This window comes from Notolabrus celidotus, chromosome 1 (genome assembly GCF_009762535.1).
Source record: "Notolabrus celidotus isolate fNotCel1 chromosome 1, fNotCel1.pri, whole genome shotgun sequence".
Taxonomy (NCBI): Eukaryota; Metazoa; Chordata; class Actinopteri; order Labriformes; family Labridae; genus Notolabrus; species Notolabrus celidotus.
Window position 1 is genome coordinate 18,043,271 of NC_048272.1, and position 144,179 is coordinate 18,187,449.

The 144,179-nt window shown below is 40.6% G+C and overlaps 4 protein-coding genes and 2 long non-coding RNA genes across 9 annotated transcripts in view; 4 read left to right on the forward strand and 2 right to left on the reverse strand.

Annotated features, from left to right (window-relative positions):
- The first annotated feature begins 2,736 nt into the window (after nucleotides 1-2,736).
- anks1ab (ankyrin repeat and sterile alpha motif domain containing 1Ab) lies at nucleotides 2,737-62,271 on the forward strand. Its single transcript, XM_034685044.1, has 14 exons — nucleotides 2,737-3,230; nucleotides 23,181-23,253; nucleotides 31,629-31,744; nucleotides 36,508-36,606; nucleotides 39,045-39,191; nucleotides 42,612-42,716; nucleotides 46,451-46,621; nucleotides 51,015-51,152; nucleotides 52,144-52,215; nucleotides 52,452-52,535; nucleotides 52,659-52,796; nucleotides 54,434-54,610; nucleotides 59,323-59,421; nucleotides 60,293-62,271. The coding sequence occupies exons 1-14, from the start codon at nucleotides 2,940-2,942 to the stop codon at nucleotides 60,410-60,412; spliced, it is 1,830 nt and encodes a 609-aa protein (XP_034540935.1). The 5' UTR covers nucleotides 2,737-2,939; the 3' UTR covers nucleotides 60,413-62,271.
- A 3,084-nt stretch (nucleotides 62,272-65,355) lies between these two features.
- LOC117813969 (T-complex protein 11-like protein 1) lies at nucleotides 65,356-82,075 on the reverse strand. The gene is made up of 10 exons (XM_034685053.1): nucleotides 81,947-82,075; nucleotides 80,285-80,375; nucleotides 80,031-80,160; nucleotides 79,795-79,915; nucleotides 76,526-76,746; nucleotides 73,490-73,626; nucleotides 72,507-72,682; nucleotides 70,295-70,476; nucleotides 69,668-69,840; nucleotides 65,356-68,091 (listed from the first exon to the last, which is right to left on the reverse strand). The coding sequence occupies exons 2-10, from the start codon at nucleotides 80,361-80,363 to the stop codon at nucleotides 67,859-67,861; spliced, it is 1,452 nt and encodes a 483-aa protein (XP_034540944.1). The 5' UTR covers nucleotides 80,364-80,375; nucleotides 81,947-82,075; the 3' UTR covers nucleotides 65,356-67,858.
- Nucleotides 82,076-83,775: 1,700 nt separating this feature from the next.
- phc2b (polyhomeotic homolog 2b (Drosophila)) overlaps nucleotides 83,776-144,179 on the reverse strand; it is a 67,214-nt gene continuing 6,810 nt past the window's right edge. Inside the window, exons 2-15 of the mRNA XM_034683885.1 lie at nucleotides 119,451-119,799; nucleotides 116,303-116,464; nucleotides 116,111-116,188; nucleotides 115,641-115,802; nucleotides 112,690-112,824; nucleotides 112,104-112,383; nucleotides 99,187-99,494; nucleotides 96,360-96,579; nucleotides 91,313-91,524; nucleotides 90,301-90,430; nucleotides 88,490-88,595; nucleotides 88,270-88,384; nucleotides 86,690-87,014; nucleotides 83,776-86,047 (exon numbers count right to left, since the gene is read on the reverse strand). Of these exons, the coding sequence (XP_034539776.1) occupies nucleotides 85,893-86,047; nucleotides 86,690-87,014; nucleotides 88,270-88,384; nucleotides 88,490-88,595; nucleotides 90,301-90,430; nucleotides 91,313-91,524; nucleotides 96,360-96,579; nucleotides 99,187-99,494; nucleotides 112,104-112,383; nucleotides 112,690-112,824; nucleotides 115,641-115,802; nucleotides 116,111-116,188; nucleotides 116,303-116,464; nucleotides 119,451-119,741 (2,679 nt within the window). The 5' untranslated portion in view covers nucleotides 119,742-119,799 and the 3' untranslated portion in view covers nucleotides 83,776-85,892. The remainder of the gene's footprint in view (nucleotides 86,048-86,689; nucleotides 87,015-88,269; nucleotides 88,385-88,489; nucleotides 88,596-90,300; nucleotides 90,431-91,312; nucleotides 91,525-96,359; nucleotides 96,580-99,186; nucleotides 99,495-112,103; nucleotides 112,384-112,689; nucleotides 112,825-115,640; nucleotides 115,803-116,110; nucleotides 116,189-116,302; nucleotides 116,465-119,450; nucleotides 119,800-144,179) is intronic.
- On the forward strand, nucleotides 88,406-99,652 carry LOC117812918. 2 transcript variants are annotated; one of them, XR_004631290.1, is made up of 5 exons: nucleotides 88,406-88,624; nucleotides 89,359-89,397; nucleotides 89,483-89,614; nucleotides 90,328-90,473; nucleotides 99,205-99,652. It is a non-coding gene; the product is annotated as an uncharacterized LOC117812918 (long non-coding RNA). The 2 variants fall into 2 exon arrangements; XR_004631291.1 differs by lacking the exons at nucleotides 89,359-89,397; nucleotides 89,483-89,614 and having other exon boundaries at nucleotides 88,416-88,624.
- LOC117812928 lies at nucleotides 123,358-123,947 on the forward strand. The gene is made up of 2 exons (XR_004631293.1): nucleotides 123,358-123,505; nucleotides 123,729-123,947. It is a non-coding gene; the product is annotated as an uncharacterized LOC117812928 (long non-coding RNA).
- Nucleotides 126,920-133,954, forward strand: LOC117812902. Of its 3 annotated transcripts, none has more exons than XM_034683910.1 (9): nucleotides 126,920-127,027; nucleotides 129,013-129,128; nucleotides 129,760-129,860; nucleotides 130,480-130,575; nucleotides 131,155-131,283; nucleotides 131,443-131,565; nucleotides 132,070-132,177; nucleotides 132,814-132,927; nucleotides 133,336-133,954. In XM_034683910.1, exons 2-9 carry the CDS (start codon nucleotides 129,017-129,019, stop codon nucleotides 133,384-133,386), a joined length of 834 nt encoding a protein of 277 aa, XP_034539801.1. In that variant the 5' UTR covers nucleotides 126,920-127,027; nucleotides 129,013-129,016; the 3' UTR covers nucleotides 133,387-133,954. The 3 variants fall into 3 exon arrangements, with proteins under 3 accessions (XP_034539801.1, XP_034539788.1, XP_034539793.1); XM_034683897.1 differs by lacking the exon at nucleotides 126,920-127,027 and adding an exon at nucleotides 127,392-127,626; XM_034683902.1 differs by lacking the exon at nucleotides 126,920-127,027 and adding an exon at nucleotides 128,341-128,480.

A 144,179-nucleotide genomic window follows, 5' to 3' on the forward strand; every position in this document is an offset into this window, starting at 1 on the left:
GAAAGGAAAATCAATGTTGGCCAATGATTCTGGCAACAAATCTGTGTTTGGTCGAAGTGAAGTGCCACCACGTCGGCCTGGAGGAGAATTGTGTTCAAGGTTTGATGAATATTTCTTATGGGCAGAAATTTAAAGAATCAAAGATAGATAGATAGATAGATAGATAGATAGATAGATAGATAGATAGATAGATAGATAGATAGATAGATAGATGGCTGGACGGACAGACGGACGGACGGAAAGACAGACAGACAGACGGATGGAAGGAAGGAAGGGCAGGCGGGTTGACGGACAGATGGACAGATAGATGGAAAAGTTGAACAAAAAATAATTTTAATTAGGCATGAAATAATCTGTAAGTTGTTTGTAGAGTTTTTTTTTTTTTTGCATTTTTCAATTAAATATTCCTAAAGGATTTACCTGAATGTCCTTTTGACTTTTGTTACTTTGTTTAAATATATAAACTATGCGCTGTAACAAACATACATTTATTCCCATCCATCCCATTCCTCTTGATACCATCACAACCCCTCATAGACTCACACACTGCATGCCTGAGGTCAATGAAGTCTGTGTGGGCTCAGAGCTCAGGCTTTAGAGTGGAGAGAGGGTTGGGCAGGGGAGATGTCAGACAGACTATGGTGTCTCTCTAGGTCAAAACACATCACAGACAAACCAGGGATTTTTGGTCCCACACTGGGTCCCACCACTCCACTACCACAATGTTGGAATGTTTTTTTAGGGCCCCTGTCAGTCACGGGCATAATCAACCACCTATATTCATCCTCATTTTTCCTACAAGGGGACCCTGATACTACAAACACACTCAAATCTCCAATAACACAATAAAGTTTCTCAAAACACTCTGCTGAACAGACAAATCTCACTGTTTACAACATTTCAGAAAACACTTTTCGGTAATTGCAAAAAAGTTCCCCAAGAAAATATAATACAAAATCATACAATGATAAAAAAGTAGGACAAAAAACAACAGTTATTTTCATATTAAACAAAGACTTCCCCAAAATAACAACTCCACCAAAAACAAAACTATATATCAGAATTAAATATTTCATAGAACTGAACTGTAAAAGTGAAGTTTAACCTAATTTACACTGTGTCTGACCAACAATAACAAAACTAAACTCAGTGACCCATGTCTCCTGCACACACACACACACACACACACACACACACACACGCCCTAAAGCACATGCACAGAAAGGAGGAACCCCGGCTCCCCCTCCTGTAAAATGGAGCAGCCACCCAGCGCGTTAGTAACCTGATTAGCCCAGCTGTCAGTCTGAATTAGACCGGGCTCTGAGATCCTCCCGTTCACCGGTCCTCAGATCGAGACAGAGCCGGTCCTCCTGAAGAGTCTGAAACAAGACCAGGACAGGAGAGAAACGAAAACACGCAGCACAGGGGATACAAGTCTGCAGGTAAGAAGATACAAGAGTTTATACTTTTTTAAGTCAACTGATATTAATGAGTTTAAACTTTTTTAATCAACATGTGTCTGGCTTTATATTCAAGTCATAAACATCTGGAGTATCTGTGCATGTGTCAGTGAACACTCAGCAGTCTGTGTAAAGATGCAAAGGTAAAGGGGGTGGATGCAGTTGTATTCTTCCTGTAATATGTTGAACCAACCTTTGGTAATAAAATGTCAAAGATATTCAGACCTCATAAATGTTTGTTTAACCTGCACTCACCACTAAAGAAAGGAACACAAAAGATACCAATCAAAGCATGCAAACCACATGTTTGTTTCATTTTAGTAAAAGAGAGCTAAAAGTTTTTTAGTTCCCCTGTGTCTGACTCTTTTGGGAGTATTGTTATGAGGAATTGTTTGACCATTAGCTGCATGCCTTGAAAATTGAAGCATTTAACATGTGCCTTAAAGCAGCAGACCTATGATGCTGGTGGACTCTAGGCCAAAACCAGCTCTGTAATGATGTTAGTCATGTGCTGAAACCATCAAGTACAAATATTTAGCTTTAGATGAACATGCTGTTTAAGCTGAGGTGTTTTCATGGGGTCAATCTGAATCAGAAACATAAAATGTAATGCATGCATGAGATAATTTAAAGCTCCTGTGAGAAGTTTCAGGTTGTGTTGCTTTTGGCGACCCCTGTGGAGAAAGTGTGTAACACTCAGATGTGTGCAAAGTGAAATTAGAGTTTTCTGATGACAAATGTCTTCCTGTTTTATTTTAAATGGCTTGCAACCGGAAATTAATCTAGTTTTGACAAGATTCAAAAACAGCTTTTCCTGCAGAGTGCAGTTCATGGCCTCATCGGACATCTACCCAATGGCAGATGTGACAAATGACTAATTACATAATCAGTCTGGTTCTCTGAGGTTTGTATTTTTGTGTAGGTCATATAATCAGTGTTAACTTCAGACTGTTGAATTGTCAGCTAAAATCTCCTCACATGAGCTTTAAACTGCATCCTACATACATTTAATGATTATGAAGATGCATTGTTTTACAGATCAGTTATCAAAAACATTTCTGGCTCTTTAAACTTAACTGTTTTTAAATTTGACTCCTCTTAAAAGTTAGTGAACAGACCTGGCAGAGGGTGGGATAATCTGTGAGAAGTCACAAATGCAGAGGGACTCTTTGAGGCAGCCAGTCACTGAGGGGAGGGCAACAGGATACAACATGTGGGTGGACCTTTGTGATTGTTTCTGTGCTCAAAAAGTCTCTCACTTTCACACTGGCTTTCCTCCAAACAGGAGGACTTTCTATGTTTTGGAGTCAACCGTTGCGGTGTTGAATTCTTCAAGTCTACTCCACTTGTATTTCATTAAGGTGTTTCTGTTGATGTGGCTTTTCCTAGAAGTTGAACAGTTCCAGGATCACATTCTTGACTGACGAGCAAATCTGGATATTTGCAGGAAACTGAGCTGCCTTTGTTAGATCCAGAACAATGGCAGCTACCACCCCAGATGCCAAGGTGATCCAGAATCCAGAGAAGGCTGACAGTAAGGACACTTATGAAGTTTCAGCTGAGTCTGCAACTGTGGCAGCAGTCAAAGTCAGACCCTCAGACCTGGGGCTGATTAGAAGCTTGTCCAAGTCGGACTCTGACTTGTTGGCGTCACCGCCCGGGGAGGAGGATGGAGGAGGTCTGGCCGGCCGCTGTGGGTCCGTGTCTAACTGCAGCTCTGGGCAGCCGTCCATGGAGCGCATGCCTTCTTTTGCCTCGGAGTGGGATGAGGTAATACTTGAGCTCTCTGGGGATGAGAAACAAGTGGGAGGGTGTGGAGGACAGAGGAAGTGGCACTGTCGGGGTTAAGGAGTGGGTACACTTTCAAGCAGAGTTAATATCTTTAAGAGGGAGTGTGTTAGCAATCGTGAAAGTGAGAAAAAACAAGATGCAGCTAAAAAGAGGAGAAAAATTAAGCAGCACATTTCAGGGAAGAGAAAGGAAGGAAGGAAGAAAGGGAGGAAGGAAGGGGAGGGAGAAGGAGGAGGGGCAGAGGCAGCATTTGGAGAGCGATTAGGAGTCCAGCAGCAGCAGTGATAGACTGTAGTAACTTTACCCAGGCTGTTGGCGTAGAGCGCCCGCGGCTGAGTGCTTGAATGCATGAATGGCTTGATCACTTGCACCGACCTCCCTGTAGCAGCCCTGGCATCCAAGACTAATTGGGCTTGTGCTGTCATCCCACATCCACTCAGTACATGTCTCAGGGGCCGGCCCACGCTTCCTCTGTCTCCTCCTGCACTCCTCTGGATCCTTTGCTACGTCTTGCGCCATCTACTTTCAGCTCTCTGTGAGCAAACACCCCTCCCCTCCTCTCCTCCTCCTCCTCCTGCCCCTCCAAAAGTCTATACTTGTGATTTTTTAGCACTCAGGAGCATCAAAGCAGCAGACCCTAAAGCAATGCAAATGTATTAATTATTATGTTTTACGAAAAGTTCTGAGCACAAATAAATAGTCGAAACCTGTAGGGACGATGGTTGATGCTATTGATATCACAGTGCACAGCTTGGAGGGAAAATTATGCAATTTTTCAAAAGATGTCTGCAGCAGACTGGAACATTTCTCACACTTTTAGCAGAGTACTCAACACCTACATCACACATACAAAAAACTAAGTGAGTGCAGTTTAGGATAATTTGAAACTGATATCTTTGTTAGCAACTCATGGAACATTTTGAATACTTTCAGCCTCAGTTCGATACAGAACCATAATGGCTTTTTCAATTTTCACTACAAATACGGATAGAAACACATAAAGGTGAACTGTTGTTGTTTTCAGAAGAAAATCAGAAAGTGGAAGAATCTAACAGTAGTGTTAATCGAAGAGGCTATCCACACAGATACACATTTAGTAGAAAACGATGAACTTCTGTTGTGTTTTGGATGTTATTTACACTGAAACTGCGTTTTCATCGACTGACAACACATACTTTTGAAACAGGGTTCCAGAGTTAAATGCTTTGAAAGCACCACCCCTTTTTGTTGCCCCAAAAACTCGCAATTCACGAATCCTCTGAAAACAGTGACTTCACAGCCCCTTTCTCACATGTGTATCACATTCTGTGCGCAAGTAGGAGAATAATAACAACAATGGAGGACTTCTTGGTTGTGTTTTGTGCTGCTGACTCTACTGATTTTATTTGCGCTTAGTTAACTGTTAGCCCCATTGTAGTCTTGTTTGATTGTAGCCGACTCACTGCGCTGTTATTGAATACCTTTGTGCACAGGTCTTCAACGCATGTGGATCGTTTTAACCACATCGTCATACGAATGAATATATTTGAATCATCAAAACAAGGCCTAAAAAAGCACAAATGACACATGGATTGAAGCAAAACACAGATCGAAACACATACAAACGTAACAAGAAACACAGATGTGTCCACATCTTTATGAAAAAAAAAAGCCAAAATCAACATGACTATCATCATAATTATATTGATGATACAGGCTTTTATTTATTATGCTTTGAAGCTGTTGTGGAGCTTTCGCTTTGTGTTGTTCTTGGTGCCCCCTGTGGACAAAGCAGTAAATTGTAACTCTTTGCTGATCTTGTCCTGCACAGCAGAAGGAAACATGTTTACAACCTGATACAGAAAATGGTCAAAGTCTCAATAGCACATTTCTTTATTTGAAACAACTGCAGGTAGATTTTTTGGAACTCATCTGTTTTGATTTTATATTGGCTAAGAGTTAGGCATGCTCAGAAATATTTAAGGGTGATGTAGCTATTATCTAGCATCTTAACATCTTGCTTCAACGTGTCTGTAGAACCTGACGTCTCTAACTTCGTCCATGTATGACTTGGACTGAGTTGCCTCTTAGACTCAACAAAGGTTGTTTCAATAAAAGCCCTGCTCAAAGGTTATCATGGTCATACCAACTGAGCTGGTTTTTAGTGTGTTTGGAACATGTAAATGTTTGTAGATACAACAAGGGCTGCTGGATGTCACTTCAAACATGTTGAACTTTAACTTGGCTGCGTGTACCCCTCTGCTTGTCACCTCTGCCTGTCCACTGCCAGCTCTCTGCTCCACCCCTCCGCCCTCTGACAGACATGTTTATTCAGGCTGTGTTGGGTGGGGTGTCCTGTTCTCAAGGGCATCCTGTTTTGCAGCTGCTACCGAGTGTCTGTTTCTCTTCCAGATTTCAAGGGATTTGTTTGGGTTGGAGATATATGTGTGTATGTGTGTGTGTGTGTGTGTGGGGGGGGGGGGGGGGGGGGGAGCAAGGGGCAAAAAATGACTCTGCCTGGTGAGTTTATCTCATGAAGGGATCAAGCACCACCAAACATTAAAAGTGACACAAGGCTCAGAGGGAGGCTGAGCTCATGGTCAGAGATGTAAACACACACGCACATATGTCAGTACATGCACTCACAGAAAGCAAAAGCACTGAATACAAATGCTGACATTCTGATGTTATTAGAAAAAGAGATTTTTGAGATGAAAAGTAACCTTTAAACCCCAATGACATTTCTACTCTACATTTCATTGTGCTTGGACGCTTGAGTTTCCGCCTGATTTGTATTCAGAGTCCTTGTATTGTACTTATATTTTACTTTAAAAAAGATAATAAATAATTCAATTGGATTCCTTCTAAAGCAGCCTTTTTTTGAGAAATACAGTCAGGTTGCAGAGAGGCAGGAAAGTATGAGACGCTGCCCTCGAAAACATATAATCCATCTTCAAATTGTAATTAAGAAAACTTAAATGTAGGCAAATTGTAATTTCAGGCATTATGATAAAAAACTAAACATTACAGTCAATGTCAGCCTTTTTAAGGTGGCTCAAGCTTCATGTTGAATGTTAATGTCCGCCTGACTTATGGTGATGTCCTCTGTGCTGCCTGAAAGTTTTTGTTGGATAAGTAAATCATGTTGTAACATTTAACTTGAGCTATCGTTCATTCTGACTCTGTCTACTAACTTTAATATAACATCATTTATTTTATGATTGTGCTTTTAAGGATGTCTAGAGCTGTAAGGAAATATGTCAAAATAATTAAATGAATGCTTCTTTTAAAAAAAGTTAATGAAAAAACACAAAGTAATATTTTTCCTCTACACAATTATTCAAATGTAGAAGTCTTTGGTAATAAGCTGATTATAGAATTGAATGAATAGCTTAACCGTCCACATCTGAGTGACTACGTCTACCTTTTGAACGAGTAGTGTTTTTTAAATAAGAATTCCGTCTACAATGAAAAAGTAAGCTGTTATAGCTTATCCTTTTTGAATCAATACCATATGTAACCTAAACTTGGCTTAAACTCTGATATGAAAAGGTTAAGCTACATGTCATCCAGCAGCCATTAGGCTTCATAACTCTCTAGCCAATGGGAGATGAGCTGATAGACACCTGAATTACTTGTTTTATGTGATTTTTATAATTTTATCAGCAAGACACCTGAATTTGCCCTTGGGGGATGAATAGAGTACATTCTATTCTATTCTATTCTATTCTATTCTATTCTATTCTACAACGTGCTTCCCAATTACAACCCATAAAAGTTACAAAGAAACATTTCTAGACAAAAAAATCTGTTTTTATCGGCTCAGAATAATCTGGAATATTGAAAGGAGAAGTCTTTTTAAATGAACAGTATAATACAGGAAATCGTTCATTAATCATGATAATTATTTGCTAAGTCATTTCGATAATGAACCACAAAATCACTTTGCCATGCTCAAAACAAACAACCCAAAATATAAAAGCTGTATTGAAAGATGGGTTGTTGAAGTCAAGGTTGATTGATATCTACCTTTTCAACAGTATCTTTATTCCTGCTGTTTTGCATGTATTCATAAACATATTTCATATTTAGTTTGAAACGATTAACATTAAAGATGTTATAATGTAACAAAATGTATGCAGAAAAAGGTCCACAGATTAACACATCAGAGAGCCTAACAGCTAAGTGGCTAAAATTCATGAGCATCCATAATGTACAGTACCTTTAGCTACTACTTTCTGTCACAATGCGACCCATGAAGCTGTCCTCAACCTTGTTTATAATTTAAAAAAGGCAATAAGGACTGAAGTTTTAAACTCATCTCATTTTTTCATCTGTTAAATGCCATTGTAGCTGCTGTGGAACAATTCGGCCTGCTCCTGTCCATGTCTGGTGAGGCATCTCCCAAAAAGGGAAACATAACCGCTAAACCTCAAAAAGGGATCCATGAGCAAGGTACATGCACACTCCTTTTTGTGTGTTGATGCATTTTTTATAGTCCCTTAAGGTCGCTACCAAAAATAGCTTTATTATGTAAGACTCCTGCATTTGACTGAACATCACACACTTCACTAGTTACAGAAATAGAAGCATGGTGATTGACATCTTCACCACATCTGTTCAATACTCAGAGGGTAAAGGTTAACACAGCCACATGTTATGGATGCTTGAGTGGCTTCATTCTTGTGCATACTCTGAATTTTCCCAGCGGTATTCTACAGTTCATTACACATGCAAGCTTTTAAATGCATACTGTGTGTGTGTGTGGTGTGTGTGTGTGTGTGTGTGTGTGTTCACATGCTGCTGTAATGGCTGTGGTTTTTATGTAACCCATGTATGCAGATTGAGATCCTTAATCAAAGTGCATATATTTCCATAATACTTCCTTTTATCATTATTTTGTTGTATGTATATGAGCTATGTACTGGTGTTGTGCAATTATCTTTAACTTAGAGTGTGAAGCAGATTAACTGTAGGTTTTGTAGAGATTTGTAATCCCAAATTATGTTTCAGGTTCTGTGAAATTGGATAGACCGCAGTGACGGTGAAATAGAAGGAGCGCTTTAATGTAGGTAAATGCAGATCATAAAGCAGAGGATTTTGTGTTATGTGTATAAGGCGGTCTATAATTCATATAGAGAGCTACGGCAGAGTGAACACATCCCGAGATCTGGTTAGACAGATGTGGTACATGAATATGAGAGTAGTGGTGATGATGTTGGGAGGGGGCTGGGCTGGAAGGGAGGCATGGTCCGCTTTCACTTGACAAGTTGCCTGTAAAATTTCACATCAGGTGTAACACATGAGACATCACATGGAGTCTAACCTGCTGTGTCTCTCTGTAAGCTGCACGTGTGAGGGTTACACCTCTTCAAAAGGCATCGTGAGCATTTGAAACTGAACAAATTCAAGTTTGGTATATTGGCAGTTTAAATTTGCAGTCACTGGGGGTTTCTTGTTTCAAAACTTTAAAAATAAGTTATTTTGTTTGTTAAATTTCAAGGAAATTTGGAAACTTGAATAGGAATCCTTGTTAGCATCAGCTTGAAACTGAAATCTGATTATGCAGTTGTCCGACCAACTACTTTATGCTTTTGTATTGACTGCTTATAATTCTGACTCATTTAGCTGACAGGTAGGGCTTTGAAAAATACCGTCAGATGGGATGGTTTTGCGTTTATGTGGAAATCCTTTTTTGCTGAGAATATGAACAAACAGGGAAAACTAGATTTTGTTAAATACAAGCAGCAACCTCCGGCCAAGAGAATTGACGCCAATGCGGCATAAATTTAATCAATGCGGTGTTAAAAACTGCAGTTTCTCGAGTGTCCGCTTGAGGCTGGTTCTGGAGGTACTGGAAACCATATACACACAAATTGAAAAAAGCTGATCTTTACAGCAGAAATAAACATGTTTACAGCCTGGTTCAAAAATCAGCTTCAGTCTGAAGAGCTAATTTCTATCTCGACACACACTGTACAGGGATTCATTTAAAAAAAATTTTAAAACGTGGCAGTTTCAAAGATATTAAGATGAAGAGTTTTCCATTATAAGAGGCACAGCTGACTTGGCGAGGAGGCTCAAAGCCCGCCTCTTTACTTCCACAGAAGTTAAGTTGACTTCAGCATTTCCAATATGGCTCCCGCCGACGAGTGACTTCAAAACAGTGCTTCAGAAACAGATGGGCGACGTCACGGATACTGCGTCCATTATTTATTCAGTCTGTGGTTAAATATAAACCACAAACCAGACAAAAGAATGAATACAAACAGGAGAGGTGGTCAACCAGTTGCATATTGAGCTGATAATCTTGTGTACGGGTGGAAACATTAACACTGTAGTACACAGTTTATGATGAACTGACATTACCCAGCATTTAGTTCTGACTGACAAGCTTGATGGAGTTTCATAGTTAAATCTTCACACATCAACACTGCACTTGAGCAGAGCTGCTACTGCCAGAATCTTCAATTTAATTTAATTTTTATGAAGCAGCTGGTGATCTCTATGAATCAGTGAAAAAATCAATAGGCGGACAGAAAGCATTAGATAGGTGCTATTTTCTTTGACCTCAAAGGCCATGCAAATAAATCCTGTTTGACACTTCTTAGTGTAATAGTTGTAACTGTGAAAATAAGCATCATTAAGGCTCTTAGAAGGCTAAACACAATCCCTATTTATAGTGCACATAGTACACAATGAAAGCCAAGATAGCTTTACTGTTATTATTCTCAGTGACTGCTTGCTTTATTTATGTTGTGTGGTTTCAAAGCTGTCAAATAAATAAAAATCAATCCAGATCACGAGCACTGCTGGGTGGAATTATGGGATCTGGGTCTTGTATTGCATGGAGCTACCAGCCATCTGTCTTTATTGACAGTGATACTGAGACGGTAATCCTGTTTCCAGACCAAAGCCAGTGAAGCAGGAAGCCTTTTAAGTTAGTTTATTTTATCCAGCCCATCATTTCCATTTTGTTCTGTAATGCTGAACTGCCATGATTTATGTGTAAACACTGGCTTACAGGATGATATTGCACTCTCAGTCCTTAAAGCACATTATTTAAGATGATTTGAATGTAGTTGACTTGACAAGAAAGAGAGCAGAAAGAAAGGCATGCAGAAGGCTAGACTGGCATGCTGAAGGAGCAGACCTGTGCAGATACCGAAAGTCAAATCTGCTGTGATATTAAATATGCAAGCAGAGCCACTACATGTTGCTGGATACATTTAAAAAATGATAAGAATGTTTTGGTCCTACTTATTGATCATTTGTGAGTCAAATCCAGATCCCCTCTAAAGTTCAACTGGCTCTTCATTGGGCTGAGCAACACTGCTCTATGAAGTTTCATGAAAATCAAACCAATAACCAGAACTCATCAACAGAGATATATTACACTAGTTAATGACAGAAAGTCCAACATTGATTTAAAAGTATCTCACGTGGCTTCTTTATTTGATCCGAGCAGAAAGTAGGGACCTCTCCCTGCAGCCCCAATCCACCCTCATGTCCTGTTTTCACATTTCCAGGGAGGTTTTTAATGCCGAAAGATCGACAAAGTCATTGTTCTCAAATACCATGACGAAGACCAAACTATATTTATTAGTCATTGGTATACTGATGAAAATAGAAGAAGCAGTTGGTTTCCTGCTGGGGATGCTTGCAAAGTTTCAGGAGCATGATGTACAGGATATTAGTCATGGGAAGTTGAACTCTTTTCAAAAGTGCCGGCTCTTCTCAGAGAGTGGGCTCTTTTGACTCGGCTCCCAAAGAAGAGCCGGCTCTTTCAACTCCCGAACAGCTCTTAATTTAGGATCTTTTGTACATAACGTATATTTTACCTTAACTTTGCAAAAACTAATGGTTTGTCTGTAGAAAACCTTTTTACGTACAGTGTTTTTATGAGAAGCCTTATAATTGCCCAATTTTGTGCATTTATTCTGTGACAAAAACATTCTTACCTTTGTTTAGAATTTTAATCAAACTTTTTAATTTGCTCAATTTAACAAAAAACTGCAAACATATCCACAGAACAGAACCAGGGGTTGTGATTAGGGTTAGGGTTAGGGTTAGGGTTAGGGATAGGGTTGTGATTAGGGTCAGGGTTAGGGTTATGATTAGGGTTAGGGTTGTGATTAGGGTTAGGGTTGTGATTAGGGTTAGGGTTGTGATAAGGGTTAGGGTTATGATTAGGGTTAGGGTTATGATTAGGGTTATGATTAGGGTTAAGGTTGTGATTAGGGTTAGGTTTATGATAAGGGTTAGGGTTGTGATTAGGGTTAGGATTAGGGTTAGGGTTGTGATTAGGGTTAGGGTTATGATTAGGGTTAGGGTTATGACTAGGGTTATGATTAGGGATAGGGTTACGGTTATGATTAGGGTTAGGGTTATGATTAGGGTTATGATTAGGGTTATGATTAGGGTTAAGGTTGTGATTAGGGTTAGGTTTATGATAAGGGTTAGGGTTGTGATGAGGGTTAGGGTTATGATTAGGGTTAGGGTTGTGATTAGGGTTAGGATTAGGGTTAGGGTTGTGATTAGGGTTAGGGTTATGATTAGGGTTAGGGTTATGACTAGGGTTAGCGTTGTGATTAGGGTTAGGTCTAGGTCTAGGGTTAGGGTTGTGATTAGGGTTATGATAAGTGTTAGGGATAGGGTTGTGATTAGGGTCAGGGTTATGATTAGGGTTAGGGTTAGGGGTAGGGTTAGTGTTATGATTAGGGTTGTGATTAGGGTTAGGGTTATGATTAGGGTTATGATGAGTGTTAGGTTTAGGGTTACGATTAGGGTTAGGGTTATATTTAGGATAAGGGTTAGGGTTAGGGTTTTGATTAGGATTTGGATTAGGGTAAGGGTTGTGATTAGGGTTAGGATTAGGGTTAGGATTAGGGTTAGGTTTATGATTAGGGTTAGGGTTATGACTAGGGTTAGGGTTATGATTAGGGTTAGCGTTGTGATTAGGGTTAGGGCTAGGGATTAGGGTTGTGATTAGGGTCAGGTTTATGATTAGGGTTAGGGATAGGTTTGTGATTAGGGTCAGGGTTATGATTAGGGTTAGGGTTATGATTAGGCTTATGATTAGGGTTAGGTTTAGGGTTATGATTAGGGTTAGGGTTAGGGTTAGAACCAGAACTAAACTTAAGCAAACAGAACCATTCCAAATCAGAACCAGAACCGAACTCAAGCAAACAGATCCAGAACCTAACCAGAACCAAACTCAAGCAAACAGAACCAGAACCAACTCAAGCAAACAGAACCAGAATCAAACTCAAGCAAACAGAACAAGAACCAAACTCAAGCAAACTGAACCAGAACCAACCTCAAGGAAACAGATCCAGAACTGACCTAGAACCACTCAAGCAAACCGAACCAGAACCAACTGAAGCAAACAGAGCCAGAACCAAACTCAAGCAAACAGAACCAGAACCAAACTCAAGCAAACTGAACCAGAACCGACCTCAAGGAAACAGATCCAAAACTGAATTAGAACCACTCAAGCAAACAGAGCCAGAACCAACTGAAGCAAACAGAGCCAGAACCAAACTCAAGCAACCAGAACCAGAACCAAACTCAAGCAAACAGAACTAGATCCAAACTCAAGCAAACAGAACCAGATCCAAACTCAAGCAAACCGAACCAGATCCAACTCAAGCAAACAGAACCAGAACAAACTAAAGCCAACAGAACCAGAACCAGAACCAAACCTAAGTAAACAAAACCAGAACCAAACTCAAGCATACATAAACAAGAACCAAACTGGAGCAAACAGAACCAGAACCAAACTCAAGCAAACAGAACCAGAACCGAACCAGACCCGAACCAGTACCAAACTCAAGCAAACAGATCCAAAACCAAACCAAACTCAAACAAACAGAACCACAACCAAACTCAAGCAAACAGAACCAGAACCAACTCAAGCAAACAGAACCAGAACCAAACTCAAGCAAACAGAATCAGAAACAATCTCAAGCAACCAGAACCAGAACCAGAACCAGAACCAAACTCAAGCAAACCGAACCAGAACTGAACCAGAACTTAAGCATGGCCGCCATGCTGACCAATCAAAACAAAGTTCTGCTGTGAGCAGAGCTGGGGCTGAGCACTGTGAGAGCTAAGCAGCGAAAGGAAAAATCTCTCTCGATGTGATCTGGCTCTTCTGATTCACTATAAAGCATCGGCTCTCAGAGCAACAGTTTTTGATCATGACATATCACTACAGGATATGTCTCATACAGGAGGAAAAAAATGATTAAGTGTGGTTATAACGGAAACCAATCTACCAAACAAAAACTGGAAGTGTTCCACAGCATCTAGAAGCTAAATCAACCAAAAACATCACCATTTTACTGATATAGCCCCCTTAAGCCTGATTTATACTTCAGCGTCGAATCGATAGCCTACGCCGTAGGTCTGCGTACCTCCCAAGTGGCAACCTCCAGCCGCTAGAATTGAAGCCAATGTGGAAGTGTTAAAAACTGCAGTTCCTCGAGCATTCGCTTGAGGCAGGCTCCGGAAGTATCGGTAACCGCATACACTCAAATTCAAAGAAGCCAATCTTTACAGCAGAAATAAACACGTTTACAGCCTGGTACAAAAAACAAGTGTAGTCTGGATAGCTAATTTCTCGATCGGCACACATTGTCCGGGGGGTGAATTTTTATAACGCTGCAATTTTGAAGATATTAAATTTACGAGTCTTCCATTATGATATGCACAGCTGACTTGATTGACAGGTGGGAACACTGTAGCTGTTACAGAGGAGGCTCAAAGCCCGCCTCTTTACCTCATACTAGCTCAACAGCAGTTAGGTTGACTTCAGCATTTCCAATACGTACCTACTCAGAGGCCAATGAGCACCTCCTCCACAATCTAACTACGCATTGAATCAACACGGCGGCAAGCCTTGTGATTGGTCTGCTTGGTAGCATTGTATTTCCCGTTTTCATAGCACTTCCGGGATCCTTCACATCGATGGTGTATTTAATCTCCTCTGACGTCTCCTTTCTATTCTTCTCTGTAATCATGTCTGTATGATACACATTAACATGTCTCAGCTGTAAATTAACTTAACACGCTCTGAATCGCTGTGAAAAAGTAAACAGAAAACAGACTATCAGAGAGACCACACTGCCCTCAAGATGCGCAACACTGAAACATCGACGCACAAGTATGTAGTGCTCAAGTCCGCGTCAACCACTGCTGCGTAGGGTCAACGCAGAAGTATAGGCCAGCCTTTAGTTTCAGCCCTATCTTGCTACAGATGCAAAAATATCCAAGAAATGTAATAATGTAAATAATCAGTTTCCTATCTTAACTTAAGCATTCTAACTTTTGGTCTAATTTCCATGTACTTTGATGCACAGCTTATTTTTAGGATGCTCATAATGAGTGTATATTAAAGCCTGTAGAGACACTCTCTGAGGCCGACTGACTTCTTGCCAGTATGGAGATTGCTATACACTAACAAGCACAGTCTGTATCATGTTGAAGCCACATTGATTCACGTCAGCATCTGTTGGACTTTGATTGCCTGGACGAGAGGATGCAGCATATGTTGCTCTTTTAATCTTTGTTGGCTTCTTCTAGGTCTGTCAAAATCCCAAATCCAGCATCAACAGAAACTGAAGTTGGGCCAGACTTTGTTGTCCTTCTGAAGTGCTTTTGGGTTTTTTAGAATTGGGGCTCAAAACGTTACGTAAGTATTCTTTAGTCTATGCAGTAACTTTACTCTAATGTTGTGTAAAGAGTCTGTGACCTCAGAGTATCCGTCAAATTGAATGAAGACCAGTCTTAAAGAAAGCACTTGAAGTCTCTCCAAACTTTTCCTACAGATATTTACATCTCACATCTTATAAAGTGGGTCTAAAACTCTCATTTTCTTCCTATATCCACCTGTTTAAACTTGGAAGGGAACAAGTCATTAATCTTGAAGCAATGTACCCAAGGACAGGAAATAATCCCAAAAAATTCCATCACCCACTTGACTGTTCCCACCAAAGTGTGGGCAAGAGAGGGTGACATGAAATGGAAAATCTTTGCAGTGTGTGCAGGAATTGAAGAGCAGATCAACCTGTATTAATATGTAAATCACTCCAGGATGCAGTGCTATCACACAAGCACCGCTGCTTTAATGACAAGTCCACTCAGAGCCCCATTTGATTCATAACTGCACCGTCGGTTACATTTCTGTGTGAATAGACCCTCTGATTATTTCCTTCCTGCTCCGAGACATTCACTGGAGAGAAGTCTTTGTGGCAAATTAATTTTCAGTTGGGAGCTGGCTAACAGGTCAGTGTTAACAGGCCTTTCCCGTTTGGAATAAGTCCAATATTGAAAACTCAGTGCTCAGAATTTACTGTAATTCCTGGTACATTACTAATTTACTCTAGATAATGTTATATCTTTTTGAACTGTATGTCACAGTACAAGTTTTACAAAGTCTATAGATGCTGAAAAAACTTAACTGGTGTGCTGTAGGTGATTTGATTTGAACAACATTGTCTTGTGTGCCGCTGTACAGAACGATTCACACTAACGAGGCGCAGAATAATGTTGACTCTTACCAGGGGCATTTAGTTTTCATAAACAACTCTCTTTCTCTGTGGATTTCTTTGGTACTACACAATTTTTGTGTAAGAGAAGTACATGTCCAGTAAAATGAGAAAAGATTGTCATCAAGCAATTAAAGAAAATATGCAAAATAGGTCCTCAGTATACTTTAACTGCGATTAATACACAAGAGTGGTCTGCCAGAGTGAAGTCTAGGTGTGGGGAAGCCACTGGTGTTTTAATAACTGGGCTTCAGCCTTGACTAAACAATTAAACGTGCTACTTTTTGAGCTTCAAAGGTGCAGGAAAATTTGTATCTAAATTATTTCCACTGGAAAAAGCCACTAGCTGCGTATTTAAATATGTTTTAGAAAATGGACTGATTTGTCCGTGTTGTGTTCTTTGTATGTTTGTAACTCTCCGAGGCTGCGACCTTGACCAGGTCTCTCTTGGAAAAAAGATTCTAATCTCAATGGGACTACCTGGTTAAATAAAGGTTAAATTAAAAATTAAAAACTAGCTCTTTGTCCATTTGACTGTCGATCTACCGACTGTAACTTTATACATAAATGACAAAACTTGAGCGGCATCTACAGTTATCTCATCCTTCTTTGGACAAAAAGCAAATCTGTCTGTAATACAAAAAGAGTCAAATCAGTCCTTACATATTTCTTTTGACATAAAAGTTCCTCTTCAAGCTGTCCTCACCTGTCTGATCATTGAACCTGCTCTGCAGTGGTAAGTGGTTGTCACCTTATTAATGAAAAATAAATACAAGACAATAAATATTCAGGTAAAACCATCAAATAAGATTCAAACAATTAATTAATTGGATAAAAACTAAAAATAATAATAAATAAAAACCAAAAGGATGAAGTCACATTAAAGCGAGTCTGTAAAATGGGTCTCAAGAAGAGATTAAGCGAGTTAAGTTAATGATCTGCTCCTTATTGCCATCAGTTGTGAACTGGAGCATCAAGGACATGCTCCATGTGTTGCTCAATGTAAGCTTAAATTACCTCAGGTATAGCTTTTGAATTGATTGGTAGAGAAACTAATGGATCAGTTGACCTTGGATGCAGGAAATGTATGGAATTTACAAATTATACATTTCTGTTTTACATTATGAACCAACGTTAATATAATTCCACACTAAATCAGAGGGAAACATCAAGCTCCCAGACTTTAAAATGGAATGAGAACAATAAATGACATCAACACATACATCAGCCCTCATGTTCCTCAGCAGTAGTGATTTGGTGACAGGTTTTGATAAGGTGCACTTAACCTGATGTAATGCAGTCCTGCTTAATGTGTGTGTGATATAGAATGTAACTGGGTTAATTCTAAGAGCAATGTGAGGTCTGGATTGCTGAAGGCCTGTGCCACATGTCCCACGTGCCTGACTTCCAAATGAATCAAGGCTTTTCCACAGTGTTGATGCCACTAGCGAAGTGCATAGGGCTTTTTCAAACACTAAATATTACATCAAATAAGCCTGACTGTGTCTCTGGTGTCACTAGTGAAAGCAGATTCAGCTTTTCAGTCTTGCACAAATCTTCCTCACTGATCGTGAGTAGACTGCTCCAGTGATTCTAAATTTAGTTCCCAGACTGATTTGCAAATAGAGATTTTTTGTAGGCGTCCTCAGCCGGCTAATTGCCTTGTTTTAAAACCACACAATGAACTTTGAGATGAACTCATTTCTACAGTAGCCCAAAAATATCCAATGCCATTAATGTGCATAGTTGATCTTTGTATGAAAGGGTGAATGGTGCATGTGTTCTGTGCAGATTTTCCTGCTGTCTTTAAAGCATGAAGTGTCAGTGTGGTTTGAGGTGTTGTGAAGATCAATTGCCTACAGTTGCTAAGATAAATGTGCAATACATTTGATAAAACCCAGACAGCTTTCTTTAGTTTGAATGTCATAACTCAAAAATAAATTCATGTGCATGTATATATGTCAAATATGTGACATTTGGTTCTTTAATCTAACTGAAGAAGGGCAGATAAGGACACTCATTTCACACCTGATGTAAACGGCCTCATCATTTTCAATTTTCATGCTGCTGTATTTCAAAGAGGAGTTTGACATTTTGGAAACCATGCTGCTTTGTTACTTAGTTGTTGAGGGTTAGATGAGATGATTTCTGCCACTCTCTCAGCAGCAGAGAGAAAAGAGAGAAAGTAGGGATACAGCTATCATGGCTCTAAGTCATCAAATTAAAATTGCCTTACAGCTACTTCATTTAGTGAGTAAATAAAGGAAAAGTGTAAACATGACAGTGACAGACTGTCAAAACAGTGATTTTGACAGGCAACCACTCCTGTAGAAATGTCAGTGCTCACTTTCTTCTGTCTGGATTTCACAGATGAGATGCATCATAAAAGAATCAAGCAGCACCACTAGTTTTATAGGACATTATCCAACCGTTTGACAAAGCCCGTCTGGCTAGTCCATGCTTAGCAAAGAAAATCAGAGGCTGGCTGAGGCTTTCTGTTTATCTTAAACACAAGCCAGTAACTGTTTAAGATCTGATGTGGTGTCATTTAAGACCTGTTAACATTTAGAAAACACGATGGAGATATCAGCCTTACGAGTACAGGCATTGACTGATTCCAATTATTTCAAAATACCATCAATCGACCTGATTAATCAGCTGCCCAATTAATTGGTCTGTCTCTGATTTAAACAAGACTTTGTTAATTACTTGACTCTGATTGCTCAATATCCTATAGCAATGGTTTGCTATCCCTCTGTAGCAGACTATTGCTGTGAAGAACAGGTTAGTGATATTGGGATGTGGCTCTAATCACAGACTCTGGAGGACTAACTCTATCAAAATCATCAGCAGAAAGCAGGCTGGGACATTTGACGTTGATTTATTATCTTCGGGGAAACCAAGAAAAGAGAAGGAAACCGTGCAGAAAAAGCAGGAGAGGTTAAAAGAGGCTAAAACTGTTGGCTATAGAGAAATAGGCCTATACAGAGGGCTAGTGAATTGGAAAGAGTGTGAAATGAGAAACTCTGAAATATACAAGGTAAACATTTGGGTAAAAAAAAAAATAGTCATGCATAATTCCATTATTCCATGCTCATTGTTCAACTGCATTACTATATACATCACAACAGAATCAACATAAAACACTAGCCTGTAACTGTACTTAATACAAGTGTGACGGAGCGGCACCATCACTGACTGCGGGCAGTGCGCCCACACAGACGCACACGCACGCACGCGCACGCACGCACACGCACGCACACGCACGCACAAACCAAACTTTTCCTCTCCGTCAGTTCCTCCTTCCACCGGGACAACAACTCCAGTATTCTGCTGTCCCTCTCTGTTCTGTAGCATTAACAGGGGTGCACACCTGTGAGCTTGTCTTCTGCATACATTCAGTGGCGCCGTATAGGGGGGGAAAGTTAGGATGATTCTAAGGGCCCATGCCTGACAGGGGTGCCGAAAATAATAATAAAAACAAATAAAAATAATCATAATTAATATTTTATTCAGAATAAGGTAATTTAAAAAAACGGTCCCGTTGTCTTCATAAAATGTATATCAGAGATCTCTACTTTATTTGGGCAAATTCATATTAAATTGAGCTGTTTAGTCTGTTTTAATGTCACAGAGATTACTCAAATAGTACCTTAAAATCAGATATTTTGATGCTGACTAAATTTTGGGCGGTCCCACAAGGGGCAATTTGTTTAAGTAGCTTTAACCTCTTAATAATTGTATTTAATAAACTTGATCCAATATACTTGAACACAATAAAAGTATCAAATCTAGCCTTGCTGATACAGAAAAGCATTATAGATCCATTATTCTGCATGATTCAGTGCTGCTCTATTCTGTTGTGCATTCATTTTTAAAGACTGTTGTAACTTTGATTATGATGTTATTATAAATGGTATATTACAAGACATACAGTGGGGCAAAAAAGTATTTAGTCAGCCACTGATTTTGCAATCTCCGCAGGGTGGCTGGGTTCAGCCTTAGAGATAGGGTCAGGAGCTCAGACATCCGGGAGAGGCTCAAAGTAGAGCCGCTGCTCCTCCGGATCGAGAGGAGCCAGATGAGGTGGTTCGGGCATCTGGTTAGGATGCCTCCCGGGCGTCTCCATGGGGAGGTGTTTCGGGCATGTCCGACTGGGAGGAGGCCACGGGGAAGGCCCAGGACACGCTGGCGAGACTATGTCTCTCAGCTGGCCTGGGAGCGCCTCTGTATCCTCCCAGAAGAGCTGGTGGAAGTGGCCGGGGAGAGGAGTGTCTGGGCTTCCCTGCTGAGACTGCTGCCCCCGCGACCCGGACCCGGATAAGCGGAAGAAGATGGATGGATGGATGGATGATTTTGCAAGTTTTCCCACTTAGAAAGATGAGAGAGGTCTGTAATTTTCACCAGAGGTACACTTAAACTACGAGAGACAAAATGAGAAAAAAAATCCAGGAAATCACATTTTAGGATTTTTAAATAATTTATTTGTAAATTATGGTGGAAAATAAGTATTTGGTCACCCACAAACAAGCAAGATTTCTGGCTCTCACAGACCTGTAACTTCTTCTTTAAGTAGCTCTTCTGTCCTCCACTCGTTACCTGTATTAATGGCAGCTGTTTGAACTGGTTATCTGTATAAAAGACACCTGTCCACAGCCTCAAACAGTCAGACTCCAAACTCAACCATGGCCAAGACCAAAGAGCTGTGGAAGGACACCAGGAAGAAAATTGTGGACCTGCACCAGGCTGGGAAGAGTGAATCTACAATAGGCAAGCAGGTTGGTGTGAATAAATCAACTGTGGGAGCAATTGTAAGAAAATGGAAGACATACAAGACCATTGATAATCTCCCTCCATCTGGGGCCCCACGCAAGATCTCATCCCGTGGGGTCAAAATGATCACGAGAACGGTGAGCAAAAATCCCAGAACTACACGGAGAGACCTGATGAATGACCTGCAGAGAGCTGGGACCAAAGTTACAAAGGCTACCATCAGTAACACACTACGCTGAGTGGGACCAGCGCCAGGCGTGTCCCCCTGCTTAAGCCAGTACATGTCCAGGCCCGTCTGAAGTTTGCCCGAGAGCATATGGATGATCCAGAAGAGGATTGGGAGAATATCATGTGGTCAGATGAAACCAAAATAGAACTTTTTGGTAAAAACATCTCATCTTTCTAAGTGGGAGAACTTGCAAAATCAGTGGCAGACTAAATACTTTTTTGCCCCACTGTATGGGACACATTAATAATATCTCTGTATTTCTGTTCCCCAAACTCTGTGTCTCTACCTGTTTTTATGGGTCCAGGAATAAACAGGAGCTCACTGTGAGGACAGAGAGTGAGGAGGATTATGTGGTGAATTATGAAAAACCTTTTTCCGTCACTTGAGTTCAGCTATGGGTTGTAGTAGGAAGTTAGCTCTGCCCCCTTTAACATAACCGGCTTCCCCATTCAATGTCCACGAGCTCAACCTTGTTTGATAACAACAGACAACCCCCATTCCCTCTTTTGATGATTTGCGTCTTGGGCACTCGTGTACACGCAATTTTGATACGTGAGTTCAGCAAGTCATTCGTGCGAATAGAGCGCGTAAACACAAAACATTCTAGCGTTTGTATTTGCGCGAATAGCGCAATCATGTGAACGTGACATTAGTCTTGTCTGGTAACAAAGAAGGTAACTTGCTTAGGGGTGTTTTTCTAAATACTGCTTTTTTTTCCTATCGGGATGACAAGTGATTGTGGACTCGTGCCGTGTTTTGTAAATATTTGCACTGCAATTTTACGAGGCCGGCAACCAATAAAATTCCACTTCCATCAAATTTTTCCGATTACGCCTGTGTTTTATGCAAAGAAGTGAGTGGAGAAAAGAACCTCACGACAACAAAACTTTGTTCAATACTTGACTCTGATTGGTCAATATCCTATAGCAATAGTTTCCTCTGTAGCAGACTGTTGCCATCAAGAACAGGCTAGTGGTACTGGGATGTGGCTATAATCACAGACTCTGGAGGACTAACTCTTTCAAAATCATCAGCAGAAAGAAGGCTAGGACATTTGACGTTGATTTATTTACTTTGGGAAAACCAAGAAAAGAGAAGGAAACCGTGCAGAAAAAGCAGGAGAGGTTAAAAGAGGCTAAAACTGTTGGCTATAGAGAAATATAAAGAGGGCTAGTGAATTGGAAAGAGTGTGAAATGAGAAACGCTCAAACATACTTCTGTTATTTTTCCACACTGATGATATCAGTGAGCAGAGGTTAGGCATTAGACTCAACTCTTTATATAATGGAAACATTTCAGAGGCAGTTGTGTTTGCACAGAGTTGTCTGCTTTGAACATGTATAAAAGAGGAAGGTGCAGTTACCCTTACCTTTGTAGCTCTAATTGCGAAGTAACTTAAATTTTTAGAGCGTTTTCTACAGAATGAAAGGAGCAGGAAGGAAATTATCAACTCAGATCCATCCACACAAGAAGATATTTATAGTGCAGTCATAAAGCATGCTCTGTCAAATATCTCTCATGTTAAACTGACAGAAATGAGAGGGGTGTTGATTTTCTGACAAAACTTGACAAGGGAACCCAAGAAATCAGATTTTTTCGTTAATAAACTGTGGCAACAATTTTCAGTACATGCCCTGCGTTAGTTTTAACATTTAAGAATAACTGAATCTAATATCAATGATGTGTTTGTGCAACTATCAAGCAAAACAAACACAAACAAACCACCTGGAAATGTCTATTTGCTCTCCTGGAATGTCAGAGACGATTTGAATGAACAGCTGTGGCTCTTAGCCCCCAAACAACCCTTTTCTAAATTGCTCTGTAATCTCCTGCATGCAGCATTGTGCTGACCTAACCCTGCAATAAGCTGTTGCCTTATTCTGTGAAGCTTAAATAATACAGGTCTGAGAGGGCAATCAAATCCTCACGAAGATGCAGTCAGAAACAGATCTGAATCTCTTGGGGGGTCAGGTTTGTGCTGTTTGGACTTGAATACAGGGCTGTCTTTAATAGGCTTCAACAGTTTGGAGTTGTTTTAAAAGCTTCTGGGTTGTAATTCACCTTATCACCTCGCTGTGTTTTTGCTGAGTTGTTGTGGGTTGCTCATTGAATTGCTCTCCACGTTTGACTGTTCTTGTAATCCATCACTGCAAAAACAGGACGCCTTCTTCCCAATACTCCCAGCAGCAGCAGCAGCAGCTCTTTGTCCTGACTCTTCATCCAGCATCACTCCTTCAGTGTTACTGCTTTTATAATTGGTTTGGATATGTTGATGTAAGATGCTGTGAATTACCTACAAGTGTTCATAGATACTGAAAGAATATAAACACCAGATTGAATTGTTATGCAGTAGTTGTCATGATTGACTGTTGACGTAATGTTTGTTCTTTTTAACAGATTGAGAAGATAATGAACTTGATTGGAGCCGGCATTGAAACGTCCAAAAAGAAAAGGCCCACACCAAGCTCAGGTAAAGCTTCCTCATACATAATATTTCCATGCTAGTCTGATTTTCAATCTATACTGAATTTAGTGGGGGGGTTTTTCCAGCAATGTAACCATAAGCTTTGCCATTTGTTGGTTGAGTAATGAAAACTGACAAGGGGGGTCTGGGGGATTGAGTGAGTCTTATGCAGTAACTATTTATAAAGCTCATATCTGCTCTTGGTGCTGCATTGATAATAGTCCGTAGGGTTTTAACTGAAAGTCTTCTCAGAGTTTTGTGTTTGACAAACAAAGGCAGGGCGATACAGATGATCCCCATCTATTAACTGAAGCAGCTATACTATGTTGTAGGAAACACAGACGCACAGCATACGCACAGCATATGACTTGAAGGTAAACCATTACAGCTAGGGCTGATTTGCTTGATTCACGTTGTACAGAGACTCCCATCACTGTTTAGCCAATGAGTAAGCTACAGGTAGGGATGTTGGGATTAACCGGTTTCACTCTTAACAGCGCTTAAAGAAGGGGCCGGTACATTATGTTGGGCGCAACGAAAAATGAGTGACAATGGTGTTTCTCTGTCATTTAAAAGTGCGAGGCAGCATCCTCCGCCTATTTCCATACCGCCCAAGGTCCCATTAGAGTCAGAGGGTGTTTTCATAAAGAACTGTATTTTAATTTTTAACATTCATCCAGGAAGTACCAGACATTAATCTTTTAAATGAATAATTTCCAGGTTAGACAGTTTTATGACAAACTGGTACATAAGAATATAGAAAACAAATAACGTGTTTGTTACTGTAAATGTTTTTGGGAAGGACCCTCAAAAACTGTTGGTAATTTGAAGGTATAATAATCGGGATAATCGTGAAACCGTGATTATTTCTCTCACAGTAATCGTACCACCAAAATCTCTAATCGTTGCATCCCTACAGCAGAGTAGGCTGTATGGTAAAATCAGCACCTACAACTTTAAAAGCTGATAGTTGGACGTATTTTGGATTTTGAGGTTAAACTGCAAAAACGACAAACGTGTGCAACCATTTCAGCTGATCCCACGCCAAGGTTTTACAACCTGTGGCTAAAGCTGAACCCGCAAACACAAACAAATTCTGCTTCACATCATGCTTGTCTGGAAACGGAAGCCAAGCTCTGTGCACACAGAAGATAACAGATTCGGTGGCTGTCTTCAACTGTAAGGACCTACAGTACATCTTCACCCTTCATTAAGAACCCACATTGGAACCATGCTAAGCCATATCAACACAAAATGACATGACAGAAGCTGCCGCTCTAAAGCTACGTATACGCAGAGACGGAGGCAGCAGTCTAGTTGTTAAAGTCAGCAGAGAGAGTGGCTCTTACGTGCGCAGGTTGGACTGACTGTTGTTGCATTAGTACCACTGTGTGATGGACTGTGAAATCAATATTGAGTCAAAAACTTCTAAATATTTTACTCGTTACTTACACAAATATGGTCACGATCCTGTATTGTGATCACTTTGTCACCTAGCAAAAGTTGTTTTTCACTTTCTCCACCCTAGATTTCTGTATCAGACTACAAAAGTCTAAGGCTGTACCTGATCATCATCTGTGACGTCCACCTATCAGATCCACACACGATCAGAGAACTGTAAAGTGTGGCCTGTTCTTAGTCGGTTATGAAATCCCAGCACATCACTACTGCTAGGCTGCTGACAGCGCTGTCAGCTGAAGAGGTGATCACAGTGGCCAGCAGTACAGGAAGTTGCACCGCCATCTAGGTCAAAAATAGTTTAACAGACATCTTGGACATCATCACTTAAAGAGAGTGTGTCAAAGCAGCAAACACTCTTGAGTTTAGCTGCTCTGTCTCATGCTGACCGTCGTTATCATCTTTCATCCAATGATTGTGTGACTCGTGGTCATTTCCAGACTCAACTTGTGAAGTCTACAATCTCTTTGTTTTCCTGCTTTGCCTAAAAATGCAGTTGTGATATAGTGAGTCAATCAATAATATAGAATACTGGAAATCCACTGACAAATTCTTGACTATTGACTTCCATATTTGAGTTTTAGAGGTCAGCCTTATTTAAATGTTATATAACATCAGCCGCAACAAAACTTAGTGCACCCTCTAACTGATTGCTTTTGTGTGCAGCTCTTCCAAGCTCTGCTGTTTAGTATTCAAATAAATCCTCAGAGCAGTTTTGTTATAAATCACAGAGATCCAAGCTGACGTTTGTTTGGCACATTACTGTTGTTATTTTCACTCACAATGTTTCCGCTTTATGGAAAATCTAATTTTAAATGCAACTCACTGACTGTCATATTTTTTCCTGGAGTAACTATGTATCTCAATAGGGCTTGAATTGATTGTACGCTTCATCAGGTGTCCTTCAGGCAGTGCAGCGGGAGAAGCCAGCTGGCAGCAGCGCAGTTTGTTTAGATAACACTCCCGAGCTGCTACAGAGTAAACCTACCTCCATTAGATACTCTGCCATAAGATGGTTTCACCACACGGTATTGTGTAACACCTTGTCCACCACTGCTTTTTCAAAAGCCCCATCAGATCTGTGAAGATAATATTTTAATTAGTAATGTGCAATATCTTTTTTGGATTAAAAATCTGCTGACCATAGCAAGGAGTAAAAGCACTTAAGCTGAAGACAGAACAGAGAGGATAAAAATGTGGTCATGATACCGGGATATTTAGTAAGGGCTAATGAAAATAGAAAAAAAATGACATCAGGATTAGGAAAGTTAAAACTTTAATTGCTGCTCCAGCATTTAACTCGTCATCTTCATTTTAATGTATGTTGATGCGGTTAAAACGGAAACAATTATGTAAGGGATGATGTATCATTAGCTGGTAGTTATGGTAAGTAGAATCTCGACAGAATGAGACAAGACCCTGACATGTCGCATCCATAGACTGTGTAAAATATTGACGTAGGATCCGTGACGTCACCCATCTGTTTCTGAAGAGCTGTTTTGAGGCCAATTGTTGACGGCAGCCATATTGCTGCTGCCGAGCGATTGTGACGTAATGAGGCGGGCTTTGAGCCTCCTAGCCAACAGCTACAGTGTTCAATCATTAAAGATGATTTTATTGATCTAAAATTATTTATGTATACAGTTTTTTAAAAATAGTCCCAGTGATTACACAGATTCTGTTGTGGTCTTTTTAACATGAAACTGTCCTCATTCAGCTCTCCTTCTCTGAGCTCTGTGGTGTCAACAAGCATATGCAAAATGTGTCTGAACTCTTTTCCGCGAAATAATTTGACGATGATGATGACATGTGATCAGTTTGCCTCTGGCGTTGGTCATGTTGGTGAAAGTTAATAACCGTTGTCAAGGGGTTTTGACCAATCAGAATCAAGCATCTTACACAGCCGGGTGATCAGTAAGAGTGCCGGGTGATAAACTAGAATAAAGGTAAACAATAGTTGAACAAATGTTCTAAACATTACGGGTTCTTTGTTTAGTCATGTACTTTACTCAAGTCCTAAAGAAGGAGGATGGAGATGATGGATGGAAGGCGGACTGACTTCCTCAAGCCTTGTAATGAATAAACCAAACCATGAAAGTTAATCAATACTCACTAATGTATTGATAGGTTTATAACAAGATGAAAGATAACATTATGATGCAGAACTTTACAGGGACAAAATGAAGGTCGAAGCTTGTAAGATGAGATAACCGAGCAAACGAATGAAACAGCAGATTAAATATTAAAATGCATTTAAATAGAAGGGAGAGTTTTTAAATGTTCACATTATTAGTATAATTTATAAGATAATTTTGGGTGAAAATAAGAACAAAATTAACAAAACAGTCCTGAAGCGAAGCAGGTTTTCATTGCAGTGTTAATTTATGATTTTAATTGTAACTTGTCTTCCTGCACACCCAGCATTCTTACATTAATTGCTATCCTAACAGTAAAGACCTGAGGTGGTTCCATGTTACATAAGTGGAAATATGTTCTGTGTTTGTTTTTTCTTCCTCTACACATACATGTATAGGTGTGCGCTATTAATAGACACCGAAAGTGTCCCAGATTCAGCTGAGTCATACAGATGCTGCTCTGATTTTAATCTGAGATTGTGCACAAGAAGATCCTGAGGTTGCAAGGATGGTTTTCGTCGCTGTTTTCGTACGTGCCGCTAGGTAAAGAGGTCACATTTCCTAAACCACAATCTATTATGAAAAGGAACAAACAGGTACCATTCAGAGTCATCACCATGAGAAGAGGTGAGAGAGGGAGAGAGAGGGAGAGAGAGAGAGAGGGGGGGGGGGGGGAGAGAATAGAGGGCGATTGCATAAAGATGAAACCTAAACTCTCTTCTTTCGTTTTTATCTTTCCATTGTGACAGACCTGGGAAAATCTTCTCCTTTATACCCGTGTTTGTGTATTTTCACACACACACACACACACACACACACACACACACACACACACACACACACACACACACACACACACACACACACACACACACACGCACATCTCTCTCTTGTTTATTGTCCCTCTTGTATCAGGAGCCAAGGACAGCCATTCATCTTCAGATATCTTAACAACAGATTTTTGTCGCCACAAAAAACAGCACTGCAATTCAGTGCCACCTTACGCGCTCAAGGATGAGGTTGTTTGTGTATTGTGCCCGTCACCAGTGCCTCGATTGTGTGCTAAGAGAGCACTGAGTAAATGAGCTTAAACAGACAGAGGGAGCAGAGAGAGAGAGAGCTCAGCTAACAGCACACAGGAGGCATCGGCTCGGTTTGTATACAGGCACACTCTGACGTTCAAAGGAAAAGCGTCCGCCCTCAGTTTCCCTGAATTAATTCAGCTTTGCGGCTCATTTTCCTCAGTGCTTGGGTGTTTTGACAAGGAGCTAGTGCTTTTCCGCTGCTCTGATAAAGAGGCATGGCTTTATCTAGGCACAACCTCTCCCTCTTCGGCTGTGAAAAAGGTCTCTCCAGGCGCTCCTTTGAGCCAAGTCTAGACCAAGCAGTCCTCACACAGCACAGAAGCCCACTCGGATAGCTTTGACAGCTTGGTCTGTTTAAGAAGGGATAAGACAGTGACCCAGTTCCCCCCCAAGGAGAAGCACTGGATACTCCGTCAGTCAGTAATTAGGTCCACTACAGTGGGAGGTGTTACTCTCCCAAATGAATGTAAGTAATTGGATTGGGAGGCCAGTGTTTTTAACGCTGTGTGTCTGGATACTGTGGTGTCAGAGCTGACTTTTGTATGAGGCTCAGGAGGAGAGAGTACAGAGGAGGAGTTGTGGGATCAGGTAGTGAATCATAATTAGTCCAATTCAATCCTTCTTACGTCCTATTACTATCTTATCTCGCCCATATGTTTCCTCACTTCCTCCCTGTCTTTTTCTATCCTATCTGCTCATTCCCTCCCTCATCTCTTTCCGTCTCACTCCCTCCTTCCATCATTTCTCTCCTCGGTCAGAGCAAAACCTGACAGCAGCTTCTCTTCCTGATAACAAGTGATGAGCAGTGCCCCTCATGGACAGGTCAGAGAGACCGGACTTGGCCTTTTACCTGCTCGTTAACGCCCGAGCAACAGGGGTACAGGCGGCCAATTACGGAGGAGGTTCAATCAATAGCCCTTCACTTTGCCTCCCTCTGTTGGCATTGCGTCTCCTTGCCCCTGACTGCGTTACTTTACTGCCCATCTGGGAATATGTGAGGTTATTGCAAGCAGCCCGAAAGCCTGCATAATTACGCTCTGCCTGCAGCTGTACCCAGATAACACCAGAGATGGATGCAGAGAGCAGCCCTGCATAGGTTGGTGGGTGCTGAAGTCTACCACTCCCTGTGTGCGCTGTAGAATTCTATCTGCTGCTTTTGTGAATCTTTTCTATCTGAATTTTGGATCACCTCACTTGTTTATCGAGTAAGTAGCCTCTGTTGTGCTCTAAAAATGCTTGATTTGACATGAGCATCTGGAGGAACATAATGGAATTTCCTCTTTTCTGTCATGCTTTATGACTAGGTAATCAGGAAAAGAGACAAGACTTGAAGCCTGTTAGCGTGTCTCTACCCCTTGACTGTTCTTCAGCTCCTGTTTGAGACTTCTGCTGACTTGAATCAATGCTGCCCCCCCTTGTCCTCACATCAAAGTAAGATGTAAATGAATTAAAGCCATCTCTTTATGGAGGATGTTCTTTATGAGCCTCGGAAACTAGTGTTTTCTCCTGCAGATGAGGATCCTCTTTCAGACATCCTTTTACATCCAACCTTTCCAGAAAGGACTGTGATTTTAGCCTCTCAATGCTTGTTCCTTGCCTCTGATGGTGGTGTCCTTTCTGCACTGGCAAGATCAGAGTGCCTCTGTGCAATTCTAATCAGTGCAGTGGAGGGAGAGACGGGGTGAGGTGGGGTAAGGTTAGAGAGAGACAAAGACAGAGAAGACTGAATGTGTGTGCCTTTGGATGAGAAAGAAAAGGGGGGGCGAGATGGAAAGGGAAAAGAGAAAGACGGTGGGGAGAGAGTAAGCGTGTGTGCATCTGTCTGTGTGTTTGAGAACCAGAGGCAAGGAGCGAGACAGTGAGGGAGAGTACAAGCAGAGAGGGGGAGAGAGAGAGAGAAAGAGAGGGAGAGAGGGAGGGGAATTGATATAGTGGGAGAGTGAGGGGAGAGAGATAGAGAAAGTGGTTACGTGGAGCAGCACCCCACTTCATCAGGCAGCATACGGCAGCCCTGCAGTGCGATCACACACTATGGGAATGGGGTTATGAGATCGAGAGCGAGAGAAAGAAAGCAGAGAGAGACGAGAGTGAGGAGGGGGGGGGGAGTCAAAAAGAAGAGCTTGAGGGATTTGCTCGGATGAGAAGGGGGGATGATCACTGAGTCCGTTGCCTGCCGTGGATGTGGGAAGGACGTGGCAGCAGCAGTGGCTGAGGTTGAGGCAGATCTGTGGTCTCCTGTGTAGAAGTCGCCGGCGTCAGGACGTTATGCCCTGCGAGCAGTGAGGGGTAGCGTGTGAGAGCCAGGAGCAGCTGCTGTGACTGCATCTGCGCTGCCTGCATGTCTCAGACAGGCAGGGGATGCAGCAAACCTCTGCCCTGAGCACACAGGCTGCTAGCTGTACCCAGCAAGGAGAAGAACCAGGTGGGCTGGGGTTGGATTGGGGGGGCGTCTGCCTCAGGAAGGAGCTAGCTTAACCTGCGCTGTGGTCCTGCAGTGATCCTTGCTGTCAGAGTCAAGAGGCTCACCTGCTGTCTGTTGGATCTGAACCTGGATTTACTGCTTTGAGAGATGAGAGGCACGTTCTCTTCAGCAGCCTGAGGAAGAGGGTGAATGCTGGGCAGCACAGGGAGCACTGGCATCACCAAGGACAACAAGCTTTTTCTCACTGCTAGACAGCTTACCTGGAGCTTTATCAAGGAATCTATTCTTGGATTTTATTATGAATTGAGGAGTTTGGAATCACTGTGGAAATCCTAAGCCAACGTTTCTTCCTTTCTTTTGATGTAGGATTTTACAATATGTCTACCTGACCCAAACTCCTTGTGGCTCTGGAGTAAGGAAGAGAAATTATTTAATCAAATGTGTATTCCTTGATCAAAAATAACACAAGTACCTCAACAGTACTTTAGAATGCTGCTACCTTCATTGTATGAGCCGTGTCCTAGCTCTCAAAGAGGTTGACCAATGAAGCCATGGGACTCAGCCAGAGCTTTACAAGTATGTGGTGAACTAAATACTGACAGATTATTTTGGGGGAACTGAATGTTTCTGTGTTAGACTCTCTGGTGGTGTTCTTTCTAATTTTAGAAAAAATGGCGGGGATAATTTTAGCAGAGTAAACTGTGTGATGTGTGAAAATGTCTGTAATCGTGATAGTTATTTAAATTTTTCCTCAGCCTGTCAAATATTTACTCTCTTGACTTGTAGTGTTCAGTATTGCTATGTTAATGGACTAGCTAGACTTGTTTTAAACTCGCTCATCTGCTCACTAAAGGAATGTTTAGTGAACCCTGTTTGTTGGAAGATGCCGTAGTGGCTCAGTCCAACATAACTAACGTTACCAAGCTTCAGATGGGCTTCCTTCCCTGCACTACCTCCACCCTCGCCTGACATTTCCAGTCAGTCACACTAACACCAGTGGGTGTATATTAGCCTAGTCAGTCCCCTGCAGGGCTTGAGCTGGGCCTGCAGCACTTCCTACCCTCCTCCTGTGTTTGAGTTAGCCGGGCCCCCGCCTTTACCTTGGGAGCCCCTCACCCCCGGCCTGGACCCTGTCTCCCCCCCACCCTGCCTGGTGCTGCTGCACTCGGCTCTGCCTCTGCTGGCCGAGGATGATGTGGCAATGCCATGTGTCGTCCTCTGAGTGCCGCTGCTACCGGCTGAACGGCTTCTCCCTGCTGAAGCGCTTCCCTCTCTCGGCAGATGGGGCCTGTGGTAAAGCCCTGGACCAGTCGGTTGGAGAGTGGCTGGAGCACGTGGGGCTGCCGCAGTACGAGAGCAAGTTCCTGCTCAATGGCTTCGACGACCTACGATTCATGGTGAGTCACCTGCAGCACGTCAGCTCAGGGGTCGCTTCCACTTTACATCGGCCTGTCTCTGCCTGTGTCAACCCAGTTGCATTTGTCTTTTTCTGTCACCGCTCTCCTCTCACCCTCTTGCTTGTCTCTTAGTGGCTCCTCTCACCCCCCTCCTGCTCTTCTTTTCTCTTTCCCACTTATCCTTGCACTCTTTACCTCTCCTCTTCATAACTCCTCTTCACCTCTGTGCTGAGCATGACCCTGTTTGAGATTTATGGCCACACACTGAATCCCTGTAAAAACATAGGTTGTCACCAATGGCAAGACAAACGACAACCAAAACCTATTAACGTTTCCCAGCATTCCCAATCATGCCATCTCATTTACTGTACAGTTGAAAATCCAATCCTTTAATTTACTGTCACTTAACTTGACCTCCCTTAACCCGGATAAACCTGAACCAACAGTCCCCAATCTAAGCACGCTGTAGTTTGTTTTAAACACACTTTGCATGGTTGCTTGCCAAATCTCACTAAATCCTTCCCCAATTTAGCTCAAATTATCATGCTTACGAGACTTGTCTTGTAAAAACTGCACAATGTGTAATTACACTGCAGCAGCATGCTCTGATGCTGTATTGTTACCCCTGATTTTAAGATCTTGATGAAACATTAATTTTCCGAGTGTGTCCTTGCAGTAGTAAGTAAATTATGAAAAGCCACATGATCCGTCCGCTGTGATGGATTAAAAGACATGATCAGACAGATTAGTGTTTCTGAAAGCCATTGACACATCTTGCCTGATGCTTTGCATTTTTAAACGCCTCCGTCAGATTACATATTGATACATTCATTTAGCTGCAGCTCAAAGGACGTCCACAATCTGACTAAAAGGGTTATCATGTTTCTTGTAAAAAACATGCGTGTAAGGGAACTTGATGTTTGGCCATGATTGCAGAACACACCATTACATTTTCAATCCCCAGGTCATGTTATGTTGAAAAAACAAGGCAGTACACTGTAAATAACTGTGCCCAAAGGGCAAACGCGGACATTTCTCAGAGCACAGAGCTGCATTGGCACTATATGTTACATCAGTTTTTCACAGTTGAGCTCAGTTAAGTGAAACCAGTGAGCTCAGAGGGAAAGTGGTTGTATTCACAAAGTGTTTGAGTGGAGGACTGCTGCTCTGTGATGTATTTTTCTTTCTAGTGAGGCATATGTTTACACAGAATAGTCCTTCTATGACCATGTGATTGCTGTTGGTACAATGAAAGCTTCAGGGTCAGAATAATATTTGCTCATGAGGTGACAACAAGCTCTGACAGTAGAATATGACCTCCCAGTATACAGCCATGGTAAAAGGAATCAAATATGGGATGTGTAATAGTTTATACAGCTGATACATCTTTGAGAACAATACATCATGGGATTTGAGCTTACTTTTAATATCTCAAACAGTAAAGTTAGAAGACATTCCTGTGCAGAAATGTTAAATATGAAGTGAGTTGAATGTAATTCAGAAATTGGTAGTTTCCCAACCAGAGAACAGCAGGAAACAGGGATGCAACACATCATAAGAACCACATTTGAGAGCACATCATGGTTTTGAATTTCAATTTTCAGACAGGCAACAAAAGAGGGAGATGAATAACTTAGTTATTCACTTTAAAAAACTTAAATTACTTAGAGCTCAACGAGGCTTTGGAAGTTCGTCCTCTCCTCTGCTAGCGATGACCACGACTTCAGCAACACGAGCATCACTGATTGATTTAGATTCAGCGTGTCCTTTTCACACAGCAGCCTTTTTTTTCTATGTAGAACCAACCAATCATTATGCCTCACACTCAAACACTACAGGCTTCCTCTTGAGTCTTTTTTTTACTGAAACTCTGCATTAAGATTAGGTAATGATTAAAGTCTAACGTTGGTGAAATCAGGGCATTTTGCACAATGATTCATAACTACATACATATTTAAGAGAAAAGGACATGAAACAAAGGGTTGCAGGCTCTCACCGAATCAATGATGCTGCATTCATAAAAAATATACTGGAGAATAGACGCCCAAGGATCCTCGGCAAAATGCAATGTATGACTTGAATTCAGGGTGATAGATGTATTGTAATTTTTAATAACCAAGTATTTATTGAGTTCTTCTTGAGTTGTTAGGATTTTATGTAGCTAAGATTGTTTGATAGTGTGTGTGTGTGTGTGTGTGTGTGATAGATATAAGGTGATGACATGCACCTTTATCACGCTGAACTCTACAAGAAATGTTTGAAGTCAGAGTTGAGTACCTTAACGACAAAAGTAGATAAATTCAATGAATGGTGGAATCGTGTAACTCCAATAGCATAAATCAGTGGCTAGCTAGCTTTAAATGTACTGGTGTATATCATTGGAGATTATTACCTGCACTATAATAAGATGTGGTGATAGAACATAGATCAACCTTTTTGTCTCATTGGCTACCAGGGATTGGAATTGAGATTTTACCGATACCAATGCAATTATCAATTATGTTTATTCCGCTCCTTTATCGATTCCCTTATCAGGTCCTGTGCATTTTCCACAGCCTGCAGGCTTTGTGCTAATGTTAATAAAGGATAGAAAATGTACCTTCTCAGCAGAGCAGTGAAGGTACAACACAGTTGCTGTTGTAGCTTTCAACCAACTTATGCATTCAGCTGAAAGTCGGCAGATAACAGGGTCAGTCTTTAAACTGAAACACCAGCAGAGTAGAGCATCAAACACCGTGCTGTGTGCCGGCATCTTGTGCAAAATTAAGCCAAATTTTGGACTGCTTCTGTTTCTTGTACGCCGTGATTACCTCCTTGACGCCTTGTTTGTTGTTCACACTTACTGCCTCTTGCATTGCCTGAAGTTGTTGATTCGCACACTGAACTAAGTGGAAGGCATTGATAAGTGAAGCGTTAAGCATAAAGGCAAGTAATGTTGGTGGCTGAAACTAGTAGGAACTGTGTGATCTGGCACTGGTTCTCAATCCTTATCCCTATCGGGTACCAATATTATATGATGTCCAAGATTTCCGGATATAATGTGATGGAGATGATGGATCATTAGTCATTCTGATGTTCACTTTCATGCTACAAGTAATGTGTCTTCTGGACTAGATGTATCAGGGAAATAAATCATTAGATTCACAAGGCAAATTACCCGTGGATATTTACAAGGATGTGTGAGTTGCAAACAAGGGAAAGGTCAGAGTCAGGCAGACGATGTGAATGTTTTATATTGTGCCCTTTCAAATTGTGCTCGACTTCTTCATGTGATCAATCCAACTGGACTTGAACATCAGAATGCAGTGATGTCCAGACTGCAGCTGCAAGAAGGCAACACGTGTTTCAAGTATCCCATCGTGTATTTATGTTGCATCTTTTCTGCATTAATATTGCATCAGACCCTGCAGCCCCTCCTCCCTGGTAATATAGCTGAACTTACACGTTGTAACACATTAACTGCGTTTTCTTTGCCAGATTATTTTAATGCCCGCTGACTCTTAAGAAACAAACAAATTATTACTTTTGTAACAATTCTTCAGTGGTGCAGAGCAATTCTAAATCATCATTGCATTAACTGGGGGCTTTTAGAGGGATGGACTTCTACCATGGCTGCATCTGGAAGTCGTGTCATATTAAATCAAACCACTATAGCTCATAAGCTATGTAAGAACTGAACCATACATTCCCGTCACATGTTTCAAATGCAGCATGAAATAATACGTTTGCAGAGTCTCCCGAGGCATCATCAAACTTCAAACTGTGTTAATAAAAGTGGAGAGTCTATTTTGGGCCTCCCTTACATCAGACCCTGCCTCATTTTGACCTTTATTCTAGCGATCAGTGAGTAATCTCCAGACTGCACCCTGATACAGGCCTGTGAACACTGCTGCATTGTGCTCTGAAACCAATCCAGTAAGAGCCGATTGAGTAAAGACTACAGAACATTTTAACATTCTTGGCCGGGAAGAATCAATCTGCAGCAGCCCACTGGGAAAAACGCTTAGCTCCACATTTTCAGGGTTCTCCTTGTATCTTTATTCCTGCTTACAAACCGGAATGAGATGACAAAGCACCTGGAGCTGCAAATACATATGGCTACATGAAATAGACAAGAATCTGCTTGTCAGTTACAATTTTTGGAGGTGGAAAAAGGTTGTTGTAAATTGTACTAAATTGGGGATTTTGTACAGTGTTGAGCGATGTTCTGGTTTCTTCTCCGAGTATTTAGTTTGCCTCAGTGAAATGCAGCAGCACAGAGATCCTGTAGAGATGCTGCTGCAGTTATAAAGGCTTTGTTCCCTCTGAGTCGCACCAGATCAGATTGATTACTCTTGGCATGCACAATTCATTTGACTTCATTGTCCTCCCACTCTGCTTGTGTGCATATTCTGTGCGTGCTCATGTGTGTAAGTTGTAAGAGTGAGTTAGAGTGTAGAACATGCCATGATACCTCTATTGACCCATGTCCTTATTAGCGTATTCTATGTCAGTACTGTGTTTCATATGTAGACTCTGTAGGGTTGGATTAGTGCATCTTTGAGTGCAGACATTTAAATCACTTCACACAGCAACGCTGAATTTATTTTATATTGTATGTCCATATTGTGTATTGTCTCTGTGCCTGTTCTTGTGTGTATGTGATTACTTGTTTGCCTGCATGTGTGTATGAATATGTCTGTGTGTGTGTGTGTGTGTGTTTGTGTGTGCCTGTGCGTGAATGCGTTTACTTGTGTGTATCTCTTGCGTTTGTGTTCATGCAGGGAAGTAACGTGATGGAGGACCAGGATCTCAGAGACATGGGGATCACTGACCCAGGACACAGAAAGAAAATCCTTCATGCGGCACGCAGCTTGCCCAAGGTACTTAACATCATAACTTAACCTCGGCATTGAGGAGAGGCAGTGATTGACAGCACCTCAGAAGGAGGTCAAAATATCAGGATGTTTATCAAAATAATGACAAGGAAAACAAACAGGGGAGAGAAGAGACTTTTGTCTGTGTGGATTAAACAAATGCATGATAATGTTCCACTAAGAACAGAGACAATGAGAACCATTTGAACCCTGGAAACTTGAGTAGAAGATGTTTAACTTGTTGGAAGTTTTTAACAGTAACTTAAAAATGAGACACTCTACTGGCAACAAGCCTTCCTTCAATTGGTTCTGTCATAGTGAAACTGCTGAAACATGGACAAATGAAGGCTGTTTAGGTGCATTTTGACCAAGAGTTCCAGGGTCTTTTAGCCCCCAGAACTACTTTCCCCTGAACTAAATGGTTCCTGTGCCCTCAGGAACAGCTTGCTTGATTTAGATCCTGCTATATTACATCACAGATGGATTCACTGAATCAACACTTAAGAGGAGATAAGCGCGAGTAGCAAACCATTTCAACATGGCTTAAAACGCTTTTAACCCAAAAGGCTGTGGCAGAGAACGCCCAGTGTTTTGGTGTAAACCACGACCTTGTTAATTGCAGACTTTCAGCCGGATGCATGTCTTTAGATGATAATTTAATACTTTTGGAATCTTAATAAAAAAACTAAACTAGTTTGCATTCCTAGGAACTCCCTCTGTGTTTCAACTACTGTGTTAACTCCACAAACACTGATGCGTTCAGCTGAAGGTCTCCAGTTTACAGGGTCCCCCGGAAGTCCCTGGACCTTTGAGAAGTACTACCCCCCCAAGCAGGGGCTTTTCAGGGGGGAGATTAACTATCCCTGAACTAAATTTAGACCCTGGTTCCTCCAGTCGGAACGCACATCTTTCAGGGGTAAAGTCCATAGTCCTGGGGTTAAGTTCCTGCAGCCTTAAACCGCCTTTTGTGCTGCTTGGTTTGGGCTCTCTCTTAGCTTTGGTTTTAACTTATCTTGTCTATCTTTATAGCCTAAGCAGACATGCATCCATACATTTTATTATCCTATTTCAAGGTATTAATTTCAGTTGCTTTCTTGAGATCTTGACTTAACGCAAGAAGATCATAACTCGCATCCCCAGAGTTTCTAAAGCTCAAAACAAACATAGAAATAGACTCAATGTACTTCAGCGTGGACAATGGCAGTATTGCATGTCATGGTTGGGCCTATCACAGCGACCAACCTATCATTTTGTTTTCTAGATTGCTAGAAATGTATCCCATTATGACAAGATAATGAGATCTGTTATCCCGAGATAATGAGATACATTCATCTGTTATAATGGGAAAATGTGCTTTGCTATCCTGAGATAATAAGGATGATTAAGATGTTGAGAGTACAAATGAATGTAACTTGGTATCACAGGAAAAGCAGCGTTGTTATTCTGAAATAAGATAAATAGGTTCAGATCTCAAGAAAACAACCTGAATTTACTGGCGACTTGTGGATGCATGTCCACTTAGGGCATCCATAGAAATAGTCGATCCAGTAAAGGACTTCTACATTTTTCAGAGGAGTGCTTCTGAGTTTCTCCAGTGTTCACCAAAGAGAATCTTCACCTTTATTGAACTCAAGACTCTCCTTTTCTCCTCACTGACATTAACTTACGTAAAACGGATTCATCCACATATTGCTTTGTATTTCCAGGTAGCTTTTCTAGATGGTTCCCTGAAATGCATTTTGGTTTAAAAGCAAAATACAGTGAAGTAAAGGTGACTCAGGAATGGCCTTCACAGGGATTGTGACGAAAGAAAAAGCCAGAATAAATCATAAATACCTCCTCTACTCTGTAGAAGGCAAAATAGTTTGTTGCCTGCAAATGTGAATAGTATGAAGACCAAGCTACTCCCATGCTAGTGTACGGTTTATGGGACTGTAGTCATTCACAGCATCGCCTTGAGCTTTAATGCTAACACCAGCAGGTTATCATATCCAACTATCAACATATCTCCATTCAAAATTATGATTGTAATTATGTTTAGTATGTTTAGCAAACTCATCACCTTAGGTTAACCTGTTATTTATGACTAAATCAGAATCATCTTTTTGTGTTTTATCAGATAGTGTTAGACATTCAAGGAACTAGCCTTGGTGCATGACAGTAAACATAGAAATAGAATCAGTCAGATGTCAGAGTCAGATTTGAAGGCTCAATGTTACAATGTTGTACCATATCCCACAATGTCATGGGTTTTCCTGGTATTTGATCATAATTAATAGTATGTAACAGTTAAAAATGTTGTAGTGTCCATGCTAAATGAAAGGGCAGGGAAGGTAGATTCAGAACAAAACTTTAAAGCAATAATCTGATGTGTTAAGTCCCTTCCATGGTACAGAAAGCTACAGCTGCTGCTCCCTCACATTTGTCTGTCCCCTTCACTGTAGGTAAAAGCACTGGGCTGTGATGGCAGCACATCTCTCGCCTCCTGGCTGGACGGCCTCGGCCTGCATGAATATCTGCCCAACTTTCTCTCAAGTGGCTACCGCACACTGGAGTGCGTGAAGAACCTGTGGGAGCTAGAGATTGTCAATGTAAGGAGCTGTCTCTTACATTTTATACAGCTTCAGTTTGGGATTTTGGCCTCTGTCAGACGAGCGGATGAGAGGAAGAAATAGTTTGGTCTCTTGTGCGATAACAAAGATCCACAATGTTAACAGACTCATGTATTGAGACATATAAAACCAGGTGTTACAGAATGGTTTCTTTATCAGATTTATAGATCCTGTTTGAGATTAAGAAGCACTTTAAAAGCAATCTTGAAATAACAGAGGAATGCTCAATGATGAAGGCATTTGCATAAAATTAAAACAGAAACATGAGTGAGTAATTAGAAGATACTAAGCAGATGCAATCTAAAGTGAGGAGCAATATGGTGACTGATGAGCTTTTTTAATCTTTATGAAAGCAGTGAAACATTTTATGATACTTTCTTATTAAAGGCAGTACTTTTGGAGTCGTAGACCTGTGAAAGGGACAGGTGATCGCATGCAAGCTTTGGGTTGAACATTTGTGCAGATTTTGATTTGTCTGTTTGTGAATTATGTGAGCTTTGGCAAGATGATATGGGACAGGAAAAGAAACAAAATCATTTCGTCCTCTACTACAACCAAATATATTTCTGGCTTATGTCAAATGTTTTATTTGTTGTGAAATAATACATTTGTAGATTTAACCTTTAAGCTAACTGAAAATTATTCAGATGAACACATGAGAGAGAAAAATCTCTCTTTGGTTGCAAGTAGATGGGGTTGCAAAGAAGCAGATTATTTCTGATATCTAATATTTCCAACTAATTATAATTTCCAACTTGATTGATTTTGTTGCCATTGTCAACGGATATATGTGAACACTTTTTTTTTACACTTAAGACCATTCAGTCTAGTCCATGGTAGATCAACATTCAGGGCAGCTGTGGCTGAGTGCTTGAGCAGGTTGTCTCTCAATCAGAAGGTTGTGGGTTTGATCCAAGCATCAACTCCAGCTGCAAGAATTGAAGCCAATGCGGAAGTGTTAAAAACTGCAGTTGAAGTGTCCGCTTGAGGCTGGCTCCAGAAGTACCGGAAACCATATACACAGCAATTCAAAAAAGCTGATCTTTACAGCAGAAATAAACACATTTACAGACTGGTACAAAAACAGTGTAGTCTGGATAGCTCATTTCTTATCGGCACACACTGTACGGAGGGATTTTTTCATAATGCGGTAATTTCGAAGATATTGAGATTTCGAGTTTTCCGTTATGAGAGGCACAGCTGACTTGATTGACAGGCGGGAACACTGTAGCTGTTGGCGAGGACGCTCAAAGCCCGCCTCTTTGCCTCACACTAGCTCGACAGCAGTTAGGTTGAGTTCAGCATTTCCAATATGGCACCCGCTGACGATTGGCTTCAAAACAGTGCTTCAGAAACAGATGGGTGACGTCACAGATACTACATCCATTATTTATACAGTCTGTGGAAGTGCTGTGCCAGCAGTGTGTGAGTGGGATTAGTTAAAACTGATGGGTGCTGTATGTAGTTCTGCAAAAATGCTTTGAGTAGTCAGAAGACAGAAAGCGCTTTATACAGTCCATTAAGGCTTTTCAAAATGTACACACACAAAAAACTAACCCTAATTTCCTTTAGGGATCCCGTCACCACCTCTTTCTCAATTTTTAGCAAATGGCATTTGATCATATGCACAGTTAACGGCTTCCATTGTGTAAGCATTATAAAATCATAACATTTGTCAGCTTTTGATGCCAGCAGAAAAATGAGATTGGGCAGCATGCCTGTGTTGTATTTTAAGCCTTTATCTGGCAATAACAAGATAATGCTGTGGTTCATCTGAGGAGTCAAAAGGTCTGTACACCTCAGTTACAGGAGCTTTATAAATGTCTGTTTTAATGTGTTGCAAGGACTCATCTTCTATACTGTTCATCTGCTTTTTAAAGGTTAGACTATTTGTGGAGACTGACTTGGGTAATTCACCCAAACACTGGCAAACACCACACTGTTCATGTGTTACCGTTTGTTTCCTTGTTGCATGTCATTGAAAGGCTAAAGTTCACCATTGGTACAGCATCTATAACTCATCATGTCAACTTTTGTATTGTGTGTTATATCATGACAGGTTACTAGACAATCCAAACAGAGGCTCTGACATGGCCGATAACCAGCGTCTGAGCTGTGATGAGCGTGTTATACAGCCATCATATATCCCTGACTTGTCACCGCATTTCCATGTGTGTTCTGTCGCGATAAGCACCAAGACAGTGGTGGGAAAATAGCAGCACTCTGCAACAGCTGCAGCAACAGCAGCAGAAAAGCAGCAGCCAAACATACAGTTTATGCAGTGCAAGAGGGATGGTGTCCAGCAGACTGCGACTCAGTACAGAAAGATGGGTGTGAGAGCGGGGCACATTACTTTCAGTGTGCAGAATAGCAGAACTGCCTCACAGCATCTTGGCAGAACTTGCGCTGCCCATTTCATTTTCCTTCAGCCTCTCCAGCATCTTACAGCAAAGAGCAGGAACCATCGATTTGATCTATGAGCTGGGTTTACATGCCCATATAATCCCATGGATCTTTATTAGTATTTAAAATCTTCTCTTCTCCTACATTCTTTGTGCACACTGGTCTCAGCGGGATTTTGCGCATGAAAATAGTACAAACAGCACCAGAAATCCAGAGAGCAGACCAGTTGCCTCTTCTTCTTCCTCTGCCTCTCACTGAATAAATAATTGAAGCCCTCAGACAAAGAAGCATATGAGCCTGTTATGGAATATTTTGTACCAGCGACATAATTACAAATGTAACATTAATCACTCGACATCCACCTTCACTGGATGAGCATGAATGTTAATAGCCAATTATGCAAATATACAGTGTTAGGATAATGAGTTTGGACTACATAAAATTAACCTATACCACCCCCTCAGAGGGGTTTAGCTACAGAAGCAGATACAGCATTTGTAAAAGGTTTAAAGGGACAGAGATACTGTTGATAGTGTCACGTGAACTTGCAGTATTAAAATTCCCTTAATTAAAACATATATCCAAATTGTGACAGATGAAGTGGATGTATGCAAAACAGTTTGAAATTTGCATTGTAATTTGCACGTTATGGCTCATAAATCACCAAATTCTGCTCTGTTATTTAATCACTGTGTAAAAAAAAAAAAAAGGGGGGGGGGGGGGTCGTGAATTATAGAGTGTCCCGGGAAGGAGACAGTGCTGTACTTTAAGCTTACGGCAAAACAGATTGAGGCTGAATTATTGACGAGAGTCATTTCTGTTTGCTTGTGGAAGCCTGCCAGAGAGGGGTTCATGCCACCAACTCTGTGTCAGTGTATTTTGGATATATCTCTATTAGCTTAGTCTACAGTAGATGGATGCTTGTGTTTGAGATATTTATGTGCCTTTGCGCCTGAGAAGCCTGTCTCATATGTGCCCTGATGCTGTCCTCTCTAGGTTATTAAAGTTGGTCCCCTGGGCCACAGGAAGAGGATCATTGCTTCTTTAGCAGAGAGACCGTATGAAGAGGCACCATCCAAGTCCCGCCTGTCTCCAATCATGGTAAGAGTGTTGATATAAAGAACTGATATATTCACACTTTGATTGGGTCTCCAGTATTAGCCATTCATCATCATATTCCCAAGATGGCTGTTTTCCTGACATCACCCTGAAGGTAGGAAGCTCAGACTGTGTTATTGAAGGGGTAATGTTGATTTCTGGTTTCTAGGTTTTTATCCTCTAAATGTAGGGAACCCAAACACTTACACTGCTGATTGATGAGCTTATAACAAAAGAAATAGATAGTTCAAACCCAGAGGGACATTTGACCACAAAGTTAACCCTCCTATTATCCTTGGGTTCAATTTGACCCCATTTAGTGTTTAATTCATGATTTACATAATTTTTTTGGCTCACATTTCATGACTTTTGCTAATTTAATGGGGACAACTAGGTAAACATGAAATTAACATGATGATATATTCCAATGTCCTGTAAAAAAATTGTATGCATCGTTGTTCCGCGGTGTCATTTTTAACCCCAGCCTGTTTTAGCTGTATAAAACAAAAAAATTCAACATTTTACACACATTTTTGGGGGTTGTTTTGTATGATATTGAGGTCACTATAACGTACAATTTTATAATCTACAAAAACCTCCCTCTGCTTTAGGGGCCTAATTTAACTTAACCATACCTGTAGTACTGCAAGAACCACTGATTGTTCACTCAACATGGGGGAGGGGATAGCAGGAGGGTTAAAAACATTTCAGTTTCTGAGAGCAATGACACAGCTAACATTAACATTACCTGGGAATTTACATCTCTTCATGGTCTTCTGGAAGACTTCAAAATGTGGAGCAATGCCTGCGAGCTGGTCTCAACAGGCAGCTTGACGTGCGCCATTCTCACAGTCAGCTGACAAATGTATCCTCCCATTACGGTGGCTTATTTAAAATGCAAACTAGATTTCCTGTCTCTCCCTCTGCTTTGTCATTACCACTGCAGCCCTGCACCAGTGCTGTGCTCATACTTTCCCAGCATCCACCTGCAGGCTGCAGCCAGGGGGGCTTTAAGATATTACCTCATCTTTCCCCAGATTTCCTCATGTAAAATTAATCTGCAAGGAGTGATGAGGTTTGGAGCCTGGACCCCAAACACAAACAATACTCTGATGCTGCAATTAACAGTTCAGACCATCACGACATGAGCTGTCTGGCTGAAATTAAGTTGGCTTAAACTTGGGTTAATACAAATGCTAGCCGTTTTTAAAATGAATGAGTTAAAGATGACACATCATGCAAAATCGACTTTTTAATGGTTCTCTACCTGAATTATGTTTCCCTGGCATGTCTACAAACCCCCCGAAAATGAAAAAAATCCATTCTGCCCCTGTTCTGATTTCTACACTTTTCTGTAAATGTGTGCTGAAACGAGCCGTTTCAGACTTCCGTGTTTTTGTTACGTCAGAACAATATCTGGTCTGTCACGGAGTCAGAGCTCGGAGCTTGTTCAGCCCATAGACTGTATAAAATACAACTCAACTCCTCCTCCGTTTTTCATTACCTGCACACATGTGTGCTAACAAGGAGCTTAGGAGGGAGGCATGCTAGTTGTAGGCTGTCTTAATAAACACAAAGGTCGGTTTACTCCCCACGCCTGCAGAATTGAAGATCTAGTGGATGATTTCATGGAAAAGTGCTAGCGCTAGTTAGCATAGCCACATAGCTACATGTTAGTAGCTGTGTACCAAGATACACGTCAACTTACTGACAAATAAAACAACAAGAAACACAAAATCTGTGACCAATCGTTCAGAGAGGTCCTGCTGCCTTTCTGGCAGAGGTCGGTTTTACTCCCCACGTCTGCAGATTTGAAGATCTAGTGGATGATTTTTATTTAACATGGATAACTGCTAGCACTAGTTAGCATAGCCACATAGCTACATGTTAGAAGCTGTGTACCAAGATACACGTCGACATACTGACAAATAAAACAACAAGAAACACTAAATCTGTGACCAATCGTTCAGAAAGGTCCTGCTGCAGGCGCCTCTCCGTTAGGATCAGATTCTGGATCAAATTCAGAGGGTTGAAGTAATGCGGGTCTGTAAGCAGTCGTGTATATTCCTTTTATACAGTCTATGGTATATTCAGCCAACATTTAAACATTAGATCAACCTGCTGGAGAGCCGAGGCCACATCCACTTCCTGAGGGGGCGTGGTCAGAGGGAAAACAGACCGTTCTGAACAGGGCTGAAGAAGAGGGTTTTTCAGGCTGTGAAAAACCCTCTTCAAGTGTTTTTTTTTTTTAGCATAAACTTTAAAGACATGTTTTGGGAACCTCTTAGACCAATATATTTTGATGAAAAAAGCGTAATATGTCACCTTTAAAAGTGTTTTTTTTATCTTAGAGCAGTGGTTCCCAAAGTGTGGGTCAGGACCCCCTGGGGGGTTGCGAGACACTAATTTAGGGTTGCAAAACGTCTTACTGAATTGTTTTTCTTTTTTAAATTATCTAAAGTTGTCTATGTTATCCATTATTCTAAAAAATACTGACAGAAATAGTCAAATTTCAAATAAAATCTTTCAAAATTAAAAATGTTTCATTAGTTTTCTGTCTTTCTTTGTTGCCTGATGACCCCTAAGGTTAGGTTAAGTTAAAAATGAATCAATAGAAGCATCAGTAGCAGCAAGTTAATTCAAAGCACCGCAGGGAATACAGCCAGGTGTGCATGTAGGTGCTTAATTTTCTGCAGACCAGCTAAATGAAGTATGAAACAACGTTTAATCACTTCGAGGGCGGTCACAAGTCTTTTGGTACCTATATTTTGGGGGTCGCGGGCTGAAAAGTTAGGCAACTAATGTCTTAAAATACTGTTCCACATTTTATCTTTCCAATTAATTAATCTAGAAGAGATCATGATGACAATTTGTCAGATTCCCTGTGTTTATGGGACTTGAACCTGAAATACTGCAGTGTGACATGCTAACTAATTATGTTACCGTCCCATCCCGGGGGTGATGTCAGAGCATAATGGCTGCTATAGGAAGATGTTGAATTAGGTGGCACTGATTTGATGTTAGCTTTGCTTTGAAGCCAAAAAAGAGCACAACCATAGAGAAGTTTTTATCCGAAGCACACATTAAGAGTGTACATCAGACATAAGAGTTTTTCATGCTACTGTTAAATCATCCAGCTGCAGAAACATACTGCCCATGCAAACTTGGTTAATAGATTGGATTTGCTCAATATGCCCAATTGAGGATATAGAGCTGCACACATCTTCTGTATAACCCGTATTTAAGGTCAGTGGTCTCCATACAGATTTTTTTAATTTAAAATTTAAGTTGGTTGCCCATATGTTATTCTGGTGCTCAGTATTGAAATAGAGATGAATGATTACAGCCGTTTATTTTGCTTTCTGAACAGCAGGCCAAAAAGAGCTTCAGTGGAAGGTAAACACTGTTTCATGAGAAGCTTTATTTCCATGCCAGCATCATTTTGTCAGAAATAGGATCTTTTTTTTTTTTCTTCCAGAAACCAATGTCTAATTTTGGAATGAGATTCTTCAATATCATAATGTTCACAACAGTGAAATACTCAGGGCTGATTTCCCAGGCAGATTAAAGCGGGCTAAAAAGAACTGAGATTCTCCATGGAGGAGGCTCTTTGTTGAGGATTAAGCTTGGATGTAGATCAGGGAAAACAGCCGTGTAGACAGTACTGTCAGATCATTAATCTGTGCTGTTCCTGTGTTTGTTTATTATGGACTCATCTGTGTTTGTGTGGGTTGCAGTTCCATGACCTCCTGTCGCAGACCACATCCCCCCTCAGTCAGATGGACCCCTACACCAGTCGCTCCATGGATATGCTCCTGCCCTTGACAGAGTCGGACCGGAGGCGGAGGGGAGTCGACCAAGACTGTAGTGTTTCTCTGCGTTCATACTGCGAGAGGCCGCGCTCTGTAGTGAGTCCTTCCTCTTTTTTATCTTCTTCTGGGAAAACACCAAAGAACAGACTTTCAGTGAGCGACTGGCTGAATAATAGAGGAGGCTGCTCACAGTCGGATGTGTCAGGGTGTCTTGTCACATGCTGTTGGAGTTGTAGTCACATTTTTTAGATGCAGTGGGCTGACCCAAAGAACCGCAGCAACATCAGACTGCAACCAATGAAAACAGCCGAGGAGTAATTAGGATTTACAGAGAGACACAAGATTCTAGACAGTGATGTGGTAGGAATTTCTCTACCATGATTTGTGATGCCTTGAAAATGCTTCTTTTTGAAGGTTATATTTTGAAGATTGAGAATAGACTTCAACTCAGATATGCTCATTAAAAAAATGTCTATTTTTATGCACATGTATACAATTGTCCTTGTAAAGCAAACATCTTATTAGAAATTAAACAAAGGAGAGATCTTTTCTTGTAGATGAGGAGTTTGGGATATTGGATTTTGTGGCTTGGAAATGCTTCAGTTTTATTCCCTGTTGGTAATAGTAACTCTGTGTTTGAGATTTACTTTCAATGTTTATACCCCGATAACTAAACTCTTTAATAATGCTGGATGGATGAGACGGAGAACAGCGTCGGAAATCAATCTTTCTTAATAACAGTATTGGAATTCTGCAGGATTTTTATCAGCATGATTTGTCTATTTTGTAGAAAATGTATTTGACGGTCTAAAAGCTAAACAAATTCTATCAGTTGTAGCATTTCTGAAATGATTCCTGTAGTGTTCAGTAATTTGAAAGCTGTTTGAGAGAGGTGTAGATTGACCTAGCTCTCTTGTGAAGTTTGAAAAAACTGAATACTGTTGCCTTGATGACATCAGGATTGCTTTTAGGATTGTTGTATAAGACTGCATCATTGTTATCTCTGTTTACCTCATAATCTAGCAGCTGAGTGCCACTGAGGGTTATATAACACAGAGTTAGGAAAGTTATGTTATGACGCTCAGCACTGCTGCTTCTGGCTACAACTGAAATAACTGGATTATATTACATATAGTTTTGACTTTCTCAAATGTAGCTATTAAGCTTTAATGTGGGCCGGCTGATATAAATGAATCAAGAAGGTTAGTTCCACATTATGGAATATATATCTGAGATTATGTATAAGAAACTAAATAAAGGATGTATCAAAGTTTGTCATTATATCAGAGATAACAACTTAATTAAGCCAAACAATGAATAAGAATGTATTAATAATAACTTTATTTATATAGCACCTTTAAAAAAATGTTAACAAAGTGCTTTGACAAACAAAACATGGTTCTAAAAACAAAGTAAACCTTTTGACAGACAGGGTGGAGGAATTTTAACAATGCAAAACAGAATGCAATGTGAGGTTAAAAACGGAATGAAGTGGTGTGACAAAAGACCAGTGAATCATTGTTTAAGAGGTTTTTCAAGGATAAATAAACAAAATAAATAAATAAAAATGGAAAAGTAAATAAAAGCAACAAAAGGACAGAAAAAATAGGTTTTCAGAATAAGACGACAAAATCACATCGGGGAAATTAGTCAAAGTTAAAAGGATAAATTAGGAACATTAAAATAACGAATAATAAATAATAATAATAATAATAATAATCAAAAAAAATAACCAAATCAAATTAAAAACAATTAATTAGTTGGATAAAAACTAAAAACAATAATAAAATAGAAGTAAAAGCGGTTTGAAGGATGAAGTCACATAAAAGCAAGTCTGTAAAGATGGATTTTAAGAAGAGATTTAAAACATGTACCCGGCTCTGCGTGCCTTATCTCCTCAGGGAGGTCATTCCAAAGTTGAGGAGCTCTGATGGAGAATGTGCGATCTCCTTTGCATTTGAGCCTCGACTTTGGAACAACCAAAAATGCCCCACCTGAGGATCTAAGGCAGCAAGATGGCTCGTAATTTGTTAGCATTTCTAAAATGGAGTTTGGGGCGAGACCCAGGTGAGCTTTAAAAGTGGTCAGTAAAATCTTAAAACCTATTCTAAAACGCAGAGGAAGCCAGTGGAGAGAAGCAAGGATATTTATGTATCGCCTTTTAAAAACAAGTGTTTCCAAAGGGCTTTGATTGACAAGCAGAAGCAAACATGAGAACAACGCATTACAATCCAACAGCAACAGAGCCCAAACAACAATTTAACCCATCATCATAAGAAACCTTAAGAACCTTGAAGAACCCAGGCAGCACAGGAACCCAACAACATGAACTGAGACCAAGAGGACAAAGGAAGTGAGATGATTAAAGCAATAATAAGGAAAGAAACAATAAGAAGAAGCTTAAAGAAATAGAAAGGGAATACATATTTAAAAGAGGGGTGTGAAAATAGTATGAGATAAAAGCTGTATAGAGAGATAGAAACATTAATTAAAGCCGCAAGCGGCGATGAACAGGCCCTCGCAAACCTGCAGCCACCAACTATGTGAGCCACCGCCACATCCAAACCCTTGCCTGATATAAGCCACCACATGATGTAAAAGCAAGATCTGAGAGTATATACCGCTTGTGTCCTTAAGGTGGTGCTAATGTTCCAAGTTTTTGGCAGATTGCCAAGGAAACCATCTCAAAAGTATGCACACTTATTTGGGCGCCATTCTTCACATTCAAAGGTGTATGTGCATTTGATGCTCTGCCTGAAAGCCTGCCACGCCCACAATTTTAGTCTGAATGGTATGCCTCTAAAATTTCGAATCGTCAATGTATCTACTACAGAATGTGCCTTGTTTTGACTGAACTAGAGAAAAACCCTAGGACAAGTTCTCAAAAGTATGCACCCTTATTTGGGCGCCATTTTGAATTTTTCTTCCTGTTGAGTTTCAGATATGGTTGTGGGAGGCTTTTTTGTGTGTCCTGATGCCATGAATATGTATATTCATTTTCATGCATGTAGCTCAAAATAACCTCTATGGGGAGGTTTTTGTGCAAGACCCAAAAATTCTCAAATTTTCAGGCCTGATGAGCTTGTTGGATTTGGTGGGATTTGGGGCATTTTAAAGCCCCCAAAAATCAATTTCCTGTTTATGGCGAGACATGTGCATTTGATGCACCGCCTGAAAGTCTGCCACGCCCACAATTTTGGTCTGAACGGTATGCCTCCAATAATTTTGAATTGTCAATGTGTCTACTACAGAATGTGCATGGTTTGGACTTGATCGGAGAAAAGGCCTAGGGCAAGGTCTCTTAAACACATACCCCCGCAAATCAGGCGGGAAACTGAAAAAAAAAATGGCCGACTTCCTGCTGGGATTTCACTATGACATTAGGAATCATTTTTGTAGGTCTTGGCCTGATAGATACAGGAAAAAAAAAAGTCATGCATGTAGATTGAACCGTGTTAAGGAGGTGTGTTGCTGGAAGGAAGGTGGCACTATTGAGCATTGCTGCATGTGCAACTTTTAGTGAGTTTTGGGGCATGTTGAAGGCTCCAAAAGGGCAATTTACTTGGGTAGGTAGAAATAAAGAAAGAAAGAAGGAAAATCTCAATCTCTCGGGTTTCAATAGGGCCTTCGCCGCCACTGCATGTCAGTGCTTGGGCCCTAATTTACTGAGATAAAGCAAGCACTATGTCAATGACTTGTACGTTTTTATTAAAGTTTGAATAGGATCATTTATTTGGATGAATATAATTAAACTGTAAGTTAAAATAACACAACATGGACAGAGTTCACAAAATAGATTCAGTTGATCTGTAAGTTTGATCTCATCAGCCCTCAATGTGGAAATCTTCAGTTCTTCTCTGCTTTCTTGAAATTCTTGGATTCCTGTGAAGAATACAAACCAAGAATAACTCGGTGATCATATTGTACCATTTGCTAAAGGTCAACCTGCGACACATACACAGACAGTCAAGATGGCAGGCCTGGTTTCTGACTCACTGAGGCTGAAGTGAAAACACAGAGAAGCGCCCACAGATCAGGGAAATGTTGCCCGCCTGCACTCACAGGATCCATTAAATGGAAAATCAATAGTCATCATTTTCCCCAAATGCTTAGTGGATTATTTCCAATAGTGTATTTTACTCTGACAAGTGATTTATGAGAGAGCCAAGCATGGCCCACTTTGACCTAAACCTAGCATGAATATTTATGAGCAAACCAGCAGATCATAAAGGACTTTTATCAAAGTGCTGACTAGGCAGACTTCAGCTGCTTTTACACTAATGTGCAACAGTCACAAGTCTTACCTCACCACCTACACGAGACACAGAAATGTACATGGAGTTAATGTATGTAGCATTTCAGTTCCAGTTATCTATACTTACTAGAACGTTTATGTAAATGTGTGAACAAAGACTGTTTAAAGGTGGGTGTTTGATTTGTTTCATGTCAGAAATGCTGATGATATGTTCCCGCTGTGCTCACTGTTCAGGACAGACACAGCGAGCGACAAAAAGACTCTCGCATAAACCTCCGGCCGCCGAGCCACTCTGCTACCTACGCCACCGTGTCCGCTTGGCATCACCAGCCTGAGAAACTCATTCTGGACTCCTGCGGATACGAGGCAACTGTAAGTCATTTTTTTCCCTCTTTTCAGCAAAGAAGCAGACATGCACTTTTTTTTTGTTCACCAAACTGCCTACTGTTTGTTATCAAAAACAGAACTTAACATAGAGTGTTTCCATCTCATGCTCTGCAGACAATATTTGTTAACCTAGTCAAATAGACTGTGAATAAGACCTGGTTGTAAAATGTCGTTTTACAAGGGAGGATAATGTGAAAGTTCCTTAAACCTGCATTCTAACTAATGGCCAGCAGGGTGAGACTGCACTTTGTGTCCCAACCCAATGGAAAAATGTTCTTCTCAGTTGACTTATTACTTCAGTATGTGTTTTACAAAAATGCTTATGGTCTCAGTTGCTGGTTCAAAGTATTATTCACTGCAGTATGATGTTAGTTTTGTTAGTTATGGTCCCTTAGAGCAAAATTTACAAAGGAGAAGGGCACACTTTGGGGTCAGGCTACCTTTGGTTAGTAACTCACTACCAGATAAGGCCTGCCAACCAGTATAGAGACATAATGATGCACCAATCAATCAATCTTTATTTGTATAGCGCCGAATCACAACAAACAGAACAGGTCTAGACCGTATTCTATGTTATATTATTAACAAAGACCCAACATCAAGACAGGATAAGATCCAGTCCCATCTTACAGACAGGACTCAGTCTGATCTCATCTTAATCCACCATGAGCAGAGCACTTTGCAGCATTTAACAAGTTAGGCAAGGACAAACTTCCTTTAACAGGCAGAAACCTCCAGCAGGACCAGACTCATAGACACACATCTGCTGAGACCGAGTTGGGGTTGGAAAGAAGGATAGAGGAGATTAAGCAAAGATGATATGGATGATATCTTCCCTGTTGTCCAAATATAGTCCAAAAAATCCAAGATGGCGACCACAAAAATGCTGAACTCAACTCTCTGTCCTCAACGTCTTACATGCTCATGGTGAAATAGTGTTGAGCTAATCCTGGTGTGTATTGTTTGGTTCTTGTAGTACCTAGGATCAATGATTATCAGGGATCTACGAGGGATTGAGTCCACACAAGATGCCTGTGCTAAAATTAGGGTAAGTGTTATTGAAAAAGCTTCAACAGTGGTCGATCGCTTTGAAGACCAAATACTTTCTGATGTCTCAAAATTATTAAATTCCAGAAAGTAGTCAGTAAAAAAGAAAGAGGGTTAGAAAGGAAGAATACAACTGACTATCACTTTCATTAATATTTCTGCTTATAGGGCATGAAACTTTGTCTTTGTGTTGTGGTTTGCACTCCTCTCTCACCCTTTTAACTGTGTCCGTTACAGAAATCAAAGGATTCCAGAAAGGGTCCAGTAGTCATACTGTCTATTACCTATAGAGGGGTCAAGTTCATCGATGCAGCCACGAAGGTAATGGGAAAGTATGTTTGCGTGTGTATCGATCTGTTGGACGTAAACACTGCGGCTGACTCTCTTAGCCTCCATTAGTGGTTGAATTCCTGTTAGCACTCACCTCACTCTTCTCTTCTTCAGACTATAGTCGCGGAGCACGAGATCAGGAACATCTCGTGTGCCGCTCAGGACCCTGATGACCTCTGCACTTTTGCTTATATTACCAAGGATCTGAAGAGTGGCCACCACTTCTGTCACGTCTTCAGCACTGTGGAAGTGGTGAGTAACTCATTCCTGTTCAAGGGAGAAAAATATGAACTGTGTCCAGCTCAGAATATCAGTACATAGTGTAACTATATAAGAGCAATGTTCAATCAATCAATCAGTCTTTATTTATATAGCACCAAATCACAACAAATGTTATCTCAAGACTCTCTCCAAACAGAGCAGATCTATACCGTACTCTGTTATATTATTAACAAAGACTCAACATCAAGACAGTATAAGATCCAGGCCCATCTTACAGACAGGACTCAGTCTGATCTCGTCTTAATCCACCATGAGCAGAGCACTTTGCAGCATTTAGCAAGTTACGGCAGCAACTCAGAGGAACCTGACAAGGGAGCTCAGGGACTCGCTAAAGGTCTTCAGTTAGTATCTTTAATGGGACAGGGTGAGTTAAAATAAGAGACAGGCAGACAGAGCAGAGAGGTGGGATCCCAGTGTCTCAGTCTGAGCCTATAGCAGCATAACTAAGAGCTGGTCCAAGTCTGAACCAGCTCTAACTATAAGCTTCAGGAATAGCACTTTGCAGCATTTAGCAAGTTACAGCGGCAAGGACAAACTTCCTTTAACAGGCAGAAACCTCCAGCAGGACCAGACTCATGTTAGACACACATCTGCTGAGACCGAGTTGGGGTTGGAAAGAAGGATAGAGGAGAATGAGAGAGAGAGAGAGAGAGACAGAGAGAGAGAGAGACAACGAACCGCTGGAGTCTGGCACGTCCATAGCAGCAGCGACTCAGAGGAACCTATGAGACAATGGACAATGTTAGATTCATACAATCAGTTGAGGAACCTCTTCAGTCTTCATGTAACTCTTAAGATGTATGACGTAAATCCATCAGTGATTGATTTAGAAGACAGTTTATCAGACTAATATGTCAGAATCCTGCTGTTTAAACTGCATGAAGCATCCTTTGGGCATTATCTTCTTGATTGGCTCATCGAATGGCTTGATTGAAGTTCCACTCCTGCTATGCTTGACATTTCCATATATAGGCACTTAATATGTTGTAATTTCTGTCAGAGCGTCAGTAAAGGTCAGAGACAGTCTTTTATCTCTGCGAGATGATCCACTGCAGAGTGTCGGTTAACTGCAGAACAACATTTTTAAAGTCTAACGAGGCCTAAACACAATTTTCTGCCTTCCTTATTTTTATTAAACTGAACTGCTCCATGTGCACAATGAGATGTCAAATTGCTTTGGCTTTTGTGAGATATTCAAGCATGAGCCGACAGATAATTACACAAAGTAATTATCCCGGTGATGTGAAAAGCAGCATTTTGGGGGCACGTTGCAATGTTATTCTGTGTGATACACAAATAATTGCTCAGAACAAGTATTTTCAAACCCAATTAACAAAGAGTAACTTTGAGCGAGAGCTGAAACAGAGTCAGGAATCATAAAAATAATGAATATACTTTTGATTTTATCTCAGGCTCTCAAATTGACTGAAAGAACCAACACCGAACATCCAGTTAGTTAAATTCTAAATGTGGGGAATGAAACTGCCTATCTGTTACACAAGCAAAAGGCCTGAGCACCAAATGTCTAAAGGTTAACAGAAACTCAGCTTGAATCTTTTCTATGATCAACGGTTGACACGGCAAATTATCATCTTCTGCTCACACAGACACAAACCTATGAGATCATCCTCACACTGGGACAGGCATTTGAAGTGGCCTATCAGATGGCTGTCCAGACCAGGGCGAGACAGTACGTCCCGCCTACATCTCTGACCTCGGAGGTCGTGGAGACCAAAGCCAGCCGTCCTGTATCGCAGTCGTGGAATAGTATGCGGAGATCAGCAGTGAGTACCACCCTCACAACTCTGTGAAAACACCAGTTGAATGTGTATTTCTGTGTCTGTGTGATGTGTGCTCCACTTTTCTAAAGCACAGGAGGTAAAGTAGGAAAACAACCATATTCTATAAAGATACACAGACCTTCTGACCGACTTTTTCCCCCCTTTGAATCCTCAAAGGACCTCCTGCAAAGGAAGATTTGCTGTTTCAAGCTGAAAGTGTTGAGTCATTACTTTGCAAACAATTTCATCACGCCCACCCCTCGACTCTGAGTCACTCAGATCAGAGGAGATTTCTTTTTCTGCATATGCGAAAATTGATGAATGAGGAGTTTTATTTGTTGCCCACAGGCAGGTATATGATTTCCTCGGGGATGTTTCTGTGGGCTCAGCTCTGTTGGTTGGACGATCCGCTGCTTCCTCACTGTTGATTAAGTGTGTTGCCTAAATGTCCACGTACAGCCTGAGCCCCGCAGTGATGCATTGACCTCTCAGGCTGCATATAATGAGCACTCAGTGATCACTGTCACCTGAGAGAGCTGCTCAGCCAGGAGCATGCATACTGCTAGACCACATGCTTCTGCAGAGACACAAATCACTTTGTTTTACTACCTGCCTGTAAGGATAATATATGGAGTAATCACAGAGCTGCATAATGAGTCTGGCTGGTTGTTTAAGTTTGAAATGAGACTGGGGGGGGGGAAACTCCTATCTCCTGCAATTTGCTTTAATGCTTTAATGTCTGTGTGAATCCTGTAAAACGTAGCTGCTTTGAAGAGGAAATGTTGAAGGCATACTATTTGTGTTTTATTTGGATTGGTCCCCCGTAAGTTACAGTATTTCTCAACTGCTAAAACACATTTCTTGACATCCACCACGCTTTTCTCAACACTATAAACACAAAAAACAATTTTCAAACTACATTCACCAAACCTCCGAGTCTTCCTGCAAAACCAAGGGGCTTGAGGCTGGCTGACCGGAAACCATGTAGACACCAATTGAAAAAAGACGATCTTTGCAGCATTAATAAACATGTTTACAGACTGGTTCAAAAAACGGCTTGGCTCTACGTACCTAATTTCTCTATCGGCACACTCTGTACAGGGGGTGAATTTTTTTCTAACACTACAGTTCAGAATATATTAAGATTACGAGTTTTTGCCCAAATAAGGACATGACTGACTTGACTCCCGGTCGGAAATACATAGCTGTTGGCTAAGAGGCTCAAACTCCTCCCCTTTACGTCTCACTATGCCTGACTGGGTTCTGCATTTCCAATATGGCTGCCGCCATCGATTGGCTTCAAAACAGCTCTCAGGAACAGATGGGTGACGTCACGGATACTACGTCCATTATTTATACACTCTATGTGCAAAACCAAACAATGTTGTCAGATCATACCCCAAGTAAATCAAAATTAAAAACAATAGTGAGCAGTCATTACACACTAGGCAAGGCAAGGCAGCTTTATTTGTATAGCGAATTTCATACACGAGGGCAACTCAATGTGCTTTACATTAAAACATTAAAGCATTGGATACATTCAGACAAGCATAAAAGAACACAATTTAAATGACAAATATAATTAAACAGAAAAGAAAAGGAAAATTAGAATAAATAAAAAATGACATTAAAATTTGCATTTAAAGTGAGTTATAATAAGCTAAGATAGGAAGGCAGTGGCAAATAAAAAAGTCTTAGTTTTTGATTTAAAAGAGGTGAGAGTTGGAGCGGACTTGCAGCTTTCAGGGAGTGTGTTCCAGATATGTGGTGCATAATGACTAAATGCTGCTTCACCATGTTTCGTTCTGACTCTCGGGACTGAAAGCAGACCAGTACCTGATGACCTCAGAGGTCGAGGTGGTTCATACAGTAGCAGCAGATCAGCAATGTATTTTGGGCCTTAACCATTCAGGGCTTTATAAACCATCAGCAGGATTTTAAAGTCTATTCTCTGACAGACAGGAAGCCAGTGTAGAGATCTAAGAACTGGAGTGATGTGGTCTACTTGTTAGGACTCGAGCAGCAGCATTCTGTATGAGCTGCAGTCATCTGATGGACTTTTTAGGGAGACCCTGTTACAGTAGTCTAGTCTGCTAAAGATAAATGCATGGACAAGATTTTCTGCATCCTGCTGAGACATAAGTCCTTTAATCCTTGATATATTCTTAAGGTGATAGTAGGTTGACTTTGTGATTGTCTTAATGTGGCTGCTGAAATTAAGGTCTGAGTCTAAGACTACACCAAGGTTTCTGGCTTGGCTTAAACATTTCATCTGTGCAGATTGGAGCTGAGCAGTAACCTTAACCTTTCTTCCTTGGCTCCAAAAACAATCATTTTAGTTTTTTCTTTGTTTAACTGAAGAAAATTCTGGCTTGTCCAGTCTTTTCGATGCATTTACTCAGCGTTTGTATGGGACTATAATCCGCTGGTGATATGGTGATGTAAATGTGTGTGTCATCTGCATAGCTATGGTATTTTATTTTGTTGTTTCTTATTATCTGACCTCAGGGGAGCATGTAGATGTTGAATAGCAGAGGCCCCAGAATGGATCCCTGAGGTACTCCACATACGATTTTCATCCGCTCAGATGTGTATTTACCTATAGACACAAAATAGTCCCGGTCATTTAAATAGGACTTAAGCCAATTTAGTACTGCACCAGAGAGTCCCACCCAGTTTTCAAGTCTGTCCAGTAGTATCTTGTAGTCAACTCTGTCAACTGCAAAATAAATAAATAAATCCTCTTTAAATTTAGCACCTGTAAACAGTAAAAATAAAGTAAACACAAATATAAATGAGATTTACATTACAGTGTAATTCACAAAATCAAACTGAAGTGCTTACAGTATCTACAATCATTCAGCCACAGCATCATGTCTACGTGCTGGGTCAGGCCACAGGACTTCATCCACATCACAAGCCACATTCTCCCTGGCCAGGAAGCGGGAGGGAAAACCCTGGCGTGCCGGATCCAGACTTATATCGGTTTCCTAACATCATTAGCCACAAGTGTGATCAATTTTGAGTTGTTGTGTTTAAGCTGTGACACCTGTGCTTCAAATGAGTTTAACTTTGGCTACCCGTGCTTACCATAATGCAACATAAGTGCATCACAGTGCAACATGTGTTTTAGTGAGTGAGAATTTGTTTGCAAGTTGTGTCTAACAGGTGAAAAGTGCTTATGGTTTTGCCAAAGGAGTGATTGATTCAATACATGGATTCAGGCCGCTAAGGAATTTGGCTCAGACAATAGGGTTTAGTGTTTTAGCAACTGAGAAATACTGTAATGTCCCAATGACTGTGAAGTTTGGTACTCATATTTACAATTTAAATTCTATCATAATTTAAATTCCTCATGCTTAGAATAAAAGTAGTCCTCTCTTTAAAGACAGAGCTACACATTAACAGGCCTCTCTGTCCTAGTAGCGGAAACTATGCCTGCTGCACGCAACCAATTCAGCTTATCTCTCCTCTGCTTCAGTGCTCACTTGTTGTCTTGAGTTGAGCTCCTCACAAGGTTGATTTACTTAACAGCACATCATTGTTTTCCTATGATTGGACTATTAGGACATAGTGAGGGAGAAAAGCATTTTAAAAAAAAGTGGGCCCAGCCAGCTTGGTCCTGCCCAGTATCCCAGCATGCTTTGAGCAGCAAATCAGCCACATGAAAATGCACAATAAGTGAGATGACATTTTTTACAGCGTCGCTTCACTTTCAGTGGGCACACACCCCGAGTCTCGCTCAAATTTTCACTGACAGAGTTTATCAGCTGTGGCTAGATGGCTTGTTAAGCTAATGTTAGCTCAGCTGGCTCCTGCTGATACTCCATCTAAAACAAGAACAAGTCTCGGGCACAATAAAAGCATCTTTGACATTTTGATGATTCTTGTAGAGGACAAAGAAGGGAACACAACTGTGCTGCACTGAAGAGTAAAGCTACATAAGACTGAAGTGTTATTTGCTCAACCTGGTGTTGCTGCTAATTTTCAATCCCAGTTTGAAATGAGACTCTCACTTGTCGGGGTGCAGATAAAAGTCGTCGTCACAGGAGCTGATTGGATTGAAAGACAGACGGCTCATAAATCTTTGAAACAACTTGGAGCTGCTGAAGTTAACTTTCCCTGTCGAGTATCTCTATTGGACTCCAAGCTTCCACACAGTAGCACTGGCAGTGTATGTGAACCAGGTTTTTTATAACCTGCAACCATATAAAGCTGTTACATAATAATGTTCTTCTTTGCCTCTGCAGTAGCACAGTGTGTAGTAACCTAGTTAGCAGAGCATGCAACATTAGCTGCTAAAGATACGCACTGAGAATAAAACCCCGACTATTTATTTTCATGTTTTTGTTTTTTTGTGAGGCTAAAAAAAGCCTCTAAATCTCCCTCCTCACAGCAGCCGCTGCACACCGCTTCAACATGTGTACAAATCCAAACCTTGACAGACCTGCCGTGCCTAGTTACGGTTGCTAAGCTGTGATTGGACAGGCACTCTTTGGGGGAGGGCTGTAGTGAATGTCAATTACAAGAACAGAAGAAGCAGAATTTCTTGACTAATATGATTCCTTTAGCCGTAGACGGGTGACGACAGCTCCTCCTGATTCTGCTGCTGCTGCTCAATGATCTGTGTGCTGCGTTGAAATGCTCTGTCCCTCTTTTCTCTTATTTTTTTAACATGTCTTTTTTCTTGTCTTCTTGGTCCTCCTGCTTCCCAGGGTGCCCCTCAACTCGAATGCCGCTGCTGTCACTGTCACACGTGTACTACCCACCGTCCTTCCTTCCTCCCGTTGCACTCTGTTAGCCCTGGAGTCCAGGTCCTTCTTTTTCCTTTCCTCTATTTAACCTGTAATCAGCACACATCAGCTTTCACACTTTCCCCCCCTCCTCTCTTTGTTTTTGGTTTTCTTGTTGTTGTTGTCGTCGATCGGGTGCCGCAATGCACTTTGTCTCCTTGTCATATTCACGTTAATATTTCAACCATAAACGGTCTCCTCATCCCTTTACTTTCCCATCTCTCATCTTCATCTCACATTCTTAGAGTTGTGGTTAAATACATTCAGGGAGGAGAGGGTTTCTGGATGTGATTTACTCCCTCTATATTTAAGGACTGTTGGCTTAATTGTGCCAGTGAGGGTTTGTAAAGACGATGGTTGAAGTTGTCTGTTGGATGGTTTTAAGCTCCCTCTCTCATTCTTTGTGTTACTATCTCTTTAATAAGACATGTTGAGCTGAGGATGTCATTCCATACGCAGGGAATTTAAAAAATTCAAATGCCTATCTTGAGGGTTTTTCAGGCCATTTAAAATTCATTTCTAGCTTCAAGTAAATTCATCAGTATGTGTGTTTTGACTGCTTATATAATGACAACAGCCCCAATGTCTGTGTGAGCCACTGTGTAGAGCACACTTTGCTTTTGAACAACTAATCAGTGTATTTTTTTTTTAACTCCCAGAGGGTTGTGACTTTGGTTTACGGCTGCGGCTAACACAGAGTATTTCTGTCAGACATCATCCATGTTGTGGATTGAGCCCTGAGTGTCTGTGATTATAACATGATCACTGGACTGTACCTCTAATCCACATGCACGTGTGTGAGCTGAGGACTTGTCAGTGTGGCGCAATGGCCTCCACTGCCGCCCGTCTCACGCCCTCCTCTCGTCCCTCCTCCCTCCCTTCCCCCCGGCAGATCGACCCCCTGGAGATGGACCCAGACATGCAGTCCCTGGGCAGCACCACCTGGCTCTTGGACCACCGGGACTCCAACAGGCGCCCCGTCAGCACCAAGTATGAGACCACCATATTCTGAGGCGGGATCCCCACAGCTGCCCCTCTGCACCCCCTCGTACTCCCCCTCTCTACCCCCTGCATCCGGTTCTTGGTTTATCTCACACACAGACACACAGACACATAAAAACATGCAAGCCCCGTGCCTTCTCACTGTGATGGTATAGCATCCCTCAGGGCTGCCCACTCCTGCACCCTCCTTTGCCCTGCCCAGCGACCCACACAAACCTCTCCACCCGCCATAACAAACACTCCTGCGGCTCCCCCGTGCCTCCCCACCACCCCTGGCAGCCTCCCTCGCCTGTTGCTGCTACAGCCCATGCTGGAGCCCTGGACCGGATGATCCTGGACTGATGTCATTTTACAGTGGCCCTGCTCTCTCAACCAAACTGCCTCTTCCTCCTCATCCTCCTCCTCCTGACAACTTGCATCTGCCTCCAAATCCCAGATAGCTCCCAGAGGTTGCATCTTTATTATTCTTTACTTTTTTTAGGCCTGTTCTTCACTGGCAAAACAAGCATGCTCATTTTTATTTTGCTCTGTATCTAGACGCTAAATTGGCTTTCAGTCACAACAAGTTTAATTTCTGGGAGGGTTAAGTTTGCATTATTGGTAAACTGAGAAGTTGGCGAAGTATCAAAGGTTTTATAGTTTGTTAAACTGTTAAAAGAAAAAGTTCAACATATTTGGAAAGATGCTTTTTCATCATCTTGATGAGAGTGAGAATGTGTTTTACCAGCCTCTCGTCTCTACTGCAAGTTTTATTTGGATCCACGCAGAAAGAAATTAAAACTGTTGGAGGTTTAATCGTGAGCTCATTTCTGTTTATGAAGCTATCACCAGTAGTTTGCTAATTCAGCCGAGCATAAAGATTGAATACAAGGTGAACAGCTGGCCCAGCTATCACAAAGGCATTAAAACGCAGGCACCTACGTCTTTCTAACAACGCAGTAAATCACCTGAGCTAATTGGCTGTAATTTGAGAAATGAGTGTTTGAGAGAGGCTCTATGCTGGTCCTGCTCATGATTTCTACCACCCTGATAGCTTCTACATGATCCTCCTCCTTCCAGATTATTTTTAAAATATTGATCCTCGACAGAAAAAGAAGCATGAAGATTTTTATTTAGGACTCCAAACTGGTTTGACGTAACTCCCTGGCGTTTATGAGTAGCGGTCCAGCACTTCACCTTCAGATTATGCATGTTTATTAGTGAACCATAGAGGAATCCTGGTGGGTTGATTTTTGTAGCTTCATGAATTCAAGGCTTACTGTCTCCCCGTTTTCAGTCTTTGTGCTAAGCGACACTACCAGTCAAAAGTTTGGAAAGACCTTCTCATTCAAGGTTTTGTATTTGTTTTGATTATTTGAAACACTGTAGATTAATACCAAAGACATCAAAACTATGAAAAAACATATGTGGTGTAGAGGCCTAGCCAAAGCTTTAAACCACTGAGGCTCTGCACCTGGATTACCTGATTGACGCGCTGTGAATTACCATGCTTCATGAATGAAAGTTCAAGTCATATTTGCAAGTTGAACTCTTGGTCCGTTTATTTCCATGATATGAGCTCCAAAGAGTCCAATACATGACATTTCACAGACGAACATCCACACATAACTCCCGCAGCACCATGCTGCTTCAACGGTCAAAAAACGTTTCACCTTTCCGTGTGGAACACCTGACCACACAACAAAGGTTCCTACCTTAAATAGGAAATGACCGCCAATAACCCTGTACGACCTTAAATACGGACATAGGTCACATATTCAAATCTGCCTTTACATATGGAATTATCTAATGAACAAAAAAGTGTTAAACAAACCATTATGTTATATTTTAGATTCTGTAAAGTAGCCCCCTTTTTCCTTCATGACAGCTTTGCACACTCTTGGTATTCTCTAAGTCTGCTTCATGAAGTGGTCTCCTGGAATGGTTTCTAATTAACATGAGTCTTGTCAAGAGTTCATTTGTAGAACTACTTGCCTTCTTAATGTGTTTGAGACCATCGGTTGTGTTGTTCAGAGGTAGGGTTAGTACACAATGGATAGCCCTATTTGACTTCTGTTGTAATCCATATTATGGCCATACCATATTATTTCATAGTTTTGATGTCTTCAGTATTAAACTACAATGTCAAAAATAATTAAAACAAATAAAAACCATTGAATAAGAAGGTGTGTCCAAAGTTAGGCTGCTATACAGCTATACGAGTGATATTAAAAAGTGCTTCACCAAAGAATGTAGAATTTTCTTTTAACAGGCTCTTTGGACTTTAAGCAGATCAGAATCCCAGTCTCTTAATAAAAGCATGATTATTCTAGTTCTTCAAACATCATTTCTTACTTTTCATTTCCTTAATTATTTGATTGTTTGGTTGTTTTGCCTCAAGAAAGTTATATATTTTTTTTCTTTCTCCATCTTTAGCCTGTCCTGTCTTACCAGGCATCTACCACTGTGAGGCACTATGAGGAGGCTGCTTTGCTAGCATGGGATGCAAGACGGACAATTAACCGATGAAAGATAAAACAGCAACATGCAGCAAAACAACCTGTTATTTTTCTTTTCTACTTATTTGTACAGTAGTCATATTACAAAACTGTGGATCAATCATGACTCCATCTCTGATGTCTGAACTGGAACGGACCAAGAACTGAACCCTGGTACAAACACACAGGAGGACAACTTAACACTTAACCGAGGACGACAGCCTGACTTCATTTTGGGTTATCTATAATCAACTAAAGCCCCCCACCTTCCTGAAAACCACACCCACCGCAACCCAACAACTGCACGCCACCCCCTGCTTCTAGAAGACTTTAAAAAAAGACGACACAGCTGATGTCCTGGTGTTTTTAATTGACCGTGACTGGCTGCGCTGGGACGTTGATCTTTGTGATGGTACAGTTTGGTCCTGATGAGAGTCTTTGCTCTGGCCTTGTACTGCCCGTTCAGCAGTCTCTCAGCATTCATGGTAGCAATGAGAGACTGCAAAAAAAAAAAAAAAAAGAATCACAGCATCTTCTTGTCAATTTAAGAAAAAAAGAAACACTGTGTTGAAAAATGGCACTATCCCTTTTAATACCCTTTCTTTTCTTACCGTGCAGATAGTGCATTTTGTGATACCTTTTGATAGACCGGGTCTAACTTCAGGAGAGAACGTATAAAAAAGGATCGTAGAGAATCCTGATATTGAAAAATAAAAGCAATGATAAAACAACCTAAAAAAGAAATATTTCACTTAGTGGACCTCCATTGATGGCACATTTCAGGATGAAGCGACGGAAACATCTTTTGCACGATTTTCATTTGACTCGACTTTATTAATGAGCCTTGAGCACAATTTTGCGCATGTTTCCAAACATAGTATCTTATTATCATGATTACATGGGTAGGTATCCACACTGTTTCACCGCAATTTAAGAATTAGATTCAGAACATGCAAAGTGTGTCGTTTGAAAACGCACCGCAGTGAAAAGGTTTCAATTCTACAACATTATTAAAATGAGCCAAATCAAAGTGTTGCTCCGGTGTCATGTTAATACGAATGGATTTGTTATGCAGAGAACGTGACACCTTTTCTCCCTCCTTTTTTTTTTTTGAAAAAGATTTTCCTCACTGCACTGTGACTCAAAAATGCTCGTTGTGGAGTCGACACGAATCCGTGGGTTCTCCCCTGTGTGCACTACCTGCTGTGCGTGCTGTATGCCTTGTTCCTTGTCTGTCCTCATGGGAGTTTGGACTGTTAACATCACTGTCCGCTCGCTGTCCTTGTTTTTCCATGTGTGCTGCAGGAGAGAGGAGGCATTGAGCTCCTGTGTGGCTGCAGACTGACTGTTAAAAAGATGTAGCTGGTCTGTGTGCGGTACTGTGGCTGTGTCTTTGCCACCTTGTTCTGACTGTTAACTGTTAGCTTCCACTGATGATGCATGATGGCAGTGTTTCTTTGTGTTTTGTACCCTTTGATGCACTTGGCCTGAGCAGTCTTTGTTTGTACTGTAGCAGTGTCTCGTCTCTCTTCACTCATCTGCCATTTGCTTTTTATGTTGCCTCACACAAATACAGCTATTTCATCCTCATCCCTACCATGTCTCCATTTGCCTTCATTCCTCCAACACTTTGTCACGTATGTTCTTCCATTTTGTGTGTCACCAAGACAACCTGCTCTAGTATGGATGCATAATGTAAAAGCATTACACTTTAATGAGCAGCAGCTATTTAAAGCAAGTTTTGGTGGCATGATATGGCTGTGCATGAACCGGTCTTTTTTAACATTGGTGTTTTCCTTGTGTAGCTCACCCCAGCGTTCAAGTTTCCGGATACCAAGCTGTGAGTTGAAGGGGAGCAGCCGATGCGAGTGTGTTTTGCGTGCGTTCAGTTAGTGGGCAGAGCAGTGGAAAAGAGATAAAAGAGAGAGAGACAGAGAGAGGAAATGAGAGGTAAGCCTTATGCAACGTGCAGGGCCAAACCAGAGCTATTCTGACATTTTAGATCTCACTCTGTATACCCCCCCTGCTCCTCCACTGCCCCCCTCCGATACGACTCCCAACACACAGATGAACAGTTAACCTGTTGTCCCACGTCACTGGCTGAACAGGACCTGTCTGTCACTCCTGTCTTGAGAGAGGCCGGTAAGAGCAGTCAAGACTATTTCCTGGCCTCTAAGTGACTTTCTGATCTTGTCATGTAGGTACTGTAATGTTTAGAGCACTGTAGACCATTTATGATATAGACCATTACTGAGCATTTCTATTGATTCAGGTCTAACGGAGAGAGAACCCGGGTATTATTTAGGGTCATGAAATGTAGAGAAAAAAAGAAACTGTACCAGCATACAATGCTTTGCCCATGTTTGTGGACAGAGTATGGTTTGTCAAAGAAAATGTGATACTGTTTCAAATTTCAAAGCAATATTATATTATGAAATTAAATACTACGATGACAAAAGAACCCCTCTCAAGTCTGTGTCGGCATTGGTTTTGTTTTATGATTGAGTAATAAAACAGAGAGAAACTTTACGCCAGCTGTTTAAATATAAAGTGACAAATTTAACACCAGGGTAATTACTGTACAATTATACCATCAGTGTTTCCCCTGCTATGGAGATTAGTGGGTGGTGCAACTTCTAATCTCAACAAACGCCCCAGTTAGTGATTATCGTGTTATATTAAATTCAAGTCACAGAGCTAAGCATCCCATTTTCTTAAGTGCCTGCTGATCACAATCCCATAAAACTCCTCTGTCATTTAGATGCTAAATACTCGGTTTGTTGCGTGATTAAAAAAAGATTTACAGCCCATTTCACAAGTTCTGACGCCTCTAAAGCAAATCCAACACGATGCAGGAATCAATCTGAGCGGGAGTCGAGAACATTTAGCGAGCTGTGTTTATTTGGAGTAACGTTAGGTTCCTTTTATAATAAATTGCTCTGAACAATAACAGTTATTTGTGTCGTAGAGCAGGAGCAAGGCATTTAAACGCTGCCCTTGACTTCATATGTTTTTATTCATAGGACATTTGAAGAGTCCTTGATCTATTTATTTTACTTCCACAAGTGACGCCTCTAAATAAGTTATACATCAGCTCATTTAGTGTTCACATCAGCTGCACTACCTTCGTCTCAGGACTACCAAAGTTTAATTTTTTATCCCTCCGAACTTCTCATTTCAATCCTGTGATTTCTATGTGCACACCGTCTTCTCGCAGCACCACAAGGACGTCAGTCTGCTAATTAAGAATAACTGCTACAAGCCTACGTTGAATTCATCAATTTAACAATCCATCCTGCAGTTTAAGAGCAGGGTTGTAAATCTGCCAGAGAGACTTCTTTTTTAGAAAACTTTCTCAAGCACGAATTGAAGATAAATGTAGGGAGATATGGGCGGATGAGGCCCGTAGAGGATTCAGGAAATAACTTCAAAACTGAGGAAAGTGTTGCTGCAAGACCTGAGGAGTTTCAAAAGATTGCAAGGCGATAATCTCTGAGACGATGTTTAACTATGCAACTCCTGAAAGTGTTCTCATCTGTTCTGCTCTGAGGTGTAGAGAAATCAAAATCCAAGGACCAAAGTTTTTAGTCTTTTCATCGTGTTGACCAATCTTTGAATTAAACATTATGAAGGGAGACATTATAGGGACTAGCTTTCATGTTTATTTCTTTAAAATCTGACAGTGAGCTAATGAGAATTAAAGCGGTATAATCTATAACAGTGATCAATGTATATGCCAAGGTTGTCAAAGATACCTTGTGCATCTCACTCCTCTCATCAATCTGTGGTTATATTTGATTAAAGCTTATAGAAACTTTGTTCCATTTGTTGGATTGCACATCAAAGATTAATGTGATTGGTTTCATCCAATCTTAGATTCTTTCATAGTTTAAGGCTTTTATAGGTTTTAATCCTAATCTATATCACTGGATGTAGACTGAGTGTATAAAAACCTACCATTAGCTATTCAATACAGAATGAATTTCCGTTCTCTTGAGCTTTCTACATGATGCAGTATTTCATTTCCAAGCCAAGTTTTGCCGAACATTAGAGCCGCACAAAGTCGAGGTGTTACTACTTTCCATCTTCCACATCTATCCTTTAGTGTCGCCTGCATATTGAATGTTTGATGTGCTTTTTTCCGTAAGTGGTATTCAGTCAGTTTAACTTGATGTGCAAAAGTTAATCCTAAACCATCGTTATCTTCTTGAAGTGCATCACCACTGCATTCTGGGCTAAGCGTGGCTGTCTGTTGTGTGTCGGCTCATGCTTCAACTACAAATAGCTGAACGCTGATTGTTTGAAATATTGATACCTTTATTTTTCTTTAGTTTGACTTTAATTGTTGGTTGTTTCCTACAGCAACCCCCATAATGCCCACAACTGCAGGGGAAACACTGATTCAACTTTTGGTTTATAATCAAAAGTGTAAAAGAAAAACAAAAGAAGAAAAACAGAATGTATAAAAAGTGCTTGCTGTCTTTGGTACATTTACATAATAATCACTGAAAGTATTATTTACAACCTGTTAGCAGAATCTTTGGTACTGTTTGTGTTTCCTGAATGTGTTTTATCTTGAGATGAAGTAAACTGTATGAAAACTATCACACACACATATTCCAGACAACAACAACAAACTCAGTTTGAGGCTGAGAGTCAAACTGACTTCTTTCATCAACATTATATAATCTATTCCTGGTTCAAGCTTAAAACCTCCTCATTTAGTCTCGTACAGACTTTCAGGTTTTCATGTGTTTTCCACTAAAATGCTTAAGATGCATTCATTCAATCATGACTCAGCATCTGCCTTGTGATGTCATTTACATTTCTGTTGAATAACTGAAAAAATACAATATACTTTTTGTCTGCAGACTATAAATGTCCTTGTATTTACACTCTGTAGCCAACGCTAGCTACAAATCTACGCCAAATGGCAGCTTATGTTTGCTTCACGGGACGCCGTCTGGGTCGCCCTCAGCCTATCGAGAGTCCTCTGGGGTCTCGGCCTCTCCTGGTGGGAACAGCAGTTTCCTGAGGATGGGTGCGTAGAAGGGACCAAAGACTGTTCGGTTGAAGTGGACGATTCGCCCAAAGGCCATCCCCAGCTCAGCTAGCTCAGCACTCACCAGCCTGAGGGAAGCGGGCAGCTCTGGACTCCTTTTAGCGGGGCCGCCCTGCAGCATGGCCTGGAGGAAACCCTGTACCCTCTCTCCTGTTGGATCGAGAAAAGCAGAGAGAGAGAGGGAGGAAGGAATGAGGGGGTGGAAGGAAAGAGAGAGGGAAAGTAAGAAGTCAGCTCTCTGCAGCAGCACACATCCAAGTTTAGCAGCAGGCGGAGGAGAGAGATAACCCAAAATAAATTACATAATTATACATGTTGCAGCAGCTGAGTGGGGATTGTGTGTTTACAAATTAATTTAAATACACAAACATGACCGAGCAAATCAAAATGTACTTTGCATAAGCTTTGAAGTTTTTCATCACCAGTAAGGAGTTGTCATTCTGTGCACCACACCTTATAATAAGTGTAAACAGAGAAATCTCAAACCTGTCACCAAGATATGTCTCTCAAACAACAGCATCCAGTTAAAAGTAGCCGCAAATATTGTGTTTTATTTCCACCAAGTCATGGAAAATGTATAGTGAGCAGGTGGTTATGTGAAATAGAATCCTGGCAAGGTGAGACAGTTTATTTGGAGAGAGCTTTCTGTTTTTGTGCCCCTAAGCTTTGGAACTCTCTGCCTCTGGACATCAAAACGGCAAGCTCTCTGGGTTTTTAAAAGTAAACTTAAGACTTTTAAATCTAGCTTTTATTTTGGAGTAATTTATTTTTAACCCTGGACTGCATTATTATTATTATTATTATTATTATTATTATTATTTTAATCATTAATATTATAATCATTGCTTTAACATTTATTTATTTTATTCATTTGTTTTTATTTCTTGTATTCATCTGATCTTGTTAACACTACCTTATTTTTAACTTTTTTTTCCACTATTACTTATTTTATTAATTTTACTGTACTGATTTTATTTTATTTTTAAGTATTTTATTTATAATCATGCCTTTTATAAATTTACCATTGTTGTTGTTTTCTGTCTCTGTTATTCTGTGAAGCACTTTGGGCGGCATGTTTTTATGTATGAAAGGTGCTATATAAATAAAGTTGAGTTGAGTTGAGTTATTTCCGATAACCACCCACTCACTATACATTATCCTGCACATTTCCCGGCTACCCACTAAATCTACATCAAGCGAACAATTTGACTGACATCTCCTTTTCTGTGATGTTGGCTGCTCAGCTGTTAACCAGAAAGTAACATTCTCTGGTTTTCATATAAATTAAAATATTAAAAACATTCTCCATGTTGTGGATGCTAATGGGAATATTTTTGCCACATGGTATGCAGGAAGAGGTGAAATCATAAACTCTATAAACTCTATATTTTTTTTAAGTGTTTCCAACATTTCAAAAACAAGAACATTAAAAGAATAGAAGAAAACAATAGGTTAATAATTAATTAGCAACATTAGCTGTATGGCGTATTTCTTCTGTCTACTGAAACTGGTGCTGATCACAGTGTACTGAAATGTATTTATCAGAGTTTCCAACAGCTTTCAGAGATCAAAATTTTCTAAACCTGGCCTTAAATGACATAATGACTTGACTAAAACAAATCTCCAGTAAACAAAACCCCTTACAGACTTTAACCAGATTATGTAGATTATTTAAATTCCCCCACATTTATGTTCCACATAATCATTCTCCAGTTCTCAGCCTGACCTATGAGTGTGCGGACAGGGTGGTTGTGCTTCCACAGCTCAGATATTTGTCCTCTCAGCAGATCCTGGCTCCCCTGAGGCAGCGCCACTCCTCCCTGGCCGCGCACAGCTTCAGTCACCTGCTGCAGTACAACGTCCCCGATCCCCAGCAGTGCAGCCCTTAGGTCAGTTTCCCTGCAGCATCAGAAACCAGCGTCAGACAAATTAACTGCAGGCTGCATTAGCTGCAGTGTATCAGGTCAGGGAGATATGAAGATATCCATTTAGAGGTACTCGAGCAAAGGGAATTGCAGAAGCAAATAAATAAGAGTCCTTAATAACATCTAGGTCTCAGAAGAGGGTTAGTTTAAATTAAATGACATTTTAATAAAGGTGATAAAGTTGAAATAGCCTGTGCTACTTTTTATTGCAGCGTGGTCCAGAGTGTGAGCAGGCTTTGAATATCACAAGCTGCTGCTCCACATTCATCCACTTATCATGATGGCTTCTTTCTCAAACAGAAAGAACGAGGTTAGCTGCATCAGTTTTGACAAGCTAGTTGCCTGCTGTCACCTCCATTGGTTTCCTGCTCATACAATACCTGTTCCCCATGACAGCCAGTACATGCATCACCAAATCCCCCTCTTACCTGGTGTGACTGCCCTCCAGCAGGGCAGCGATGGCGTGCCTGAGTTTACCTACAAACCCCTGCAGGGAGAAAATAGAGCCTCCGCACTGAGTGCTGGTCAAGAGCAGAACTGATGCCTCTAGGACCAACATCTTCAGCTGCTGTCCCAGAGCGTCCAGGCGGGCTCGGTCCATCAACGCCGTCTGTGTGAGGAAATCAGGTCAGGGTCGTACGTCATGTGGTCAATCAGGGGGATATGTATGAGGCTTTAGAGAGAAAGCATCAGGAGGAAGTAGACCACGAAACATTGGAAATAAAACGATGGATTTGAGTTGGAACATTGTCCAGAAGCTTGCTTATCTGATTGGATAATGAAAATGATGTTTCTATTTCATGAAATGTATTCAGCTATAATACAAAGCAAATCCTTCGCCATTTAGCACATTGAGACCTGTTACCAAGCAAAATGGGAGGACTTAAAGTTATGCTTCAAAATGTTAGCTTACAGTAACGGCTAACTGAAGACATAAAAGCTACAAGAAGCTTAAACATGTATAGTTCAAAATAACGAAAGGTTAAAACAATTAGCTTAAAGTTATAGATATTAATTTAACCCTCCTGTTATGTTCATTTCTCTTGAACAGCAATAATGTTCCTGGGTCAATTTGACCCGGGGCATATTCAATTTTCCAAAAGTGTCAGAACCTCAAAAAATCCCAACACACATTTTTTAAATCAAAATTTTAACTCATTACTAACCATTTAAATCAAGATTTAGTCCATTGGTGTTCTTTAATTCTCACAGATAAAGGCTCAATGAGGATAACTCACTTGTTTTTCATTCAAATTCACGTTAAAACTTTTTAAAATGTACATTGGAAAACCCTAAATATAAATGCAATAGTTATACATGACATATATATTTCTTTATTTTATTTTACATTTTGAATATTTTTTTTATTAAGTGATGTTGATAAATTAACACGACACATCTTCTGCCAATGTTTTTATTCTGCATTTAGCTGGTTTGGAAGGCATATATTGTTTAAAATAGACTTTAAAAAGGGTAAATTTGACCTGCAACATAACAGGAGGGTTAAAAAAGTGTGTCGTGTGAATAGTTGAAACAGATGGCCAAAAGTTATAAATATGTGGCTAAAATTGTTAGCTTTAAGTGATAAATAAGGTGCTGAAATGGCTTAAAGTAGGCTAATCTACTGTCTTTGAACATTTAATTAAACTAGATAAACTATGTAATCAGTTTGAATAATCGGTAGAAAGTAACGCATGAATCTTTAGCTGTTAGCTTGAGGAGATAATTAATAGTAAAAATGTAAGACTAACTTTTAGTATAAACTGCTCAAAAGATAGACAAAAGTAGTTACTATATGACTAAAACGGTTAGCTTAAAGTTAAAGATGGTAACAGAAGGCTAACATAAATAGCACCAAGTTATAGATATTTTGTTTAAATTGTTAGCTTTAAGGAATGACTAGATCGTGGAAATAGGTCAAAATAATTTCATTCATAAATAGTTTGAATATATGCTAAATGTAAGGGACACTATGAGATCACAGTAATGAGAAACAGCTGAGATAGCTAAAAGGAAAGCTCAACAGGCTAATGTGGAGCAGAATTAGTAGCTGATATATTTATAAAATTGTAAGCTAGGAATGATGGGCAAAAATGGAAAATTGCTAACAGGAGCTTTAAATATTAAAGGCTTAAATAGAAGATAAGTAGGGAATAGATACAGGAATGACATTTTGAGCTAAAAGTAAAAGATAAAACAGTTGAAATAGCTAAAATAAGCCTCCGATATATACAGCTAAACATGATCCCTAGGAGTGTTTAATATGATGAAAGTGTTAGCACAAAGTTTAAACAACTTAAATGTAAGTAGTCTTATAATATCAATGTGTATCTAACATTTTATAAATGTATTTTAATATATATGATTGAGTTAAATAAGACCACATTATAAGCATGATGGGTGACGTTGATGAAGGGGTAATAAATTCAAACTGACAACACTGCATGGCTGCGTCAGGTGGAAAAAAAAAAAAAGGTTGGGATCTGCTGATCTACGACGCCGCATGAGCTTTAATGTGGTGTCACATGCCTCAACATGCAGCGGGGTGAGGTGGAGTGTGTCAAGAGGCTGAAAATTTCCCCATAATCAATAAAATATCACTCCGATGAAAAAAGCTTGCAGGATGACATCATTTCTGACCTTGGGATATTTCTGGTCTTGCGGGTCCCAGTGTAGCAGGCGCATGTAGGCCCGGTTGAGGACAGCAGCGGGGCTGACAGGACCTCTGCTGTCAGGAGAGTCGGACTGAGCTCTGGCGGCCAACGCCTCTTCGGACGCTGCTGCTTCAAGCCAGGCGCTGGTGAAGTCCAGAGAGGCTGGAGGACAGACATCAAGATTAGGGCTGCCAAACGATGAATGTTTTAACGCACGACTGTCCTTAACTCACCCTTGACCGCAAATATCTTATATGTGTTAAAATAAAGTACAGTGATATTTGTTGTTGGACACGAGTAACATTTGTAAAGGACAAAATCAGTACAGGAATAAATGGTATCAGTTTGTCTGCAGGGGGTGCCAGAATCAACCCAAACATAAAGTTCCTTACTGATGCTTTAAAATATGGATACAAAAGCTGCACCAATACGTCTTTATTAGAGGAGTCTAAGGAAGGAAAATTGATAGCAAACTGTTTCTCTTATCTTTAAAGTTTCAAGCAATTGAATAATTTAGTCATAGACATATGGTTTTGTGGGAATAACATCAAAGTATTCATGTTCCTTTACATAAATTGTTGGCTTTGTGCGTATTTTTGAAGGTACTGATACTGAGGTAAAGTGTGTTTGCAGCACACATGCTTCGCTCTGCAAGGATAGATGCTTTTGAATAATTTGCAGGCTGATTGAATTTGAGGGACCTTTTTTTTTTACGGGATAAAATAAACTCTGGGATATTTAGTACCAGGCCAAACATAACTGTGTCAGCACTGAGGGTCCTGTCACTCTGCCAGCTGCACTCAGAATGAAGTTCACTTATTGGCTGTCGAGCTCTTTACACTGAAAAATGGCAGGCTAGTGTTTTACAGCGTCAAGGGTCAGAATCTGTTTAATTGAAAAGAGAAATACGCCACAATCATAAATCTCACTGCCAGGAAGTCACCTTCCTCATCTGTCACCCCATCTCACCTGGATGCTGGTCCAAGATCTGCTGGAACTTAGTCCTCTCGTACTGCACGGCTTGCTGCAGCAGGTGAGGCCTCAGGCTCTGGATGGTGAAGTTAACCATGTCGATTTTCATGAGGCCCAAGACGCGGAAGATCTCCCTGAAAGAAAAGGAAGGGGAATTACTTGAGGGTGAGAAAGAGTTTGAAATTAGTCACCAGAATAGAAGGAGAACATTACATGTGGAGAGAATATAAAGAAGATGAATTAGGCATACAATTCTTATTCTAATAATATACCGTAATTAATTATATCTTTAAACCATGATGATGATGATGATGGTGATGGTGATGATGATGATGATGATGATGATGATGATGATGATGATGATGATGATGATGATAATGCTTTGCACAAGAGTTAGCTCAAAACTAAGTCCCTTGCAGGTCACGATTGAAAATCACACAATTGTCATAAAATAGCATCAAAAATTCTAGAGTTCAACACACAACACATCACAAATACACACATATCAGCAACAATAACACATAATTCATGTACAAAGCAGTGCTATGAAGTCAAATTAGTGGTCACAGAGTTCAGTATCTTTAATATTCAGGATCCTTCATTTTAACACTGCTGATGGAGGAGCACTTCTTAATGTCGTCTGAGAGGACGCCCCACTGAGTTGTTGCTTTCACTGAGACGCTGATCGCCCAAAGGCAGCTTAGCGAAAGGGTGCAGAACAACGTCTCACTGAAGATATTCTTTCGGATTGTAGGGACTCATCAGAGCGCAAGTTAAAGTCTTGTTATTTGTAGATTTGAATGCAAGACAGAAATATGAAAAGGATGATGCTTCTACGGTGTCCTTCAGTGATGATACTGACTTTTTGTTTCCTTCACTTGACCCCAAAATGTGATGCAGTGTTGAGTATGGAAATAGGTCATAGAGTGCATGAAGGCTGTAGCTGCATCCATTAAAAGAAACTTTATAATTTGTCCAAGATTTGCCAATATGTATTTGATTTTGTTACAGTTTTTTTTTTTTTTTACATTCCTTAGAATACAGATGTGAGTCTAGGACTTTGATTTTAAAATGAAGAAAGATTTTTGAAATCACTGTTTCTATCACAATGAGAAAAATGGAGAGGGGATAAAAGGTTTTAATAAACAAAAGAACGAAAGCTACAAACAAAACTTTAATTAGCTTGAAGTTATAGATACTAGTTTAATAAGTGTGCTGTGTAAATGGTTCAAACAGATAGACAAAATTGATGAATTTCTGGCTAAAACTGTCAGCTTTCAGGAATAAATAAGGTGCTGAAATGGTTTAAAGTATGTTAATCTACCATCAAATTATGGTAAATGGCTAGATTATTGTATAAATTGATACGTTTTTAAAAATTGCGAGCTTAAACGCTTGAATGATTCTTCAAACTAGATTAATATAGTTTGATACATAATCAGTTTGAATAATCGGCAGAAAGTTACGCATGCATGGTTGAATCTGTTAGCTTGAGATAATGAATAGTAAAAATGTAAGACTTGCTTTTAGTAGAAACTGAAATGTCTAAGAAATTACATCCAAAAGAAATACAAGGAAGCTGTACAATGATCCATCACAGGGCAGAGAAACAGAGAGGCTGTTTTCAAAATGGCCTGCTACATACTACCTACTGATGTAGTAGGCAGTAGGTACTGCCTACTACATACTGCGTTTGAATTTAGTATGTAGTATGACTGTTCTGTTCGATCTGTTATGCAGCATGCTGAGCCAGACGTCACTGGATTTCTGGTTTCGGAAAGCAGAAGTAAACAACGGCCAAGCTGATAGAGAAACTGTTTCTTTGGCATCCATTTATAATGTAAAAAGCTAAAAGTTGGTTTATATGTAATTTAATAGTTTTCACAGCACCTAAAACTGAAGTACCACCGTCAAAAAAGAATAAAAAGAAGAAGCGTAACTGAGAAATTTTCCCGAATCAGTAAGACATCCGGGTAGTTTTGACATACTGCAGATTTAACTCTTGTTCACATAGTACATACTGAATTTTGACCAAATCAGTATGTACTGCTAGTATAGTAGGCGGTTTCGAAAACAGACAGAGACATAACACTCAGAGTAATTAACACAGGTGAAACAAAATAGGTCAATCAAAAAGGCGGGAAACACGCAAGGACAGGAAGTAAACTAAACTTGAAAAATAATGAAAAAAATAAAGAACTACAAAATAAAACAGGAAACACAAGAGACTAGACTAAAACACAAGAACACAACACGAGACACGGATCACTAAAAACAAGAGAAAGACATTGGATAGCTTATAACACAGAATACACACGGGGAGGAGTAACAGCTTGAAACACAAAGACAGATAAAACTAAACACGACTAACTCTTAACAGTTTCACTCTCCTCAGCCTTCAGGAAATATCAGCACTGATCGGCTGCTTACTGGTTCTGGAGAAAACCATACCTTTTGTTGTGCTAATGTTTAGGCTGAGCTTTCTTTCATATTTTACACTCTCCCACAACGTATAAATCAAACAAAGTAGCTGAAGTATTTTGCCTGCAAATTAGTTCACCTATGATTAGTCCAAAGCATCCAAGATATTAATCTTCTGGTGCAACCACACTTTGTAAATCACCAGTTTGAAACTAAAGAATAGTTTTGTTGTAGGAAGAACTTGAGACAAATTAGTCAGATGAGAAGTCGGTGCTGCCCAACAACTTGGAGTATTTGATGACTCCTAAAGTACTCCCACACCTCAGCAGGGGAAGTGTTTGAAATAAACTCCTTGTGTTTTTGAAATAATCATCAGTTTATTATCCTGTAGAGGAACCATTGGGTAAATGGTTATTTCATGTATAATGAATATAATAAAACTTTCAAAAACAAGATATAAAATAACTAAGCTTTTAAATAAAATGTAAGGTATCTGCAGTATTTCATGTGGATAAGCAATTACCTCTGGACCTTGCTATAACCATGTGTCTAACAACCTGCCTTCAGTTGTTTACATGTCCATATATAAGATATGGTTAACCCGTCCCTCACCTCAGGAGCTCCACAGGGTGCCGGAGGTCCCTCAGTGCTCGGACCTCAGGGTCGCGTACAGGTGCGCACAAGGACGCCATGCTGTTGACGATGTACCCGGACAGTCTGTGGAGATCCAGAGCACCGTGATCCACTTCCTGCCGGATCAGATCCATGTCCAGTACCTCGTCCAGCTGAGACCTCAGTCTGATGTGACCGGGCAGCAGCAGGGACTGAAGCATCTGACAAAACATGTGAGGCCAAGTTTAGATGAGCTAACACACAGAGATTGTCTGTTTATCCCCCCGAGGTCCATGTGGTGGTGAGGAAGAGGAAGAGTGCTCTGGATTACAACAAGGTCAATTATTTTTTACTTCAGGAATTATTACTGATAAATGAACTAACATTCTTGTAATGACTATCTCTGTCTCTCTCTTAATCTCCTCTATCCCTCTTTCCAACCCATACTCGTCGAGGCAGATGTGTGTCTAACATAAGTCTGGTTCTGCTCAAGGTTTCTGTTTACTACTATCCATCTCAACACTCTCATCTCTCTCTTAATCTCCTCTATCCCTCTTTCTAACCCGACTCAGTCTCAGACGATGTGTGTCTAACATGAGTCTGGCTCTGCTGGAGGTTTCTGCCTGTTAAAGGAAATTTGTCCTTGCTGCTGTAACTTGCTAAATGTTGCAAAGTGCCCTGCTCATGGTGGATTAAGATGAGATCAGACTGAGTCCTGTCTGTAAGATGGGACTGGATCTTATCCTTTCTTGATGTTGGGTCTTTGTTAATGATAGAACATAGAGTACAGTCTAGACCTGCTCTGTTTGTAAAGAGTCTTGAGGAAGCATTTGTTGGGATTTGGCACTATACAAATAAAGATTGATGAATTAAGTGAAAAACTGCACAGAAATATTGACATTAAAGTCAACAAACTGATGATACTATGAGATTTTTAAGCTCAAGGCAGATATTTCAGTATGCAGTGATGCCAGTGATACTCTAAGGTAAGTCGAAGAGTGTTGTTGCTGTATTACATAACAGCACAGATAAATGCTTTTTCATCTGCAAGATTTCTAGCTATGGTTTTTTATCAAATGTGTGTTTATGTTGAGCCAAAAACAGCTTTGTCCAAGTAAATATATATATTTTTTAACTGTCAGTTTGTGAGTTTTATTGAGACCCTGAGCTGCTTATCACTAAAGGAATCACTTGAAGTTAGTGAATTTACTTCTTTGCAGTCTATCTGTGTAAGAAGAGAAGAATGGCACGACAGATTCCTCAGGTTGCCAAGCAGCCAGTGGAAAGTGAATGTGCCTGCTCTTTAAATAGCATGTGTTTAACATGTGTTCCTCTAAGTTAGACCTGCTGTTCAACATGCATTAGTGTTGTAACACCTACAACTGTGGTAAAATGCAGAGCACTCAAAGTGCCGTAACGGTTTACTAATAACAGTGAGAGTGATGTGTTTGACACCTCTCACTCTCAGTGGACATTACCTTGAAGGCATAGTAGAAGTATGTAGGAACTTAGATGAATCAAAAGATGAGTAGGATAACAGCAGGCAAGAATACATTTTAAAAAATGTTCCAAATGGATTTTCAGGAAGTGCAAAACTGATGTGTTTGATGTAAGATTACAGTACCCTATTAAACTTCATGATCTATATAAATATATGAAAACGTATGACTGTATGAAACATGGAGGCAGCCACATACTGGAGTTGAGCCCTAGCGGCAACCTCCAGCCAGGAGAATTGAAGCCCATGTGGAAGTGTTAAAAGCTGCAGTTCCTCAGGTGTCCACTTGAGGCTGGCTCCGGAAGTACCGTAAACCACATACACACCCGTTCAAACAGCAGAAATAAACATGTTTACAGCCTGGTACAAAAAACAGGTTTAGCCTGATTAGCCCATTTCTTTATCAGCACACTGTACGGGCGGTGAATTTTTTCATTACGCTGCAGTTATGAAGATATTAAGATTACGAGTTTTCCATTATGAGAGGCACAGCTGACTTGACTGACAGGCGGGAACACTGTAGCTATTGGCATAGAGGCTCAAAGCCCGCCTCTTTACCTCACACTAGCTCAACAGGAGTTTGGTTGCATTCAGTATTTCCAATATGGCTCCCGCCGATGATCAGCTTCAGAAACAGCGCTTCAGAATCAGATGGGTGACGTCACAGATACTACATCCATTATTTATACAGTCTACGGATAGCAACAGTTTGCCTATCTGTCAGTCAAATCAGTAATGGCCTTATGTGCCAAAATATGTTTAACCACTAGCCTTAATATGGTCAAATGGATGAGTTATATAAGAAATTCAACCCTGCATAGTTTTAATAAATAAATAAATGAGACACAAACTTTTTTTATTTCTCTCTCTCTTTCTCTCTCTCTCTCTGTCTCTTCATCTCATCTATCCCTCTTTCCAACCCCAACTTGGTTGAGGCAGATATGTGTCTAAGATGAGTCTGGTCCTGTTGGAGGTGTCTGCCTGTTAAAGGAAGTTTGTCCTTGCCGCTGTAACTTGCTAAATGCTGCAAAGTGCTCTGCTCATGGTGGATTAAGATGAGATCAGAGCATCAAGTGGACACCAGAGGAACTGCAGTTTTTGACACTTGATTTTACAACACTTGAGGTTGCTGCTGGATGAAAGCACATCATGGATAATAATGTAGGAATCTAATTTGAGACAACTGCGAGCAACAGCTGTGTGAGATGCTTTTATTACAACCATGAATTAAAAACAGGATCAAATGTACAATCTGTAGAGCTTTAGAAAGTTGATGGGAGTATTTCATTGCATTTGGATCTGGCTAGGCTAGGTGCTTCCTTTGTTTCCAGTGTTTATGCCAAGCTGAGCTAACTGACTACTGCACATACATGACAGTGGTATCAAACTTCACACCTTACTCCAAGTCAAAATTTCAAACTTCTCCTTTGGTGAGTACAGTAAATGAAATGATGACCTGTATCATCATCTTTCTGTGTTGACAGTGTTGTGTTATTCTGTATATCAGCATAGTAGAGTTATCACTATTTAAAATACCTGTATGGTTCCTGGTTATGTTATTATTAATTAACCACAACTTATCTTGTGCAAGTTTATTATGAAAGACTCCCTCTAAGTGTCTCCCTCTTTGAAATGTTAACCATGTTTGTCTGTACCTGTGCAATTTATCTTTACTGTACATACTTTGGTATGTGAATGGATAATGTCAGAGAGCTCAGTAGACCCTCTTCCTCTGTGTCTATACCTCTGATTTGATGCAGTACACACTTACAGTCTTGACTTCCTGGAGCAGAACGACTGCGTGGCTATAGTTCGGAGGATCACTGTTCAGCTCCTCTTGAAGACTGTCCCAAAATGCCTGATGAACAATCTCTGTCACTCTGCCCTCCAGGCTACACAAGGAAAAACAGTTTTAAAAAAACAGCTCAACAGAGACTAAACTGGATTTAATTGAGGGAATAAGGTCAATGCAGGTCACTCAGCCTGTGACGGAGCTGGTACTCTTGCCTGTCTGTCGGAGGACTCCTGGGGTTGAACCTGAAGTCTCTGTTCACCACTATCTCATGTGCGAGGCTCAGGTTGGAGACACAATTCTGAACCTCCATCAGACTGGATAATGAGGCAGTGGGTGGGCTCCCTGACACCACAGACAGGACACACACACCCACAGATAATTAAAACCGCCACCGTGGTAATAATTCAATTACTAATGGTCCCTGAACGTGCCTGAAAACAATAACTGGCATCATAAAGCGCCTTACCCGTAGGAGAGTCAAGTTTTTCCAGACAGGGGAGGTCAGCAGGGGAATCATCAGCCGCCTGGTCTCTTTGATTCGGCATTTCAGCAACAGTCTAGACGTTTAAATGACTCAGTGAACAATCAAGTCCACAGAGGCTGGAGAAAGCACTCATTTATTTCTTGTTAGTGCACCGAGCACAATAAACAAAATAAAGAAATGGTAATTATTTCTCGGACTAATCAAATGAGACTAAATGTCTCATCTGATGGATAATACAGCTGCTTCTCTTTTCATACAGAAAACAAATGTTAGACAGTTTCAGCATTTTAAACATGTACAGTTTGGGCTTTGTTTAGTATCTAAAGCATGTTGCTGAAAACAAATCTACCCACATCTCACAGGACAGCAATGTTATTGCACGCCCTCGAAAAGAAAACACCAATTAAGAAATCATTGTGCAGCCGCTTGACAGTGATAATGATTTAGTTATGGTATTTAAAATGAATGTATTTAGACAAATATTATCATTAAAAAAACAGTGTTGGATGATTTAAGACCAGAATGTCAAAATTCATAAGTTGCCAGGTCAAAGTAATGTGAATATACAGTCACAGGAAAAATATATTTTTATTTAGATAAGCCTGTTTTAATGTAATTTATAATACTGGATTGTAAACATCTATTCTATATTTATAATATGGGGCTCTTTTTACATACCTATACCTAAGTTTGTTGTATAAATTTCCAAAGAGGGAATGGTAAAAAAAACTTTCTTAACTTGATTTATTTTTCGACTTTTTTCTACCTTATTAATCTCCCATTGGGAGACATCATTTTAATAATTTAATAATAATTATACAAATAATAATTATAAAGGTAAAAATAAAGAATTAGAATAAAAATCAAATAAGATCAAATAAAATATAGAAAATATTGCAGATGTACACTATGTACACTTCTACACATCTCTGATGATCCATGGTAAGGTAAGTTATTGCACAATAAAATTGCACTATTGAGTGAGTGAGTGAGTGCATCATCGAATTTGAGTGTAAAGATTAATTTCGTTATAGCTACATGACAATAAAGGCTTCCGATTCTGACCAGGTCTCTTATGAGTACACAGTATGAAAAACACTACAATACAGTTTTATAGTGAATATGCTTATTTTAGTGGCTTAAAGCTGCAGTGAGGAACTTTTGTTTTGTATCGATTCTGGCGCCCCCTTGTGGACAAAGTGACACCTCTTATCTCTTGTCCTATACATGCAAAAGTAGTGTTTTCAACAAAAACCTCATCCTGTTGTCTTTTAACAGTCAACTTTATCAGGCAATGTGATTATTTTCCATGAAAACAGTCAAATAAAGGCTGTTTCTGAAGCGAGATGTCCATCATCTGGTCTGACACCTACCCCCTCAGGGCGGTTTCAGGCATTAAAAATGACAACACAGATGGTGTCAGTGTGATGGTCTTGTTTGCTATTGAAGGTCATAAAGAGGCATCTGTATCATTTTCAGTCTGTTTCTCAGCCAGTTCAAAACTCCTCACAGGGCCTTTAATAACACCACTGAAATAAGGCAAAAATAATAACAATAACGTTGGCAAATGATCAAGTAGTCAAATAAAAATATGTAAAATTGCACTGCAACAATAATAACAAACTTTTTTCAGTGTTGACTTACCTGTTGAAGGTATTTTGTTGATTTAAATCAGACTATTAAACTATTAATGCACTACAAAAAAGCATGTAACGTCCAGGTACCCGTTTGTGTATCTACCGTTTAAAAGCCACGCAGCAACAGTTTGAAGTTTGAACCTGGGCTAAACCATTTTCATACAGTTACGGGGGGAGTTTGGACATTACAGATGTTGGTTTCGCTTAAACAAATGATCTTTACTTTATATAAACGAGTAGCTTCATAAACGAATTGACATTAGTTTGTAAAGACATTGATATTTACTGATTAATTTACTGAAAAAGAGAAAAAGAAAACAGTTTCAGTTGGTATGACCCGTTCTCAAATCAAAACAATGGGCGTGTCTGTGCTGCGTGTTGGTTTCTCCCTCTCCCTCTGACTGTACCAACAGCTGAACGTATAGAGAGAACTCATCATACCAGCCAGGTTATTGTTTACATCTCTTTTGTATTTCACTGGAAACGACACGGAAAGCAGCCGCTGTGGTCGAACAAGTGGTCCATTGTGAAAGATAAAAAGCTGGAAATATCAGGTTTTCCTTTAAACGCGGAACTTCGAGACTATGCGGCAAAAATGTGAATGAACAGAAGTGAATATAATACACAGATGACATAAATCCACTATAGCACATGGTTGAAATATACAGTTTACCTCATTGTTTATCCATGATGCCACATTTATTTTTAATTGACTTGTATTAATGTTTGTCTTTTAGTCACTCCTTGTTTTAATTTGATTCGTTGTTTTAATTGATTTTAGTAGTTTCTCTTTTACTCAGCTGTTTCTCTTAAATTTTCTTGCTAGTTCAATGTGTCTCCCCCTCATGCTTTGTTTATTATTGTTAGGTTTTTATAATGTAAAGCACTTTGCAACGTATGTTTTGATAGGTGCTATATAAATAAACTTTATTATTATATTATTATTTTTACTGACCAGTCAGTTTAGTTTCTGTTATCCTTTATGGTAGATGCTCCTCTTTCCTAAACTGTTTCACACTCACCATGTCTCCTTTGAAAATTAAAATATGTTTACAATATTCCCTACTTTACAAATGTGTTGGATCAGATTTATATTATATTAAAAAAGTACAATCCAGTTTAAGGAGATCTCAGATATTACATAAACTTCCCATATGACAAGCCAAAAAAGTTTTTGCTCAAAGTTGTTCAAACTAACATTTAGAACGTAGTTTTATTATCAAGTTCCAGAATATCAGACATAATATGGTTATTTTAAATGCTGATATTATTTGTACACCAACATAAAATTGCGTCAGTCATTTCTGAAACAGCGATCACAAATCAAGGCAGCTCTTGCCCCTAAATTCAGTAATGTGCATCTGTCCTCTTCTTTATATTTCATACTGAATATCTGGGGGATGTGGATTGTTGTTTAACTGCATAACCTCCAGAAATTGAAACAATTTGAGATAAACACAAGGTATTTGTGCTGAGAGAAAGGATGAGTGCTCAGTGAAGAAACCCTAACCCACTATGCCCTTTACTGATAGATTTAGTAGCCTACCCTATGGCTCCTGTTGTCCCCCAAAGCCTGAGATAGAAAGGATAGATGGGGAGAGAGAACCACCACATCGCTGAGATTATCAAGTGGGCTCCTCCCTTCATTGATGTTTACTTTAGTTCGGCCAACAACACCTCAGGGAGGGTACACAGTTAACTTAAAAATGAAATGTAGTGTATATAAAAGGACCAATAAGTGATATATGAATAAAATGCAACATTATCCCAAGACGGTCATGAGTGGTTGGAATCCCCCCTCTCACACACACGGTAAGAAAGGATCTAAGACAGAACTGTATTGCAAATTATTTATAATTGCAAAATGTTGTTACAAACTGTTCTTGATAAATACAAGCATTTGACAAAGCCTTATCTAAAAAAGTTGACCTTCCATCACATCCACAAACACACAAATCGATATGATCATATTTTAGTTAGAAAAAAACCATTACAAAACAACTCCCAGGCCGTATTATACATTTGCATATTTCAAAATATTAAACCGTGTTAAATTTCTGTCTTAAAATAACAAGCTTAACTTAAAAAAATGAGTATCAGTCTTTTTCCTCACTTCTTCTATGTACACTCCTCTGCACTGCTGCCTCTCTCATCGTGAATCCCATGAAATTAAAGCAAAGAAAAAGGGAAAATAAGTGCCAGAAACAGGGTTGCATGAAGAGAACAGAGCTGAATTGTGCTGTGAACTTGATGTCCTCAGACATTAAATCAAAGTCATTATTTTGTAAACCATTTTGAGAAAGCGGCTCCAGAAAATCATTTGTAAGCTGTTGAAATCTGCAGGAGAGTTCCTACTGAAAAGGAAATCAATGTCAGAGAAGAAGCCCACTCCAACCTTTTCTCTCCTGCATTCAAGCTTTGTATTCTGGAGCTGTGAGTCTTATTGTGAGAAAAAGGCAAAAGGAGCATCAACTGAATGAAAATGAGCAAATTAATGAAGCACTCTTTTGTTCCCAGGCACACATCCAGCCCCTTATCTTACATTCACACACTAACAAAACTGTACAAAAAACATCTTTAGTAGCATAGTAACAATAATAATTAATTCAGACGTCTCTGCTGTTTGTCCTTTTAATGCTTTAATTCAGTACAGACGGTGCTGCAGTATGACCCCACCCATCCACAGCTGAACATGCACTGTTTCATCTTCTTCACTTTTTTCTGATAACTTCATCAGAGTTTGTCTCAGGCCACATCAACAACCACATTTCTACCTGCTGGTAACATGAATATCTCAGTGTTATCAGGATGATGACTGATAGAAGACGTTTGCATCTACATCTTGTATTAGTAATTACTGATCAGATCTTTATGTGCTTAATAGATACACAACCCAGCATGACTCGGGTTGAATGCTGCTGCTGTATGGACTGAGATTTTATTTGCAGAGGAGGCAATGCAACGCTCTCCTGTTGACATGAAATAAACATATTAAATGACTACATAATAAAGCCTGTCCAGGGTTAACACCTGGCTTAGCACATCCAGATCATTTCTGTGGGATCTGATAGCATTTAATCTAATGTGTGTTTATTCCTAAACCTTTTCAAAGCCAAATCTGCTCATCCCTGACTTCATTCTGACTTTCAGACCCCGGTGTGAATTACCTGCGTGAATTAAGCGCGAGACACTGTGTGAAAGCATCACGTCCGGAACCAGTCCAGAGCCAGTCTCAAGTGGATCCTCGATGAACTGCAGTTTCTAACACTTCCACATTGGACTCATTGTTAGACCGGAGGTTACCGCTTGTTTGGGAATGAATACTTAGATTATTATGCCTATTATGCATATTATGCATAGTGTGCATTTTCAGCATATTTGACCTTTATAAAAAGTTGCAGCTTCTACATTATGGTTTGTGGTCTTGGGTATATTGTGATAGTATTTCAATTTGCAGCCCTCGCCTGCATATTGCAGCTGTCATAAATCCAGATTTACTTTTCTTACTCGTTTAAAATGCTAATCATTGAGGTTGTAATCAACACTGATATAACAGTTGATACAGATTTTACTTCAGTCTGTTGCCTGCATTGTTTCCAACTTGCTCTGCTTCACCCTCATGAGTGTATTTATCTCCCAGTGTGACTCTTTGGAGCAGATGCAGGTCAATATGAACATGAGCTAAATTAACCAGTCCTGCAGTGGGGAGACAGTGAGGTCATACTGCTGTCAGTCTGTGTTGTCGGTGCTGCTGTGACGCATCATCTGCCCTGTGCCAAAGTTTTATACTCTGTTCTCCTCTCACACGATTACACACACACACACACACACACACACACACACACACACACACACACACACACACACACACACACACACACACACACACACACACACACACACACACACACACACACACACACACACACACACACACACAAACAGATTTCCTGCTAAGAGTCTTTGAGCATGTTGATGCGTGCAAAGATTTTGAGCGCGGGTCCCAGTTTAATGTTCATGGTGCTCATGAGGTGGTCCTCCTTTAACAGCAGCAGGGCCTGTCCATCAATCTCCTGAGAGCGAAACTCGTCTGCTATCTCCTGACAGCCTGCAGGAAAAACAGCAGGAGGAGAGAGAAGAAGAAGATGCAGTTAGTCAGACTGAAAACACGACTCGTGAAAGAGATGTTCTGTTACCTGTTTTTCTTTTTGGCACCTGGACCTGTTGACAACAAATCCAACACCAGTGTAATGTTTAATAATAACAGATGTATATTAGCAGCTCTGTGTGGAGGTGATGTGGAGCTGTGTGAAGCTGGAGAGACAGAACTGCCTTTATTATGTTGTTTAATGATCAATAGAAATGAGAAACGACGTAAATAAGTGAATAAATAATGCATAGTGCTTTGCTCATGATGAATCAATCATGTTGGGTCTCGGTTAATAAAACAACAGCAAGCATGATGCAGACCTGCTCTTTTTATTAAGTGTCCGTAGAAAACTTTTGCTACAATATTGGCACAATATAAAAAAATTGATTGAAGTATAAAAAAACCCTCAACACGACAATCACTAAGGGATTACCAACTTTAGAATCAGCTGAGCTAACATTTGTAGCAGCTTTGTTTGGACTTTGGACTCAAAGCTCAGTAAAAGAAGCTGAATCCCTCACTGGAGCATGCATCGGAAGCATCGTCATCAGAACAAATCTAACAAGTCAGAGTTTGTGTGTCTGACTTTACTTCACCGACCTGGCAGTGAGCGGATGAACTCGTACACCTCCTCCACGTTCCACCTGGCAGGGTCATTGGGTATGAAGCGTTGACAGGGTGAAGGCTCGTCTCTGCCACTCAGCACGTCCTGGTCGGAGGCTCTGCTGGGATGCCGGTGGACGGGGACCTGAGTGGGGGCTGGAGTGGGAGCCAGCGGCCCCGAGCTGGCCGCAGACAGGGGGGACGCCGGCTCCTCGTAGCTGGACATGTCTGAACACGGGCTGGACTCCTCCTGGCTGGGCTGAGAGAGATGAAGCGAGGACACAGAGCCCCCCTGAGTCTGCTGCGGCGACGGGGACAGCTTCTGAAAATTAAAACCACGTCAAGGCATTTAAGAAACGAACGGCTCATCAATGAAATCACTGTCAGGACATTATGCTGGAAGCAGCTGAGATTAAAGAGGTACTAAGTGTGATTTATTCTGTACAGTCGCTTCAAATGAGCAGAACACACATGCAGGGGCCTGATAGGGTTGTTGGATCGATACCAAGGCCTCCAAACTGCTTTGTTAGGTGCTGAACCCTCTGGATTATCAAACTTACAACCTGATCCCAACATGAAACTGAAGCACCCCCCACTGGAGGCTTAGGATTCAACCCTCCAGGCAAAAACATAACTCCACACATTTTGAATATAAAACATGAAATAGAAGAAATGCAACACAGAAAATATCATGTTTCAACTCTGATCATATCTGACCTCTTTCAGCTTCTCTAGAGTGGCTTGACGTGTCTTTAAGAGTCATTTATTATTTATTTATGTAATACTTTCAGTCAGTTTAAAGCTGTCTGATTTTCAACCTTAATAAATCTCCTCAAAACACACTTTAGAAAACTGCTTTCAATTCTTAAACCCAATTCAGTGAAGTTTATTTCATTATGTCTTTTGATATGCTTGCTTTGTCTTTGGCATAGACTTTACTTCCACGTTTGTAATGCTCCTTTAAAAATAACACTGCTAATTTAAACCCTGTTTATCCATCTTCTCAATTCCTTTGTTGTCTCTTATGTGCATGAATCACTTCATAATGCTGATACTGAGAAGAGCTTTCTAAATAAAGGTGTTGTTATTAAATCTTGTAACTTCCTTTGCGTGAAATAACTCCTTCCATTGCCTTTAAATGTGTCTCCAATGTCATAAAAGTGTAACTTTATTGCATCATTACAATCTCAAATGTTTGAAGAGTCAGGAAAAGCAACTTCAAGCTCCCACAGTCACTGCAGGTACCGAGTCTATGTCTGCTGATTGAGCAACAAAGACTCAAACCAAGTAGCTTCTGATGTCTCTATAAATTGTGCAGGAGGCAGAAAATCTGTACTAATACTCCTCCATTCCTTCTGGTCACCCATAAACGTTGACAAAGATCATCGAGCGCTTAATGACCCCTTCAAAGACAGAGGGAGATAATTGGGCACGCGCACCAACGATGCCCGAGTTCATTAAAAAGCACAAGGCGTGAAAAGTGCGGGGCGAGAAATGTGCAGTGAAAGCAGGATCTGATGGGAGGTAGAGTGTTGGTAAGAAAGTTTTACTGAAGGTGTGTGTGTGTGTGTCCGTACCTGTTTCTTAGCTTCTATACTGGGCCGGCCTTGAGGTCTTTTACGCCAGCGATTGGTCGGTTTACTCCTCTCCGGATGGAAAAGGCCGATCCTTTTCGTACAGCCCACGTTGTACCTGTCAGTAAGAGGTTACTGATTAGAGCTCTGTCTTTGTCTCATGGTATCACTGATGGAACAGCTGTTTCAAATTAAAAGACATACTACACTTGAAGGGACTTACCTCTTTGCACAAACCATGGAGCAGAATCTTTTGGACCCTTTAAACGTGTAGGCGAAGTCCACCCAGCCACAGTATTCACACGTCAGCTTTGGTTCCTGCTCTTTTTCTGTGAAGAGGACAAGAGACAAACTACAGGTTAGTGTTTTTCTCTCAAATGACACATTCAGTCTCTTCTACACTGAAAACTGAAGTACAATCATCCTAAAAATAGAGACAGAAAACTTAAGACTCCCCTTTTTAATCTGGCTTTTAACTTGGAGTAATTTCCTTTTAGCCCTAGACTGCATTATTATCACTATGACCAATGTTTTAAAAATTTTTCCTTGCATCATTTTTATTTTTCTGTTACTTATCTGATTTTATTTTATTGATTTTATTGTAATTATCTTATTTTATTTTTATTATTTTATTTTTATTATTATTATTTTTGTTTCATTCATTTTATTTTTATTATTTTATTTTATTTTTATTATTATATTTTATTTTTCTATTTTTATTTTACTGATTTGATCGTGAAGATTTTATTTTTTTAAGTATTTTATATCCCTTTACTTTCCACTTTTACCTATTGCTGTTATTTTCTGTCTCTTTGGGCTGCATATTCGAATGCATGAAAGGTGCTATGTAAATAAAGATGGTGCATGAACTGAAGGTTGTTCAGGGAAACCAGTTAGATCATTTTAATATCACATACAAATATTTACTGTACAACAATAAAGTTACATTGTAACTCCACAGAAATGTTTGAGGACTAATTAGTAGGCATCATGTTCTTCAACACTTAATTTTTTTGTTTTTCATGTTGCATTTCACCTCAAACAACTCTTCTGCACTGACATTCTTCCCACAATATCCTGCATTAATCACAGGTGGCTGTACTGGTCTGTAGTTAAATGCACCAGTAGCAGGTAAATCATGTTTGAGGATCAATTCATCAAACATACGTTCACCAAAGTTAGACTCACTCTAAACTCAGCTGTGTGTCTGGCTCAGATCTACAGTACTATCAATCATCTCGTATTCCTAAGGCTGGCTCCCACCATTAACCGCGTGGACACAGACACAGAGGTTGAGGACTTTTACAAGACTAACCTCACCTTTGGATTCAAAGCAGACAGACTGGTAGTAAGTCAACACAGAGAGATTTTCCTAACTGGCAAAGCGGGCGCACCAGTATCTCTGAGATTATTTATGAGCCTGCTCCTCATGTTGAAATTCAGCGTGTTAAACAATTTGTAAACCTCTTTGTGTTCTATAGCTATGCAGTGCTTTCAGTTCAATGCATTATATACCTGTGGACAATTAAGATATATGATTTAGTGAGGGAAAAAAAAAACACATTTAATTTTTTTTTTCCATATAAAAAATTCCACATATTTAAAATTTCTATTGAGTGAAATTGTTCATTGACATTTCCAAAGATCCATGAAGGATAATTATCTTCTTCTCTTTTCTCGCTCTTGACAATCTAATTGAGTAATCATTTTACTCCCTACCATAACAGTGATTTCTTTTCTTTTCTTTTGATCGTCATTTAGTCAAACTCTTTTTTTTGTCTAACCTTTTTTGTGTTCTGTAGACTATACCTGATAACTTTATTTAATTATTTTTTTAAAAACTACCTTTTTTTATGTTCTGTTTAATATTGAGCACTTTCATATCTTTGCACTGTTGCATATAAAATACAATTTAAAAAAGGGATCATTCTTAGAACTTGCATCCTCTGTCCCTTTAATTATACACTGTGTACCAAACATAACCTTCCAGTAACTTGTGTTATAACTCTGCTCGTGTGTCACTTCCTGTCTCACCTGGCGGGTTCATGTCCTCGGGCTCAGAGTCGCTGTTTGCTGCGTTGCTGACTGGGGTTTTGTCGGGGTCTGACGAGAGCTGATGATCCAGCTTCTTCGGGCTGTCGATGAGAATGGGCAGACGCTCCACCTGATAAAAGGAACAAGATGATTTAATGTTGGACAAAATGAAAGTAAGTCATCCAAGTAAGTTTTAATAGTAAACGAAGAGGTGGAGTGGCATGAATAATGCAAAACAGATTAGACATTTAACTTTTGTAATCAAAGCAAGCTATACTTCACAGGTTTAATCTTTCAATTTTCTGCATCCCTCTGTTGAAAATTATATTAGTGAATATCTATTACTTTTTTAAAGCTTTTTTTTCTAAATTTCACAGAAAAAAACACTTCATCCATAAACAATAAATACAAAAACTAACAAATAATAAGACAAATATTCAATAATAACACCTCTAACAGTACCACATCAACATATGTGTAACACACACACTGCCTTCTTTCAACTGTGTTAATCCCTACATGCACCTTAACACACTGAGCTGTTACACCAAGTGTCCAGTAGGAGGCAGCGATGACAAGCCTGAAATATCAACAAGCACCTTTTTTATGTTGCACCATAAACAAAAGGTTTATCAAACTGACACTTTCTTTAATGGTTAATAAAGATGACATTTTTCAACATCACCCAAAGGACCCAAAGATAACACATCATCATATTTAAAGATGCCGACAGATTAAAGGATGGGTTATTTGTTTCTGGGTGCTGCATGGTGCATCTTCTTCCACAAACCCCTTCATGCATGTACACTCCTCCAGCTCCGCAGTCTCTCTTCACTGTAATTAATGAGTGGATCAAACAGGAGCAACGAGCTGTCACTGCTTGTAGTAACAGACGGGGTTTCATGTTTTCCTGCTGACGGCTCCCTGCAGGCGCGTACACAGGAGGGTGTGTTGTTCTCCTGGTTGTTTGTCATCTCTCTCTGATAGTTGGGGCAGAGATCGGGGCACTTACACACACAGGGAACGGCTCGGCTCCCTCCTGGATGACGAAGCCTTCGATGACGTGAGTGAGGACCTGCGGCTTGACGATGGCCTGGGGCGGTTTGTTCTCTCCGTTCTGCGGCGTGCTGCCCGTCACGGTGGGCGCCTCGCTCTCGTTCCCCGAGGTCATGGCTGGAGGCGGGGTCCCAGGTGCAGCGGTAGGCCTCTTGGCTGAGCCCCCTCCTGACAAAGCAATGAATATACAGAGTTTAGATATGAGAGAGTGTGTATTCTTACAGGAATTAAGTGGTGGATTCACACTGAGAGAAATGAGGCTGAAAAAGTGACAGTTGTGAGCAGAATCAGTATGTAATGTTTTAACTCATCCTTGGTGATGAAACAAAAAGGGATGCACTGATCTGAGACTGGAATTAGGTGACAAGATTTGCTGGACCTGGTATCATATTATTAGTTTTGATCCAGGGTCTTTGGAACTGGGTGTAGCCAAAGTGACGTCACTCATTGGTTTGTACTTTGTGGGTTTGAAACCTTAGGTTTTGCGCTTAATACGTTACTATCTTGATTTATTTTGATCTAGAAGTTACCTTTTGCATTATAGATTATATAAACATTGAATCTACATGTGCTATTCTCACAATTTGTACTTCCTCTTGTAAAATAGGCAGAGATAATGCTCAGGCATGGTAGTGGCACTGTAGAATATACAAATTTACACAAGTTTTATTCTATGAATCATCAAAAATCATTGAAAATTTCATTTTTAACCAATAGGACAGCAAAACAATATTTACTATTCCAATAAGATACAATAAGATCTATTGATACTGAAGTCACAGTAGTCAAATAGGGCTAGTCATTATGTACTAACCCTACCTCTGAACAAGACAAGTGATGGTCTCAAAAACATTAAGAAGGCAAGTCGTTCTACTAATGAACTCTTGACAAGGCTCATGTTAATTAGAAACCATTCCAGGAGACCACTTCATGAAGCAGACTGAGAGAATACCAAGAGTGTGCAAAGCTGTCATGAAGGAAAAAGGGGGCTACTTTACAGAATCTAGAATATAAAACATATTCTGGTTTGTGGAACACTTTTTTGTTAATGAAATAATTTCATACATGTTCTTTCATAGTTTTGATGTCTCTAGTATTAATCTACAGTGTTTCAAATAATTAAAATAAATACAAACCCTTGAATGAGAAAGCGTTTCCAAACTTTTGACTGGTAGTGTACTTCTGGTATATGATTTCAGATTTTCTAATGTGATAGTAATATCAATATCTGGGGGAGGGGTTAATAGTTTGGGCTGCAGGACTTAGGCCTAATTTATTGTAGAATATCACTCTCGACTTCAATTATCAGCCATGAATAAAGTTTGCACATCAAACAAGAAACAAGAAATTGATAAAATTGATTAAAACATAATCAACAACGTATTTGAGTCATAAATTAATTTGAAGTGTAGAATGACGTCAGCAACAGTGAGGAGAGTAAATACAAGTTGATTACATAAACTATATTTACTTTTAAATGGTTGAAATATTCAAACTTCTGTAGCTGGTTTTCATCAAATACATTTTATGCTAATTTACTAAGCTAGGTGGCTTTTGGTCTTTATAGTCTGCATATAATGACAGATCACAGCAAACATTTATCAAATACTTCACTATGTATGCTAAGAAGTTGTATTATTTAAACCTATAACATTACAAACATTTCACAGTTTCTAAAGACAGAACAGTCTCCAGCTAGGTCCACCTATCAGCAGGTAGTTTGAAATACAGAGAATGTAGTAATAGTCAAACATTTGTAGTGACCTACTGATACACTGACAATCAATAACAAATCCATCATGTGTTCCTACAGAGTCCAGACAATCACAGTGAAGTCTACTTTCTCTAACAGCCACAAAGCAAAAGTAACCCTCCTTACTTCATCATCCTAAAAGCTTTAAAAAGTCTTACCGCGTCTCTTTCTCCGTCTTCAGACTGAAAACATGGTCGGTTCTACTCCTGTTTATAGTTGCATTAATCCGACAGGCAGACACACACACACCCACACACACATGCGGACCTGCAGCTGCTGCTCCACACTGTGCTCAGTTTGAAGCTGCAGCGCCGTGAAGAGAAAGCCTTTTAAAACCAAGGTCCGCCTCCCTCTTTCCTCCCACACACACACACACACTGTCTGATCCTCCTCAGGCTGCAGCTGCATGAACACATGACTCAATCGTGAACCCGAGCCAAGACTCTGAATCGAAACTAAGTTATATTTATACACCATAGACTTTAGACGTTTTAGAGCTATGAGCGGCTGAAGCGACTGACAGAAGAGCAGCAGGGCCACAGAGAGACATTTCAGGGCCCGAGTCCAGGCTCCCCACAATGGAAGAACCAGAAAGCCCTGATAATCTGTCCATTGATCCCAGAGGCTTTATGGTCTGCAGACTTAAGCCAATAGATTCAGAGAGACTGCCTTGCTCCTTGTGAGATCTGCTGTGTCAGATAGATGATGTCATCCTTTCAAGAACAAGTCAAGTGCTGCATAAAGAACGTGTCATTTTTTAAAAAACTGATCCAGCAGGTTTAGTTTGAGCAACAAATCTGAGTTTGATACACAAGGAGAGCATCACACAAGACTGCAAGAAAACCTTATTGCTAGCTTGCATTTCAACCATCATAGTAGAGACGTCTGTGGGTTGCCAGTTTTGCTCAGTGGTTAAATTGCTCGCTGCATGTACTGTAGCTACGGTCGCAAAAGCTGGTGGCGTGTGTTCAACTCAAACCCTCAGCCCTTCGCTGCATACATCTTACTCCACTCTCTCCGCCCAGTTTTCTACTCTTATGCACTGTTCTGTCTTCAACATAAAGGCATAGAAAGTACAAAAGGATCTTCATATTCAAAAAAATAAAGGGGGGATAGCTGTAAAACCTTTTACAGGACATGCCAAGATGCAAACACAGCAATTATAAATCTTTGGAGGTTTCATATTTCAGCCTAAAGAAGCAATTTTCGTTCTTCATTGAGTTTCTACAGCCGATCACAACCTCAGGAAGTCATCTTGGTAGTTATTTTATCTTCCTTGCAACATTTGTGAGCTAATCTGAAGTGACTCCCAGTTTTCAAATCAACAAAGAGAGCTGTGTTGTTTGTCACAAGTAGATCTCTCGAAATACCACGAAAGGGAAAGGCCACAGTGTCTCCAGTGCATGAGAGCTCACTGGTGGGCTGCAGTCTGTAGATTCTATTTGTGTACTATCAATGAGCTATTAAAGTAAAGCCACATATCTGTTTCTGTGCATTTGTTGAAATAGGTGAGAGACAGCAAACCGTCTGAGAGTGAGGCGGAGGTTTGACCAAGAAAAGTAAATTCACATAATCTTGGTTTCTTGTTACGTTGAGCATCAAAATCCACCTTTTTGTCTCTTTACTTCAATGTTGAATGTTCCTGAAGTTAAATAATCCCCTGGAGCTGTGTATTACAGAAATATTTTCCTGCTTTGCTGGTGAGCAGTGCACCTCTGCTGCACATCACACCCAACACACGGCCCATAAATGCCAATTTGTGGTTTACAGAACGTTTCATTTTACAAGAAACACAACATTAGAACTATTTCCAACCATGTAGGAAAATATCACCATAGAAACTGATCCATGTCAACATTTATCAAACACAACCAAAATGATTTTGTGTCCAGCACTTCAGTATCTCAAAGCTGCAGAGTCCAAAAACGTGTCAGATTCTGCTTTTAACCCCTTTTAGCCAAATCACCTGGCTGACAAGGTGCGAACAAGAAGTCTAAAGGTCAACAGTTTTATTTCACCTTATTTTATTTCTTTATTTATTCATTATTATCTAGTTCAAAGGCACTTGGGAGCTGCGGCAGCAGCTAACATCAGGCTGGTAATGTAGCCAATATTGATTTGTAACTTGTGCAGGTATTGCAGAAACAGCACAACCCTGCATTCAGCTTAATGAGAGTCTGGCTGGAGTCAGTGGGCTATGTATGTTTATGGAGAGCTTTGATTTTCTAGTGTTTGAAATTCAGTCAGAGAGTTTAGCTAAATAAAATGTTTCTGAAAACTTTAAAGTGGCAGAAAAACTGGTGGATTGACAGTCATTGATGGATTGACAGCAAAAGCATGTTGTCGACAAAACATGACAGATGCAACCGAGTTATTTTTGTCTGATGCTGAAAAAAGTTAAGTTATAAAGGATGTAGGCACCTGAAGCCAATAAGTGGCGGCTGCCATATTGGAAATGCTGAACTCAACCAAACTTCTGTCAAGCAGGCTGTAAACATGTTTATTTTTGCTGTAAAGATTTTTTTGAATGTGTGTGGATGTGGTTTTCAGTGTTTCTGCAGCCAGCCTCAAGTGGACACTCAAGGACCTGCAGTTTTAAGTACTTCCGCTTTCGCTTAATTTCTCCCGGCCTGAGGTTGCTGCTTGGTTATAAGCCCTCCCATGTTATAGTAGCCATTTATAATCCTCACTCTTTGTGATACTTTAACTGATTATAGTATTTCCCTGATGACCATGATGCCTTCTGCACACTGAGTGTCTGACAAAACATTACAAATATACTCTGATGATGACAAATCATAAAAACAATCAATGCCCATTATCAGTCTGGTTGTATTACACCACCTGCCCTTAATTTATTTTGTTTTAGTCGTCTTTCACTGATGTTTGGGGCTTCGTGTTGTGAGTTTTAGTGTTTGCATTGAGAGCACTGAGAGAACCATTCAGGTGAGTTTTTTGGCCACAGCCCAGGGAAATCACAGAGACAACAACAAAACAATTAAGAAACAAAGACAAGTGAGACTGAACCTGCTGCTGCAGACACAACATGCTCTGAATTACAACCAAACACTAGCATTGATTTTCTTTCCCTCCGTTGAAGATTACTCGGGTTTGCAAAGGGAGCAGAAGAGAGGGTTCATTGTTTGTGTCAAGGTAAAAGTTTTAGTTATATTTTCTAGAATAGAGTTTACTCATATTTAACAAGTTTCACAAGTATTCAATAAAATAATAGGACAGGTTCTTAAATTACCTTGTGTCTGAACAGCTGGTGCCACCAGGTCGACCTTCTGCTGCTCCACAGGCTTACTGGGTTGTGACAGTGATGTCGCAGGTTGCTGCTGTTGTTGCTGTTGTTGCTGTTGTTGCTGCTGTGGTTGTTGTTGCTGCTGTGGCGTGGCCGGGGTCTGACACGTCTCTCTGACCACCAGCGACGTCGGCTTATCTTTACAGTCTTGAACCATTCTCGAGGCCTACGATGTGCGTCGGGAACAAAAAAGATGGAGGGAGAACATTAGAGAAACAGTGTTGAAAGAACAGATCGGAACTGTTAACGTCTGTGACTCAAAACTGAAAACCATCGGGCTCGGAAAATATCACACCAGTGGGAAAATATGACACCAAGAATCCCAAACTCAGAGGATTCCTGTTTTTTTTATCATGTGTCAGTGGGAATGAATTCAGTGGGTGTTGATGGAACAGCAGGTTTTATTTTGCTTGTTTCCACCCAAAAACTTGAGAATGTGAGTGTGTGAACAACAGAAAGAGTCCGGGGGTAACACAGCAGAGTCGTGTCCTATTGGAAACAACTAAAGGACCAAAAATGATTCACATCCCATGTGGAACTCTGGATTATGGGTCATATACAGCACTGAAATAAAGAGACTTGGGACTACACATCTAATTGTTTTGGAAATTAAATTAATTACTCACATTTGGTAGAATTGATCTATTTTTCCAGGTATTCAGTGGTTTTAAGTACATTATATCAGGGGTGCCCAATCTTTTCGGCCCGCGACCCCCAAAATATAGATGCCAAGACTCACGACCCTCACTGTCCTTCAAAGTGATTAAATGTGGCTTCCTTTAGCTGGTCTGCAGAAAAATAGCCTACCTATATGAGCATGTGTCTGTGTTTCCTGTGCCGTCATGAAATAACCTACCGCTGCTGATGCTTTTGATAATTAACTGTTCACTAACCCTAAACTTAGGAGTCATTGGCAAAAAGAAAGGCAGAAAACTCATTGCATTTTTTATTTTCAAGGTTTTATTCCAAGTTTAGCTACTATTTTTGTTGCTATTTTGACTGTAATGCGTAAAATGTACTAATTTTAGATAACTTAAAAATAAACATTCTGGAAGATATGTCACAACCCACCATTTGTGTCTCGTGACCCCCTAAGGGGTCCAGAACGACACTTTGGGAACCCTCCTGTTACCCTCAAATTTACTAACATTTATTTATCCTTGGGGTCAATTTGACCCCAGCAATTTAAACCTCCAGAAACTGATTGTTACCCAGGTTTATGTGTCAGGTACTTTATGTTTCTTTGTTGACTACCTAAATAGCCCTTTGAATAAAATATATTTCAAGCATAACACAATTTAAAGCATTTTGAAGGACTTTGTTTATAAAACAGAACATCAAACTGCTGCGAGTTTGTCATGCCCTCGGTGGCCCTGCCTTGTTTCTATGTTATCAAAACGTATGACACAGTACACATCATTGAATGTCTTTAGAGACATGGTGGCTGGAAATATTATATCTCAATCAAAAGACTGGCGGTTTGATCCCAGCTCCTGCAGTCACATGTGGAAGTGTCCTTGGTTATAGTGACCTCAATATCATCCAAAACAACCAAAACAAATGTGTGTAAAATGTTGATATTTCTTATGATTTATACAGCCTAAACAGCCTGGGGTCAAATTGACCCCTAGGAACACCGATGCGTAATAATTTTTTTTCAGGAAATTGGAACATATCAATATTTCAATTTTACCTTTTCCCAGTTGTCCCCATTAAATAAGGAAAAGTCATGAAATATGAAGCAAAAAAAATGATGTTAGTCATTCATTTAGAGACTTTAAACATTGAATGGGGTCCAATTGACCCCAAGGTTAATAGGAGGGTTAATCAAGACTCCTAATCTACAGCCATACAACAGCTGTAAGATTAATGAGAGTCAAAAGCTAACATTCTGGTGTGTTGCATGTTTCTAATATGCTCACAATCTCAGTTTAGCATGTGTCCCTTTTAACATGAGGTGCCACTGAGGCAGATAGGAATTTAATTAAGTTTACAGGCGCAAGAGTTAATTCAGGGGATCACCAAATGTATCCTCAAGAGGGAGGTGAATTCGTGCAGCAGGTTTTGCGGCCATACATCCCACTGTGGTCGAGTCGTTTCACTTAACACAACAAATGTGAAGTTCACGGCAGGACCAGAGGAAAAGTCTGGGGATCTCCAGCGTGAGTGACATCAGCATTATTTGCATTTGATACACAAATGCATGTTTTTCTTCTGGCAGCTAATAAAACTCTAACACTCCGAGGCGCTCCAGGGGATAACGTTACCTGTCAAAACATGATCCTGTTTGCCGAAACTCAAAGTAAACACCGCTTGGACTTGACAAAACATGGTGTTCTTACAACAGCTTTCAGACAAACATACCTTTGTTTCCCTGCTGATGGTTACAACAAGGGCTGCAGGATTATGGCCTAAATGATAATCACAATTATTTGTTTAGTATTGAGATTGTGATTATTAATCCTTGTGAATGTTTTTGTAAAGTATGAAGAGGAAGAACTTCATCGAGCGGAAGAAATAGGAAAACTAACAGACAGACGAGTTGTTAGCAGGATGTAAGGCCCTAGCTCTTGCCAGTGTAGAGGCAAAATAGAGTTAAATGCTGAGCAAGGGAAGCCAATGGACTCTCTTCAGGCACACTTACACTTAGCCAAGGGTTTAGTTCAGGACGCCTGAATTAGGTCAGAGCATGTCTTGTTAAAAACACTAAAAATATCATCAGAAAAAGAGTGATGTTGCTGTGTGTGACCTTTGTGCGTGTACCGGAACTCACCGTTGGTTGTATTTGCAGGTTGATGGCCGTGAGCTGGACGGGCTGAGCTTTGGCATGGTTGAGGGAGGAGTGGAGTGCGTGGGGGCTGATGGTGGAGTGGAAGATGGTGGCGTGCTGGCTGGGCGTGGAGGGCTGGTTTGGAGCCGGTTTGGGCAGCACAGGGACGGGGTGCTGTGAGGGTTGAATGGAGGCGGTCTGCAGCAGCTGCCCCACTGCCCTCTGGGAAGCTTGACTCTGATGGACCACAAACTGCTGCTGCTGCTGCTTGTGCTGCTGAACCAGTGAGTGAGGCTGAATCTGCGTGTATGCTGGAACGAGAACAACGGACACATTTATTTTAAACATTTATGAATTCAGCTAACTAACTGCTCTGCACACCACCCACAGAGGCTTGTGTTGTGTCCTAAATTCACCAGCCGCTGACTGCAAAAAGGAATCTTAAAATAAAAGGCCCTGAACGTTTTAACGGTTCAGCTTTTTTTCTTTAGTTTTTGAAAGAAGATCGTCATGGGAGAGCATTTAAGGCTGGTTCTTACATGGTTTTGTGTCCTTGTAATGTACATTCAAAGGATTAATATTTGCTTTTAACATCTTCTTGTCCAAACAGAGAATTTATAAACCTAAAATAATTTTACCAGACATAATTTTCATTATATTTCAAATCACTGATGCAGATACTTAAAAAGGTTGATTATTCAATAAGTGGACTAGAAGAAAACTATTAAGCGACAATTATAGTAATCCATTTACTGTAGCCATTTAATAAAGCCTAAACAGACACTGATTGTCATACATACAGCACTCAGCAGGACTTCGTGTCTAAGACTTCTCAATTTCTTGAAATGCATAGATCAAGTGGTCGACGACTCATCAGTGTCACTGTGATGGTTTTTGTACCGATACAATGTTTATTTACTTATTTACATGATGTTAATTTGTCAATTATAGATCCATTGAGAATCAAAGGCATGATAAAGATTATGTAGCAAAAGTGAAATTGAAAAGTTAACTACTATTATGATCATAGACTACAAATAATGGACGTTGTCTCCGGGTTGTCACCCATTTGTTTCTGAAGCGCTGTTCTGAAGCCAATCGGCGGAAGGAGCCATATTGGAAATGCTGAACACAACTCTGTCAAGCTAGTGTGAGTCTCCTCGCCAACAGCTACAGTATTCCAGTCTGTCAGTCAAGTCACCCATGTCCTAAAATGGGCAAAACTCGTCTTAGTATCTCCTGAACTGTTGCATTATAAAAAATTCACCCCCCTGACAGTGTGTGCCAATAGAGAAATTAGTTCTTCTAACTGAAGCTGTTTTGTTGTACCAGGCTGTAAACATGTTTATTTCTGCTGTAAAGATTGTCTTTTTTGAATTGGCGTGTATGTGGTTATCAGTCTTTCTGCAGCCAGCCTCAAGCAGACGCTCAATGAACAGCAGTTTACAACACTTCGGCGTGGGCTTCATATTTTTGAGACAGGAGGCTGCCACATCGACCAGAATGAAGACATTGCATTGGGTATGAGCCCTGTCATCTGAATATGGTCTCTTTGGGTAAAAAAACCCACAAAGCTGCCACACTTTGAGGCTGCAAAAGGGAAATATAAACATATATACATATATATATATATTTATATATATATATATATATATATATATATAAATATATATTTGATATAATTTGGTATGTTCTTCAAAGTTTACAAATTGATAATTTCTTTTTCCTGTTGTTTTTATTTATTAATAGTGTGGAGGCAGCATTGTTTACAGTACTTCAGTCCATGGCAAAAATCTTTCAGTGGATGATTAAGTGTATCAAATCGTATTGTGTTGTGTCGTGTCTAATTGCCCTTATAGAGGACGAAATTGTTGTTTTGGTTTACTACAGGTTCAGTTGATTAATCGGTAATCAGCTTCATTAAACATTTCTATTAGGTAATTCTAAACTATATGAAGCAGTTCCTGCAGCTTGTCACACACCACAGGCATCGCCCATACCATAGCACATTAAAATGTAGACGCTAGGGATGACCACAATTAATTGATTATCGATTAATTGATTGTTAAGAAATTACTCGAAACACGCATTTTTGTTATCAATTTTCCGTCACGTGGAACAAACATCATGTGGTCTCATATTACACTCAGCTATCGGGGAGGTGTTTTAAGTTTAAAGCATGTTTGGATGTGATTCAGTTGTTAAAGGTGTTGTGCACAGCGGAGATGCTCTGCTGGCGGCTGCGGCTGCGCGTCAGGTCTCCACGTGCGCTTTTTAAAAGAGCATCAATACAAAACTGCTGCCAACAACAACACAGACACGAAGGTTCACAACTATAAACAGGACATTTCCCACCTTTGGATACGAAGGCAACAGACAGGTGGGAAATTCAGGTACACTATGTTTGCAGACCAGCAACATCAGATCCGTCTGGGCTTTTCTGCAGCTGGACTGATTATGACCCGGTTGCGCTCCCGGCTGACACCTGATCAAATACACGTTTATTTTTCTCAATAAGAACGAGTAGGCAGAAAACTGGACACTGGGAGTCTGAAGTAATTTTCTGTTAGTAGTCTCAGCCTTCACTTTATAAGACTATGTCCGCGGAGAATATTTTGAGCCTGATCGTTGATAATCTGCGTGTCAAACATGTGCCCGTATTCAATCCTGTCAGTTTTATGCATTTTGTTGCTGTAGAAAATATAATTTAGGGGGGAAACAACGTATTTGGCATTGTTTTTGACGTAAGAATAATAAACAAATTTTTATCAATTAATCGATAATTGATCGTTAACATTTCCAAAAATCGATCACGGAAAATACTTGAAATGTACATCCCTAGTAGACGCCTGTTCAAAAAGCTGCTTGTTTTATAGCCTCTCCTTCACCTGAGTACACCTTGTTGACAGGATGTAATATTAAGAGCTTGTCGAAAAGCTGTTGTAGTTCTGCTCTGACCATTACTCACAAACTGTTTCAAAATGGGCTGTCACCACCTGTCAGAGCCGCTGTGGCTAAAAAGACATCCTGAGCTCATAACCTGCCCCGGAGCCCGAGACACGGCACATCAATCTTGTATTGTGGGAGCATGTGTGAGTGTTCAGCGGAAGTAGCCCGAGGCTTGTCTAATATTAGAGCTGCCTCAGGAACCAACATGCAGAGCCGACTGTCCATGACAGTTTTCCTTAGAGTGGATGTTGAGTCAGCAGGTCTGAGCCCCTCTCCTGCCCCCTTGATCTCTAACAACTCTGCCAGGAAACAATAACGACTAATGCACTCATTCTTCTTACTCAAACCACACAACATGACGTACTCCTGCATCACTGTACTTGAAGCTTGTGCTACATGAGGCATGTGAACAAGGAGATGTGTTTGGTGGTGTTAATAAACCCCCCCTCGATATCTCCAAGCATGGAAGACTGCCAAGTACATCCGCATTTGTCTCCAATCCCCCCTCGCCCCCACCTTCCTCGTCCGCCCCCTCTTCTTTTCATGAAGGTCTGTGTGGGATAGGCTCCATCTGGTTTCAAAGTTTCCCTCTGAGGCACTAACCACAGTCTGTACCCTGCTGTGGAATATATACATGTTTCTATCCAGCAGGGTTTGCATGTCATTAGCCTCTTTAATGCTACAGGAGCTGCTTAAAAAGCATTTTCTTTTTCACGTGGCGAGACAGTGGAACCCACCAGGACTTGCTTTGGTTAGCAATTTGGTAAGCAATGGTGTGCAGGGAGTTCATTTAATATTAACAGAGCAGGATAGATGTCAGACTTGGATGGGTGGATACGGCCAGCAGCATGATAATAGGATAAGATGTCAGGCAGTAAAATTGTTCACGGTTGAGAAACTGACACTTCAGGGGATAATAACATCCATTGCTTCAGCAGCTACGCCTCAAGGTGGCAAAACAATAGATTAAGAGATACGTTAGCTGCAAAAAATACTCCTAAATTTGAATTTTTAGGGAAGTATTTCATCACACGTATTATTTTTAATGATGAATTTGTGAAGTCTTTAACTTACTAATGAGAAGATCAAATAACATTAGAAATCTAACTCTATTTGTAAAGGGAACTTCGTTCTACAGCCTGGAAACAGTATAATAAAGCTACATCAGAAACTGATTAAAGCAAATGAAAAATCTGCAACAAAGAGTAGAAAGCAGGCACAACAGGCTGGTGCTAATGTCATTAGTTTAGGGGGTATAAAATCATTATTTCAGTGTTGGACAAATGAAATTTTGAGCTGATAATGGCAGTATGGATGGAATAAAGCTTTGTAATCTCCTAAATTTAACCTGGGGGAACACAAATCTGTGAACCAAATGAGATGATGGCACAGGAGAGATCACAATCATTTGTTCTTTCACTTTCCTCCATCTGATAGTTACAGTTTTTAAAGTGGACAGTAAAAACACAGCTTGGTCACAGCTGTGGGCTTGTTGTATGTGGTTGCTGTTATAATAGAGACAGTCAGGACAAAGACATACAGATTCAGACTCCACTGATATCAGTCTGTCCATGTTTTGGTCCGGTTTTGAGAACACTGTTACAAACTGTTCCTCAAATATTTAGAGATAACAGCTGTCAGTTGTATTGTTGGCTCATGTTAAAGAGGGACGTCATGACAGCTCTCCAAAAGTGAAGCCAAAAAGCTTGGAGCTCCTCCTACTGACTAACTGCAGTATAGGTGAAAAAGCCCACCTCCTCCAACAGATGGATCATGGGCCAAACTATAAAATCAAAATGCCCTTCCAATACATTTATGGTTTCTGTCATTACAGTCCTTTCTTATCATGCTGATTTGTATCCAAACACATTTTTTTTCTGATAAGTTTAGATTTAATTACATATTTGATGCCAAAAAAACAAACAGTGTGATTCCACGATTGACAGCTCTTATGAATCAGCTGTTAAAGGTGTTGCGCACAGCGGAGATGCTCAGCTGGCGGCTGCGGCTGTGCGTCAGGTCTCCACGTGCGCTTTTTTAAAGAGGATCAATACAAAACTGCTGCCAACAACAACACGGACACAAAGGTTGACAGCTTTAAACAGGATATTTCCCAACTTTGGATACGAAGGCAACAGACAGGTGGGAAATTCTGGTACGCTAAGTTTACAGAGCAGCAACATCAGAGCCTTCTGGGCTTTTCTCCAGCGGGACTGATTATGACCCGGTTGCGCTCCTGGCTGACACCTGACCGAATACACGTTTATTTTTCTCAATAAGAACGAGTAGACAGAAAACTGGACACTGTGAGTCTGAAGTACTTTTCTATTAGTATTATGAGCCTTCACTTTATAAGATTATGTCCGCGGAGAATATTTCTATGAGCCTGATCGTTGATATTCTGCATGTCAAACATGTACCCGTATTCAATACCGTCAGTGATATGCATTTTGTTGCTGTAGAAAATACAATTTAGGGGGAAAACAACGTATTTGGCATTGTTTTTGACGTAAGAATAATAATGTTTTTTATTATCAATTAATCGATAATTGATCGTTAACATTTCCAAAAATCGATCACGGAAAAAACTTAAAATGTACATCCCTACTGTCTACTCATTCTTATTTAGAAAATTAAGCAAAGTTAGGTGTCATCCAGGAGCGCATCGGAGTCATTATCAGTCCGGTGACGGAGAAAAAGAGCGCTCCTGGCGACCTGTCACTCAGCCGCAGCCCCCAGCCGAGCGTCTCCGCTGTGCGAAACTCCTTTAGTCAGCTTATTTACATCGAAACATGCTTTAAACTTAAAACACCTCCCTGATAGCTGAACGAAATATGAGACCACATGGTGTTTGTTCCACGTCATAGAAAATCAAAACAAAAAAAAATGTTCGAAAAGTTCTTAATAATCAATAAATCGTTACTCGATTAATTGTTGACATCCCTAGTTATTACCAATCAGAAGAGACTTTTAGCCTGGACTAAACATCGTTTGGGCCCTTATTAGTTGCAGGAGGACCAACTACTCAAAGATCTGAGCTTGTGTAGCTTGAGTTTGTATAACTGTTTTCTTTGGATTTTGTTTTCTTGGCTGTTGGGTTCCTCCTAAATCATTTTGTTTTATTTTGTGTTCATGCTGTGTGTACATTTTTGTGTGTCCTTCACACCCTTGTTTATAAAGGTGACACACTATTAATGAGGTTATTATTATCATCACTGTTTTATCAAGAAGTCCCTCTAAGAGGCTCTCTGAGAACAACGGTTCACAGTTCCTGCAGCGCAAACAAAAAGGACAAACAGAGCAAAGACAACTGGCTGAGGTCAAATATGTGACTGTGATGCTAGTCAAGGTCAACCAGGCATTTTATGAACCTGTTTTCTGCTCAGTATGGCAGTCACATGACTCTTATCATACTGATTGGTCATGACTGTCTGCTGTAAATATGCTCATAAAGGAAGATGATGAGAAACTGCCACATAAGGGCAAAAAGAAAGTGTTGTTTTGTATTTGAACAGAAGCTTCTATAAAATCAAGCTTGATCGTAAAGTAGCAGTAAAAGATTCCCAGACCCGCTCTGAGTGAAGGAGGGGGATTTCAGAGTGAATCAGAGAACACCGGATACGAGCGGCCTCTCCATGAATCCTGACAACTTTCTCAAGCCTCTAATGAGGAACAGAGAGAAGTCTTGGAAGACAAAGAAGACGAGGGAATTCATCGAAATACTATTCCCCTCAAGGTCTTGGGATTAAGCACTGGAATGACTCAGGCCTTCACGCCCCCACACATGTATAAACACATGCAGTCATACAATCTGCAATTGGCAGGGGGGCCTCATCTACTAGGAACTTGTGGATTCATGGACACCTCTGAGCTATCTGTGTATCCTTGTGAAACACCCTGAGATAGATGACAGTGAAGGTTCCTGATGAGTTTATAGGACTCTGGAAAATCCCAGAGTTTCCACATTCTTGCAGGCTGCTGCTTTGGCTAACGTTCACAAAACACATCCTACATTAAAACAACAGAGCAACAAGCATCATCAGAATCAGATTGGAGATACTTATCAAATCGAATAAGGATGACTTTATGATGATTAAATGGTTTCACTTGATGTGGTCTTCATGTTTTTGTGAACTAAAGGGACTAGCGGTCTCCTGAAGCCAGTGTTTAACAGACAGGAAAATACAAGCAGGTGAATATTAAAGTGCAGGTCTGGGTTGTTATTTCAGAACAGTTCCAAGTTTTTCTGTGATCATTTTCCACTAAATTTGGCACCTGATGCTGTTGTCAGTAGCTATATATACACAGATACATAGACCTCATGCGCAGATCAGCTCATTAAATCAGTGAGCGTGGTGCTTTTGGGGGTTCCTTGCTGAGGTTTTTATAGTAAGGTGCAGACTCTCTCCTGCCAAGAGGAGGCAATGACAAACCCTCTCCGCAAAAAGCCAGACAGCCTTACATTCGTTTCCAGCACAATTCCTCGTCTGTGTGTCTGAAAGTCTGTGATGTGCTCACAAACAGGGGGAATAATCTGCCCGCGTTTTGAAAGAGAGATGAAAACTGATGACCAAAAATAGCGGACACAATGCTTGATGTGTTCCCATTGTTTCGGTTATCTCCAAACGTCAGACTGATCTCTGTGTAGTTAGTTACCTTTTGTTCGCTCCTTGTTGTCTCAGATTTGTTAAAGATATAATTGTTGTAGATTTAATTAAACTGTTAGGTGTGTGCCCTCCAGGAAGAGTAGCTGCAGCCTTGCCAGAGGGGTTCATGGGTATCCACACAAATAAAATCTAGCAAAACAAAGTCAATGTTTGATTTATAATACAGTTAAAACTATTACGAGCTGGTTACTGATAGCTTCTCAAACCTCTCCATGTACTAAAAAAGTTATCCCCTCAGGTTTTATCTGACGAGCAAATTCCACCAGATCCTTGTCCAGTCCATCTCCGCTCTGATAGGTTTCTATTCTAGTCAATGTGTTAACTTCCACTGGATCAACTTTGTTGCGTTCCAGCAAGTTGGAGCTCTCCAAATCAAATATGCAAGACTTTTTATTGTAGCTGACAAAACTGCATTGCTAGCTGGAAGTCCTGGCTTACTCGTGTCTCCCTGTTGCATCTAGAGCAACCATCCACTCCTGAGCCGTTGTATGATGTAAAAACAAAAACAACTTTATTCTGGTGTTCCTTTAGTTTCACATAACCAAAACTTTAACAGATAATACTCGATTCCATTCTAATAAATAATATTCCAGACAGAAGCTTCCACTGACTCCTCCCACTGTCTGTGCCACACACAATCCTATATTAAAGAGACAGTGTCATCTCATTTAAAAAAAAAACTAAAATAGTATATTCAACAACCAAATCCAATTATAATTTTTACATGCTTTACCACTACAATTTCTTAACCATACTAATGCTAAAAAAATCTATAAACAGTCATTAATAACCTGTTACATTACTTTGCCTCATGCATTTATTTTTGCCAGATGTCGGAGCACAACACATGAGTAGTAGATGGAGCGGGACAGGAAGTCAGGCACTTAAACAAATTGAAAACATCTGGTTAATTTTCAGAATAAAACACTCTGTGTTATCACCAGATCGTATTTCACTGAACTACAACAACAAACCGTCATGATCAGTACTGTTGGGTAATTGTTAAGTGCTGCTACTAAATATATTTCTCAGTGTTAATCAGTATCAATTACTTTTTAAATTGGTATTAATTAACTACGTTTTAACAACACAAACATTCAGAGTCATTACACACAGGTGATTATTATTCCAACAGTCTGCAAATTACAGCCAAGGTTCAAGTTAACACTCTGAACCAAACACCAGCAGTGATCTCTGGTTCCCTGGAGTAAATAACTGGTTTGTTCCTGCTCTTAATGCATCAGGTCACTAAGCATCCATTTACGAACGTCTTAGATTTTTTGTGTGAAACTTTAGTGGAAAAATGACCCGAGTTCAACCCCAGCTTTTGACAATCCCATCAGGCAGCCATGCAGCCTCTCCTCCTCTTCCTCCTCCTCATTTACAGTGTATTAACCCCACAGCATCTAATGTGCACACCTGTCCCTAATGGCCTGCTGCTATGGCAACCAATGTAATTTTTTACCTCAGACAGCATGCAGCCAGATTTTCAGCTTCCATCCTCCCTTTCATTTTATGTGAATCCATTACCGCAACAAAGCAAGGCACAGTTGTGCACTGACACGCTCAGATAATCCCTACTCCCCCCTCTCCTTTTACCAGACACACACAAACACACACACACCACAAACACACACACCTCTGAACAGACAGATTACAAAACACAATGCTTTAACACAGTATACTAGGGATCCAACGATGTATCGCAAATCGGTAAAAAATCGATACAAATAAGGGTGGCTGAAATTCGATTCAACATATTTTTGTATGGGGATATCGGGATTTTTAAACAGTAAAAGGTGCTATCTTCATTATACTCCGCTTGTTCAACATTATTAAGTCTCTTGCGCTGCTCTCTCGTCACTCGCTGAGTGGAGGTGTTTTAAGTTTAAAACATGTTTCAATGTGAATCAGCTGATTAAAGGTGCCGTGCACAGACAAGACGCTCAGCTAGGGGCTGCAGCTGACGTTGATATTCAGTGTGTTTAACATTTTGAACACCTCAATATGATCCGTAGCTGTTTAATAACGTCAGATATGTACATTGTGTCATGACGGAAAATTTGATTTAGGGAGAAATAACGCATTTGGCATTACTTTTTAAAACTTTTTAATGATCGTTTAAAACAAACTTTCACGTTTTTTTAAAGACTACACGATAATTGATCGTTAACATTTCCAAAGATCGATCAAGGAGAATAGTTGAAATTATATCCCTAATTTAAAGAGATTTACCTTATTTGTTTTAATATCAAATACTTTCATTTGGGAATCGTTCACTTTCCATTTCTCTATAACTGTATTGAAATTTGCCAACAAGGTATTTTTGTGCGGTCATTTTTTGTTTCTTTTGCAAGGTACTGAAAAAAAAAGTGCAGTGGTTTTATTTGAGTTACAACACACCTTAAAAATGAAAAAGGATTACTTTGTTTATAAAGAAATATAAGAGAAAAAAATATATATAGCAACTGTCCATATCTGAGAATTGAAATAAAATAATATTTATCTAAATTTTGAGTTCAATCCAGTTTTCTTGAAAATCGTTAGAGAATCGTGAGTGAATCGTATTGTGATCCAAATATCGGGATTCTAATCGAATCGTGGGTTGAGTGTATCCTTATATCCCTACAATATACTACAGCGTATATAAAGCATCTTAAACACACATATATAAAGTTCTCTGTAAAACTGTTGCACAGACTCATAAGGACAAGGATTCACTGAGTCTTAAACTGAACTTCATTTGATCCAATCAGCTGGTACTCTTGCATCTACACAACAATTTACACTAAAAAGGAAAAGGAGAAACAGCTGCTGATTCTCAATTACACAATAAGTGGTTTAGAAGGACCCTTGTGTGGCAGTGAGCCTTTCACAGCTTCTGATTCACAAAGCAGCTCCGGAGCTCCAGACACAGCCCAACACACTGTCTGTAACACGGCAAGTTTCAGCCCTTCACTGACTCAATGGGCTTATGATGCAGGCCCCGACATGCCACACTCAACACAAAGCTATTAGGAGGGCGACGTGTTAAGTCTATTTTCTTCTCTTATCTTACAACGAAACACACAGATCACATTTCTACTGTGCATGTGACAGCTGCCTGGAGCCCTAAGTCTATTTCAGGGATTAAAGTGGATATCTCTTACAACAAAAAAGCAAGCAGACACTCTGAAAGTACACTTTATGTTCCTCCCAGTGTTTACATTAAACTAAAAATGGCATTTGCAGCGGGACCAGTGTGGGCTGTCAGATGTAAACAAGGCTGAGAGTCTACAGCTGAACTAGCAGCTCTGTAAGGCTCAACTAAGACACAGCAGGGCTTTGAGTGTTACAACATCATCAACATGCTGGCGATGAGCACATTTATCACAGTGAAGTACTTGATTCTGATTCGTCATTACACTGCAGCATTTTATGATTAGGTCTGACGCTGAGGAGGCAGCTCTGAACACCGACTTCAGCAGACTAAAGGCTGATTTATACTTCTGCGCCTCCCCTACGCAGCAGGGGCTGACGCGGACATGAGCACTACATACTTGTGCGTTGATGTGTCCGTGGGGCACAGCAATTCTCCGCCGAAATGCTTGAGGGCAGTGCGGTCTCTCTGACAGTCGGGTCGACTGCTTCCGGCTCTGCTACGATCTCTGTTTACTTTTCCAGAGCGATTCAGAGCGTTCTGTTAATCTACAGCTGCTACATGTTGCTGTTCATCATACAGACATGAATACATGAAGAATGGAGAGGAGGAGATGAAATACACGGGATAAGGGAAATACAATGCTGCCGAGCAGACCAATCACGGGGCTTGCGGTCCACGTCGATTTTAAGGGTAGTTACATTTTGAAGGAGATGCTCGTCAGCTACATGCGTAGGCCTCCCCGTAGGTACGGGAACTATGCGGATCTACAGCGTAGGCTACGCCGTCGATTCGACGCAGAAGTATAAATCAGTCTTAACTGTGATCGATAAAATAGAGAGAAGTCTGCCTAATTTGATACCGGTTTATTAATGGAGGGATGACCAAGAGAAGTGATGAAAACAGAGAAGGGAGAAAGGAAGGAGAGATTATTGACACAAGGACAACAGGCTACAACAGAGGATTCTGCAAAACGAAAGATGGTGCATGACCCAAGAACCCTACATAAGAGGTTTCCTGTCTCACCCTGAAAGACTTCTCTACCATGACAACCTGCTCACTATACATCATCCATATAACGACTCCATCATCAGCATCCTTGCTGAGCATGTAAGCATATCTCAATGAGCATGGAATATGACGTCCAGGCGGAAATTTGGACATCATGATGGTGCTGGAGAAAAAGCCAGAGACTAAAAAAGGTCATTAGAGTTTGGGAACCCTTGGTTGCTGTAGTTTCTGTTGGCCTCTTGAGTTGATCTTTTGATATTTCACAGTACAAGCGAAGAGTTTGACCTTCTAGAGGCGCTATAGGGAACCTTGGGGTCCTTCCAACAAATGCTACCGTCAGCTGTTATCATTTCCAAACAAAATGTCAAAGTCTGAGTATTCGACCAAGTATTCAGTGCTCAACTTTTGTTTAGAAAAGCCTTGTTGTGCTAAAGTGGCCATCGTAGTCCTGAGCACTACTTCTGCAATACTCTGCCCAATTGCTAGTCCCCAGAGCAATTTCTATGCTCGTTGGATCACCAGTTTCTAGTCCTGTTACATCTTCTGCTTGTTTATGAACAGGAAATGATAGTGAATCCAAGCGTATTATGTTAAAGTTAAAGACAAAGAAGAAAAGGAGACATCGGAGGAGAATGTACGATGATTCCGGAAACACAATGCTACCCAGTGGACCAATCACAGGGCTTGCAGTCTGACATTTCGATACATACAGACATTACATGTTTGAGGGGGTGCAAGTCAAGCTAAGGTGTACGCTTCTGCGTAGGCACAGGGCTAGCCTGACGGATAAGTAGTTATCAAAACTTGGCGCGAATAGCTTGCTTCTGCTTATTGAAAATGTACAGGTTGTCTGCCAGGTAGGTCATGAAATATGTGTAAAGAAAACTTCTTACATTTTTCTAACAAGGCTTCTGTTGGCAGGTTTTAAAATAAGTAGTTGGTGATGAGTGTGTTTTTTGTTTCCTGACGGCTGAAATTATGTCTTATTTGGCTTTTTAGTTTCATACAAAATAAAGAGGAGCAAAAAAAGCTTCCAAATCTTTGTTATTTTAACAACTTTTGTGAGAGATCCTGTGTATATGTATGTTTTAGATGTCTGCACACATTCAAACTGTTCAAACTGTTCAGGCTCTTCGTCTGCAAACTCCACTTACCTGGAGCAATCAATGACTGAGCGCTGACAGCCGTGACATGGCGGCTCATGTTTATAGCTCGGACTTCTGTAACTGCAACGCTTTCCCCCTTCTTCCCTCCCTCAGATGAAGAGTCCAAGGAGCCGGTCTTCCCTCCTGGAGAGGCTTGGCTGAGGTTCTTGACCAGAGAGGCAGGCTGGATGGGAACAGGACTCTGCTTCAGACTCAGAGCCTGAAGAGTCTGAGAGGAGGCAGAGGTCGCCCCCTGCTGGCCGCGAATGGCCAGATTCTGGACCTGATTCTTAAGAAAGACAGAAAGATGAGAGATTACTGAGATCAGCTGATCCATAAACTAAGATTCATTACAACATAAATAAAGAGAAGTCAATTTTGGCTGTAAAAAATAATTGAAATGGTAAACTAATAAAGCAAATATACAAATAATGTACTACACATCTACCAATGTCCAGTAAAATAAAATACTTTTGGTCATCCCAAGCTCTTACTCTAAACTCTTCAAACATGTTTTAAATATTTACCAGGGCAAACAAATTCAAGGACTTCACCTTTCATCAAATTTAGCGAAAGTATATTTCAGTGCACCCACCTGTGAGGAGGCCTGAGTGGAGCTCTCTGACTGGACAGCTGTCACTGTGGCCGTTGGAGTGAAAATGAGCTGTGGGGAAAGAGGAACAGCCCGACCCAGACTCCTGGCCACCTGCACCAGGTTACTCTGCTGGGCCTGGAGAGACATACACACACACACACAAACACACGCACACGCACACGCACACACACACACACACCCAACAAAGGTCAACTGATCTGTCAGAAACACAACAGGGATTTTATCTATATTTAATATCCAGTGAGGAAATCTTGTCCCTTCAGTTTTGCCTTGTACTACCTATAACTGTACTGATTCATACTACATGTGTGCTACATTCATTTTAAAAAGTATTATTACACTTAAAGCTCCTGTGAGGAACTTTCTGTTTGCGTTGCCTTTGGCACCCCCTGTGGACAAAGTCGTACCTCTATCGTTGCTGAATTAATTATGTTTCTGAAACGAAATCTCCTCCTGCTTACAATTAATAGTCAAATATTTCACTCATTAAGAATATTTGCAGCAGAAAAAGTACTAAAAGGGTTTTTCTTTGATGTGCTGTTGATCACCTCATCTGACACCTACCCCCTCAGAGCTGTTTCAGGCTTTAAAAGTTATAAAACTGAAACTGTTAAAATATTTTCTAATGGTTTTGTTTGATTTTGAGGGTCATGAAGAGGCATGGTTGTTGATTTCAGCCTGTTTCATAACCTCTCAAAAACTCCTCACAGGAGCTTTAAATTGTGCCTTGATGTTTTCTAATGTCACTGTGATCAGCCCAGACAAGTTATATATTCCTTGTCTTACCATTAATGCACTTTATTACCCGGCTGTCTTACTGATCTTCAGGCTGTGTAAGCTGCTTGATCCTGATTGGTCAAAACCCCTTGACAAAGGTTATTAACTTTCACTAACATAAGCAACACCAGAGGCAAACTGATCACACATCATGTCAAATCAATCCACGGAAAAGAGTTCCGGCATATTTGTCTTCTGCTTGTTGACACCATAGACCGTCAGTTGAGGTAAAACCGTTAGCATCCGTTAGCATCATATTGGTAAACAATGTGGCTAAAGCGTTAGCTTCAGTTAGCATGCTAATACGGCAGGCTACGGATGTTTACATATTGGATCCTGTCCAGCAATATGATCAACGAGCAGAGCAGGCGAGAGAAACTTTAGGTTAGCGATCTCTACAAAGAAACTTAAATCAAGAGCGGTGGTGATGATAGCAGCAGGGTTCAAAGTTCAGACATTTGTTTATTTTTCAAGGTGTGTGAACCACAAAGCTCAGAGAAGAAGGAGAGCTGAATGAGGACAGTTTCATGGTAAATCCACCGCAACAGGCAGATAAGAATCCATCGCCATGGAATGCTAACTGACGAGGAATCACTGGGACTATTTTTATAAACTGTACATAAATCATTTAAATCAATAAAATCATATTTTAATCAATGTGTTTTGACAACCTGTTTGTATTTTAAGTTAGTAGCCGGGTAATAGGCGGGATAATGTAAGGTTAGCAGGTAGTTATGGGAAATAGAACCCCTTCAGGGGGTCTTGTCTCACCCTGGTGTGATTACTTTTCCTATAACAAACTGCTAACCATACATCATCCCTTACTTATTTACTCATCTGTATTTCATCCTATTTCTAACTGGGTAAGTTTTAGTTTTACATCTCATGTCATGCTTCCTCAGTTAATGTACTTTTTAAATCTTCATATATCTATGATATAAAGTGTTGTTTTCTTTTTTATAGCATTTTATTCTTCTTTGATTTTTATCTTTTGATTTTTATGTGAAGCACTTTGTCCTAATCAAATACATTCAAATTAAATTAAATACAATGCACATTACTTACAAACAAAGTTTACATACAAAACGTACACTTCTGTGACATTATAAAAACAGGATGGAAGGTGAGGCCAAAGCCCCGGGAACGGGCATCAAATGTGGAAACTGATTATTCTTGTGTACATGACTGGTTTGTTTTTAACCAATGTTTAAGGTACAGTGGTTCATAAGCTCCCTAATGTGAGCTGATAGTTTGTTCCAGGACTGTGTGCCTCTGACAGACACTACCAAATTGGCTGAATTTGGTTTAACGTCTTGTTACATCACAGTCTCCCCATGTTTGTGCTCTAGTATTTATCATATTGTGGGTTTTTTTTGATAAATGTGATCAATGATGGCCCATTTCAAACTTTAAAAACAAGACAGATGTCAGTATAGGTTTGAAAATGTTCAAAGTGTAACATATTATACATCCTGACTATGTTGCAATAATGGAAATGGAGAGGTTTCCTGTGTAAGATTTGTTGTTTAAAGGACCATTTAGACTGAGAAATTGATGTAACAGTCCCATTAAAAACTGTCATATATGTGTGTATTTGTGGACATAAAAGGCCTGTAGAAGTGAATTAACATATTTGCAGGACTTCATACAAATCATATGCAAACAATCTGATGTGCTCTGATTTATCCGCCGAGAGACTACACAACTTTTCAAACCCATGGCAATCTAAACTGACAAACGTGTCTTCCACGTATAAATGCCCAAATGAAGACTACATGTCCTCAAGCAAGTGTGTTTTAAAACAACTGGACCTGAAGCGACAGAGTGAACACCCAGACCTCCAGGAGATGTTTTCTGAGAATTCATGGACATTCAGGAAAATCACTGCTGGGTTTGTGAAGCCTCGGGGGGGGGGACATTATCCTGACCAGCTCCTCTAAAATAAAGAACATCACTCACTGTGGGGGAGTAAGCATGTGCATACTACACATGCACTCATTTGAAAACACACACAGTGTCCTGAAGGGAAAAACACAGCTTACTTATTTATTCACGCAGCATGTGTGTGTGTGTGTGTGCAGGATGCGTATATGCAAATATGCACACTCATGTAAATGTGCCAGTGGCTGTGCTCTGTGTGTCTGCAGTCTCACCATCTGTGCGCGCAGGTACATCTGTGCCTGGCTGGCTGTGAGAGTGGAGCTGGATGGACTGCCCAGCAGAACAGCCTGCTGGGAAATACTGGTGGGGGCAGAACTAATGCTCTGAGCTCGGCTGATCAGCTGAGCTGCCGCTGGGGAGGTGGTCAGGTTGATCTGTGGGAAAAACATAAACAGGATGATTAAGAAGGCTTATTATTACACCTGCACTCCACTGATTTCTCAGTTACATTCCCAATACGGAAGATCCAGAGCTGCACTTTTTCTAACGTCTGCGAATGACTACAACTTTTAAAAATCCCTTTTAAGATGAAAAGCTGCAGAGCGGCTAGTCTGACGCACAGATTCCCCAGAGCAATCGTGGTGCTTAAATGACCTTAGTTCAATGTTAATCTAGTAAAAAAAGGGAACATAAACTTGAGAGGCACTTAGGAGAAAGGCTAAACACTCAAAACTGCACTGACCGTAGCCTGAGTTGATCCTGTTTGCTGGGATGAAGTGCCATTCTGTGTAGAGCTTTGCCTGCCAGCTGCAATACTGGCCTAGCAAAAGGCAAGGGGGAGAGAAATTTAGCATTTCCTGGAAACTGCTTGGACCATTCAGCGTTATCTTTACACTGTGAGAATGACTCATACATATCATGACCGTCTGCTGACCTGCTGTACAGCTGCCAGGCTCTGGAGCTGAGCGGTGCTGAGGTTGTGCTGCTGCTGGAGGGCTGCAGTTTGCAACATCAGATGCTGCTGCTGGGCAGCGTACATCTGCTGCAGGTACTGTGCTGCTGTGTTAGGCTGTCTGTGTAACGCCTGCTGGAACACCTGCAGAAGAAGACAGAGTAGGTTGAAGTAATGACACATGAAGCATGCACGAAAAGTTTGCACTTTATTTATTAAGTCAGGGTTTACAGGAAGCTAACCAGAAAACAGCGGGCACAGATTAAACTGCATTTATTCAAAACTAAACAAAAAAACTGTAAAAAATATGAGTTGTGCTGCAAGTAGGGCTGAGCAATAATTCGATAATAGGGGTGTAACAATTCATCTACTTTATTGATGTATCGATTTATATTCCTATGATCCAACTACATCGATTTGTGCTCGGCAAGTTGGCCTCCCGTACGACATATATCGATCTAACATTGTTTTAAAAGGTAATAAATCGATTGTATCGATACTAGGAAATAACGCATTGGATTTAAGCATGGCAGACCTTATATGGATGTGGGTTTTTTTGCACTTTTAATGATAAAGACATTAAACGTTACTCAATTCAGGCTGCCTGTCTGTGACGTCATCGCCAGCAGACAACAAAACATAGCGTGGTGGATGGCAGAGGAGAAGCTGGCGAGTGAGAAATTATCAAGCCACCATTGCAGTCCAGAGTGTTGAAACACTTTGGCTTTTGCAAAGACGGAGATGTTCTGAAGAAGTCGCTCACTTTTTTTAGGATATGTAAAGGTCAAGTAAAGTACCACGGCAAATCTATCCCACCACCTACTAAGGTGCCATGGGATTTCACACAACGCCGGCCGTCCAGGCACCTCTTGCAGCGTTCCCCAAGGTAACATCAGCTCTGCAGAAGCCTCAGGCCTCGCCAGCATATTAAGTCAGAGACTAGGCCAAAACTCGGCTCGGGCCAAAAACATCACAGCAACAACAGGAATCTAGGACTGTTCAGTATCAAGGTATTTATTTCAAGTTACTGAATTGATTTCAAGTCACTGAATCGTCTCGGATCATATCGTTCTAAATGAATCAATATCGTCCTTTAATCGTATCGGCAAGCACAAATCGTGATACCAATCGAATCGTTGTAAAAAAGAATCGTTACACCCCTATTCGATAACGATATTAACTGTGATATAATTTTTCTCAATATAAATATAAAAAATGTTCGATAAAAATTTGATATATATAAAGCTGTAATTACACCCCCAGCCACTTAAAATGGAGGGGGCGCTAATGAGTGTTAAATGCTAGTTGCCACCCAACATTAGACAGAAGAAGAAGGCGGACTTGAACAGCCAATCATGTCGCAGGGTGAGAGGTAGGCAGGGCTTAAAGACATTTGGAGCAAAATGTAAACACAGCGGAAACGAGTGACAGCGACACTGAAGAAAGCTCAAAGAGGTAATTACCGATGTCGACTGATATGAAATATTTTATCCTGATAACATCATTTTCAATTAGGGATGACCACAATTAATTGATTATCGATTAATTGATTGTTAAGAAATTACTCGAAACACACATTTTTGTTATCAATTTTCCGTCACGTGGAACAAACATCATATGGTCTCATATTACACTCATCTATCAGTGAGGTGTTTTAAGTTTAAAGCATGTTTCGATGTGAATCAGCTGTTAAAGGTGTTGCGCACAGCGGAGACGCTCAGCTGGCGGCTGCGGCTGCGCGTCAGGTCTCCATGCGCGCTTTTTCAAAGAGGATCAATACAAAACTGCTGCCAACAATGACACGGACACGAAGGTTGACAGCTTTGAACAGGAAATTTCCCACCTTTGGATACGAAGGCAACAGACAGGTGGGAAATTCTGGTACGCTACGTTTGCAGATCAGCAACATCAGAGCCGTCTGAGCTTTCTCCTGATTATGACCAGGTTGCGCTCCTGGCTGACACCTGACTGAATACACATGTTTATTTTTCTCAATAAGAACGAGTAGACAGAAAACTGGACACTGTGAGTATTATGAGCCTTCACTTTATAAGATTATGTCCGCGGAGAATATTTTAATGAGCCTGATCGTTGATATTCTGCGTGTCAAACGTGTGCCCGTATTCAATCCCGTCAGTTATTTGCATTTTGTTGCTGTAGAAAATAAAATTTAGGGGGAAAACAACGTATTTGGCATTTTTTTTTACGTAAGAATAATAATGTTTTTTCTTATCAGTTAATCGATAATTGATCGTTAACATTTCCAAAAATCGATCATGGAAAACACTTAAAATGTACATCCCTATTTTCAATATTTCCCAGCACTAGCTGCAAGATTGTGAGCAGACAAACATTAATAACCTTTTTAACGCTGCAAACTGACAAAAATAAACCTGGTCCTTGTATGTAGTTCTTGCTGAAAGAGTCTAAACAACTCCTCAAAGTAACTATCTCAAACCTGAACCTCTGAGCCGCGAGGAATTGACTCTCCTCACCCTTCGCCCCTGAAGGTGCCCTCTGCCTGATTGCCAAGAGGATGTTGACCTGTATTCCTAAGTCTCACAGAGCTGTTCTGACCCGCTCCGTTTGGAATGAGGGTAAAATTAGCAGAGATGCACTTCACACATGCATTCAACTCTCGCTGACCAGGAGTCCTTTCTGCTCTGAGGGCGTCCTGGTGATCATTGTGTTTGCCTTTTAACTGTCGACAGGCTGAGTGTAACAAAAAGCCTGCTGTCAAAGCATCAGCGCTTAAAGTGCGAGGGCCTCATTCAGGGTGAGGGTAAGCCTGTGAGGAGACTTAACACTGGGGTCAAAGGTCAAGAGCACTGAACACAGAAAGCATTCCTTCACTTCAACTTGGAAACTTCCTCGGAAATTGTTTGACTTTTCTTCATTTCTTTACAATATTGAAGACAAATGCCCTTTTTTTTTTTTTTTTTTACTTCTAATGAGAAAATAATGATTAAATATAATTTCAGGTTCACTTCAGAGGCCTGAATGTGGTTTAACATTCACCATTAGAGGGCAGCACAGCTAAGAAACTAACTCCTGAGAACTTCTACATACATTCCTCTTTTTTGCATCCCCTCATTTAATAAACAGTTTGATTGTGAACTAAATGACCCACCTGCACTGTTTGTCTGTCAGGTATCCCGCTGTAAACAGAGATCTGAGGCACTGCCTGTCTGCCCGCCGTAGTAGTACTACTGGAACTGCTGCTAGCATTACCACTACTACTACTACTACTGGTGGTGTTGTTACTGCCAGTAGAAGTGGTAGAAGAAGTAGTGGTAGTGGTAGAAGCAGCGTTAGAGGTAGTACTACTGCCTGCAGCTGTGGTGCTAGGAGAGGAGGAGGTGGCGACGGTGGTGGTGTTGGTGGTGGTGGTCCCTGCAGGGGCCCCTGGCTCACTCTCCATGGTGCCCTCTGCTCTTCTCACCTTTGACCCCCGGCTCTTCTGAATGGCTCTTCTGTGCCTGAGGAGGGAAGAGAGGAGGAAGAGTGCATGAGAAAACTGATCCAGACTGTTTCACTTCTTTACACAAAACACAGAAAATAAAAGATTACAGATAAAAATGAAATGCTGTGAAAAAGCTTTCATGAAGGCAAACCACTACTGAAGGATATGAGGAAGATATGCAAGCTCAGTCACTTCCTTATACACATGTATTCAAATGTGCACATTAGCCACAGCAGACAAGCTAACAAGGTATATTTCAGCTGCCTAAGTATGAAGCTGCTGACCATTCTTCCATTTATCCTTTCTCTCTATATAGGGACGCCCACAGGATCAAGGATTCAGGTGATCTCTCGTCGCTCTGTGCCCCTCCATTTGATAACCTGCAACACCGAACACATGCTCTGCAGGCGATCAGAGAGAGAGGTCTTACAGTGCTTCCCTCCTGTTGATGCACTGATTGAAGTGCACTGAAATCAGACGCATACAGACAGGAAAAAGATAAGAGGCAGGGCGGGACGTGCTGCTGTGTTTATAAAGAGAGGAACACTACAAGTATATGTGTGCGTGTGTGCGTGTGTGCGTGTATGCGTGAGTGTGTGTGAGTGTGTGTGGGTGTGTGTGAGTGTGTGTGAGTGTGTGTCGTTAAGATGTGGGCGCCGGTTAGCCTAGTGGTTTAAGTGTGCTCCCAATGTACAGAGGTTTTAGTCCTCATCGCAGTGGTCAATCATCAGCCACGACCATAGACTGTATAATTAATGGACGTAGTATCCGTGACGTCACCCATCTGTTTCTGAAGCCAATCGTCGGCAGGAGCCATATTGGAAATGCTGAACTTAACCTAACTTTATCCAAGCTAGTGTGATGTTACAGAAACCGGCTTTGAGCCTCCCCGCCAACAGCCAGTGTCCCCACCTGTCAATCAAGTCAGCTGTACCTCTCATAATGGAAAACTCGTAATCTCAATATCTTTGAAATTGCCGCGTTATGAAAAAATTCATCCTCCGTACAGGCTGTAAACGTGTTTATTTCAGCTGTAAAGCTTTTTTTGAATGGGTGTGTATGTGGTTTCCGGTACTTCCAGCCAGCCTCAAGTGGACACTCAAGGAACTGCAGTTTTTAACACTTCCGCATTGGCTTTAATTCTTGTGGCCGGAGGTTTCCGCTTGGCTACAACCCTTTGAGCATGTCTTCCCTCACTCTTTACTCCTCACATTTCCTGTCTCTGAGTTGAGCAAATTAAGTGGAGAGAATTACAGTTAATAAACTTACCAAACCTTATTAAAGAGTCAATAAATAGATGACAGAAAGAGTGATGTGTTACGATACTCTTATATTTTCCTATTTTTAGTCTCCCCTTCCCAAGTACAGCTTCTTTCTGGAAGAGACACTGGCATACAAGTCTGAACTTGACTTCAAATATCATAAGAGTAAAACTAAAGAGACCCACACAGGACACCAGTTTAGCTAGGGCCCAATATGCAGAGGCTACAATTCTCAACCCATCGACTGCTGGTTCTACTTCCAGCCTCAGCTTTTGGGTGCATGTCTACCCCACTCTCTTCTCCCCACATTCCCTGTCTCTTTTTAGCTTTTCTGTCCATTAAAAATTCCCAAGATGAAATCTTCAATTAAAGAAAAGATCCACAGCCCTTTGTGTTATATTTAACTAGGATTTTGATGAGTCATCAAAAACCACTGATGTTTAGTTTTACTAGAGTGTGCCTGGCTTTTACTTAGAATTACTTTCAAAAATCTATTATTATCATCATGTTAAAAAGAGCTGGGAGAAATCAGCTGATAACAATCAGCTAGGCTTAAAACTTTACTTTTCAGGCTTGGACCAGCCCTTAGTTATGCTGCTATAGGCTTGATACACTGAGCTCCTGTGTTTCCCTCTCTGTCTTCTGTCTGTCTCCCTGTCACTTACAGAGGGGCAAAAAAGTATTTAGTCAGCCACTGATTTTGCAAGTTCTCCCACTTAGAAAGATGAGAGAGGTCTGTAATTTTCATCAGACGTATACTTCAACTATGAGAGACAAAATGAGGAAAAAAATCCAGGAAATCACATTGTAGGATTTTTAAAGAATTTATTTGTAAATTATGGTGGAAAATAATTATTTGGTCAATAACAAAAGTTCAACTCAATACTTTGTAACATAACCCTTGTTGGTAATGACAGAGGTCAAACGTTTCCTGTATGTCTTCACCCGGTTTGCACACACTATAGCTGGTATTTTGGCCCATTCCTCCATGCAGATTTCCTCTAGAGCAGTGATGTTTTGGGGCTATCGCTGGGCAACACGGACTTTCAACTCCCTCCACAAATTTTCTATGGGGTTGAGGTCTGGAGACTGGCTAGGCCACTCCAGGACCTTGAAATGCTTTTTACGGAGCCACTCCTTCGTTGCCTGACCGATGTGTTTGGGATCATTGTCATGCTGGAAGACCCAGCCACGTTCCATATTCAATGCTCTCACTGATGGAAGAAGGTTTTGGCTTAAAATCTCACGATACATGGCCCTGTTCATTCTTCCCTTAACACGGATCAGTCGTCCTGTCCCCTTTGTAGAAAACCAGCCCCAAAGCATGAGCTTTCCACCCCCATGCTTCACAGTAGGTATGGTGTTCTTGGGATGCAACTCAGCATTCTTGTTCCTCCAAACACGACGAGTTGAGTTTTTACCAAAAAGTTCTATTTTGGTTTCATCTGACCACATGATATTCTCCCAATCCTCTTCTGGATCATCCATATGCTCTCTGGCAAACTTCAGATGGGCCTGGACATGTACTGGCTTAAGCAGGGGGACACGCCTGGCACTGCAGGATTTGAGTCCCTCTCGGCGTAGTGTGTTACTGATGGTAGCCTTTGTTACTTTGGTCCCAGCTCTCTGCAGGTCATTCATCAGGTCCCTCCGTGTATTTCTGGGATTTTTGCTCACCGTTCTCATGATCATTTTGACCCCACGGGATGAGATCTTACGTGGGGCCCCAGATCGAGGGAGATTATCAATGGTCTTGTATGTCTTCCACTTTCTTACAATTGCTCCCACAGTTGATTTATTCACACCAACCTGCTTGCCTATTGTAGATTCACTCTTCCCAGCCTGGTGCAGGTCCACAATTTTCTTCCTGGTGTCCTTCCATAGCTCTTTGGTCTTGGCCATGGTTGAGTTTGGAGTCTGACTGTTTGAGGCTGTGGACAGGTGTCTTTTATACAGATAACGAGTTCAAACAGGTGCCATTAATACAGGTAACGAGTGGAGGACAGAAGAGCTTCTTCAAGAAGAAGTTACAGGTCTGTGAGAGCCAGAAATCTTGCTTGTTTGTGGGTGACCAAATACTTATTTTCCACCATAAATTTCCTGGATTTTTTTTTCTCATTTTGTCTCTCAAAGTTGAAGTGTCCCTCTGATGAAAATTACAGACCTCTCTCATCTTTTTAAGTGGGAGTACTTGCAAAATCAGTGGCTGACTAAATACTTTTTTGCCTCACTGTACTTTAACTCTTCCTGTCCTATTTTTAGTCACTAACCATGGATCTTTCTGTCCCTGCGCTCCCTTGTCTCGTAGATTCCTCTGGATCTTTGCGGTAGACGACCTGCTGCTGTGGACCTGCCAGACTCCAGCTGCTACAACTATTAATAACAGTCTCACCATTATCATCATCACTGTTACTGCTCTAATGTTAGAGAATGTTTTAGAACAGCTCCTCTCCAATCTCTGTGAGCGATACTTTCATTACCTCATTAAATCATTATTGTAGTATGAGACCTGTTCACTTTAACTGTCATAAATATGAAGACCATTCAGTTATCAATAATTAGCTGTACTTTTACCATTATTATTGGCAATGTAACCATAAGTCTGTCTCTATCCATCTTGCCCTCTCTCTGCATCTCCTCTATCCCTCTATCCCTCTTTCCAATCCCAAATCGGTCGAGGCAGATGGCTGTTCAACACCAGTCTGGTTCTGCTCAAGGTTTCTGCCTGTTAAAGGAAGTAACGGCATGATAAACTTCCTTTAACGTGCCGCTGTAACTTGCTAAATGCTGCAAAGTTCTAATGTATGATGGGACCAAATCTTATCTCATCTTGATGGTGGGTCATATGTTGTGATTTGGCACCATCTAAATAAAGACCAATTGATTGATTGACTGATTGAAATATCCAACTATCTGAGGCTTTGTATCAGACTAGATCTGCTGTAACGTGGGAAACAAATTATTCTTCTGAAGTCTTCTTACTTTCAGGTGAAAATTAATAACAGAAATATTCAAAATTTAGGATCTCTTCAAATACACTTTACTTGCAGAGCTCTAAGATGACAACAAAAAACCCTCTGTTTCTGAAACACTATGCAGTGACTTCATTCTCCAAGAAAAGAAACAAGAGGAGAAGCACGGCAGAACAAAGTGAGTTAGAGAAGCACACAAAAATGCTATTCAGGGAGCTTATTAACTCTATTGAATTTAGAACAAAAAGGCATGTTGGCTGTAAACTTGAATACCCTCCCTAAATGACATTACACGCTGGAATGTTTCGCATTTAACAAACACATATTTGGTTCAACTTAATTAGGAAGGCAGCTCTAAATATCACTTAAATTCTTTGTGCACACTCCAGACGGTGACACAAACACCATAAATCACTGACTTTAACGTAACAGCTCTAAAGACTGCCAAACTCTCTAATAGACTCCTTCTCAGTAAAATCTTCCTCATGCAGGTTTATAAGACCAACAATATCTCAAACTTCTACATCTTATTTGTTTATCCTAGTATGGGAAGTAGAACCTTTAGTTATCAGACCCCTCTCCTTTGGAATCATCTACTAGTCAGGGTCCGGGAGGCAGACACTCACTCTACTTCTAAGAGTAGGCTTTCCTACCGATAAAGTTGCTGGCTCAGGCTTGGACCAGCTCTTAGTTATGCTGCTATAGGTCTAGACTGCCAGGGGAACTGGAGCACTGACACACTGGGACCCTCTCTCATCTCACCTCACCTCGCCCCCCCCCCCCCCCCAATCACTTACTTTAACTCTCCCTGTCCCATTAAAGTTACTAACCATAGACCTTTGTGGAGTCCCTGAGCTCCCTTGTCTCGTAGGTTCCTCTGATACCTCTTTTTGACCAACGCGAACCGGGTTGTATTTCCGGGCTGGTGCTCATGCTGGATCGGAGCTGGTTGTACTCACGAACCAACATGGCACCCATTTGTTTTTGCACCCGCTCGAGGTTGGGAAGAGGCACGTCATGACGTCAGATTTACATGACTGCTTTTTCCCAGCAGTGCTAGCGTGAACCTTCCCTCACAACATCAACGAAGGCAGACAACAGCAGCTTTTCTCCTCGGCCAATCACTAATTTTCCTTGGAATCCATTTTATTTTTTCACTGCAGGACAATGGTGGAAACACATTTGGTTTGTTTTTTTGATCATGGCTACCCCGACCCTGACGTAAGTGGTTCACGGATCTCGACCGACAAAGAGTTGGAGCCGCTTTTCCCGGCCAGGAGCCGGATCACTCGCAGTCGAAACACGAAAAACCGGTTCTCAATTAAGCGCCGGCTCCGAACCGGCCCTGAAACTGGCTCGGTCAAAAAGGGGTATTAGTTGCTGTAGAGGTCCTGCTGCTGTGGATGCTCCAGACTTCCGCTGATATGGACTTGCTGGACTCCAGCGGCAACAGCTACTACTACTACTCATCTCATCATCTCTCTGTCTCTCTCCCTCTCCCTCTCTCTCTCTCTCTCTCTCTCTCTCTCTCTCTCTCTCTCTCTCTCTCTCTCTCTCTCTCTCTCCCTCCTCTCATTCTCTCTCTCTCTCTCTCTCTCTCTCTCTCTCTCTCTCCTCTCCCTCCCTCCCTTCCTGTTATCTCTCTCTCCTTCTCCTACCTCCCCCTCTCCTTTCTCTCTCCCTCTCTCTCTCCCTCTCTCTCCTCCTCTTCCCTCTCTCTCTCCCTCTCTCTCCTCCTCTTCTCTCTCTCTCTCCCTCTCCCTCTTCCTCTTCCTATTCCTCTTCCTCTCCCTTTCCCTCTTCCTCTCCCTCTTCCTCTTCCTCCCTCTCCCTCTTCCTCTCCCTCTTCCTCTCCCTATCTCTATCTCTATCTCTATCTCTATCTCTATCTCTCGAGGCAGATGTCTGTCTAACATGAGTCTGGTCCTGCTCAAGGTTTCTGTCTGTTAAAGGAAGTTTTTCCTCGCCACTGTAACTTGCTAAATACTGCGAGGTGCTCTGCTCATGGTTGATTAAGATGAGATCAGACTGAGTCTTACCCTGGCTTGGTGTTGGGTCTCTGGTAATAATATAAAAGAGTACCGTCTTGACTTGCTATGTTTTTAAAAGCGTCTTCAGATAACGTTTGTTGTGATTTGGCGCTATATAAATAAAACTGATTGATCCTGAACATGAAAAAGGAAAGAACGAGTGATTTAGGGTCCTTCCATAAAAGCCTTGTCCGAGGTCCGTCCCTTGGTGCTTCTGCTTTCCATTAACGCAGACAGAAAGTCTCTGAGCTCAGACAGATGAAATGGGGGAGGAGCTCGACATGACAGGTGATGAGATGCGGGGAGGAAGGAGGAGAGGAATGATCTTTTAACATGTTGAGAGAAAAAAGACAAAGACAACGAATGATATGTTTTAAAAAATGCTCGGAGGAAAATAACTAAACCTAATCAAGAACTTGAGATGCTGGCGAGGTGGGGTGGGGGTGGGATTAATGTGTGTGTGTGTGTGTGTGTGTGTGTGTGTGTGTGTGTGTGTGCACTTGCATTTGTCACGTTGTGGGATCCCAGCACCGGGAGCACACCAACGGCGGGGGGCCCAACACCCGTGTGGGGCCCAAAATGGTGGGCCCCACTCCGATTTCATTCAAAATGAGCTCAGTGGCCCTCCCTGATGCTCCTCATGCTTTTTCTTCACTTGGCCCACAAGGTAGCAAAAACTTGAAATGTGTGTAAAAGTGTGTGTAAACTTTTTTCTCACGATCGCCAACTACCGCCTGTAAGGTGCTACCGCACTTTTACACACTTCCGGAAGTGTGTGCACACACTTCCGGAAGTCCCGCCCCTTGGATTTATCTCTTGGCCAATCAGATTGCTTCTGCTGTGCGATCTGCCATGAATGTGAGAAGAAGAAGCAGAAGCAGAAGACAGAGAGGAACATGGCTGAAGATGGAATATTAACTTGAAACTCTGAATATTTTACCACATTTACAACAACTAAGTGATATATCAGCATGCAACAGGTAGGCATGATTTTGTTCAATTTATATTCTTTATATTTTTGTGACGTTAATTACTTTATTACAATAACTGTTAGCTGCTACCATTAGCTACTAGCATTAGCTATATAATAGGCTTTTAAATGATTAGATTTTATTTGCACAGGCTGGCAGCTGCTAAAGTGGTCTGTTGTTTTTTATTTTTGCAGATCACTTGTGTGTATTGATTGCTCCCATTATGTAAAGACTATTTCAACCAATGTAACAAAGTTTATCTTTAGCCATTATTAGCATTGCGGTGCTAACAGTAGCAGCTAGCGATCTTTAATACAACTCCTATGGACGTAGTGTCTCACTTCCCTGCGTCATGACGTCACGGACAGAAAGTAAACACAGACACATGTTACATCAATGTTACCGGGGAGACCTCCTCTTTACTATCATAGTGTCCATTTAACTATAATTTAAACATAGTTTGCGCAAGAACGGCCTAAACATGCCATGTCGAAGATCACTAAATCAGACCATCCCAAGAGTATGTGCATATTATGATCGAGAGGATTAAACCTGCGACCGGAGCTTAGTTTGTGATGTTAGCCGGCTCCTAGCACAAGCCACAACAGGTGAGCATTTTATTATAAGACTATATTTTATGCCAACATACCCCCCTCCCCAGTTATGCTGTCATAAATCCCGTGATGTTGACTCCGTGTTGTTTGTGTCTCGGAGCTGTAATACTGTATCAGCTGGCTCAGCTGGCTCAGCTCTGGTTGTTTTCATCAGGTTGACTTGTCAGTGAGAGTTTGATACTATTCCCGTTATATTTGGTAGCGTTTGGACTCTTCTAGCCTTAGAAATAGTTTGTGTTTACCGAAGACACGGGTCTGAGCTCATCATGTTTGGGTGCATGTTTTTCTGAAACTGTACATAAAAGACGTGCATGTTGCGTTCACTGTTTAGCCGAGAATCAGAGCTCTGCAGCGAGCTATCGCTCAGGCTGATGGGGCTCTGTGATTCAGTGGAGTGGAAACTTACAACTACTACTACTTCTACTACCGTTACTATTACTATAACTGCCACTACTATTATACTGCTACTGCTACTATTACTACTGCTACTACAACTACTACCAGTGTTTCCCCCAGGTTTAAAGCCTCTATCTATCTACCAAGTAATAACATCGGCAACATTTCACTCTTTTAACACTTTTGCTTTTGTAATATCTTATGTTAAATAATCTAGCCTGCAAAAAAGTCAAAAAGAAAACATTCTTCATGTGAACACTATATTTAATTCTCACATTGCACTATTACGACGGTCCCTGAATGCACCTGCAGTAACAGGAGCTCTGGACCTCTGGACAAACAGTAAGCTGACGGCACTTCTGGATGCCAAGGAGTTTATCTAAACTTACTAAATGTGTCTGATGTTTCAACAAACTGGATTAAATCAAGGTCTAGACGCGGAGCTTTTTACGGTGAGAGCGACAAAAACGTCAAATATTGAACAGACGTCCCCCGGTTGTGTTTTTGTCACTAACGCACACCGGGGGTAAAAATCCTCAATGAAGAGGAGACTGGTTCACACAGCACACCTGCTGCAGGTAGAGACCAAGCTAACACTGAGCCCCTCAGATAATAACTCAGCCTGTCATAGGAACACAGAGCTTTAATTTCTTAAGATTAGACGCACAGCGGAGAAAATATGAACTCTTAATGTCCGACGGTCTTCATCTTCATCGTCGTGCATCTACACTTCTCTGCTTTGTTTTATGATTGGTGAAGCTCTGCACCGATGTAGACACAAACAAACACGTGAACACACACCTATAGCCAGACAGAGAGAGAAGAGGGCAACATGCTGTAAAGCCAGGGGAAACACTGCTGTTTGTTTTCAATAATTGTTTTATATCAGCAGCTAGCAATCTAGGCAACTCATGACAATATAAACATGACATGAACAATTCTTTTATACTGAATGTGTAGTAATTATTCAAATTATTTTCACAGAGCCATGATGTCCAGAAGGAGAAGAAGAATCAAGCCTGTAGATGATGCAATGACATATATTCTGTCTTGCACTGACAAGTCTGGATTTATGTCAAGACTCGTCGACAGTTACAAAGGTAAGTGGTAGAAGGTTCCTTGACCCAACTTATGCATTTCAAAAGCAAAACAGTGAAGTGGATATATAACGACAGGGCAGAGTTTATTTGTGTTTCAGGTTATGTGTGGCAGAGAATTTCAATCAGAGTGATAGAAATGAATGTGATATTTTACAGTCCAGGCAAGGTAGTCAGAGTGCTTTGTTAAAATATTCTACTAAAATATCCAGTGTTGCTGTGGTATTAGCCTTGCTGCGGTTTAGGCCTCTGCTTGAAAATTGCTTACCCATGATAAAATGAGTATATCTCTGCAACCACAAGGTCTATTTGAATACTTGTGTGTCATAGTAAAGGGAACACTCTGAGAATTTGTTGAGATGTGTAAATATCGGTATATGTGTTACTGATGAAGGGTAAATGAAGATAGTGGTGATGCAAAATGGCCTTGGCGCAGGAAGTTGAGTTTGTTTGAGATTAGCCGTGGAGATTTTTTTTGACAAATTAAAGTGGGTAAAAATGTCTTGTAAAAGCATATTTTGTCCAATATCAATTATGTTTCTGGTATATACTCTGAGTGTATCTATGGAAATGCATGTGATCTTTGATCCGTGGGATATGATTTAACATCAGTTCTTATTTAATTGAAATCCAGGTGACAGACCCTCAGACTCCTGCAGCAGCAGCAGTAGAGACAGAGCATCTGCACATCAGATGCTCCACAAGGAATCAAAGCCAGATGAGACTCAACCACAGGTAAAATGACATTGTACATCACTAATATCTGTGGTGACTTGTATGTGATGTTGTTCTACTACAGAAATGGGCCAGTGTTCACAAATTACTTTAATGCAGTCATGATAACTTATTGGGTGGTGTGATGAAGACCAGTTAATGTCAAACACACACACGTTTCCAGTCTTGTCCTTATGGGGTCATTTATGTCACAAAAACACTCTTCCTTTAGTTTCTCCCAGTGGGACCAGGTAAGATACTGTTACACACTTGTATGTTTCTAGTCTCACCCTTATGGGGTCCTCCCGTATGGTTCTCACTGAAACTGTTTTTATGCCACTGTCCCACACCTGGCATAATCTGAACTTTGATTTTAACATTAAGAATTGTACACTGTCTGAGCTGGTACATGTTTTAAAGTAATATTTAAAATGTAACCCACTGCAAACACTTGTAATGGGTTATGAGAAGGTGCTAATACCTCATGAAGACCATGCTGTGCTCCAAGGTTGAAGGTCTGTACTGTTTCAGAACCTGTTCTACCACTAGGGAACCTTATTAGCCTGCTGTGAATGTCTCTACATACAGTTATAATCTCTGTCAGTTCTAAGGATCTTCTCTTCTGGTATCTAAATGTCAGGTGACAGACCCTCAGACTCCTGCAGTAGAGACAGAGACCAGCCCTGTACATCAGATGCTCCACAAGGAATCAAAGCCAGATGAGACTCAACCACAGGTAAAATGACATTGTAGACACAGTCATCACTAATATCTGTGGTGACTTGTATGTGATGTTGTTCTACTACAGAAATGGGCCAGTGTTCACAAATAACTTTAATGCAGTCATGATAACTTAATAGGTGGTGTGATGAAGGCCAGTTAATGTCAAACACACACACGTTTCCAGTCTTGTCCTTATGGGGTCATTTATGTCACAGAAACACTCTTCCTTTAGTCTCTCCCAGTGGGACCAGGTCACATACTGTTACACACTTGTATGTTTCTAGTCTCACCCTTATGGGGTCCTCCCGTATGGTTCTCACTGAAACTGTTTTTATGCCACTGTCCCACACCTGGCATAATCTCAACTTTGATTTTAACATTTAGAATTGTACACTGTCTGAGCTGGTACATGTTTTAAAGCAATATTTAGAATGTAACCCACTGCAAACCCTTGTAATGGGTTATGAGAAGGTGCTAATACCTCATAAAGACCATGCTGTGCTTTCAGAAGGAAACAGTTTTTGCTTTGGGTAACTTTTCTAGTTAGCAGATACCACCATAAATTCACTTTTCTCTGTTTATCTATGTTTAGGTTTTTACTGTCCAAGGGTTTTCGCTCGTTGATTATTCAGAAAGTGATGAAACTGATGAGGACTTTATGGAGAACCAAAGTCCCACTCCACACCGTGATGTTCTCAGGAAGATAACAGAAAACACTCTGGTATGCCTTTGATGCTTTTAATTTAATTCAAATGTTTTTAGTCAAGTAATTGTATAAACCTGTTTCTGGTTTTAATAGATTGTGCATATATGTATGTATGTATGAATGTTTGTACATAAAAAATCATATCTCCATGTCTCCATGTCTCCCTTTCTGCAGTGGGATAGAGTTCAAGATTTTGCTGGGTGTCTCTACGATTCAGATGACGACATCACAGAGGGCACTTCCATTTCTAAGCCTGAAAGGGATTCACCGAGGCCGAGAAGAAGCTCTTGCCACCCTGTAAGCCTGTTTTTGATTCTTGTATGTGTGTCTATGACTGTGAACATGTCTGTTATTTTTGCTAGTGAGCCTGGTACTGACTCAATTTTATTTCCCCATTTTGTTTTGTAAATTGATACCAAGTGTGTTCCTTTTTTAGGCTTTATTGTGTATATATGACATATTCAGATTCTTTTGAAAGTTTTTAGAAGGAAGGGGCACGATTACTCGAGTACTCGAATACCCCTTCATGATTATTATTTGAGTAACAGCTCACTATTCAAAAGTGACATTGATGGATACAGAATCCCAATATTAAAAATACTGTCTTGCAGTGTGAACCTTTGGTGATGGCATACATTTTTACTAACGATTATTTTAAAAATCTTTATACCCTTGAACACTACTGTCACAATCACAACATTTATTTGATTAATATCCTTATCAAGCTAGCTTTACTGACTACTTAATATTAGGGTCAACATGTCTGTCTTGCATGGTTGAATAAACCTTTTCTGTCTCCAGACGTCAGTCTACCAGGAGAACAGAGGTCAGAAGATGAGGAGAGCATGTCATCCCTGCAAGAATGTACCTCCACATCACATGTCCAAAGCCAGGCAGCGTCTTCAACAGGTGAGCTTGAACGATGAAAGCAGATTGATCTTTACCTCTTAAAGACCCCCTCCCATGAAAATTGTGTTTTTCATGTTGTTCAGATGTTCATGTGGCATTTTCTGATGCTACAGGACATATCAGCAGAAAAGTAAGTGTGACATTGCATTTCTGAGTATTTCTTCCTTCAAATTGCTGTGAACTAAACGCAGACGCACACTGGCAGTTTCAGACAGACCGGGGTTGTGATGCAACAACCTGTGGTGGAAGGGCTGCAGGGTTTCAACCTTCAACCTAGTGTAAAGACCTAGCTCTCAGCAGCGTGGGAGTGTCCGCGTGAATGGGGGAGGGTGCAGAGCAGCGCCGTCTCCGCCCACGACTCAAAGACACATTACTAATGAGCTACTGGCGCCCTGCAGAAGAAGAGCCCTGGGAAATGGCAGGTTTTGTGATTTTGGCTAAAAACTTCATAATCCCAATTTAAAGAGCACTGAGAACGCTTTAAGAGAGACACAAAGGATGATTGGAGGGGGGATTTAAGAGACACAAATGCCATATACTAAATGATCTTATAAATTACAAGATAATAATCACTGTAGTGACAGTTTCTCTGTATTTGATGTCTTCTTTCTTTAATAAAGTTCTTTTTGTGTCTAGATGTCAGTATGCCAGAACAACAGTGGTCAGAAGATGAGGTCAGCATGTCATCCCTGCAAGGATGTACCTCCACATCACAAGTCCAAAAAAAGAGTGTGTCCGCAAGAAAGAGAGGTAAGCTTTGGGACTTACATCCTCTTTTGGGCCAGTGCCACTCCATTATTTTTAAGGTTAAGGTGTTGATGGTAATATCGCTGAATAAAAGCATGTCCCTGAGTTCTTAATACACCTAAAAGAGCTTCCTACCCAGGAAGGGACTGAGGCCCATTGTGTGACAATGGTTCAAATATATATATATACACTACCAGTCAAAAGTTTGGACACACCTTCTCATTTAATGGGTTTTCTTTATTTTCATGACTATTTACATTGTAGATTCTCACTGAAGGCGTCAACATTATTAATGAACACAAATCCTCCCCTGGCTACATGTCGAAGTTTCCTTTGGCAAGATACTGAACCTCAGTTGCTCCTGATGAGCATGTGGCGCAATCAAAATGTAATCTCTTTCTGTCTACTTAGGTAAGCAAGCTGCTGTACAGCGTTGGACAACAGAGGAGATTGCTGCAGTAGAAAAACATCTGAAGAAGTTCATTGTGAGGCAAGATGATCCAGGTAAAGCGACTTGTGAGCGCTGCATTTCTGCAGAACCGCAAGCACTGCAAAAAAGAGACTGGAAAGCAGTCAAGTATTTAATCAAAAATAGAATAACTGCCATGAGAAGAAAATTGTAATGAAAGCAGTTCACTGATCGGGAGTATGGACACGTTTTCAGTTTGCACTCTAACACTTTTTTGTTCAAGGTCTGTTTTGTTGTATTGTTTCCACCTGTCTCTATAACGCATTATAAATATAGTTATAATGACCTTATAGCACTGTACACATATAGTTATAAACACTCATAAATTATTAGAATGCTTTATAACAATCATAACAGTTATTATTGTTATATAGCATTAAGATCATTTATGAGTGTTTCTATAGTTATACAGTGCTATAACCTCATTATAAATATTTTTATAATGACGTTATAGAGATACGTGTTAAACAAAGTGTTACTCAAAGGGTTACCACTTTTTTTGTTTTGTGTAAAGCGCAGTCTGATCATTGACCTGTTGGCAAAATAAATACATGCTCCTCAGGATTACTTGTTGAAAGCATTTCATTTTATTTTTAGCCTCATAGCATAGCTGCCTCAAGTCTTATTTTAAGTTTGTTTTTCATGATAATGCGCGGTGAATCAACAGTGTTAGGAGAGTAGAACTAGGCTAACGTATGTGATGTGAAAAACTGTGCTTACATTTAACTCCAGGGTTATTTGATTACCATGTTACTACCCTGTCCTATCGTTGATGATCCTTTGTTAAGATGATAGCACAGTAGTTAATGAGCTAACAAGGCATTTGAAATTTCAGGTGTAAAGGGAAAATAAAAGGAATGAAGGAAGCAAGAAAGAAGAGAATTTAATTTGAAATATAGATCCTTAATGCAGTCAGTGTCTGTGTGCAGTAGGGACCATTAATGGGCCCCAGATAGTAACCTGGAACCCCACAAATATATAAAAACTAGAAATGTGTGTGTGTGTGTGACACTGGACCTCACAACTACCTTATGTTAGAAACGGTCCCCACAAGTGACCAAAAAACTAGCGGGAAGACAAAAGTTTAAAATTTTGTTAATTTGAAGTGATTTTTGTGTCTGGGATTTTTTTTTTATCTTGCCTGATTTTTTACAGCACTGTAGGACCACTGGAAAGGGTGGACCCCATAAATGAGCAAAAAACTGGTGGACCTCGTGAGGGGCAAAAACAAGAATGTGTGTGTGTGTGTGTGTGTGTGTGTGTGTGTGTGTGTGTGTGTGTGTGTGTGGAGGTGGGGGGGGCTTCTAACAGCATGACAGCTGATGTAACAGAGCTGAAAAGAGAGGCCAAAATGGGGAGGATGGAATTTCTAGCCTTGAGGTTAGAGGTGTGCGCATTAAGTTATAAGAGGGGGGGGGGGGGCATGAAGGAGACGAGAGCGAGTGAGGGGTGAAGGTTGAGTGAGCAAGTTGAGGGCTTTAAATGAATTGGAGGGGAAAGAGGGTGTGATGGAAGTAATTAAATAAGGAGCAATGTTGCCGCCATGCCGCAATTCTTAAGCTATTTCCTCCTCCTCCCCCTCCTCTTCTCCCTCCCCCTCCTCCTCCTCATTATTCTTTGAACGGATTAGCAGTTAAAGCACAGCTCTGTAGCACACTTATGTTACAAAGCAGACGTGAGCACAAACTGCAATCTTTCTGAAACATATGCTTGACAACACATACAAAGCAGTCCTTTAACAGCCTGTAATCTGGAGAGAGGGTTTGGCTTTTTTTGCAGGACTGTGATCTTAAAGTTTAAGTTAAAATACTTTCTTGAATTTATTAATTGTGTGTTGAATTTATATTCAACATGCAGAGAAGAGAATTACATCTCAAAGTAAGAATGTCTGCGGTGGATCCACGAAATGAGAACGAGTTAAATAAAACATGAACACCAAACGACAAAATAGAGACTCAAAATATTCAACATGGTTCAAACACAAAATCCAAAGTCAGCTGAAAATCTCAGAAAAGTGTTTTCAGTCATGGATTCAAAATTTGTGGAAACATAATGCCACTTGGAAAAGCTACAGCGCCTTATGATTTCTTATATTATGAAGGGATTCAATGTTAAAACCAAGCAACAACCTCGGGCCAAGAGAATTGAAGTGTTAAAAACTACAGTTTTTCGAGTGTCCACTTCAGGCTGGCTCCGAAAGTACCGGAAACCACATACACGCAAATTCAAAAAAAGACGATCTTTACAGCAGAAATAAACATGTTTACAGCCTGGTACAAAAAACAAGTGTAGTTCGAATAGCTCAATTCTTAATCGGCAAACACTGTGCGGGGGGTGAATTTTTTCATAACGCAGCAGTTTTGAAGATATCAAGATTACGAGTTTTCCATTATGAGAGGCATTACTTGATTGACAGGCGGGAACACTGTAGCCGTTTGCTAGGAGGCTCAAAGCCAGCCTCTTTACCTCACACTCACTTGACAGAAGTTCATTTGAGTTCAACATTTCCAATATGGCTACCGCCGACGATTGGCTACCGCCGACGATTGGCCACAAAACACCGCTTCAGAAACAGATGGGTGGCGTCACATTACCTCCATTATTTACACAGTCTATGGTTAAAACGCAGAATATATAGGAAATGTCAATACGTAGGTATCCTTTTAAAAATTATTTGATTCCTACAGATTTTAAACCGGGAGAGTTGCAGCAGTGAGACCCAGCCTGCAAGAATTTAAAGTCACCTCATGGCTTCATGAGGAAAAATGCATTGCACAATGTTTTCTTTCCGCGATATTTACTTGGATATGGAAATAGAGGAAATTAAACCACATAAATGTGAGCTTTCTTATCCACTAAATGCAAAAATCTAACATTAAAAATGAATTAAAAAATAACTCAGTTTCTCTATCTATCTGCAGTTGTTTTTGTTTTGAATATTACCAGTGTTTGCAACACATTTCTTCTGAATCAAAAGGTACAAAAAGTGATTTCTTTCATCAATAAATTATTACTAATTAATCTGAGGTTAGCCAACAGCAGGCTAAAGGTTCATTTGACTGCATCAAAAAAAAAATTGTCATTTTATAGATAAAAGAAGTTCATTGATATCTATGAAATGCTTCATGTGTCCTTACTGAATTGCTGAAAATCTAATTCCCCTCCACATGAAAATAAACAGCTTTTGGAGAGACTGGCATAGAAAAGATAAAGAAATACAAGACAATAAAACTGAACCAAGCAGATTATAAACTGGATTTCATATGGTCCTATAGCTGAAACCAAATCAGGCAGAAATGCCGGGTTGTAAACAAAGCACTGCTGCTGCCAAAGCCGGCCTGCCCTGTATGCAGTCATTAGCCTACATCCCACAGTCTGCTTCCATCACCTCCTCATGTGAAGAGAGGGGAGGGAATCCCCTCTGGTAATGATGCCTTCAGTCCCTGTCCTTCTGAGAGGAGTCAGCCATCCATCAGTGAAGGGGAGCAATGAAGTGCACCCCTACCCCAATCCTTCTTAACCCCACTGCCATATCTATAGCAACTATCAAGCTTTCAGTCCTTTATTTTGGGGCAAACTTCTCGTGCTCGTGGTAAATGGTGAGCCCAGTGTGTCTGAGAGCACATCAGAGCAGCTCGAGGGGCCCTGTAATACACCGCAGAGAGCCGGTCAACCCATAACAACACAATTCAGCACTTTGCGCCCATCACAAGCGAACATATTGATCCTCTCGATCTGGCATTACGAGACCGCAGAAAGTGTCTGTGAGATCTGAGTGTAAAAGGACTTGCATAGCCTGCAGGAGGATGAGAGCTGTTAAGAGACTGTCAGACAGACTGGCTGTCTCTACAGAGCTGAGATCACAGAGAGGAAGTGCAGAAGCCTCCATCAGGGTCCATCCTGCAGTCTGTAGACATGAACAGTTTGATGACCCACATTAAGATCACCACAAGAAGACAGCTGCACAGATCGATTGATGTGTGATAATGGCTCCAACAGTCAGGACATCCACAGAGAAATGCATGTTTGGATGTGTGTTTTGTGTGTGTATGTTTCTGTGTGTGTGTGTGTGTGTGTGTGTGTGTGTGTGTGTGTGTGTGTGTGTGTGTGTGTGTGTGTGTGTGTCTGTGTGTGTGTGCAAGGGGAACTCTGCTGCTGAGACAAAGCCCCCTAACCCTGATACTCCTACCTCCTCCTGCCCCCCCAGCGCGATGCAGGGGTATGATGCCCCATCCCCCGGGAGCGTGTGGTCCTTCTGCAGGATGTTGCTCTTCTTTGTCTGCCTGCTTGCCTGCCTGACTGACTGGCTGCCTGGCTGACTGAGTGATGACTGAGCGTGTGCAAGCGTGTTTCTGTGTGCCGTATCCAAAAAAGCCCCCCCTAGCCCCTCTTGTCTACCCCCAACTCACAGCGAGCTCGTCGTCCCAGCATCAACACCCCACTCCACCAACCAGGCCGCGGCCTGCCTCCTGATTATGTGGTATCCTAGCGACAGCCAACGGGGTGCCTATGGAATCCCCGTGCAGAGCCGCATGCTGATTGGACAACAGGATCCTCCCTAATGAAGATGATGGTAATGATTTTACGCCGTGTCTCCCCTCCCCCCTTTGCTGCTGCCTGAATACTGAATTTTTTAAAGATGCATGGACCCTCCTACACAAGGGTGTTGTTTTTACAGTTAACCCAAAGTAATGGTGTGCTCCATTAAAATGACAGTTCAGAGATAGCACACTCTTTATTTTGCTAAGTGTGTGTCTGGACAGCTGCAGGTAAAAGCTCATTTTCCAATTCAGTTATTTAAAACTGCACTGCAGGTCCACACCGCCTCTCCACACTGCAAAAACTCAAAATCTTACCAAGGGAAATTGTCTTGTTTTTATTCAAAATGTCTTATCCCACTAATTTAAGATACATTCACTTAGTAACAATTGAGTAAGACAATGCATTTTAAATATCTTGTTAAGTCAAACAATCTTGAAATGATCATGTTTTGAGAAAGAAAGAAAGAAAGAAAGAAAGAAAGAAAGAAAGAAAGAAAGAAAGAAAGAAAGAAAGAAAGAAAGTTTTTTTAAAAGGGTGGGTTTCAGTTTTCAGGCACTGTTTCTTCTAAATTAGATACAAAATATACATCCTCCAACTACATGCTCACAATGAAACACCTACTTTGAGCATAGCTGGATTAAAACAACATGACTGAATCTTATTATATCCAGCTAACTGTGAGAAGACATTATATCTCAAAATGCTCAAATTAAACTTTGTAATATTATTTCATGTACAAGTTGGTCTTAAACCTAGAGAAGTGCCACTATAATACAACTCAAATTACGGTGAATTTATCTCAAATGAAGTTGACATGAAATGTATTAGTGCAAGTATCTTTTTTTGAGTGAAAAAATACTAATTGTTAGCATTCCTGGCTTATTCTGAGACACTAAGCTTTAAAATACTGGTCAAATATTGCTTAAAATAAGTTTTCCGTGCTAATTTTAAGATCACAGTTTTCTAAATATTTCAGCTTATATTAAGAAATCTTACCAAGAAAATTTTCACTTGTTCTCTTGGTAGTTTTTTTTTTTTTTTGCTTATTTCTAGGTAAAAGTACCTTGAAATACGTTTTTTTTTTCTTCTTGTTTTTGGAGGGGCATTTTTTCCAGTACATCATCATCATCATTTCATCCACACTGGAAAAAATGCCCCTCCAAAAACAAGAAGAAAAACCTTATTTCAAGGTACTTTTTAAAAATCTACGAATAGAACAAGTGAAAATTTGCTTGGTTAGATTTCTTAAAATGAGACGTAATATCTTGAAAGCTGTGATCTTAAAATAAGCAGGGAAAACGCATTTTAAGCACTATTTTACCAGTATTTTAAAGCTTAAATACTTGCTTGTTTTTTAAGATAAGCCAGCAATGCTCAAAAGTAGGTGTTTCATTGTGAGCATGTAGTTTGAGGATGTATATTTTTATCTGGTTTAGAAGAAACAGTGCCTGAAAACTGTAGCCCACCATTAATAAAAACATTTTTTTTTCTTTCTTTCTTTACTTCTTTCTTTCTTTCTTTACTTCTTTCTTTCTTTCTTTCTTTCTTTCTTTCTTTCATTCTCTCTTTCATTATTTCTTTCTTCCTTTCTTTCTTTTATCAATGGAGTTGTTTTCTGATAGATTCTCCAATAAAATGCATTTACTTCAATCAAGATTATCAGTCTCCTACAAATAAGATCTTAGCTTGAAAAATGTAGGAAATGTAAAATAAACCTTGTTTCTTCTAAATTACAACTCAAAATAAGATCATTTAAAAATTGTTTGACTTAAGATATTTAAGATGCATTGTCTTAAAACAAGTCCCTCTATCTTGCTCAAATGTTACCTGTTGAGTAAATGTATCTTAAATCAAGTGGTATAAGACATTTTTACTAAAAATGAGACAATTTCACTCACCTCTGAGTGGGCCAATTTAGAATCATAACATCAAGCAAAAGGACAGGAGCAGTGACTTCTGTCCACACTGAACATCTAATCCATTATCTTACTAGCAGGGCGGCAATCATTGTCAATTTAGTGGGAAAAACTGACACCAACACTGGAGTTAAGAAAAAACTGGAAGACAAAGAAATTGCATGTTTGAAGATACCAATTACTCGGTATTTGCGCACCATGCGAGGTAGTTTAAGACCGAATCCATGTTGTAATTTACCCTAATACTGCTCAAACTGCACCATTACATCCCTACCTAACAGCACAATCTCAGAAAGCGAGCCAGGTCGCAGTGGGAAAGCGTCTCATCAGCTATTTTTAGCCGTCATTGAAATGAAATGCAAAACAATAGAAGAAGAAAATTATGATCCTGCTGTAAAAGTGAAATGGGATAGCTTTGCCATTGAATTCAAAGCGTCTTTAATGACAGCAGATTCATTTCTGTGGAATAGTGCAGATAAAACTGGTGGATAATGGCATACTTATGGTCTGCCCCGACACATTAACACGCCACCAGACTGTCTGTCTGTATGAAATGTAGCCATTTGAATCATTTGGAGCTCCGATGTGGTATTGATTGGGGCCAACCATGCGTGAACCTCATTGATTATCATCTTCTCATTAGCATATAGATTAGCTGGCAGTGCAGCCGGGAACGCAGGCCTGGAGTGTCGTCCTCGGCGAACAGATGGGGGTCAGAATGAGAGAAAAGGAGACGGTATTTAGTTGGCTCAGTTTTCTGTATGAGCTGCTTGATGATGAACTTTAGGATCTTAAAGCTGCAGACCTCCACACTGCTGTGATATCCCAGAACAAGCATAGAGCAATCAAAGTGAAGTGAGGCGTGAGGGGCAGTCCAGCGAGGGGCTTTTCAAAGAAGTAGACCCCGCCTTCTGTTCAAAGGGCGTTCAAGCTCATTATCAATTAAAGAACACTAATGCTGAAGAAGCTTTTTCAAAGGGAATCACTGAAGAACATGAACTTTACTTAGTGCTGGCCTCTATTTAAGATCCCTGCGGTAAAAAAGCGACATACGAAGTGTGCTGAATTAACTAAATACTCACTGAGATCCAGTCAAACAAAACATAAAAGCAACTTACAAAAAAAAAGACCCTACTTCACATGTTCAGCATCACAACCCTTTAAAACAGGAAGTCCTCTGCCTCTGAGGGGTTCGATGTCTTCATTAAGGTTGTTTGTCCGTCTGGTTTCAATTACTGTTTGTCGAGAGCTGCCCGTTTCTACTCACACAGGAGAGATGGAACATCTGCCCGCCAGACTCATCAAGTTTAATGGACACAATCGCACGTTCAAGCTGGTAGGTTTTTTTTATTAAGTGGAAGATCAGCCATCCTGTCTTTATGAGCTAGAGCTTGAAGGAGACTGTTATTACTGCAGTATATGCATCAACACTATAGAGCAATTTATGTGCATGCTTAACAGGAATCAAGCCACACAATATGCGCCAAACCATATGCTCAAGTGACGGATCATTTAAAAACCGAGCAGTATGCACTACCAGTCAAAAGTGTGGACACACCTTCTCATTCAATGGTTTTTAGTTATTTTAATTATTTTTGACATTGTAGTTTAATACTGAAGACATCAAAACTATGAAATAATATGGATTTGCCATATTATGAATTACAACAGTAGAATACGGCTATCCATTGTGTACTAACCTTACCTCTGAACAACACAACTGATGGTCTGAAACACATTAAGAAAGCAAGTAATTGAACAAATTAACTCTTGACAAGGCTCATGTTAATTAGAAACCATTCCAGGAGACCACTTCATGAAGCAGACTGAGAGAATACCAAGAGTGTGTAAAGCTGTCATGAAGGAAAAAGGGGGCTAATTTAAAGAATCTAAAATATAAAACATATTCTGGTTTGTTTAACACTTTTTTGTTAATTCAATAATTCCATATATGTTCTTTCATAGGTTTGATGTCTTCCTTATTAATTTACAGTGTTTCAAATAATTAAAATAAATACAAACCCTTGAATGAGTAGGTGTTTCCAAACTTTTGACTGGCAGTGTAGGTCCACACTCAGCAGCCCCTGCCTCAAAAGGGAGCTTCTCGACACAGGACTTCCAACAGACACGTGTCCTGTCCGGCTCAGTGCTCTCTCGTCCATCAACACCCACCGATTGCGTTTTCAGAAGGTAGCAAGGAGCAGGACTGCCGGACAGCTGGAATCATGTGACCAAGGTTTACACGCAATAATTACTGAATCAACGAATATCCTCTTCTTCTCCTCGTCCATTGTAGTTAAGTGAAATACGATCTGGTGATAACACAGAGTGTTTTATTCTGAAAATTAACCAGATGTTTTCATTTTGTTTTGGTGCCTGACTTCCTGTCCCATTCCATCTGCTCTGTGCAGATTGATGCGGCGTATCTGATCCGGAGGGTTCTGAGGGTTTTTGTTTGAGCAGCTGAATGCAAACAAGCACGATGAGGGATAATTATTGAGGCTCTTTTAGGGCATACACCTTTAAATATTTACTTGTACTAACAGAAAGCTTGATGCTCTTTGTTTACTTTATAATGTGAGTTCCTTCTATCATTTTAAACACACATAATTGTTGGAAAGCCATACATAAACACACGTCATAAAGCCATCTAAGACCAGATCTAACACAGCCTTAAACGTCAGCCTCACTCTGCTTAATCTGTAATGGATGACAAGGCGTGCCCTCTGAACCCTGACAGTAAAAGCACGCCACAGCATCCTTTGCCCCACACAGACGCACTTCCTCAGTGATGCAGGGGTCATCCCCTGAGGACAATAATGGTTGATGAGTCTTGTCCAAACAGAGCAAACAGACCGCTGCCTTTGTTAGAGTCTGTAAGACAGAGATACCCTCTGATCCAAAGGCCAGATTGCTCGGTTCTCTGTAATTGAGACGTCTGACTCAGACCCTTCCACAGCTGAGTAGACCAGCACAAAGAAGCTCTGGCTGCTTTCCAGGTTAAGTGTGCTGAGCGTGTGTGTACCATTCCTCATGCTGTGAAGATACAAAACACTTTCGCTTGACCCTCCCCTGCAGTAATTTTTTGTTCAGCCACATTTAGTATGGCCCTTTGGCCTGGGAGGTGCAGATTGCTCCATGAGATGTAAAACCCACTTGGATCGTTAATAATTCTTAAAATAAACCCGGAAGAAGTGGACAGCAACGCAGAGAGCGGGCCGCCGTCTGACAGATCCATCAAAGATTCTTCCTCTGATCTATAAATACCACGGTTAAATAGTTTTGGCAAGCTTGCAGATTAGAAACCGGCATCAATCCAGACTTTCAATCAGAGCTCTCTCTGAGGAATCACTCTCAGGCGTCAATCACACCAAATGAGAAAAAAAAATAGGTCAGGTGCGAGCCGAGATGAGCAGCAGCGCAGAAAGATGTAGGGCTACGCTACAAACAAGCATTTCCATTTTCTATCAGAGCCAGCAGAGGACCAGCCAGACTTCAGAGGTTCATTCAAGGACAAGAGACGAGCTTCTGGGTCATGAGACGCTCACAGCGCACAAGTAGAACAAGGACACTATTCTCCATACCTCTGAGGATGTTCTTCTTTATCACATTTCTACATATGGGGAATAAAAACAGAACATCAGTTATTTATTATTATTTGGATTAACATTGCTTTCTTTATTGTAAATTTGCCTCATTATGTTAATTGTATTCGTATCAATTATTAATCCCTCTTTCAGTTCTCTTTCCTGTTCGGTCGCTTCTCCCCAAACATTTTTAATCACTTTTTTATTTTACTCAGTTATTTGTTGAAACTTCTTTTGTTTATTTATTCTTCATTATGCAAATGAGGGGCATCTCATTCAGAGCATGTCACGGGGTCAACTCTCTGCCTGTGAGTTGATTGACCTCAAAGCTGCCTGGCCCCGACATTGCCAACGACATGAGGGGGGATAATTCAAAGAGTTTACTGGTAAGGGGTTGGGAACAGTTTGGATAGGCCCTCAAATCACTTTAACACCGGGTGTAATAAATTAAAGGAGCAATTAAACAAAATAACTGGTGTTATATTTTATCAGTAGGCTGGTTTACACTTCCGTGTCGCCCCTATGCAGCGGGGGCTGACGCAGATTTGAGCTCTACATACTTGTGTGTCGATGTGTCCCTGTCAAGTAGCAATGCTCAGCTGAAACGCTTGAGGGCAGTGTGGTCTCTCTGATAGTCGGGTCATCTGTTTCCAGCCCCTCACGATCTCTGTTTACTTTTTCATAGCGATTCGAATGTGTTATGTTAATTTAAAACTGATACATGTTGCTGTTTATCATACA

Excerpts from the sequence above, each read along its gene's own strand:
- anks1ab (XM_034685044.1), top strand. The coding sequence starts at position 2,940 with ATGGCAGCTACCACCCCAGATGCCAAGGTGATCCAGAATCCAGAGAAG. Across the intron at positions 52,216-52,451 it reads ATGCCTGTGCTAAAATTAGG|AAATCAAAGGATTCCAGAAA; the intron begins GTAAGTGTTATT and ends TGTCCGTTACAG. Across the intron at positions 59,422-60,292 it reads CTGTTAGCCCTGGAGTCCAG|ATCGACCCCCTGGAGATGGA; the intron begins GTCCTTCTTTTT and ends TCCCCCCGGCAG.
- LOC117813969 (XM_034685053.1), bottom strand. The coding sequence starts at position 80,363 with ATGCCGAATCAAAGAGACCAGGCGGCTGATGATTCCCCTGCTGACCTC. Across the intron at positions 76,747-79,794 it reads TGCTCCAGGAAGTCAAGACT|ATGCTTCAGTCCCTGCTGCT; the intron begins GTAAGTGTGTAC and ends ATGTTTTGTCAG. Across the intron at positions 73,627-76,525 it reads CACCCTGTGGAGCTCCTGAG|GGAGATCTTCCGCGTCTTGG; the intron begins GTGAGGGACGGG and ends CTTTTCTTTCAG.
- LOC117812902 (XM_034683910.1), top strand. The coding sequence starts at position 129,017 with ATGATGTCCAGAAGGAGAAGAAGAATCAAGCCTGTAGATGATGCAATG. Across the intron at positions 131,284-131,442 it reads AGATAACAGAAAACACTCTG|TGGGATAGAGTTCAAGATTT; the intron begins GTATGCCTTTGA and ends CCCTTTCTGCAG. Across the intron at positions 132,178-132,813 it reads CCAGGCAGCGTCTTCAACAG|ATGTCAGTATGCCAGAACAA; the intron begins GTGAGCTTGAAC and ends TTTTGTGTCTAG.